This window comes from Taudactylus pleione, unplaced genomic scaffold (genome assembly GCF_031769625.1).
Source record: "Taudactylus pleione unplaced genomic scaffold, aTauple2 ptg001161l, whole genome shotgun sequence".
NCBI classification, from domain to species: domain Eukaryota; kingdom Metazoa; phylum Chordata; class Amphibia; order Anura; family Myobatrachidae; genus Taudactylus; species Taudactylus pleione.
In genome coordinates, this window is record NW_028285562.1 from 746,786 (window position 1) to 872,404 (window position 125,619).

The 125,619-nt window shown below is 46.7% G+C and overlaps 2 protein-coding genes across 3 annotated transcripts; one reads left to right on the forward strand and one right to left on the reverse strand.

Annotated features, from left to right (window-relative positions):
- Positions 1-10,264: 10,264 nt before the first annotated feature.
- LOC148453413 (tetraspanin-1-like) lies at positions 10,265-73,052 on the forward strand. Of its 2 annotated transcripts, none has more exons than XM_088462190.1 (8): positions 10,265-10,334; positions 34,456-34,521; positions 36,400-36,606; positions 44,923-44,997; positions 46,707-46,826; positions 53,469-53,597; positions 58,780-58,863; positions 67,650-73,052. In XM_088462190.1, the coding sequence occupies exons 2-8, from the start codon at positions 34,465-34,467 to the stop codon at positions 67,701-67,703; spliced, it is 726 nt and encodes a 241-aa protein (XP_088318316.1). In that variant the 5' UTR covers positions 10,265-10,334; positions 34,456-34,464; the 3' UTR covers positions 67,704-73,052. The 2 variants fall into 2 exon arrangements, with proteins under 2 accessions (XP_088318316.1, XP_088318317.1); XM_088462191.1 differs by lacking the exon at positions 10,265-10,334 and adding an exon at positions 23,476-23,589.
- A 12,960-nt stretch (positions 73,053-86,012) lies between these two features.
- On the reverse strand, positions 86,013-96,201 carry KLF1 (KLF transcription factor 1). Its single transcript, XM_088462195.1, has 3 exons — positions 96,133-96,201; positions 90,161-90,875; positions 86,013-86,285 (listed from the first exon to the last, which is right to left on the reverse strand). Exons 1-3 carry the CDS (start codon positions 96,184-96,186, stop codon positions 86,110-86,112), a joined length of 945 nt encoding a protein of 314 aa, XP_088318321.1. The 5' UTR covers positions 96,187-96,201; the 3' UTR covers positions 86,013-86,109.
- Positions 96,202-125,619: the final 29,418 nt, after the last annotated feature.

Genomic DNA, 125,619 nt, shown 5'->3' on the forward strand with positions numbered 1-125,619 from the left:
CTAGGCATAACCTCTCTGGGCCACGGGTGTTGTGTCTCTATTCCCGCAGGGCTTGGGTACCTGGTCAAAGGACCGCGACCTGCTCACGGGGTGCAGCTAAGCCCAAATCCCAATTGGAGGGGTCACTGGCGAACACCATCCTGTGGGTTAGATTCCGCACCTTTGCCCAGGTCTCGCCAACACTCAAGACCTGTGGATGAGGAGAACATATATCCAGGCCCCTCGTCTCCGCTTCCTCCCACAACCTAGGCCCACCACGTCTCCTACTCCAGTCTCAGACGTGACATATATATTACAGTGGAGAATGAACGGAGAAGATTTTATTATCGAGCTAGTTTTTTTTTTCAAATAAAGTTACATCTAAAATGTATCTTTGTTCCTGTTTGCTATTGTGGCACTACCTATTCCAGTATGCCCTCGCAGTCATTATCTTTAAGGTCACGTTGGTTCTTGTGATTTGACAAGTACTGGCATGCCCTACCAGTGAGTTGGTGCCAGTTCTTGCTGCAACATGCAGTCACACAATAGCTGGCAGCAGTATCTCAGTAGTTTAGGCAACAGTAGCTAGTGAATAAGTTGCAAGCCGGTCTGGTGAGAAGGCAATTACATTGAATTCTGTGAAACTTCAGGTGTGATAAGTGAAACTTTGGGAAAAAGTGCACTATTTTCACACAAGAAAAAAACTATGCACATTTTGAGGCTGCCAGATTAATTCTTTTGATGCAGCATTAATTCCACTAAACTGGCAAATCAGGGCCAATGGCAACTCATCTTGAGCCTAGGGCACTGGCCATACCTGCCAGCTTCAAAAAGAGTAGAACAGCCTCCAGGATCTCATCCGCTTCATCAGTGAAATGGGCAAATCATGAGCTTGATTAAGCTTTTTGCATTTTGTTGTTGATCGTGTCATAATAGGCCCGCCCCCTACTGCTCAATAACACAAATCACAGCATTAAGCAGCAGGGGGCGATGCCATGATAAACCAATCCCCAGCGTCATGTCATTTGCACCTCCCACCTGGAACTCCCTCCCAGGATCTCACTGACAAGTACAGGTTCACCAGAAAAAAAGGGACACTGGCTGTATAGTATAAATTAAGATACGTCAGGCGTTCCTGGTCACAGTTCTCTAAAGTAAACAAAATATAATGTTAGACCGCTAGACTCTAGATGCTGAATTCTGTAATAAAAACAGGAAATGTTGGTTCCACATACTGCATATGCATACTTGCCATGGAGCTGGCCAGGAGACTTGCCCACTCTTCCTAGGTGACAGGAGGAGCGACACCCAATTTTCGGGAGGTTCCCGGCCATTTCTGGGGTGTATGCAAGTATGTCTTGGTGGCCCTGAGACAGAAAGAAAATAAATAATTTTTGATAGATTTTTCAAGACTTATGTGACTGTTACGGGTGGGAACATTCTGAGGCTCAATCATGTGATTCCTGCACAATATTCTCCTGGTCATGCTGCTTTGCTACAAAAAACACAAATGACCTTCTGCTGATGGGACTGGATCTGGATGGTCATACAGAAAATGTAAAGCTTTAAAAAAATAAATCTACTGATGAAAGGATTTGGCTGTGGGTCAAAACAAAATGACAAAACTCAGGGGCAACCGTAGAATTGTGCATCTTATATTCTACTACTCCTATATATTTATTTATACAAGTAAAGGGAGCTGGTATATGCCACCATGGTCCGACCCTGATCCTCATTACCTAACCCTAAGTCCCCCCCGGGAGCCCTAAACCTACCCCCCCCGTGGCTGTCCGCAGCAGCGCCGGGCATCCCGACTGCATACACTTTATATGTCTTTACGACGTAATGCATTGGTTGGCCTCCCACACTCCTCGCCTGGTGATTCTCGTTTGTTAGCCACGATGTCACATACCTGTGATCCTACTGATTGTGGACTCGAAGTGATAGTTTTACTTGATGCTCCGGTTATTTAGATAATGCCCTATTGCGAGCAGATTTTATGTTTTTTTTAATATATATATATATATATATATATATATATATTTTTTTTTTTTTTAAAGGGTAATATGCTAGTTGTCTACATTTCCTTCTAGTGGCTGGCTTGGATTCCTTGGGGCAGTGAAACTGTCCATTGTCTGTATAATGTTCAACATAATCAGATAAGATATTGAAAAGAATATGGAATAAGTACATTTATTTATTCAGCTATTTATCCATATGCCTTAATGATATGCAGGGCCGGTTGCAGGAGGAGCCACACCCTGTGCAGAACGGGACTCAGACGCCCATTAACCCTGTCCACTGCTTTGCTGCACACGTCCGAAAACAAAAATGGGGTGTGGCCTAATTACCATAGACCACTCCCCTAAATGACGCTATTTGAGGGCGTTACTCACCGGGACATAGCACCAGAGTACTTTCTGCCCATAGAGTTTTACACACATATAATCCAGCACTTCTCAGTATAGACAACATGAGAGAGTCACCAAGCGGTGGGAGACTGGACTGGGCAGTTGCTGTGTTGTTAAGCTGGGTACACACTAGTACGACTGATGATTGGTAAGTGCATACCTACTTACCAATCGTCGGCCGAATGTGTCGTGACTGACGTTACAACTGGGCCCTTTATATGTGCCTGCCCAGTTGAGCTGTCAGTCACCGGTGGCCTCTGCAGCAAGTTTACGGGTGGTCGGCTGCTCTGCTGCACAGCCGACGTAGTATATCTGTGAACAACATCGTTCACAGACATATCGCCTGTACACACTGGCCGACGCACACACGATATATCGGCCATTCAATTGCATGGCTTATTTATCGGCTAGTGTGTACCCAGCATTACTTCTCAGAGCCACCTCATGCCAGCTTACTTACCTTCACCATCAAAGGTCCAGTCCAATCGGAACTTCCTGGCTTTGTCCGCCATCCACCACTGCACACTGACTCCAGTCCTACCCAGGGTCACATGGATTACTCAGAAGAGGCGAGCCGCGGGGCGGACTGGACTCATTGCAGAAGCGAGGGTCAGCTCGGCTGTGACACAATGAAAGTAATGTAGCTGGTGCCATGCCCAGTGGAATACTCGCTGCCCATGCAGGATGAGTAAGTCTCCAGACCCCAGACAGAGCTTCTCAACTCCAGAGGAATCCCAGACAGGTGATAACCCTAACTGGAATCCCTTATAGCAGTGGTTCCCAAACTGTGCACCGCGACTCCTTGGGATGCCTCGGGACACTTGCAGGGGTGCCTCAGGTTGGTGGTTCAGCACCAAATCATATTCTTTATGGTCAATATAATGTAAATATGTACACAAACAGAAGCACAAACCTGTCTACCACTATATAACCAGACCTAAGTATGACAGGTCAGCACAATTTACTTCAATGTACTACGTCACTACATTTTCTTCTGAATTTCTCAATAACAAACTTAAACTTAGGGGAGCCGTGATTCAAAAAAGTTTGGGAACCACTGCCTTATAGTAACACGTTAAGCTGACCAACTCACCCCAAAGTCTTCCCCTTCTGGCCAGTACTAAGGGGGAGATTTATCAAATCATGGAGAGAGATAAAGGGCCAGTCTGAGTAATCGGAAGCTTCGTAACTGCGATTTCAGATGCAGCTGACTTGCGAAAATATGCTAATGACTCAGCCACTGTCTTGTGTACAGAGACTCCCACTGATGCTGTCGCAGATCTGCCGCTTACACACAAAAGACGCAATATCGGTCGCACCATCAAACTTCTGAGCAACCTTATGGGGTCTCAGAACGTCCGTCTCATCTTTATATGATTTTGTATTCATTACCTCCACCAAACGGTCACTACCTGTCACTCACTGAAACCTCACTGCAACCATCCTCGCTAACTGTAACCCCTCACCACTTTATATGATTCTATGTCAATCAGTAAATATACTCTGAGATTCATTATTATATTAAAATATAGAATAATGATAATTGAACAAGAAACTGTTATAAGAAAGAATAAATTATTAGTTAAGACTCAGCTTTTAAATAAGAAGTTCTTTAAAAAAAATCCTTTATATCTGCAAATTGCCTGAGGGGAATCCACCATCATCACTTATGATGCTCAGAATCGATGGTCAATCACATCGCAGAAGAACTAAGGACCTCATTCAGAGTCGGTCGCGAGCGCCGATGCGCTCGTAACCGACTCGATGATTTGGCCTGCACACGCGCAGAGGCCGCACTGCGCGCGCGCAAGCCCCGGAGCGACAGAGAGACTCTGTCGCTCCGGAGCTCGTTACCAAAGGGGCGGCTGTCGATGTTGATCGACAGCTGCCCCCGTTTGGTAGGCGGGCCGGGGGGATGGTTTCCAAAATGAAGGCGTTCCTTTACGAACGCCTACCGTTTTGTGGGCGTCCGCACTGACCTCATCAGTGATGTCAGTGGGGAGCTTCCTGCTCCATCAGAGCAGAAAGCTCCCTGGGGCTTACGAGTGCCCAGACCCAACCTTAGGGTCTGGTCGTAAGCCCCGATGGTCGCGATGGTGATCACCATCGCGACCATCAACCTGGTTGGTCGTTAAGCTATGGGTGGTTACCCACAGCTTAACGATCAACAAGGAGGCGGCCGTTCAGAATGCAAGTGGCCGCCCTGATTCAGGGCGACCGCTTGCAACTAACAACCACCTCTGAATGAAGTCCTAAGTGCAGATAATCATGTCTTGCTGCCTTAGTTGAATTCCAATAAAACACAGGGAAGAGCCCCTTCATATATACTACAGTGTATGCTAACAAAGCTGTATTTCTGCTATTGAAACAACTCCCTATAACCCCCCCTCCCATAACGCTTAGGACCTGATTCAGAGCTGCTCGCAAGCGCTGTGCTCTCGCAAGCAGCCCGATGGTATGCGAACGCGTATGCTTTGTTCTGTGCGTGCGTGAACTACACACTGTGAACGCAACCCTCTCGCTCGCCCAGCATAGGCAGCCCAGGGTAATGAGTGACAGGAGAGGCCTTTTGTGGGTGGTAACAGGGGCAGGACACTAATAACGGGGGGTTGGAGATGCGAACGCAGGCGTGCCTGCAGTGGCGGATCCAGAGGGGGGCGAGTGGAGCGATCGCCCCCCCTAGCGTCTTTGCCTCTCTGCTCTGGGACTCAAAAGTCAGTAACACTGAGCAGCGTCTTCATCCTGGTTGGTGATGCTGCTCCTCCTGCTCCGCTGCTCTCCCTCCTGCTCCCGGGACTTGTGCTGCTGCTGGCTGATGGGCCCGCCTCCCGCTCTGCTTCTCCCCGTCCTGCTCCTCCTGTGTCCAGGGACTGAGGACCTTATTCAGAGTCGGTCGCAAGCGCTGAGCGCTCGCAACCGACTCAATGTTGGTCCACTGGGCATGCGCACGACGGAGACGGCTCCGTCGTGCGCATGCGCGAGCCCCTGCTAACGACGGGTGATCCGTCATTAGCGGGGTCGAAGCAGACGGAGCGAGCTGTCGATGTTGATTGACAGCTCGCTCCGTTTGCTGGGCGGGCAGGGGGCGTGCCTGCCCAAAAGGAGGCGTTCCCGCCGGAACGCTAGCCGTTTGGGGGCGGCCCCACTGACATCACCAGTGATGTCAGTGGGGAGCTTCCTGCTCGATCAGAGCAGGATGCTCCCTGGGGCTTAAGGTTGACGAGCCCCGATGGTCGCGATGGTCTTGACCATCGCGACCATCTCCCTTAGCGGTCGTTAGAGCTGTGGGTGTTAACCCACAGCCTAACGACCGACATGGAGGCGGCCGTTCAGGATGCAAGCGGCCACCGTTTCTGAGCGACCGCTTGCATCCTACGACCGCCTCTGAGTGAGGCCCTGAGTGCTGCTGCTGCTGGCTGATGGTCCCGCCACCGCTCTACTGCTCCTCTTTCCGGGGCCTGCTGCTCCCCCTCCTGCTCCGGCGGACTAGTGCTGCTGCTGGCTGATGGGCCCGCCTCCCGCTCTGCACCTTCCCCTCCTGCTTCTGTGTCCGGGGTCTAGTGCTGCTGCTGCTGGCTGATGGGCCCGCCTCCCACTCTGCTGCTCCTGTGTCCGGGGCCTGAGAGCTGCTGCTGGCTGAGACCCGCGAATCGCGGGATTATGCCGCGGGGGCGGAGCCTAATGAATTAAACTGCTCAGCCCCACCCCCATCAACAACCTGCTGCAGCATGTCAGGATAGGATCCACACATCTGTAGATGTGCTGGCCACACATCTACAGATTATCTGTCCAACTAGCCAACTAGTTGATTGGTTGGAATGAAAATCTGGTAAGGAGTGGGAGTAAATGACAATCAGCAATTTGCTCTCAAACGCCAGAAAATGGACAAAAACTGTTGTTTGAACAAATAGTTTAGATCAAACATTTAACAAACTTGTCTAACAACCATTTTCATCTGGTTTCTGGCATTTAGGAGCAAATTGCTGATCATCATTGACTCCCATACGTTACCAGATTTTCATTCCAACCAATCAACAAGTTGGCTGGTTGGATGTAAGTTGGTCTAGTGTGTGGGCAGCTTTAGTGTGTCTTATGATTACATTTATATAAGTGTGGGTATGTATGTATGTCCCTATGTATGTGTGGGTGTGTATGTATGTATGTATGTCCCAATTATATGTTGGTGTGTATGTATGTATGTCCCTATGTAAGTGGCTGTGTATGTATGTATGTCCCTATGTATGTGTGGGTGTGTATGTATGTCCCTATGTATGTGTGGGTGTGTATGTATGTATGTATGCATGTCCCTATGTAAGTGTGGGTGTGTATGTATGTATGTCCCTATGTATGTGTGGGTGTGTATGTATGTATGTCCCTATGTATGTGTGGGTGCGTATGTATGTATGTCCCTATGTAAGTGTGGGTATGTATGTATGTCCCTATGTAAGTGTGGGTATGTATGTATGTCCCTATGTATGTGTGGGTATGTATGTATGTCCCTATTTATGTGTGGGTGTGTATATATGTACCTATGTATGTGTGGGTGTGTATGTATGTCCCTATGTAAGTGTGGGTGTGTAGGTATGTCCCTATTTATGTGTGGGTGTGTATATATGTACCTATGTATGTGTGGGTGTGTATGTATGTCCCTATGTAAGTGTGGGTGTGTAGGTATGTCCCTATGTAAGTGTGGGTGTGTACGTATGTCCCAATGTAAGTGTTGGTGTGTACGTATGTCCCTATGTAAGTGTGGGTGTGTAGGTATGTCCCTATGTAAGTGTGGGTGTGTACGTATGTCCCTATGTAAGTGTGGGTGTGTAGGTATGTCCCTATGTAAGTGTGGGTGTGTACGTATGTCCCTATGTAAGTGTGGGTGTGTACGTATGTCCCTATTTAAGTGTGGGTGTGTACGTATGTCCCTATGTAAGTGTGGGTGTGTAGGTATGTCCCTATTTAAGTGTGGGTGTGTACGTATGTCCCTATGTAAGTGTGGGTGTGTAGGTATGTCCATATGTAAGTGTCGGTGTGTACGTATGTCCCTATGTAAGTGTGGGTGTGTAGGTATGTCCCTATGTAAGTGTGGGTGTGTACGTATGTCCCTATGTAAGTGTGGGTGTGTACGTATATGCCCCTATGTAAGTGTGGGTGTGTAGGTATGTTCCTATGTAAGTGTGGGTGTGTACGTATGTCCCTATGTAAGTGTGGGTGTGTACGTATGTCCCTATGTAAGTGTGGTTGTGTAGGTATGTCCCTATGTAAGTGTGGTTGTGTAGGTATGTCCCTATGTAAGTGTGGGTGTGTACGTATGTCCCTATGTAAGTGTGGGTGTGTAGGTATGTCCCTATGTAAGTGTGGGTGTGTACGTATGTCCCTATGTAAGTGTGGGTGTGTAGGTATGTCCCTATGTAAGTGTGGTTGTGTAGGTATGTCCCTATGTAAGTGTGGGTGTGTAGGTATGTCCATATGTAAGTGTCGGTGTGTACGTATGTCCCTATGTAAGTGTGGGTGTGTAGGTATGTCCCTATGTAAGTGTGGGTGTGTACATATGTCCCTATGTAAGTGTGGGTGTGTAGGTATGTCCCTATGTAAGTGTGGGTGTGTACGTATATGCCCCTATGTAAGTGTGGGTGTGTAGGTATGACCCTATGTAAGTGTGGGTGTGTACGTATGTCCCTATGTAAGTGTGGGTGTGTAGGTATGTCCCTATGTAAGTGTGGGTGTGTACGTATGTCCCTATGTAAGTGTGGTTGTGTAGGTATGTCCCTATGTAAGTGGTTGTGTAGGTATGTCCCTATGTAAGTGTGGGTGTGTACGTATGTCCCTATGTAAGTGTGGGTGTGTAGGTATGTCCCTATGTAAGTGTGGTTGTGTAGGTATGTCCCTATGTAAGTGTGGGTGTGTACGTATGTCCCTATGTAAGTGTGGGTGTGTACGTATGTCCCTATGTAAGTGTGGGTGTGTAGGTATGTCCCTATGTAAGTGTGGTTGTGTAGGTATGTCCCTATGTAAGTGTGGGTGTGTACGTATGTCCCTATGTAAGTGTGGGTGTGTAGGTATGTCCCTATGTAAGTGGCTGTGTATGTATGTATGTCCCTATGTATGTGTGGGTGTGTATGTATGTATGTCCCTATGTATGTGTGGGTGTGTATGTATGTATGTCCCTATGTATGTGTGGGTGTGTATGCATGTATGTATGTCCCTATGTAAGTGTCGGTGTGTATGTATGTCCCTATGTAAGTGTGGGTGTGTAGGTATGTCCCTATGTAATATGCGTGTGCTATAATATATATATATATAATTATATATATATATATATAAAATAGTCACAGGTGTGGCACTCCAAACAGTAAATCCATCACTGGTCAGCGCTTCTGTGGGTCAATGTTTCAATGTTTTAATCACATTTTCATCAGGACATAAAAACACAAAACCGGAGCTTACCTTTACCAGTGAAGGGGCGTACTGAAGCGGGGCGGGACTGCATACCTGGGTGTCACAACATGCTACTGACGTAGATGACCAGGTGATGACGTCAGTAGCATGTTCCGACGGCCAGGTGTGCAGTCCCGCCCCGCTTCAGTACGCCCCTTCACTGGGTGATAAAGCTAAGCTCCGGATTTGTGTTTTTATGTCCTGATGAAAATGTGATTAAAACATTGAAACGTTGACCCACAGAAGCGCTGACCAGTGATGGATTTATTGTTTGGAGTGCCACACCTGTGACTATTATTACTTTGGATTTTGTGAAGGCACACAACACAGCATCGTATGTATTAAGGAGTGCCGGACCCTGGTGTTAATATATATATATATATATTATGTGTGTGTATTTAACTATTTATGTGTGTGTGTGTCTCCAGGAATACTGGGCGGCACCTTGCATTCACCACTGTACTGTACTGCACCTTCTGGCACTAACTGAGGGGGGAGCATGGAGGGCACTCACACATTTCTATGTGAATTCCAAGCAAAAGCTGTCATGTATTGTAGTATTGGAGTTAAATGAGAATTCACACCAAGCGTTTGTATACATAGGTGCTCCCAAATAAGAAATATAGAAATTGGAATAATCCATGTGACCATCAAACTAAAAAAAAAACAGTTTTATAAGGGAAGGAGTTGGGACTAGAAAGGGGTGGTGCCAGGATAGAAAAGAGGAGGTGTCAGGGTTATTATTAAACCGCCCCCCCTAAAAGAAAATTCTAGATCCGCCACTGCGTGCCTGAGTGTTTCAACGCCGTTTTAGAGGCGTGCATAATGAACAGGCAGCGTCATAGTACACGTCACTTTGCTTTTTTTTACACTGATTTCCTCGCAATGCTTGCGGTAGGGTAAAGCAGGGGCGGATTGGGCCGCCGGCCATTTCCCGCTGGGCCGGCCACATTGTTACCTTTAGGCAGGGCCAGCGCAACCCGCTGAGCAAGTCCTGCACTGCAGGGAGGCGCCAGGCTGGAGAGGCGCTCTCCCTGCAGCAGCTGCTGAGACACTTCTTACTTGCTTCTGCCGGCTGCCGCTGCACCTGTCACACTGAGACAGGCAGCGGCAGCCTACTGTAGGGAAAAGTGTGGCTGAGCTCCTCATACAGTCCTTTACATGGAGGGGGGGGCGCTAGAGGCAGCGGGCTGATTACCTACTGTAAAGACGATCAGCCTGGCCCTGCCTGAGCTGAAACCGCCGGGGTGGGCAGCTGAGCTTCTGCTCCTCCTCTCTTCAGTGAGTGACTCAGGTGACAGTCTCTCTCCCTGCCTGACAGATCTCACGCTGAGAACAAGCAGGGACAGTCTGCAAAACATTTGCAAATTTACAAGTGTATTCAAATACTGTTGATTACACTTGAATAGTGGCTAGTAGTTTGTACACTGTCCCTGCTTCTTCCCAGCGTGACCCCTGAGACCTCTCCATCAGAGAGGATGTAGAGAAGGGAGACAGCACTGCAGCAGCACAGTAACTATTTTCTATTTAATAATAGTAATAGCAATGAATGTACAGTATGGGTGTAATGGGAAGTAAATAATTCAGTGAGGGGGGGGGGGGAGCATTACCTGTCATTGTGTGTGTGTCCATTAGACCTGTGCCCGCAGGGGCTGTGTTCTTCTTATCCTTTATCTCTCATATGGTTATGAAATTCCAGTCAAAGCGTCGCCCTATTTAGTTGTGCAATGTTTGACCAAGTTAACTAAACTAAATCTCTTTAATTGCTTCTGGAGAAGACATATTGTCAGTTTTTTTTTAATATAAACTTCATGGCTTATTCGCATTGCCTGGTCTGTGCGGAGTACTGTTTTCATTCACTTTCCCCATTACTATATCTTGCTTACCTAACCTAGCATTTCCTTTGGTTTGGGTATGGGATGCCAGCGTTCAGGAGTCTTTCAGTCAAAATCCTGACGCCGGCATCCCGACAGGGTTAGGATACCTACACCTGTCAGTTTGTATCCTAACCCTTCCCCTCTCCCTATCCCTAACACCCCCTCTCCAGTGCCTAAACCTAACCTCCCCTCCGTGTACCCTAACCCTCCCCCTCCCTAGTGCCTAGACCTAATCTCCCCTTCCTCGCACTTTAACCCCCCCAGTGCCTGTCTCTAACCCTCTCCCTAGTGCCTAAACCTAATCTCCCCCTCCTCGCACGCTAACCCCCCCAGTGCCTGTCCCTAACCCTCCCCCTAGTGCCTAAACCTAATGCCAGGTACACACTAAAATATATATACATATCGGGCACATCAGCCAGTGTGTACCCGCTATGTCACTGACGAGGCGTACTCTTGCGCTTCATCAGGGACATTGCCCATCAGACCTAGGGTGATAATATACTTATTCATTTGGGAAGGGTGTATTTGTTTTTTTACTTGGGGGGTAATACTGTCTATGCTGGGGATGGTGTATCAATGTATGTGCGTGGGTATAATTATTGTGTTTCTGTGTGTGTAAGGGGTGTATTCATATTATCTGTTATATGTGGGTCATTGATGGTCTCTTCATTATCTGGCAGTCACTGTGACTCTACATTATCTGGCGGTTACTACTATTTTTTTATATGTGTTACTGATACAAATGTTCCTGGTAGTTTGTGTTACTCTAGGTAGCAGCCATTCCACCAGGCGCAGAGTAGGTGGAGGTCATGTTCTTATAGAAGATCCAAATGGAGACTATCCCCCATTACCGATGGGATGCAGTGCCGACCACCGGCTTCCTGACTGTCAAATCCCAGCAAGGTACAAATGACAGGTGTTGAAATCTCGACGCCTGTCATTAGACCTACGCTGAGAGCCCAACACCCGGCTTACCGATCGAAGGTAAGTCGGGCACGGACAGCCGCGGGAGGGGGAGGGTTCTGTTAAAGGCTGTGAGATATATATGTATATTACTTTTCATATATACATTATGTATATGATAATTATGTATATTTACTTTATATAATATTAACATATACAGTACGGTATTGCAGTTATAATATAATGTATATATATGTATGTTCAAGGTCCGGCACTCCAAATCTCAATATAGACTTGGACGGTGTAAGGTGCGGCACTCAGCGCAATTACAGGAATAGTCAAACGGATATGATCAATGTTTAAGAGTTAGTAACACTATCGTCAGCATTCTGACGATAGTGTTACTAACACTGAAACGTTGATCATATCCGTTTGTCTATGCCTGTAATTGCACACCAAGTGCCGCACCTTATTACAGCTTTTTTTATTTATATATATATATATATATATAGCAATGGCAGTTACTTTTCTGGCAAAGCTCTTGATTCTGAGAGGACAGCATCCTGCCCCGTCGCCAGACTCCGCCCCTTGACAGTCCCCGCCCCTCAATAGACTCCACCCCATTAGGGCTGCTTCCAGAAATTTTCCGGGCTGGTTTTTTGACCCAATCCACCCCTGGGGTAAAGCAACCGCAAGCACTGTGTTAGCATCTGATGGTGCTCGATGTACCAATGTTTTAACACACTTCCTGGAGATGACATGTGCAGGTGGGCGGCTCTGCCTGTGCGATTGGGCATGGTGGGCGTGCCTATGCCTTGGCAAGCGTTCGCTTCCCGTGGCATCAAATTTTGACAAATTTGCATACGCATCCAGCGAGCGTATGCAGATAGTGAGCGGGTCTGAATCAGGCCCTATGTTTTGTTATGATAGGTGGGGATATGTATCAACAGTTTTTTGCGTTACAAAAAGTGATAAAAATGGTTTTCAGTGTTTATCACTAGAGATAAGTTTTGAGGAAATGTATCAATGTTTTTCGCATATTTTTTCGATTTATTTTTTTTCGTCAAAGTATGGTTTTCATTTTTTTATCATATCGTTATTATTGTTGTAATTGAAATCAATGAGAGCCTTATGTACCATCATTTTATCGTTTTTTTTGTGTGAAAATTATCGTGTTTTTTTTTCGACATACTTTGGCTGGCGATAATTGTATTCCAGCACCACTGATGTTGAAATAAGCCATGTTAGTTATTGCTATTTAGATGAAACTTAAGAAATTTAAATAATCAGTATTACTTGTAATCTATTTTATATATATATATATATATATATATATATATATTTTGTTTTTTGTTTTTTTTTTGTTTTTTTCAATTTAAAAAAATATATAAATTAAAACTCTTATAAATAAATAGTTCTCTTTTTTATCATTAAAATTACCATTTGCTATAAATGGGTCCACAAATAAGGTTCAAACAATCTAACAAGTATTACACATACCTGCCTTACAGAAGAATGGAGTTTATTTTATTATGGTGAGCTATGTGAGATATATACACAAACACTATATATATATATATATATATATATATATATATATGTATATATATATATATATATATATATGTATATATATATATATATATATATATATATATATAAAATCCTCGTGAAGCGGCACTCCCAGCTACAAGCACAAAAAGAGCCCTGGTGCCCTACGTCAGAGACCAACTCCAGCCGGTCCCAATATACAATCCACATCGGCGGCACTCAGGTAAGAAAAAACGTCTCAACACAGGGGTATATTACCGACGTTTCGGAGCCATTTATTGCTCCATCATCAAGGTCATCTTGAGGATGGAGCAATAAATGGCTCTGAAACGTTGGCAATATACCCCTGTGTTGAGACGTTTTTTCTTGCCTGAGTGCCGCCGATGTGGATTGTATATATATATATATATATATATATAAAAATAAATATATATATATATATATATATATATGGAAGCGGGGACCTCTGTTAGCTGAGGCTGTGATCTTTTCAGATAAGCCTATATTGCACTTTTTTATGTAATTACGCAACATTTTGTGTGTTTCCTTCTCCTATATACACACTAATGACTGTGGAGTAAGAACTGGACTGTGCAAAAATATTTCCCCCTTGTAGTGCCCCCAGTAGTAATCCCCTCTTGTAATGCCCCCAGTAGTAATCCCCTCTTGTAGTGCCCCCAGTAGTAATCCCCCCTTCTAGTGTCCCCAGTAGTAGCCCCCCCTTGTAGCCCCCCCCCAGTAGAGACACATGTAATAAAAATGTTAAAAAAGACACTTACCTGAATCCCCGCTCCTGCTCCCGCCGCCGCTATCAGCTCTTCTGTCCGTCCTCCCGGGCCGCTTTGCATTATGGGAGAGACGTCTCTCCCATTACTCACTGCGGGAGCCGGAAGATGGCTCCCGCAGTGGGAGCAGCAGCTGCCGATGAGAGTCTGACAGACTCTCATCAACTGCTGAAACAAACACACAGCTGCCGGCACCGGCGGCTGTGTGTTTGGCACTGTGTAGCGCTGACCGAACTCCGTCAGGTCAGCACTACACATGCGGTGCAGCTGTGTCACAGAGACACAGTCTGCACCGCGGTAAGCCTCTCCACTGCTGGCTCAGTAAATTAATAAATCTGCATGGTCACGGCCGCGGCGCCCTTCACTATGTGGCGCCTTACGCTGCCGGGTACAGTGGCAAACGTAGGATTTCCAGAGAAAGGGGTTTCCAAATGCTTAATTTTAGAGCGAGTGTGGCCAGTCCATGAAGAGGGCAGAATTAATACTTAACCAGCTTTAATAAGCATCATACATAGTGTATTGTGTATCATAATTCTAGCATATACAGGACCAGCGATCACAGTAACCCATTATATGTGTCATACAAAGTGTATTGTGTGTAATAATTCCAGCATATACAGAACCAGTGATCACAGTAAGCCATTAGATGTGGCAGTAGGGCCATCCTAGCTGAGCTGAATGTTTTTATTTTAGATGTGGGCACCATTCCAGACTATTGGAGCAAGTCCGGTAGCCTGGAGGAGCAGCAGAAGAACCTAGCACTGCCCTGGACATACTGTTTATGTACATATTGGGCTCTATAGCAGTGCATCTCTAACAGGGCATGTTTTCCAGAACTTCTAGTTGGTGCACAGGTTATTTATTATTGGCTGATACATGTTAAAAGATCCACAGGTGGTGCTAATTATTTCATCTGTGATACTGAGAAGAACATGCAGCACTAGTAACAATCTATTATATTATTATTTCTATTGTGGTCATGGTGTGGGCTGGGGAGGGGGGTTTCCAGGCAGACGGAAACCCCCTGCGTTTGCCTATGTTGTACCACGCGTAATCATAGAACCGGCCCTGCACACACATACATACACAGTATATGACCCATAGAAGAAAAGTAGAAATTTTTGTAGGGAAAATCAGGAGAAACTAAAGGAGAGGGGAAATCTAGTATCAAGGGATTCCCTTATTTTGATGAACCTCTAGAATTGCGCTCGTCACTCACGCAGAACGGCACCTACCGTTCACTGCGCATATCCAAAACTGAAACAGAGCATGCGCAGTTGTTATTTTTTTTATCGGAACATGAAAAATCATTTATGCAGTTGTTTTCCCATTATCTAATTCGAAAACGAAAATGCGAAAATGATCACAATTCAGGGGGTTTATCACTTTTCCATTTTTGCCGAAAAAACATGATAAATATGATGATAAAAAAAAGCTAAAAGATACACTATGTCTGGCGAAAAGAAACATGATCCTTTCACATTTTTTGATACATATGCCCCTATATCAGTTACTCGTAAGGTAGTTATATATATATCAGTAAATTCTAGCAAATATGGGTGACTATGCGGATCCAACAAGTATATGGCTCGAGTTCAATTAGTCCATAACGGTCGTGTCCCCCGATCTTGTGCAGCTTTGTTGTCTACCAGGACCCTCTCTCTTGTACAAGAAACCACTCTGTGGCCATCGTCGCCTCAGGCACATGTCCAGTAATGTCCTCTTCTCCTCTTGCAACCACCGTAAAATAAATCATCCTTTTGGCTAAGAAAAAATAAACAGTGTGCAATAAACCATAATATAAAACCTCTTCCTTATCCTATAGCAAATATCTTTTCTACCTGACTCTGTTTCCTTCTACTGCTAACCGTTTCTTACAAACAATTTTAACCAGAACTGTTTGTGCACCAGAGTTCAACATTTACCACCCGAGAGAGAGAGAGAGAGAGAGAGAGAGAGAGAGAGAATGAATCGTGATGCCGTCACTCCTGTGCAATAAAGCTTAATGGTGTCTGGTGCTCACTAAATAGCCCCAAGACCAACAGGGGAAGAGGAACATCTAATAGACAAGAGGGCGCCACTTTCAGGAAGAATCCTGAAGAAAGAAGCAATACAAGCTCTGAAACATTGATTTCTGCATACAGGTTTCAAGAGTGCCGCCCACTTGCCTATTATAGCCAGCCTGCTCTAAAATTCTATCTATGTATGTTGGAGAACCATAAGTACCAGCATGCGGGGTATTAAGGGCCCGCTAATACCTCTAGTTCACCTGCAAAAGAAATATTAAAATAAACACAAGACACACACTGTGAAAGTAGAGCTTTATTACGCTCCCACTCACACATACATACCTACAATCGTACCGACTAAGGTCCGTATTCAACGGAAAAGTATCGCGCACGTGCCCGCGTATTCAATTTGAAAGTAGGCGAAAGCGGGACCCGACGAACTTAAACAAGCGGAAAGTACTGTCAGATTTGGGGAAATCAGCCTGACATCCCCCAAAAGATGCTCTGACATGGGGGTTCCCTATGGTACCCCGATTTGGCTTGCTGAAGGTATTTGGTGTTTTTAAACAGACTCAATAGCTGCTAAATAGTGTATTTGTATAATTGGCGAAGAATAGTAGTCAGGAGTTTTTTTTGCAGAAAATAATTTATCGCAGCAAATTTGGGGTACTTGAAAATGGGGGTCAGCATATTTGCAATGAAAAAACACCTGGGGCATACTTGGGGACCCCCCCAGAGTCAATTTCGCTAGTTTTTAACTTTGTCCCCCAACATTTTTTTATTTCGCCCTCAAATTCAAAGTGATTTCTTTGGGGTGTTCTTAAGTCTTTTTTAACAAAAATTTTTACATAGTTTACCTTTGGGGGACTGTCTGAAGGCTGCTCGGGGGTTCCCGCAACGTTGCACCCCAAAACCCCAATTCTACACTTTTCTACTTCAGGGTCCATAGGGTATCCACAGGATACCTTGGGGTATAGGTGTGACGTCAGTCGCAGGGCACCAAAGAGTTAAGCTTTCAGCCTCCCAGGATGCACTAGGTCCCCTTCCTATACCCCGCCCCCGAGCCAAGGCACCCCAGTTTAGTTTGGTGCCCGGCCGGAGTCGGGTGCACCTGTTGGAGTGGGGGCTAGAAGAGCCTCTGAAGCTTTTCTTCATGCAGCTGTGGCTGCACATCTGGATGAACAGCATGGACAGTCAGTCCTGACGTCCATGCTGTCTTCCCTACACCCCGCCGGTACCAGAACGCCGGTACTGATCTGGGGATGCTGGTGGGCATCTGGGGTCACAGCTAGCGGTGACCCCAGATGTTCCGGACCATGGCCGGATTCAAGGGGGACAGAGGTAAGCAGCGGGGTCCCGCGGTGGGTCCCCGCTGATCACATGGTCCTAAGTCCCCAGGCAGGGGGCTCCCTGGGGACTGGCTGCAGCGTGGAGCCAGGCGACCAACCTGCGCTTCCACTACCCCCTGGGACAGCGGACCACAGCAGAGCGGTAGCGCTGCGGTGTCCCAGGGGTTAAATGCATGCCAGGGGAGCGCGCCTTCCCTGTCTCACAGCCGGCGCCAGCCCTCTCTGCACTGTGCTGACTGGCCCTGTGTCAGCGCTCCTCCCCCAGGCCAGCCTTCTCTCTGCTCCTCGGCGGCCATCTTTTCAGAAGCATGGTGAACGCTGCTGGAAGCCTGCATTGGAAGCATCGTGGTCTGGGTCCCCCCACATACCTCTCCTCCGCTGTGGTCACGTCTGTGTATGCAGCGCTGTGTCCTACCAGGCCCTGTGTCTGTGTAGTTGAGTGATCAGCGCTGTTAGTGCAGGAATTGATTTTCTTTGCATTGTATGTGACTGTGCTAGCGCTGCTGCCTGTAACTTTTCTTCTCAAGACTGTCAGCTTTATTACTGTCCCTGTTCTTTCTGCTAAGCCCTTGCGGTGCGGTGCTGCAGGGTGGTCTCTCGCCTATTTTATATATAATTGGTGAGAGGGGTCACATACGTGGTGCCATCATGTCTGAAAGTGATTTTCCCCTCCGGCTACAGTGTACCACGTGTAAAGTACCGTTAGCGGAGGGGGAGGGTAGCGCGGAGGGCCTTTGCCGGCAGTGTTTGTCCATGGCGCGGCCTCTTACGGTTACAGCACCGGTGCAGGAGCCGCCCTGGGCTTGTTTCGCTCAGGCGCTAACAGCTTTAGTGGGCCAGTTAGCTCCGCAGCCCGCGTTTACTCCGATGGGTTTGGCCCAGCAGTCTGTGGTGTCGTCACCCATGCAGGGTTTCCCACGACAATTGGTGGTACCCCACAGTCTCCCTATTTCCCCGCTCCCGGTTTCTCAGGAGCCAGCGTGTTCTGTACAGCACTTGTCGGATGTGTTGCAAGGGGAGTCTGTGATGCGGCCTCATAAACGGCCGGTGGCGTCTCTATCCGCTCGTTATTAGGATGACGAAGGGACGTCTGATGATGGTGAGATTCTGGATCCTTACGATCAGGAACCTCTCCATACTAAGGACGCTGATGCTAAGTCCAAAGTATATATTCCTGGACTTATTCGGGCGGTCCGCACAGCCTTGGTGATTGAGGACGAAGTTCCCCCAGCGGCTAAGTCTAAGTATGCCTTTTTCAAAGACGTGAAGGGCGATGCCACAGTCTTTCCTCTTTCGGGTCAGTTGGTGGACCATTTAGAGGAGGCGTGGAAACAGCCTGGCAAAAGATACCAGCCGCAGCGACGCCTGGCGGTGGCTTATCCGTTCGCGGATAATTATTTTGCTAAGTTGGAATCCCCTCCACAGGTGGATTCTCACGTGACCCGTCTTGTCCGTAGTGCCACATTGCCGATGCCATCCATGTCCTCCCTTAAGGATGCTACGGACCGCAAGGTGGAAATCTGCCTGAAGTCCGCTTATTCCCTTGCGGGGGGGGGCAGCACGGCCGGCTATGGCCATTTGCTGGGTTGCCAGAGCGATGGAGCGCTGGGCGGATTCATTAGTGGCTTCTTTTGATTCCGACTGTCCGGCCGAACAGGCGGAGTTGATTGGCAATCTCCGTGATTCGGCCACCTACATCAACGAGGCGGCTCTAGACATTAGTACTCTGGTGTCTAGAATTTCTTCAGCAGCGGTAGCTGCTCGTCGCACCTTGTGGCTGCGATCCTGGAAGGCGGACGCAGATTCCAAGAAGGGTCTGGAAGCGTTGCCGTTTACCGGAGAAGTTCTCTTCGGTCCGGATCTGGATAAGATTGTGGCCACGCTGGCGGCAGCCAAATCGGCTTGTCTCCCGTCGGCCGCTGCTCCTTCTGGTTATGGACCATCGTCCTTTCGGTCATCTAGGGCCCAGGGCAGGCCCAAACCACAGTCGTTTCCTCGTCAGGCTGGCCCTAGGAAATCGGTCAAGCCCCGGAAGCAGGCATGGAGTACCAGACGTCCGGCCCCCAAGCCAGATGACAAGCCTGCGGCCTGACGGTCCGGGCCTCCCTTTGGGGGATCCCAGAGTGGGAGGCCGCCTGCTGCAGTTCGCCCAGTGTTGGTCGGTCACTACGACAGACACTTGGGATCTGGAGGTGGTCTCCCACGGGTACGCCCTCTCCTTCCGGCTCAGACCCCCGGCTCGATTCTTCACCACGGGTCTACCATCAGACCGGAACAAGGCTACGGAGCTGCGGAAGGTATTGCACACTATGCTCCAGGCTGGAGTTATAGTGCCTGTTCCATTCTCCCAGAGGGGCCAGGGTTTCTATTCAAATCTTTTTTTGGTACAGAAACCCAATGGGTCGTATTGTCCGATTCTCAACCTCAAAGCACTCAACAAGTCTTTGCGGGTACCGAAGTTTCGGATGGAGACCCTACGGTCCATCATTCTGGCGCTGGAACCTGGGGACTACATGGTGTCATTGGACATACAGGACGCTTACCTGCATGTCCCTATTCTTTTGTGTCATCAACAGTTCCTCAGGTTTGCAATCTGCAGCGACCACTTCCAGTTTCGGGCGTTACCCTTTGGCCTGGCGACAGCACCACGTGTTTTCACCAAGGTGATGGCGGTCATGGCGGCTTCTCTGCGGCTGCAGGGAGTCCGCATGTTGCCGTACTTGGACGACCTGTTATTGGTGGCGGGATCTCCAGAGCTCCTGTTACGCCACTTGGACCTGACCATTGCCCTGCTGCAACGGCACGGCTGGCTAATCAACTGGCAGAAGTCCACTCTAATCCCGTCTCGGAGGATTCTGCATCTTGGAGCCTTATTGGACTCGGGACAGCAAAAGATCTTCGTGACGGAGGAAAAGATCTCTGCTTTGCAGTCAAGGGTGTGCAGTTGTCTGCACAGCCGCCGGGTGTCTCTACACTCGGCGATGAGGTTACTGGGCTCCATGGTGTCGGTGTTTGACATGGTGGAATATGCCCAGTTTCACTCCAGACCTCTGCAGCACCTGATCCTGTCAAAGTGGAACGGGCTGCCTCAGTCTCTGAAGTCCCAGACGATTGTGTTCACCCCGGAGGTTCGCCTGTCCCTTGCTTGGTGGTTACAGACGACCCACCTCAGCGAGGGACGTCCGTTCTGGGTTCCAAATTGGGTCCTGTTGACAATGGACGCCAGTCTTCGGGGCTGGGGAGCAGTTTCGGGTCCACATCTGTTCCAGGGCAGGTGGACGCCGACAGAAGCGGAGCTTCCAATCAATATCTTGGAACTCCGTGCGGTCTTCAATGCTCTCCAGCAGGCACATCGGTTTCTCCAGGGTCACCCGGTACAGGTCCAGTCGGACAACGCTACCACCGTAGCCTACTTAAACAGGCAAGGAGGAACCCGAAGCCGGGCAGCTCTCGTAGAGGTGTCTCGGATCCTGGTTTGGGCGGAGCGCAATCTTCCGGCCATATCAGCGGTCTTCATCCCGGGAGTGCTCAATTGGGAGGCGGACTTTCTAAGTCGCCAGGACGTTCATCCGGGGGAATGGTCCCTGCACCCGGACGTTTTTCAACTACTGGTGGACAGATGGGGTCTTCCAGAGATCGACCTCATGGCGTCCCGGCACAACAACAAGTTGCCGGTGTACGGGTCTCGCACAAGAGACGAAGGGGCATCTCTGGTGGATGCTCTGTCCGTCCGGTGGACGTTCCAGTTCGCATACCTGTTCCCTCCGGTCTCCCTTCTTCCATGGGTAATCCGGAAATTCAAACAGGAAGGAGGGACGCTCCTGTTGATAGCTCCCGCGTGGCCCAGACGGCACTGGTTCTCAGACCTTCAGGGTCTGTCCGTGGACAGTCCTCTGCGGTTGCCGCTACGACCGGACCTCCTGTCTCAGGGTCCTTGTCGTCACCCGGACCTGACTCGGCTGTCTTTGACGGCGTGGCTGTTGAGACGGCCATGCTGAGGTCCCGGGGGTTTTCCAGCTCTGTGGTGCGTACCATGTTGCGAGCTCGGAAACCGTCTTCCGCGAGGATATACCATCGCGTGTGGCATACGTTCTTCCAGTGGTGTCGACCGAGAGGTTATGCACCACGGGAGTTTCGTGTGTCTCGGATTCTCGCCTTCCTGCAAGCGGGACTAGATCATGGGCTTCGCCTTGCTTCTTTGAAGGTACAGGTTTCGGCCCTGTCTGTCTGGTTTCACCGTAGGATTGCTACAATCCCGGATGTGCGCACCTTTATGCAAGGTGTTGTCCGCATTCAGCCGCCCTTTGTTCCACCTATGGCGCCTTGGGATTTGGCTGTGGTCCTGAGGGCTCTCCAAGGACCGCCGTTTGAACCACTGGGATCAGTGGATCTTAAATGGCTAACAGCTAAGACTGTTTTCCTTCTGGCTATTGCTTTGGCCAGATGTGTTTCTGAGTTAGGGGCTCTTTCTTGTAGACCCCCTTTCTTGGTTTTTCATGGGAACAGGGCAGTACTCCGCACTCGGCCCGAGTTTCTTCCCAAAGTTGTTTCCCAGTTTCATGTTAACGAGGAAATCGTTGTTCCGGCCTTTAACTCATCGGGTCTTTCCGTGGGTGAGGCCTCTTTGGATGTTGTGCGGGCCTCTTTGGATGTTGACCGCACTTCTTCGTTTAGGAAGTCGGACGCTTTGTTTGTCCTCTATGGCTTCCGTAAAAAGGGTTGGCCTGCTTCAAAGCAAACTTTGGCAGCCTGGATCCGTATGGCTATTTCTGAAGCTTATCTTCATGAAGGCCTGCCGGTTCCTCCTTCTCTGAAGGCTCATTCCACTAGGTCTGTGGGTCCTTCGTGGGCAGCTCGACGTGGTGCCTCTGCAGTCCAGATCTGCAAGGCTGCTACGTGGTCCTCTGTCCATACCTTCGTGAGGTATTACAGGTTTGACACCTTCGCCTCTCAGGATGCTTCCTTCGGGCGGCGGATTCTCCTTTCTGCACAGGAGCGTCCCCACCCTTAAAGGATACTGCTTTGGGACATCCCCAAGGTATCCTGTGGATACCCTATGGACCCTGAAGTAGAAAATATGAGATATGGTAAGAACTTACCCTTGTTATCTCTATTTCTATGAAGTCCATAGGGTTCCACAGGACTCCCGCCCTGTCGCACCTGTGCTGCAGATGGGCTTTGCTCTGGTCACCGGTTTTCCGTCTCCCTCTGGTGAGAATGTGATTCTTGTATGTGTCCAGATCTTTGTTCTCTCTCTTCCTTCTCCTCCTCCGGCCTATGGCTTGGTAACTAACTGAGGTGCCTTGGCTCGGGGGCGGGGTATAGGAGGGGGACCTAGTGCATCCTGGGAGGCTGAAAGCTTAACTCTTTGGTGCCCTGCGACTGACGTCACACCTATACCCCAAGGTGGAACCCTATGGACTTCGTAGAAATAGAGATAACAAAGGTAAGTTCTTACCATATCTCATATTTTTTCCACCTGCTATTCATAGGCGAAACTTTTTCGCCTATTACATTGCATTGACTTTCCGCCTAGCCAGCTACAACATAGGGAGTACATACTAAACACACCTCAAAATTCATCATCATCACATTGTATTATAGAATATATATATATTTTTTACCATATGTTAGAACCAGATTTTAATAAATTGAAACGTGATTTACATTATTCTGACTGCATCTCTTTATTTAAAGGGAGAATTCCAGAGGTCAGAGCGCTAAGGTAAAACTACTATCTGATAACTAAGACAGACTTTCTTGCTTATTATATAGATGTGAGTACAATGGTCACACCTCCTCAACATCTTACAATAGGCATTCGATCATTTTCAGTCCCAGGCCCATTGGACCCTCCATCCGGTCCTGCATAAACTACAATCCCCATGGAGTGTGAAACAACTACATAAATTGTAAAAAAGCCAGTAATAAAATAAACTACAATAACATAAATGAGGTTAATAAGGACATAAATTATCTGTAGGGGTCAGACACAAAAGGCAGATACATCGCAGGTAGTCCAGATAAACACAGAGGATAAGAACATAATGTACAATATAATATATTGTAATACACACACACACAGGGAAACTTTTAGTTCCGCCCCCCGTTCTATCCCCGCAGGTAGGAGACTTTATTACACACATACACTGTGTCTCTCCCAGCAGAGAGCTCCCGAGAGTTTAGCTCAGGTGTTGGCAGGTGACAGTCTCCAGGGTAATCAGAGTGTCACAGTCAGCAGAGGTTCAGCAGAAAGGCAACACACAGACAGGAGTGAAGATATCATCAACCAGGTAGGTGACCCACTTTCTCACCCCCAGTCTCCCCATGCCATCCTGACCCATCTTTCACTCCCTGCCCCCATCCTGCTCCCCTCGTTACCCCAGTAAGTGTTTTACATCCAGTGATCACCTGCGATTAACTCTCAAAGGAGCCTCAGGACCGACATGTGGAAAGTGATCTGACAGAGGAGACAGAGGAGGATTATAGTTTGGGGAAGATCGTAGTTGCTGTTAATCCTTGTAAGCGGTCAGTTCCAATCCTTCAGTTATTGTGAAGTGACCGAATGAGACCACTTGGATTTCATAACTATTTCTTCTAGCTTTAAATCATTCTTATTTTTTTCTAGAATATATAATAAGATGGCCAGTGGCATCTTCACCATGCATACCTCCTAGTCGTCATGATTTCAGCAGGGCACACCTGGGTTGAGGGAACTGACCTACTGTCCCATGACCGCCGAGGATTGGGAGGTATTACCCCCGCCTTATGCCCTGGAAGCAGGTGCCCACAGTCCTTGCAGCAAAGTATGTTGGTTTTGAAGGCAACATGGAACTTCAGAAGTGCTATAAATGCCCCCCCCCGGTGGTTTGATGGCATCCACTAAGAGGTGTCATTGTCCCCAGCATGCCGTGCCCATGCCCAACATTGTCACGACACTGGGATTCCTAATGTTGGGAGGCAAACAATGGATGGAAAAGAATATGGCTCTCATTCAGAGGCGGTCGCAAGAATCAACTGCTCGTTCTAAATGAGGGCGGCCGCTTCTTTTTTTTAAGTGCGGCCTCCTGGTCGTTAACTAAGCTGTGGGTTACCACCCACAGCTTAGCGACCGACCAGGGTGATGTCGCGATGGGCTTGCGACGAGACCCTAAGGTTGGGTCTCGGCAACCGCAAGCCCCAGGGAGCTTTCAGCTCTGATCGAGCAGGAAACTCCCCACTGACATCACTGCTGATGTCAGTGCAGCCGCCCACAAAACGGCAAGCGTTCCGTCAGGAACACCTCCGTTTGTGAAGCCACCCCCCCACCCCGCCTACAAAACGGGCCAAGCTATCGATCAACATCGACAGCCGGCCCTTTTGTAGTGAGATCCGGAGCGAGAGAGTTTCTCTCTCGCTCTGGGGCTTGCGCTCGCTCTGAATCTGGGTGTTTTTTTTTTTTATTATTTTGTGCGGCCTCCTGGCCGCTCGCATAGCTGTGGGTGACCATCGGGCTTGCAACGAGACCCTTGTGGTAGGGTCTTGTGGCCGCAAGCCCCAGAGAGTTTCTGGCTCTAACAGAGCCTAAAGCACTCCCACTGACATCACTCGTGATGTCAGTGGGGCCGCCCACAAACGGCAGGCGTTCACTTGGGAACGCCTCCGTTTGTGAAGCCACGCCCCCGCCACGCCTACAAAACGGGGCGAGCTGTTGATCAACATCGACAGCCGCCCCTTTTGTAGTGAGCCACGGAGCGAGAGAATTTCTCTATCGCTCCGGGGCTTGCGCACGCACAGTGCGGCCGCTGCGCGTGCGCAGAGCACACCGTCGACCCGCTCGCGAGTGCCCAAGCGCTTGCGAGCGTATCTGAATCAGGCCCACTGTATATACAAGTCGCAAGGAATGACTGTGATGTAGTGTCATAGACTATGACAGGGGTAGGCAGCCTGTGGCACTCCAGCTGTTGTTGAATTACACTCCCAGAATGGCCAGGAGCCTCCTGAAAATCAGGTGCTTTTATACCCTGGCAAACCTATGGCTCTCATTACAGGCAGAGGGAAAAGGGAACTTTAAATGTGTGATCAGAATTAGAGTTGGAAGAGGGTCGTGTCCTAGCTGAAGTCTACATCACACTGCAGAACTAGAGCTGCCTAGTATCTGTGTTTCAGTATTTCTCTGCATGCAAAAAACTTCTCCACGTTATCTTGCTCCAAGATTTGATAAATCTCCCCCACTTGTGTGTTAAACGGTTATAAGAAAGGGGTATACAAGACTAGCAGACCTGAAACAGCAAGTTCCAGGACGGTAAACAGATATTACTTTATTTCAAAATGTATTTACACAAAAACAGGACGATCGGGTAACGGCAATCATTATAATGTAACACATCCGGTTAGTATATAAATACACATTTCTCCTACACCAGGATCCAGCACAATGAGGAGGTCTGATCTCAGATATCATTTCAGGTGCTCACTTCTGGTTGCCCGGTTTTGCATATTTATGTATTCATTTGACTTTCAAAATTATATCAGGCACAAACATTTTCCTACTTTAAAAAGTAAAACATTGCTCTCGGCAATTCTGTGCAATAATCTGTGACTGTGATGGTTGGCAGCTCCTCTCTGTGCTTGTACATTGTACTTTCAGGCTGAGCAGCCATCTGTAAAACTCTATGATCTGCATCCATTGGTAACTGATTTATTCTGCTCCTCTGCTGGTCACACATTCACAGAGTTTATAAATGCGCGAGCAACATTCTAGTATTAACCTGCCGGTAACGTTAATGTATTGTCTTGTTCATGCCTATCTGCGACTTTTTCTAAATACAGTGCACACTCGAAGACTTTCTGGCTGCCCCTCTGGGAGGGTGCAGTCAAATCGGCACAGTGGGGGGACGTAGCTCGGCATAGGTGGGTGGTGCAGAGGCATGTGACCTCGGAGGGTGCAACCGGGTCATCTTGGTTCACCCCTGTTATATATATCCCCAACGTTAGCGGCATTGAAAAGCGAGGGCGTGGCTACGTTGATGCAATTCCGCAGCCTGGACTGCCCACTTTACTTTGGGAGTGGGCGGCGTTGGGCATATTTTCTAAAGGTCGATTTTTAAGTCAATTTTTATGTTGATTTTCATCAACTGAAAATCAATTGTGTAAATCACTGGCCAAATCTCTCATTTACTAAAATTCGATTTTGAAATCAATTTCAAAATGGAATGCAATGTGGGTCGTTTTTCAAGAGTGTAAAAAATTGTCAATTTGGAATGTGTACTTTATAATTTATTTTATTATTTATTTATTAACAGTTTCTTATATAGCGCAGAATATTCCGTTGCGCTTTACAATTGTAATCATTAATAGAACAAAACTTGGTAATAACAGACAGATATATAGGTAGGAAGGCCCTGCTCGCAAGCTTACAATCTATAGGGAAATAGGCATTGATACACAAGGATAGGTGCTATATATTGCATTTTGGTCCAGCCAGAATGCACAGTTTCTTGGTGGGCTGTATGATCCAGTCACACCGGAATGTCGGCCAAATGTCATGAGGATGTGAGAGAAAGACAATATGTGTGAGATTGTGTGTGGACTGTAAAAGGGGATGTAATTAGATATGGAAGCTATGAAGGTTATGTGGGCAGTTCTGGGATCTGATAAGCTTGCCTGAAGAGATGAATTTTCAGGGATCGCTTGAAGGATTGGAGACTAGAGGAAAGTCGTATTGTGCGTGGTAAGGCATTCCATAGAGTGGGTGCAGCCCGAAGAAAGTCCTGTAACTGTGAGTGGGAGCAAGTAATGCGTGGGGATGAGAGACGCTACAAAATAACCTATAAAATCGACAAACACACCCAAGCAAATTGAAAGGACTGTTTGTGGAGAGAGAGGATGAGTGTTTAGCAGGAGAGTGGGGATCTTAAAAAGTGATTTCTGAGAGTTTTGTCCTGTCCATTTCTGTATTGTTATTGTTATTTTGAAGTTTGTCTTATATTTTTCTTGTCTAATTGTTTTATTTAGGATTTGTCAGTGTTTCTGTGTGTATGCCTGGGGAGTGTGTGTGTTTAAGTTTTGTGTTAGCTTGTAAGTGTAGTTTGTGTATTTATCTTTCTATTTGTAATGGAGGCTGCCAGGAGTAGTGTAAGAGAGGATAGGGAGGTGGAGGAGAGGGATCCAGTTGATGAGGATAGTGCGATGGGGAAGGCAGAGGGCCAGGCCTCCGATTTGGGGGAGGAGCCTCAACTTGGCAAAACTAAATTTGGCTGCAATGTCAGGTTTATCTTTGAGGAGAATTGTGCATTGGCAAACTCCTTGTTGTCTAACTGTGGGGAGTTATTTGGTCGCCGGGCCCAACGCACATCTGCGTGACACAACACAAGCAGGCTCTGTGTCAGGCAGCAGTTGATACAGTGAATTCTATTGGGCATTTAAAACGTGACAAGCTTCAGTGTTTAAAGCATTTCACAGATATCCGATACCGTGTCAAATCAAGATGGCCCTGGAAAGGCGCTCTACACAAAGCGCTGGAGGAGGGTCACCTGTGAAGGTGGATTATAATGAGTAGAAGGAACAGGTCAAGCGAATTATACCGCAGGAACTGGTGTCAGGAGGTAACATGCATGCCACAGTGCACCAGTGTCTCTTTTATAGGCATCATAATTAATGTTCCTACCAATAGAATGGTGTTTAGAAGCTAAAAGCACCTGTTTTTTAATAGTCTATTTATTTGGGGATTTTTCTGTCGATTTTTTGTAGTCGATTTTATGTTGATTTTTCAGTCCGACTGTTAGTAAATGAGACAATCCTGTAGTGGTCTATGTGAATGTATCGATGTTTGATCATTGGTAGTTTTTGGTCTGGATTCCATTCTATATTAAATTTGGCCTTTAGTAAATCCCCGATTTGCAAATCACACAGAAAATCACCTATAAATACACCAAAAAGCCAAAATCGACCTTTAGTAAATATACCCCTTCATCTTGGGGAATTGGTATGAAATACCGCCGGCCGCATGGTACGATTCCCGACAGCGGCAGCCCGACAGGAGCAGAGTGCGACGCAGCGGAAGCCCGACAGTGCTGGAAATCCCGATCGTGAATAGGTAAGTATCCACTAACCTAACCTCCCTAACCCTCCTTAGGGGTGCCTAACCCTAACTTCCCCCCCAAGTGTCTAACCCTAATCCCCCCTCTAGGTGCCTAACCCTAACCACCCCCTTCCCCGCTGCCTGAACCTAAGTCCCCCGGGGGGGTGCCTAACCCTAAGTCCCCCCCGGGGGTGCCTAACCCTAACCCTCCCTCCCCCTAGCCTAACCCTAACCCTCCCGGGGGGTGCCTAACCCTAAGTCCCCCCCGGGAGCCCTAAACCTAACCCTCCCCCCCGTGGCTGTCCGCTCGCGGCACCCGGCATCACTACGATCGTGATGCCGGGCGCCGGTCTCCCGGCGTCGAGGGAAATGCGGGCGTCTACATCTAGACGCCCGGCATTTCATCCTTGCCGGGATAAGACAGTCGGGAAGCCGGCTGCTGGTATTTAGGCAGTCGGCTTCCCGATTGCCTCCCCATCTTGGATGTCGTCTCTTCATCTCAATCTCAATTTATTTAAAAAAAATGGTGCAAATAATGTTCCAATTATCAACCAACAGAAGTTTTCGACCTGACATTTCTCTCTCTGTTGGCAACACGGCAATAAACCCTACGGGGTATATTTACTAAAGTGCGGTTTTCAAAAGAGAGATGTTACCCATAGCAGCCAATCAGATTCTAGCTATTATCTTCTAAAAGGAGCTAGATAAAGGTAGAATCTGATTGGTTGCTATGGGCTACATCCCCACTTCTAAATACCCGTACAGCATCTGATACAGCAGAGGGATCTGAATAGATCCCTCCCTGCTGTGTCCTCTTACATTCCTGATGCTCCCTTCAGGCTCCCCGAGCTCTCCTCCAGTGACAGAAGACACAGGGGTGGCAGAGGACACAGCAGCGACGGTGGGGGACTGGCGCAGCGGCGGCGGAGTGGAGCCACATCAGCGGGGTTGGCCGGGAAGTGCGCCGGAGCAAGCGGGGGAGTGGGAGGGCCAGGGAGGGGGGGCTGGACTCCCCAGGCTTCTCCCTGTTGCCTCACTGTCTCTTCGCAACATGTCTTCAAGCTAAGCATGCGCAGCTTCAAGACAGGCTGCGGAGACAGTGAAGCAGGGAAAATGTCCCCTTTTTCCGAAAAGCTGTCCGCAAAAAGAGCAGCTTTTCGGAAATGATAATTAAGTATATTAGGCGTGATGAATGCCTCCAATACAAGGATTGAACTCGCAGCGAGTTCAATCCTTAATTATCACAGGGGATACTTCTCCCTTCTTGAATACACCCCTCGGTAGTTATAAAAGTCATCTTCAAAGGATTTGTTCACCAATTGGTAATCTTATTTCTCAAATATCGGGAATACTCTGTCTGTATAATGGGCCTGATTCCAATCCAGACGAAAAGTCAATGTTTTACGCAGATTGAGCGATTGTCCACCATTGTGCATACATATTACGTTTTTTACGTGCAGCGATTGAATCACAATTACTGTTACAAAGAAGATTTCCTCGCAAAGTGATTGACAGGTTGTCAGCGTTTAGGGGAGGTGATGGTGAGGTGGCTACAGAAACACAGGCGTGTCAGGTCCATTTAAACACTATTTTCTGGGAGTGCATATATTAGCCACTGTGATCTTGCTCACAGTTGGAGAGCCCTCTGCATGTCAGGAGAGACAGGTTAGACTTACTCTCAGAAGGTCGATGGGCGCCTTATCTGTGTCGATGTTTCAGATGTTTATGTTATTGCACGTCATCGGATGGATATGAGAAGGCAGCAGTGGGCGCTCAGTATGCCCGGGTCATTAGCATATATTTGCAATTGAAATCGCAAATGTAATTGCATCCAAATCGTAATCAGGCCAAGTGTGTTAATGTGGAGATCAATACTGTAAATGACCAATCATATTATTTAGGACACTCTCATATAATAGGGATGCGGTCAACCTCTTGTCCGCTGGGATTCCAGCGCTCAGAATGCCGGCACCGGAATCCTGACACTTGTCAGATTCCCTGCGCCAGCATCCTGACCGCCGAAACCCCGAAGGTAATGAGCCCGGTTAGGGGGAGGTTAGGGTTAGTGGTTAGGCACTAAGGAGCGAGGGTTAGGTTTAGGGTGCGGGGAGGGGGAGGTTAGGTTTAGTCAAAGGGGAAGGAGGGTTAGGGCTAGGGAAGGGAGAGGGGGAGTGTCAGAATACTGACCAACAAGTGTTGGTGTTCTAACCCTGTCGGGGTTCTGACCACCGGGATCCCGACCGCCGGCATCCCGTACTCGGGCCCTCATTCAGACCCGCTTGCAAGCGCTATGTGCTCGCAAGCGGGTCGATGGTGGGGCACTGCGGACACCTCGCATCTGGGGCTCGCTACAAACGGGGCGGCTGTCGATGTTGATCGACAGCTCGCCCAGTTTTGTAGACGGGGAGAGGGGGTGGCTGGACAAACGGAGGCGTTCCTGAAGGAACACCTGTCGTTTGTGGGCGGCCCTACTGGCATCACTCGTGATGTCAGTAGTGAGCTTCCTGCTCTATTAGAGCAGGAAGCTCCCTGGAGCTTGCGGCAGACGAGACCCTACCACAAGGGTCTCGTCGCAAGCCCGATGGTCACGATTGTTGCGACCATCACCTGGCCGCTCGCAAAAGCTGTGGGTGGTCACCCACAGCTTAGCGAGCGGCCAGGAGGCCGGCTACAAAAAAAAAAGGCGGTGGCCCTCATTAAGAGCGAGCGCTCGCTTTTTGCAAGCGGGTCTGAATGAGGTCCTCCTTCCCATGAATTAGGCAGTCATAAATACTCCATACATTTATTTGCTTAGAGCACTTGGTGCAAATTCTGTAGTCATAAGCATTCCATTAGACAGTTATAAATACCCCATATATTTGTTTTGCTTAGAACACCTTGCACACAATACGTAGTCATGAGTACTCCATTCATTTACATCTTATTAATTTCAATACACCCCCAGATTTGCTGATTTCTCTGTAAAGAATACATGCGTTTGCACAGGAATGGGGCCACCTGCTGTGAAAATGGGGCGTGGCCTAATTGTAAAGGGGCGTGGTCTGATGACACGACCCCATTTACATCACTAATGGGGCGTGCCCAGCATCTCCGAGATGCTGGGCAGACCCCGGGCTCCCCCCCCGTACGCTGAATAGATGCTGTGCGCATGCGCACAGCGTCTATTCTAGCTCTGCATACACGCTGCTCTGCATAGCAGAGCAGTGTGTATGCTTCTCCCAACTTCCCCCCCACCGCGGACAGCGGGACAGTCCCAGAAAAACGGGACTGTCCCGCTAAATGCGGGACAGTTGGGAGGTATGCAAGTGTGTTCATCGTGCGACAGATGAGCACATGCTTCCTGCTTGCATTTAGCCCAAAGTCAAGCATGAAGGAGGTTCCATTATGGTCTGGGGATGTTTCACAGGTGGTGCCATTGGCGAATTCGTAAAAATCGAAGGAGTCATGGTTTCCAAATGCTACCACAACATCCTGGTGCGCCATGCCATCCCTTCTGGCACCCGCCTTATTGGTCGTGGTTTCACACTACAGCAAGATACAGCAAGCTTCGAGATCGCACAAAGAGAGGCAGCAGATCGCAGACTTAAGCCAGCGCAGAATGACAACAAACAGAGATGTGCCCTAACCATCGGGTTAGCGCACATCTCTGAATTAGCCCCTCTGACGGAACGCAGCTGCTAATATATGCAGATTCAGCCACAACCTTATCTACCGCAACTCGAATGCCGCGTATCCACTAGACGATATAATGAACGATTGAATGATATCGTTATCATTCATAATATCGTGCAGTGGACATTGAGCCCACACTGAACGATATATCGCTCAGTGCCGTCAGCCTCCCTCAATCCCGGATCTGCACAAGCTGACGATGTCGCCAGGTTGGAAAGCAGGTTCGGGTGATGAGCGACGGCGTCAACGACCAGCGGGAGTACGCATCGCTGGTCGTTGATGGCATATCCACTACACAACATAATGAACTATTGAATGATAACGATATTGTTCATTATATAGTCTAGTGGATACGTGGCATTAGACTTCTGCAACTTCCAGGAGAGTAGGCAGGTATGCCTAATACACAGACATCAGGACCAATACCTCTCAACTGCTCCTAACACACAGATATCAGGGCACAGACCTCGTCTCTCCTAATACACAGACATCAGGGCACAGACCTCGTCACTCCTAATACACAGACATCAGGGCACAGACCCCTCCACTCCTCCTAATACACAGACATCAGTGCACAGACCTCGTCCTCCCTCCTAATACACAGACATTAGGACACAGACCTCTCCCCTCCTCCTAATACACAGATATCAGAGCACAGACCTCTCCCTTCCTCCTAATACACAGACATCAGGGTACAGGCCTCTCCCCTGCTACTAATACACAGATATCAGGGCACAGACCTCTCCGCTCATCCTAATAAAAAGACATCAGGACACAGACCTCTCCCCTCCTAATAATACACATACATCGGGATACACTGACCTCTCCCCTGCTACTAATACATAGATATCAGGGCACAGATCTCTCCCCTCCTCCTAATACAAAGACATCAGGACACACAGATCTCTCCCCTCCTCCTAATACACAGATATCAGAGCACAAACCCTCCACTCCTCCTAATACACAGACATCAGGCCACACTGACCTCTCCCCTCCCTACTAATACACAGACATTAGAACACAGAACTCTCCCCTCCTCCTAATACACAGACATCAGGACAAAGGCCTCCCCCCCCTACTAATACACAGACATTAGGTCACAGACCTTTCCCCTCCTCCTAATACACAGACATCAGGATACAAGGCCTGATTCAGCAAGGATCGCACGCAGGATGTAGTTAATTTACCGTCATCCCTATCTTTAGCCCGACAACGAAATCCCAACAGCTGCCATCCCCAACGACGGTAAGCTGGACAAGTTAAGTGTTAGCCCCGGGGGGATTAGGGTTAGGCACCACAGGGGAAAGGTTAGGATTAGGCACCACTGGGTGGAAGTTAGGGTTAGGTGGAAGTGTATTAAACCCCCTATTGCATTTGCGATCCCAGCACTGCGACGGTGGTCGATGGTTGCGATGGTGGACGGCGCCGGGCCTCTGGCCAGCTGAACAGGCCTCAGCTTACTCAAGCTGGCTCGCTTGCGAGCACAGGACACTGCATTGATTAACACAGATCCTGGGTTGGCCACTCCCGGAAAACGGGGCGGACACACTCTGCTCGTAATACACAGACATCAGGATACAGACATCATCTCTCCTAACACACAGTAGGGATGGCTACTGATGGTCAATGGTTTTGCCATTGATGGCAAAGGTCCAATAATATACCGCCCCAACGTCCCCGATTTCAGTGGAACAGTCACGCTTTTCGGGCACTGTCACGCTATCCTGCCCACGGGCTGCAGATGGGATAGCAGGGGGGTTGGGGAGGTACTCTGTCACATGCATATGCGCACATCATTAGCGCTTTGCCAGAAGAACTAGGAGGCTGCCTAGCAGTTCCCGGAGTCCTGGGTAAGCCCCTTGTATGATGAAAACAGGGGCATTACGTGAAGTCATACCCCACATTGTACAAAGCAGGGTACTTTGCCTCACACATCATGAGACCATGCCCATATTTTGAAATGCATGTAGAAGTCCTGACACCATTCTCCTAAATGTTGGGAGGTATGCCAATAGCAATGTGGAAGAATTTTTTTTTTTAAATGCATGTCGCTTAGCCCCGCCCTTCCCTTGCATGTTACTTAGCCCCGCCCTCCCCTTGCATGATATTTAGCCACGCCCCCTTGTAGGTTGCTTAGCCCCATCCTCCTTTTGCATGTTGCTTAGCTCCGCCCTCCCCTTCCATGTTATTTAGCCCCGCCCTCCCCTTGCATGCTATTTAGCCCCCACCCCCTTGCATGTTGCTTAGCCCCGCCCCCTTGCATGTTGCTTACCCCCGCCCTCCCCTTGCATGCTATTTAGCCCCTACCCCCTTGTATGTTGCTTAGCCCCGCCCCCTCACATGTCACTTAGACACACCTTAGGACACAGACCTCTCCCCTTCTCCGAATACCATTTGATTTAACCATGTGTATTTTTATATTTAGGTTGCAAAAATGAGCTGCTTTTCATTTCTAAAAACGATGATGTTCATCTTCAATGGCATAATATTTGTGAGTATTATTGGATCTGACAAAATGTTGATGGATCTGACAAAATGTTGATGTGATTCCAAGAATGCCAGGTGACAGAAGACTGAGGGGGAGAGTTAAAGGAATGTCAGAAATAGGAGGTTTTATGGCCAAATATCTTGAGTTATAGTTTCAAGAAATGCAGATTCATTTCCTTTTCCTGTAATTAATGTATGCAGTACCACTTTCAACCATTAGGCGGCACACTTCTAGCAGATATATTTATGTATAGGGACTTGTAGGCTATTTTATGGCAAACTCAATATACGCTGTAAACTCTGGGGCTGATTTTGAGATGGATGCAGACATTTTCTTAATGCTGCAGCCGATGTTAAAAAAAAAGAGATTCTCACTTGGTAGAGTCTTGAGACGGTGCATTTCCATCTTGGAGCATCTTTAGAATAAGTACCATCGACACATGCACCATCCCTATGCCAGATTCTGATATGTGCAGATTCTCTGTCTGTGTATGGTCTATTCTGTGAGTATCTGTTTTCAGAGATTCGCCTGTGTCAGCTCAGCTGCCCCCATCTCCCCTCTACCTCCAACTTACACCCACTAAAATGAGCAGACCCTGCATCCCATTCTGTACTGTGTCACTGAGGGATAACAATAGGGACCCATGCGCTGCGCAGACTTACAAAATCCACCATTGCGTGCGGCAATGATACCGCGTTCACCCCTATGTCAGGCCCTACGTGCTCCTACACATGTAGATGTATGCTATGCGCTTATAAATGAACCATATAGGTATATACTGACAATTACAGTATTGTTTTAAGAAACTATGACAATGGGGCCCATTTATCAAAGTGTATTAGAGGCATAATCCCCGAAAACACCCGTTTCCTCCGTATGTATTAAGGAGGGACTGCAGCAGGTACAGTATCTCCGATACCTGCTGTTATCCCTCCATTACCGCTGGCAGCTGCCTCCCCCATAGGTTTCTATGGTGGATGTGATGCTGCCAAATTTACCAATATCTGGAATGCAATGCATTCCAGATATTGGCCCCGCAGCTAACGCCATCTAAAGATGACATTAGCCGCTATAGCCTATGGGCTACACCGCGCACTATTACCCGGCGGAGGGAACTTCCGGAACCCTCCCCGGCTATGGAGGATGTGCATGTGCAGTAGTCCACGGGACTACGCATGCGCACCACCCCCTGCACTGGCCGGCAGCTCTCTGGAGACATCGCAGGGACGGGCTCATTTTGGAGATGATACATCCAGCCGATAGGATCGCTTTTTGCAATGCGATCATGGGCGTTACTGGCATGCCCTGATCACGTTGCAAAATCGATCATTGATAAATGGGCCCCAATGTCATTGTAGAGGTAACACTCTGCACTAGACCAAGATGTCTCATGAAGAACGAGGGGCCTATTTATCAATCCTATTTGCCATGATAATCATGCAGAAACAGCACTTTCCCCATGATTACCACTACGCTAAGTAAAGAGTCTATTTATTAAGAATCTAATGCACAAGATACCTCAGATAGCCTATAGGAAGAGTGTCTGGATTATGATGAATGACCTGCACTGGTCCTGACACATAGGTGACCTAAGGTTGGGCTCACATAGTAACAGCACTCGGATGGTACCCGCCTGCTGCCGGGATGGAACTAGTACTAGTGGAGAAAGTGTAAGTGTCAGGCTTTGCCGGGACAGCTGCTTATCAGAGCATGATAAATAGCCCCGATACCCGTTTCTGTCTTGCAAATAGGAACATTAGGTTTCGGGACATTAATCACTAAGTTGATAAACAGGCCCCTATGAGAGATGAAGCAGAAGGAGTCAGGAGAGATATGTGCATGGAAGGTGACAGATAGATACAGCTTCTCTCCTCTCTACAGCTGGGGGGCACGGCTGTGCTGGGCATCGGTATCTGGGTGAAGGTGGACGGAGGGTCTTTTCTGAACATTCTCGGCTCGGCAGCACCGCAGCTCATGCAGCTGGTGAATGTGGGTTATCTGTGCATAGCGGTGGGCAGCTTCCTCATACTCATGGGCTTTCTAGGCTGCTGCGGGGCAGTAAAAGAGAGCAGGTGCATGTTAATGCTGGTAAGTACTAAAGATATCTACAGTATATTTACAACTGTTCACTATACTGTAGAACCACTCCCTGTGATCCCATATAACCTGTCTATAATATTTCTACTACTTCATATGACCTCTATATAACACTTCCTTTTATTCTATATAACCTATCCCTATAACTCCATGTATTACTCCATATACTGTAACTTCTTTCTTAATTCCCTCCTATTACTCCCTATTATATTCTTATATCTCCTCCAATTACTCCACGTAACCCACTCCTTATAAATCCTATTACTAAATATAACCTTCTCATGGGCCCTTTTTACTACAATCCACGTTTAAAATGCAGAATGTAGTGTGACATATCTGACATGGATGTACTAACATCCGCATGCAGGGACAGAGCTTGCGATAAAGCTCTGCCCCTGTGAATCCCCTTCACATACTTTCCATTGTATTTTCCGTAAAAATACAGTGAGTATGTGTCCACGCATGCGCAGCCAGCTGCCGCTACACCCTCCCTCCTGCGAGCGCCAACACCCCCTTCCCCCAGCTTACACTTACCTTCGGTGAACGGTGATGTCCTCCGGGGCTCGGTCCGATCAGCTGATCTCCCATCCTGCACTGTGACCCCGGTCAGCTGTTCTATGCAGCAGCTGACCAGGTTCACAGTGCAGGAGCAGGGAGACCAGCTGACCGGATCCCCGGACATCACTGATCACTGGCCCTGGACTCGGGGTTTTTTTACTATTGTTTTTTTTGCAGTGATCAGTGTGTGGTCTGTTTAGACCACACAGCTGATCACAGGCACCGACTCCCAGCTCTGCTCTGCCTGTTAGAAAAGAGCAGGAGTCGGGGAACCAGGGCAAACTCTGGATAACGCCATGTCCAGGTGGCGTTTTTATCACAGGGCTTCCCCTGGTATTTTTTCACAATTTATTTTTAGTAACTTTGGCCAGATCACATTTCCCATTACAATTATGGGAAATGCGATCTGCTTACTAAAAGTATGTGATAATTAGGGTTTGGAGTAGAATTTTTACGAATTCTACTCCAATTGACCTTTAGTACGTTTATGTGATACTAAAATAATGTGAATTTTAGTAAAAAATGTTTTAATAAATAGGCCCCTATATTTCCTCCCATTACTCCACATAACTTATCCTCATATCTCCTCCTATTACTCCATATAACCTCTTCCTATAACTCCTCCTATTACTCCATATAACCTCTCCCTATATCTCCTCCTATTACTCCATATAACCTCTCCCTATATCTCCTCCTATTATTCCATATAACCTCTCCCTATATCTCCTCCTATTACTCCATATAACCTCTCCCTGTATCTCCTCCTATGGGCGGAATTCAATTGTTTCCAGCCCCCATAGTGCCCGACGGAGCTATTCAATTGTTGCTCCTGTCGGGCGCGATCAGCTATCAGCGCTCCATTTCAGCTCGCAGTCCCAGGGGGGTGAGAGCTGAAATGTGCGCCAAATTACCTGTTTGTCGCCCAAACATCACTTTTCGCGGTCGCACCCAGCACTTTGGTCGGGGGTAGCTGCTTTACGCGGCTAAACCCGACCACTTTGGGCACGATTAGCACGAAAAATGGCAGCAATTGAATAGCGGCCCGCGATCTCCTGTCACTTTAGACGGGAGATCCGGACCGCGTAAACAATTGAATTCCGCCCTATTACTCCATATATCCTCTCTCTATACCTCATATTACCCCATATAACTTCCTCCTATTACTCCATATAACCTCTCCTTATAACTCCTCCTATTACTCCATATAACCTCTCCCTATATATCTCATCCTATTACTTCATGTAACCTCTCCTTATATCTCCTCCTATTACTCCATATATCCTCTCACTATATCTCCTTCTATTACTCCATATGACCTCTTCCTATATTTCCTATTACTCCATATAACCTCTCCCTATATCTACTCCTATTACTCCATATAACCTCTCCCTATATCTCCTTCTATTACTCCATATAACCTCTCCCTATATCTCCTCCTATTACTCCATATAACCTTTCCCTATATCTCCTCCTATTACTCCATATGTCCTCTCTCTATACCTCCTCCTTTTACTCCATATCACCTCTCCCTATATCTCCTCCCATTACTCCATATAACCTCTCCCTATATCTCCTCCTATTACTCCATATAACCTCTCCCTATATTTCCTCCTATTACTCCATATAACCTCTCCCTATACCTCCTCCTATTACTCCATATCACCTCTCCCTATATCTCCCCCTATTACTCCATATCACCTCTCCCTATATCTCCTCCTATTACTCCGTATAACCCCTCCCTAATATCTCCTCCCATTACTCCATATAACCTCTCACTATGGGGCCTATTCATCATCATTCAATTTTCACAAAAGCAGGTGAAAACACACATTTTCACCTGCAATTTTAAAAATTACGTTATCGGGCCATTCGTCAAGACGGTAAAGCAGGAGATATCACAGATCTCTCCTACTTACCTCCCTTTTGCGGAATGGCCCGCTGTCCCCATACACTAGTATCACAGATATCTCCTACTGACCTTCCTCTTGCGGAATGGCCCGCTGTCCCAATACACTAGTATCACAGATATCTCCTGCTTACCTTCCTCTTGCGAAATAGCCCGCTTTCCCCATACACTAGTATCACAGATATCTCCTACTTACCTTCCTCTTGCGGAATGGCCCGCTGTCCCCATACACTAGTATCACAGATATCTCCTACTTACCTTCCTCTTGCGGAATGGCCCGCTGTCCTCATACACTAGTATCACAGATATCTCCTACTTACCTTCCTCTTGTGGAATGGCCCTCTGTCCCCATACACTAGTATCACAGATATCTCCTGCTTACCTTCCTCTTGCGAAATAGCCCGCTTTCCCCATACACTAGTATCACAGATATCTCCTGCTTACCTTCCTCTTGCGGAATGGCCCGCTGTTCCCATACACTAGTATCACAGATATCTCCTACTTACCTTCCTCTTGCGGAATGGCCCGCTGTCCCCATACACTAGTATCACAGATATCTCCTACTTACCTTCCTCTTGTGGAATGGCCCGCTGTCCCCATACACTAGTATCACAGATATCTCCTGCTTACCTTCCTCTTGCGGAATGGCCCGCTGTCCCCATACACTAGTATCACAGATATCTCCTACTTACCTTTCTCTTGCGGAATGGCCCGCTGTCCCCATACACTAGTATCACAGATATCTCCTACTGACCTTCCTCTTGCGGAATGGCCCACTGTCCCCATACACTAGTATCACAGATATCTCCTGCTTACCTTCCTCTTGCGAAATAGCCCGCTTTCCCCATACACTAGTATCAAAGATATCTCCTGCTTACCTTCCTCTTGCGGAATGGCCCGCTGTCTCCATACACTAGTATCACAGATATCTCCTGCTTACCTTCCTCTTGCGGAATGGCCCGCTGTCCCCATACACTAGTATCACAGATATCTCCTGCTTACCTTCCTCTTGCGGAATGGCCCGCTGTCCCCATACACTAGTATCACAGATATCTCCTGCTTACCTTCCTCTTGCGAAATAGCCCGCTTTCCCCATACACTAGTTTCACAGATATCTCCTACTTACCTCCCTTTTGCGGAATGGCCCGCTGTCCCCATACACTAGTATCACAGATATCTCCTGCTTACCTTCCTCTGGCGGAATGGCCCTCTGTCCCCATACACTAGTATCACAGATATCTCCTACTGACCTTCCTCTTGCGGAATGGCCCACTGTCCCCATACACTAGTATCACAGATATCTCCTGCTTACCTTCCTCTTGCGAAATAGCCCGCTTTCCCCATACACTAGTATCAAAGATATCTCCTGCTTACCTTCCTCTTGCGGAATGGCCCGCTGTCCCCATACACTAGTATCACAGATATCTCCTGCTTACCTTCCTCTTGCGGAATGGCCCGCTGTCCCCATACACTAGTATCACAGATATCTCCTGCTTACCTTCCTCTTGCGGAATGGCCCGCTGTCCCCATACACTAGTATCACAGATATCTCCTACTTACCTTCCTCTTGCGGAATGGCCCTCTGTCCCCATACACTAGTATCACAGATATCTCCTGCTTACCTTCCTCTTGCGAAATAGCCCGCTTTCCCCATACACTAGTTTCACAGATATCTCCTACTTACCTCCCTTTTGCGGAATGGCCCGCTGTCCCCATACACTAGTATCACAGATATCTCCTACTGACCTTCCTCTTGCGGAATGGCCCGCTGTCCCCATACACTAGTATCACAGATATCTCCTGCTTACCTTCCTCTGGCGGAATGGCCCTCTGTCCCCATACACTAGTATCACAGATATCTCCTACTTACCTTCCTCTTGCGGAATGGCCCGCTGTCCCCATACACTAGTATCACAGATATCTCCTACTTACCTTCCTCTTGCGGAATGGCCCGCTATCCCCATACACTAGTATCACAGATATCTCCTGCTTACCTTCCTCTTGCGGAATGGCCCGCTGTCCCCATACACTAGTATCACAGATATCTCCTACTTACCTTCCTCTTGCGGAATGGCCCGCTGTCCCCATACACTAGTATCACAGATATCTCCTACTGACCTTCCTCTTGCGGAATGGCCCGCTGTCCCCATACACTAGTATCACAGATACCTCCTACTGACCTTCCTCTTGCGGAATGGCCCACTGTCCCCATACACTAGTATCACAGATATCTCCTGCTTACCTTCCTCTTGCGAAATAGCCCGCTTTCCCCATACACTAGTATCAAAGATATCTCCTGCTTACCTTCCTCTTGCGGAATGGCCCGCTGTCCCCATACACTAGTATCACAGATATCTCCTGCTTACCTTCCTCTTGCGGAATGGCCCGTTATCCCCATACACTAGTATCACAGATATCTCCTGCTTACCTTCCTCTTGCGGAATGGCCCGCTGTCCCAATACACTAGTATCACAGATATCTCCTACTTACCTTCCTCTTGCCTCTGTCCCCATACACTAGTATCACAGATATCTCCTGCTTACCTTCCTCTTGTGAAATAGCCCGCTTTCCCCATACACTAGTATCACAGATATCTCCTGCTTACCTTCCTCTGGCGGAATGGCCCTCTGTCCCCATACACTAGTATCACAGATATCTCCTACTTACCTTCCTCTTGCGGAATGGCCCGCTGTCCCCATACACTAGTATCACAGATATCTCCTACTTACCTTCCTCTTGCGGAATGGCCCGCTATCCCCATACACTAGTATCACAGATATCTCCTGCTTACCTTCCTCTTGCGGAATGGCCCGCTGTCCCCATACACTAGTATCACAGATATCTCCTACTTACCTTCCTCTTGCGGAATGGCCCGCTGTCCCCATACACTAGTATCACAGATATCTCCTACTGACCTTCCTCTTGCGGAATGGCCCGCTGTCCCCATACACTAGTATCACAGATATCTCCTACTGACCTTCCTCTTGCGGAATGGCCCACTGTACCCATACACTAGTATCACAGATATCTCCTGCTTACCTTCCTCTTGCGAAATAGCCCGCTTTCCCCATACACTAGTATCAAAGATATCTCCTGCTTACCTTCCTCTTGCGGAATGGCCCGCTGTCCCCATACACTAGTATCACAGATATCTCCTGCTTACCTTCCTCTTGCGGAATGGCCCGCTGTCCCCATACACTAGTATCACAGATATCTCCTGCTTACCTTCCTCTTGCGGAATGGCCCGCTGTCCCCATACACTAGTATCACAGATATCTCCTACTTACCTTCCTCTTGCGGAATGGCCCTCTGTCCCCATACACTAGTATCACAGATATCTCCTGCTTACCTTCCTCTTGCGAAATAGCCCGCTTTCCCCATACACTAGTTTCACAGATATCTCCTACTTACCTCCCTCTTGCGGAATGGCCCTCTGTCCCCATACACTAGTATCACAGATATCTCCTACTGACCTTCCTCTTGCGGAATGGCCCGCTGTCCCCATACACTAGTATCACAGATATCTCCTGCTTACCTTCCTCTGGCGGAATGGCCCTCTGTCCCCATACACTAGTATCACAGATATCTCCTGCTTACCTTCCTCTTGCGAAATAGCCCGCTTTCCCCATACACTAGTATCACAGATATCTCCTACTTACCTTCCTCTTGCGGAATGGCCCTCTGTCCCCATACACTAGTATCACAGATATCTCCTACTGACCTTCCTCTTGCGGAATGGCCCGCTGTCCCCATACACTAGTATCACAGATATCTCCTGCTTACCTTCCTCTGGCGGAATGGCCCTCTGTCCCCATACACTAGTATCACAGATATCTCCTACTTACCTTCCTCTTGCGGAATGGCCCGCTGTCCCCATACACTAGTATCACAGATATCTCCTACTTACCTTCCTCTTGCGGAATGGCCCGCTATCCCCATACACTAGTATCACAGATATCTCCTGCTTACCTTCCTCTTGCGGAATGGCCCGCTGTCCCCATACACTAGTATCACAGATATCTCCTACTTACCTTCCTCTTGCGGAATGGCCCGCTGTCCCCATACACTAGTATCACAGATATCTCCTACTGACCTTCCTCTTGCGGAATGGCCCGCTGTCCCCATACACTAGTATCACAGATATCTCCTACTGACCTTCCTCTTGCGGAATGGCCCACTGTCCCCATACACTAGTATCACAGATATCTCCTGCTTACCTTCCTCTTGCGAAATAGCCCGCTTTCCCCATACACTAGTATCAAAGATATCTCCTGCTTACCTTCCTCTTGCGGAATGGCCCGCTGTCCCCATACACTAGTATCACAGATATCTCCTGCTTACCTTCCTCTTGCGGAATGGCCCGCTGTCCCCATACACTAGTATCACAGATATCTCCTGCTTACCTTCCTCTTGCGGAATGGCCCGCTGTCCCCATACACTAGTATCACAGATATCTCCTACTTACCTTCCTCTTGCGGAATGGCCCGCTGTCCCCATACACTAGTATCACAGATATCTCCTGCTTACCTTCCTCTTGTGAAATAGCCCGCTTTCCCCATACACTAGTATCACAGATATCTCCTGCTTACCTTCCTCTTGCGGAATGGCCCGCTGTCCCCATACAGTAGTATCACAGATATCTCCTGCTTACCTTCCTCTTGCGGAATGGCCCGCTGTCCCCATACACTAGTATCACAGATATCTCCTACTTACCTTCCTCTGGCGGAATGGCCCGCTGTCCCCATACACTAGTATCACAGATATCTCCTGCTTACCTTCCTCTTGCTGAGTGGCCCGCTGTCCCCATACACTAGTATCACAGATATCTCCTACTTGCCTTCCTCTTGCGGAATGGCCCGCTGTCCCCATACACTAGTATTACAGATATCTCCTGCTTGCCTTTCTCTGGCGGAATGGCCCACTGTCCCCATACACTAGTATCACAGATATCTCCTACTTAACTTCCTCTTGCGGAATGGCCCGCTGTCCCCATACACTAGTATCACAGATATCTCCTGCTTACCTTCCTCTTGCGGAATGGCTCGCTGTCCCCATACACTAGTATCACAGATATCTCCTGCTTGCCTTCCTCTTGTGGAACGGCCCGCTGTCCCCATACACTAGTATCACAGATATCTCCTACTTACCTTCCTCTGGTGGAATGGCCCGCTGTCCCCATACACTAGTATCACAGATATCTCCTACTTACCTTCCTCTGGCGGAATGGCCTGCTGTCCCCGTACACTAGTATCACAGATATCTCCTAATTACCTTTCTTTTGCGGAATGGCCCGCTGTCCCCATACACTAGTATCACAGATATCTCCTACTTACCTTCCTCTTACGGAATGGCCCGCTATCCCCATACATTAGTAGGGGGGCAGAACTCATCAAGCTCCGAAAATAAAATATTTTCGGAGCTTGACTGCGGGAACATTCGCCATCTTCAGCGAATCAGATGGCGAATGCTCCGGCATCGCAACCCACTCCTTCCTCCCTATGGGAAGGAGGTCCAGGTTGCGATGAGGGATCCTTTCAGATCCCTCCGCCCCTGTGGAAAGATTCACTGTTCCGAAAAGGAGCAGCGAAGCGGCTCGCAGGGACAGCAGATATCTCATTAGCTATCACCGCTACGGAGCAATGATGAATTGCTCCGGTAGCCGCGGCGAGTCAGAATGTTAATCATTGTGGTCCGTTCAGACCCCGATAATTAACATCATGAATAGGCCCCTCTATCTCCTATTACTCCATATAACCTCTAACTGTAACTTCCCCTGTTGCTCCATAGAACCTCTCTCATCTCACAGTAATATTTAATATGACAACATTTGTCTTTTACTTTAGTTTTTCGTCATCATACTCATTATATTCATTGTGGAAATAGCAGGAGCTGTTGTAGTACTGGCGTTCTCTTCTTTGGTAAGAATCCTGTTCTGCAGAACTGACATCTAGCGGACAAAGAGGCTCATACAATACATTAGATGAGGAGAAGCTGAGTGGCAATCTTGTTCCTCTTAATAAAGTACTTTATAATAAAGAGGAAACAAAATTACTATACACAAATAGGTAGAACAATTGAAAGAAGTAAGACCTGTCCTCAAAGTTTGCACCCTAATATACACGGAGGGGAGGACTGTCAAGTTTTTGGCCGGAGAACAAACACAATTAGGTGTCCTGACCCTTCTACCAGCACAACACATTGGAAATAGGAGTGTAATGTCTACTGCAGGCGTGGTTTTATAGAACCAATGCAGTCCCTGACAAATTGTTATTTCTAAGAGCTATAATCAAACACAACACCTGCCAGTCCTATGCAGAAAGCATTCTAGTAAGTGATTTACAATACATAGAGCATTCTAGTAACTGATTTAGAATACAGAGAGCATTCTGGTACATCTATACCATACATAGAACATTTTGTCCACCTATGTAAAATATTGAGAGTATTCTAATGACCTCTATACAATATATTATTATTATTATTATTATTATTATTATTATTATTATTATTATTATTATTATTATGTAAGGTGTGGTGTTCCGCTGCACCTTACAAAGTACATAAACAAATAAGCAACCAGCGACTTGCAATACAATACAAAGCAAGACATGAACATGGATAATAAACATTGCTATATTAGCAACCTTTACACCCACATAAGCAGCCCTAGTGGGGAGTAAGAGATAAATTAAAATACAGTGGGGAGAAGCACAAGAGGGTTGAGGGCCCTGCTCGAAAGTTTTTATATTATTCATATATATATATATATATATATATATATATTATATCATTTTAGTGACCTTGATACAACACAGAGATTATTCTAGTGAAGGTAAAATGCAAAGGGCTTTCTAGTGATCTATGTACAAAATAGAGAACTTTTTAGTTACCTACTGTATGTACAATACAGAGAGCATTCTAGTGACCATGATACAGTACAGTAAGTTAAGTTGCAGGGGCCAATGCAGGATTTGTATAGCACACATTTATATTAGCTATAATACATGCACCCACACACATTCACTTACTTTGAGAAGGAAGATGCAGCAGCAGGTCGCTGGTGGGGGTGGGGACGGGTACTCCACATTTTTAGGCCATGCCGCCTCATAATATAATGCCATGATTCGTGGGTATAAGGGGAAGGGGCGGGGCAAAATGATATGATTCCCATAGACTCATGATTCATGGCAGTACACTGTGTGGGGGCGGGGCTTTGATTGCGGGCAAGTGAAGAGACGGCGCACAGCTGTCTATGTCTCAGTAAAAAAACAATTGGTTAAACAGGGTGGGGGGGGGTTGGGTAATCAGAAACCCCCTTTTGTGCGCCACTGGCATGTATGGCAGTATACAGAGTAACATATGACTTTCACTTGCAATTGTGTTTATAATAAAACATAATGGCCAAGGTGCATCCACAGCCATGAACTGTGTAGCCACAAGTAGGCAGGTTCCACAAATGTATTGACGCAGGGGACAGACACCTGCACCTGTATACAGATGACACAGATACACTACATGTAGGCGAAGGAACACTAGGATAACGTATTATGCAGTAATTACACTGTAATATATAGAGAACGCTGATACAATGTAGAATAAATAATTTTACATTTTGTTCCTTTCGCAGTCTAATATCTTTTTAGAGTACATTGGTAACGTAGCTGTGAAATTCCTAAAAGAGGATTACGGGAGAAGCGACAAGAAAACAAATGAGCTGACTGCAGTATGGAACACTACGATGAAAGAGGTAATAAGAACAGACCGCTTGGGGCTAATCGTGCACAAACCACGGTGATACATCACTGCATTGCCCCTTAGTTGCGTATGTTTGAATCCAGAGCGTGCCCAGGTGGAAAAAATGCAAGTAACACTCCGATAACAGGCGTACGTTCAACTCCACATCAGCCCCAAAGTGTCCCCTAAATTATATGACTGTTTTTAATTGACCCACAAATACCGGTCAGTTTTTATTATCATGTAAATGTTACTAAAGTCCCTCTGATTTATGTCTGTATATTAGGCTAATAAGGCAGGCAGAGATTTGTAGTTAAATGTTACAGGTGGGAGCACAACTGAATGTGTGTGAGGCACCCAGGGGTGCTAGATGCACTGCCAGGGAGAGAAACCTTGGTGCAGACATCATGGTATAGGTCATAAGGTTTTTCTTTGACCACTTCAGACTTCTAGAAAACCTGGTGGCTACCATGAAGTCAAGAACAGCTGCAGGATGAGGTCTCTGAGCAGTATGGCCAGCAGTGGGGAGGTCTCTGAGACGTAGCTGTGGGCAGGTCTCTGAGCAGTATTGCTGGCAGTGGGGAGGTCTCTTAGCAGTATCTAGGGGGAGGTCGCTGAGCAGTGTGGCTGGCAATGGGGAGGTCGCTGAGCAGTGTGGCTGGCAGTGTGGAGGTCTCTGAGCAGTAGCTATGTGGAGGTCGCTGAGCAGTGTGGCTGGCAATGTGGAGGTCGCTGAGCAGTAACTATGGGGAGGTCGCTGGGCAGTGTGGCTGGCAATGTGGAAGTCGCTGAGCCGTAACTATGGGGAGGTCACTGAGCAATGTGGCTGGCAATGGGGAGGCCGCTGAGCAGTATTGCTGGCAGTGGGGAGGTCTCTGAGCAGTAGCTATGTGGAGGTCGCTGAGCAGTGTGGCTGGCAATGTGGAGGTCGCTGAGCAGTAACTATGGGGAGGTCGCTGGGCAGTGTGGCTGGCAATGTGGAAGTCGCTGAGCAGTAACTATGGGGAGGTCACTGAGCAATGTGGCTGGCAATGGGGAGGCCGCTGAGCAGTATTGCTGGCAGTGGGGAGGTCTCTGAGCAGTAGCTATGTGGAGGTCGCTGAGCAGTGTGGCTGGCAATGTGGAGGTCGCTGAGCAGTAACTATGGGGAGGTCGCTGGGCAGTGTGGCTGGCAATGTGGAAGTCGCTGAGCCGTAACTATGGGGAGGTCACTGAGCAATGTGGCTGGCAATGGGGAGGCCGCTGAGCAGTATTGCTGGCAGTGGGGAGGTCTCTGAGCAGTAGCTATGTGGAGGTCGCTGAGCAGTGTGGCTGGCAATGTGGAGGTCGCTGAGCAGTAACTATGGGGAGGTCGCTGGGCAGTGTGGCTGGCAATGTGGAAGTCGCTGAGCAGTAACTATGGGGAGGTCACTGAGCAATGTGGCTGGCAATGGGGAGGCCGCTGAGCAGTATTGCTGGCAGTGGGGAGGTCTCTGAGCAGTAGCTATGTGGAGGTCGCTGAGCAGTGTGGCTGGCAATGTGGAGGTCGCTGAGCAGTAACTATGGGGAGGTCGCTGGGCAGTGTGGCTGGAAATGTGGAAGTCGCTGAGCAGTAACTATGGGGAGGTCACTGAGCAATGTGGCTGGCAATGGGGAGGCCGCTGAGCAGTATTGCTGGCAGTGGGGAGGTCTCTGAGCAGTAGCTATGTGGAGGTCGCTGAGCAGTGTGGCTGGCAATGTGGAGGTCGCTGAGCAGTAACTATGGGGAGGTCGCTGGGCAGTGTGGCTGGCAATGTGGAAGTCGCTGAGCAGTAACTATGGGGAGGTCACTGAGCAATGTGGCTGGCAATGGGGAGGCCGCTGAGCAGTATTGCTGGCAGTGGGGAGGTCTCTGAGCAGTAGCTATGTGGAGGTCGCTGAGCAGTGTGGCTGGCAATGTGGAGGTCGCTGAGCAGTAACTATGGGGAGGTCGCTGGGCAGTGTGGCTGGCAATGTGGAAGTCGCTGAGCAGTAACTATGGGGAGGTCACTGAGCAATGTGGCTGGCAATGGGGAGGCCGCTGAGCAGTATTGCTGGCAGTGGGGAGGTCTCTGAGCAGTAGCTATGTGGAGGTCGCTGAGCAGTGTGGCTGGCAATGTGGAGGTCGCTGAGCAGTAACTATGGGGAGGTCGCTGGGCAGTGTGGCTGGCAATGTGGAAGTCGCTGAGCCGTAACTATGGGGAGGTCACTGAGCAATGTGGCTGGCAATGGGGAGGTCGCTGAGCAGTATTGCTGACAGTGGAGAGGTCGCTGAGCAGTAGCTATGTGGAGGTCGCTCAACAATATGACTGGCAGTGGGTAGGTCTCCCTGTAAAACCCCTATATTTGAGGTATTACAGCTGCTGTACAACATTCTGCTTTTCTACACATGCACAAGCAGAGAGGGGCCCCGTGATAGGCCAGCTGGAAGGCTGGGGAAAGTTGGTAGAAGAGGAGCGGCAGTTAGTATGAGGTAGCAGCCAGAGAAGGTGGACCTGCACCACTGTGATGGAGAGCAGGTTACCTCACAAGATCCAGTGACCTGTGGAGACAGATCGGCAATGGCATCAGCTGCTAGCTGAGGTGCTGAACTATACTATGGATATGGGCACTGAGAGATAATAACTCTGTGTGAGGTGAAACAAGAGGAGGTTTCTGAAGCCACCTGTAGCGTGGATCAGGTCTGTTCCTAAAATGCAGCACGTTACACCGACTGACTCCCTCGGCATTTCGACCATCGGCTTCCTGACTGCATCCCCACTGAGCAATGTGGCTTGCTATGGGGAGGTCACTGAGCAGTATGACTGGCATTGGGGAGGCTTCTGAGCAGTATGACTGGCTATGGAGAGGTCTCTGAGCAGTATGACTGGCTATGGGGAGGTCACTGAGCAGTATGACTGGCTATGGAGAGGTCTCTGAGCAGTATGAGTGGCTATGGGGAGGTCTCTGAGCAGTATGACTGGCTATGGGGAGGTCTCTGAGCAGTATGACTGGCTATGGGGAGGTCTCTGAGCAGTGTGACTGGCTATGGTGAGGTCTCTGAGCAGTGTGACTGGCTATGGGGAGGTCTCTGAGCAGTGTGACTGGCTATGGGGAGGTCTCTGAGCAGTGTGGCTTGCTATGGGGAGGTCTCTGAGCAGTATGACTGGCTATGGGGAGGTCTCTGAGCAGTGTGACTGGCTATGGGGAGGTCTCTGAGCAGTGTGACTGGCTATGGGGAGGTCTCTGAGCAGTGTGGCTTGCTATGGGGAGGTCTCTGAGCAGTATGACTGGCTATGGAGAGGTCTCTGAGCAGTGTGACTGGCTATGGGGAGGTCACTGAGCAGTATAACTGGCATTGGGGAGGCTTCTGAGCAGTATGACTGGCTATGGAGAGGTCTCTGAGCAGTATGAGTGGCTATGGGGAGGTCTCTGAGCAGTATGAGTGGCTATGGGGAGGTCTCTGAGCAGTATGAGTGGCTATGGGGAGGTCTCTGAGCAGTATGACTGGCTATGGGGAGGTCTCTGAGCAGTATGACTGACTATGGGGAGGTCTCTGAGCAGTATGACTGGCTATGGGGAGGTCTCTGAGCAGTATGACTGGCTATGGGGAGGTCTCTGAGCAGTATGACTGGCATTGGGGAGGCTTCTGAGCAGTATGACTGGCTATGCGGAGGTCACTGAGCAGTATGACTGGCTATGGGGAGGTCTCTGAGCAGTATGACTGGCTATGGGGAGGTCTCTGAGCAGTGTGACTGGCTATGGGGAGGTCTCTGAGCAGTGTGACTGGCTATGGGGAGGTCTCTGAGCAGTGTGACTGGCTATGGGGAGGCCTCTGAGCAGTATGACTGGCATTGGGGAGGCTTCTGAGCAGTATGACTGGCTATGGGGAGGTCTCTGAGCAGTATGACTGGCTATGGGGAGGCCTCTGAGCAGTATGACTGGCTATGCGGAGGTCTCTGAGCAGTATGACTGGCTATGGGGAGGTCTCTGAGCAGTGTGACTGGCTATGGTGAGGTCTCTGAGCAGTGTGACTGGCTATGGGGAGGTCTCTGAGCAGTGTGACTGGCTATGGGGAGGTCTCTGAGCAGTGTGACTGGCTATGGAGAGGTCTCTGAGCTGTATGACTGGCTATGGGGAGGTCACTGAGCAGTATGACTGGCTATGGGGAGGTCACTGAGCAGTATGACTGGCTATGGGGAGGTCACTGAGCAGTATGACTGGCATTGGGGAGGCTTCTGAGCAGTATGACTGGCTATGGGGAGGTCACTGAGCAGTATGACTGGCTATGGGGAGGTCTCTGAGCAGTGTGACTGGCTATGGGGAGGTCTCTGAGCAGTGTGACTGGCTATGGTGAGGTCTCTGAGCAGTGTGACTGGCTATGGGGAGGTCTCTGAGCAGTGTGACTGGCTATGGGGAGGTCTCTGAGCAGTGTGGCTTGCTATGGGGAGGTCTCTGAGCAGTATGACTGGCTATGGGGAGGTCTCTGAGCAGTATGACTGGCTATGGGGAGGTCTCTGAGCAGTATGACTGGCTATGGGGAGGTCTCTGAGCAGTGTGACTGGCTATGGTGAGGTCTCTGAGCAGTGTGACTGGCTATGGGGAGGTCTCTGAGCAGTGTGACTGGCTATGGGGAGGTCTCTGAGCAGTGTGACTGGCTATGGAGAGGTCACTGAGCAGTGTGACTGGCTATGGGGAGGTCTCTGAGCAGTGTGACTGGCTATGGGGAGGTCTCTGAGCAGTACGACTGGCTATGGGGAGGTCTCTGAGCAGTATGACTGGCTATGGGGAGGTCTCTGAGCAGTATGACTGGCTATGGGGAGGCTTCTGAGCAGTATGACTGGCTATGGGGAGGTCTCTGAGCAGTATGAGTGGCTATGGGGAGGTCACTGAGCAGTATGAGTGGCTATGGGGAAGTCTCTGAGCAGTGTGACTGGCTATGGGGAGGTCTCTGAGCAGTGTGACTGGCTATGGGGAGGTCTCTGAGCAGTGTGACTGGCTATGGGGAGGTCACTGAGCAATATAACTAGCTATGGAGAGGTCACTGAGCAGTATAACTGGCTATGGGGAGGTCTCTGTGCAGTGTGACTGGCTATGGGAAAGTCTTTGAGCAGTATAACTGGCTATGGGGAGGTCTCTGAGCAGTATGACTGGCTATGGGGAGGTCTCTGAGCAGTATGACTGGCTATGGGGAGGTCACTGAGCAGTATGAGTGGCTATGGGGAGGTCTCTGAGCAGTGTGACTGGCTACGGGGAGGTCTCTGAGCAGTGTGACTGGCTACGGGGAGGTCTCTGAGCAGTGTGACTGGCTATGGAGAGGTCACTGAGCAGTGTGACTGGCTATGGGGAGGTCTCTGAGCAGTACGACTGGCTATGGGGAGGTCTCTGAGCAGTACGACTGGCTATGGGGAAGTCTTTGAGCAGTACGACTGGCTATGGGGAGGTCTCTGAACAGTACGACTGGCTATGGGGAGGTCTCTGAGCAGTATGACTGGCTATGGGGAGGTCTCTGAGCAGTATGACTGGCTATGGGGAGGTCTCTGAGCAGTATGACTGGCTATGGGGAAGTCTTTGAGCGGTATGACTGGCTATGGGGAGTTCACTGAGCAGTATGACTGCTATGGAGAGGTCTCTGAGCAGTGTGACTGGCTATGGGGAGGTCTCTGAGCAGTACGACTGGCTATGGGGAGGTCTCTGAGCAGTACGACTGGCTATGGGGAAGTCTTTGAGCAGTACGACTGGCTATGGGGAGGTCTCTGAGCAGTACGACTGGCTATGGGGAGGTCTCTGAGCAGTATGACTGGCTATGGGGAGGTCTCTGAGCAGTATGACTGGCTATGGGGAAGTCTTTGAGCAGTATGACTGGCTATGGGGAGTTCACTGAGCAGTATGACTGCTATGGAGAGGTCTCTGAGCAGTATGATGACTGGCTATGGGGAGGTCTCTGTGCAGTATGACTGGCTATGGGGAAGTCTCTGTGCAGTGTGACTGGCTATGGGGAGGTCTTTGAGCAGTATGACTGGCTATGGGGAGGTCTTTGAGCAGTATGACTGGCTATGGGGACGAAGAAAGAAGGGGAAAAAAAGGTTAAAATTAGATAAAATGTGTTAAAATGTAAAAAACAATTAAAACAACTATGCAATGAATAATGCTTTATTATAAGAAAGTAGCCATTTTAAATTATTTGAATCTGACATGGCAAATTCAGCCAAAATTACCGCCATGTTAGTTATCACCGATTATGACAGTGTGAGCCTAGGCCTGGGACCTGGTATATGAAAACCACAAGAGAGTCAGGCTGGGTACACACGTAAAGATTTTCTATCCAACCATCCAACTAGTTGATTGGTTGGAATGAAAATCTGGTAAGGTATAAAAGCAAATGACAATCAGCAATTTGCTCGCAAATGCCGGAAAATGGACCAAAACTGTTGTTTGAACAAATTGTTTAGATCAAACATTTAACAAACTTGTCTGACGTCCATTTTCCTCTGTTTTCTGGCATTTAGGAGCAAATTGCTGATCATCATTTACTCCCATACATTATCAGATTTTCATTCCAACCAATCAACTAGTTAAATGGTTGGACAGAAAATCTTTACGTGTGTATGCAGCCTTATATATCAGGATGGAAAATAAATGAGAATTAATGTGTTTCTGTGTTTTTCTCTTTACTCAGCTTAAATGCTGCGGATTTAATGGGTTTGGAGATTTCAACCACTCCATCTACTATCAGACTAACCAGGAGTATCCGCCGGTGTGCTGCTCGGACAATAGACCCTGCAATGCCAGTAATATCACTACTAAGGTGAACCAACATATGACAATTTCATTGATGATTTTTCTCATTCTTGTGCTAAATTCTAGATTTATCTAATAGTTCTAGAAATACCACCTTATAGATCTTCTGTGACATTTTATAGCTGACAAAAATTCCAGACTAATATCTAAATATGGGCCTGATTCAGAGATGGAGGCTAAAGATCGCCTGAGCATAAGGACGCCCACTGCTGACTTCTGCGTAAATATCCGTACATCAACGCACATCGAGCGGCCATCTTGCCCTTGCCTAGATTTGGCAGCTCCCCTGACACGCAGAGCTGCATAGGAGATCACAAGGGCTAATTTATGCACGTCCATGAAACGGCGTTCAGACACGTCTTCGTTTTTATAACCACTCCCCGTTACCACCCCCAAATGCTGACAGCCTGTCACTCACTATGCGATGGATTTCTCTGTGCATCTGTAATAGCAGTGCGATCGCTGCGCACGTGCAGTGCGGCTTATACACATGCGCAATGACAAACAATCGCTCGTTCTGTGTATGTAATCGCATTGCGTTCATCCCTGAATCAGGCCTTATACTGTATATTTAACTCAATCTATCTATCTACACTGAACCTGCACATCCCTAGCAAAAAGTCATGGAATAGCAGTATGTAAAGGTAATGGTAGGTGGCGCCATTGTACTGTGACATCTTTGAAATGCCCAGACCTGCATCAGTTGTAATCTGACATAACTAGGGGTATGCAACCAGTGCCACCACATAGAGCACAGGTCTCTGTGGCTGGCCCTTGCTTCTGGCTAGCAGGGTGCCTGGAACGGCAACCTGCAGCGCGGATCGCTACTGCAGTGCCTCTGGGGCGTCCTCCAGATGGAAACGCTGCAGCCTGTCCAGTCGTCATAATGTAGGTATTTATCATGTCGGCATGGTCCTAATGTCGACATCAACCATGTTGACATTCTTTATGTAAACAATGATGAAATGTCGACATATCGTCCCTGGTGGCCCAGCAGTAAATTGCCTTGCTCCCTCTAGTGGCCTTTTGACTACATACCTACAGATGTGTCCTCTTATCTGTGCGTATCTATAATGGGTGCAGGGTGTGCAGTGCACACGGGGGTCCAGGGGGGCCCACACCGCACACCCTGCACCCATTTAGACTTTATACTTACCCCCCCCCCCCGTTGTCTACAGACTGCTGCTCAGGTCGGCGCTACAGAGCAGCAGAAATCACTGGGAAATGGCGGTGGCCATTTTTCCAGTGTCTCGCGCATGCGCAGTAGTGCTGTCCTCAGGAAAATGGTGCATGCACCATTTTCCCGGAGACCAGCGCCTGCGCAGTGGATTCTGGCACTAAGCCAGAATCTACTGCACTCGCTGGCCGCCACGGCACCACACAAGAGAGGAGGGGGACCGCACTGAGTCTGCACACTGGCCCCCTCCTCTCTTAAAACGCCACTGCGTGGCGCGATTTGCCGAGTACACAGCAAATATGTAGCAGGACACATCTGTATAAAGGGGACATCTAATCTCGTTACTAGTGTATAACGCACCTCTGTATTCTGATGGCTAGTGTTTCATATGGTTACTACTCCATAATACACTCATCCAGTCAATGGAGACCCGGCGGGGCCTTTCCGGTTTCAGCGAAGCCTTCAAGGCACTGCCGGGTCCCCGTGTCATGCACATGCGCAGACAGATCGTCGCGCAAGCGCATTACACCGAGCCCCGTCGATGGCAGCATTAGGCCAGCAACCCAGCGGAGGACCTCACCGAGGACGAAGACTTCGCTGGACCTCATCGGAGGGGTAAGTATTGGTAAATACCAGTGAATTTTTTGTTAGTATCACTGAGATACTAAACGAAAAATTCCGCTGGTATTTGCCTTCCTTGTTAAATGGGGGCCAAAATCCTTAGTAATAAAACACAATGGCCTCCAACAGCAAAAAAAAAAAACATACACATAGCCCCCCACACGCAGGTAAAAATAAAACACATTAGCCCAGATAAGAAAAAAACAAACAGATAGGCCCCCACAGGAGGAAAAATAAACACATAGGCTTCACATAAAAAAAAAAAAAAACACATAGGCCGTAATAGAATAAAACAAACACATTGGTCCAGATGAGAAAACATAAACACATAGGCCCCCACAGAAAAAGAGAAAGCACATAAGCATTGTATTAAAACAAAACAAAAACAAATACATTGGCACAGATAGAAAAAAAATAGCAAACATATTGGCCCCCTCAGGAATTAAAAAATAAAACACATAGGCTTCATGTGAACAAACACACATACAGGCAGGGTTACATAGAGAGACATATACACATACATACATACATACAGACAGACAGGTTTACATATAGAGACATATACACATACATACAGACAGTTACATATATAGACATAGATACAGACAGTGTTACATTACAGACATGATTACATATAGAAACATATACACACATGCAGGTAGGGTTACATATAGAGACATATATATACATACATACAAGGTTACATATATAGACATAGACATACACACATACAGTGTTACATTACAGACAGGGTTACAAATATAGACATACATACAGACAGTGTTACATTACAGACAGGGTTACATATAGAGATGCACAGTATAACACATACAGACAGGGTTACATATAGAGACATATACACACATACAGGCAGGGTTACATATAGATACATTTACACATGCATACAGACAGGATTACATATATAGACATAGATTATACATACAGACAGGATTACATTACAGACAGGGTTACATATAGAGACATAGATTATACATACAGACAAGATTACATATGTAGACATAGATTATACATACAGACAGGATTACATATATAGACATAGATTATACATACAGACAGGATTACATATATAGACATAGATTGTACATACAGACAGGATTACATTACAGACAGGGTTACATATAGAGACATAGATTATACATACAGACAAGATTACATATATAGACATAGATTATACATACAGACAGGATTACATATATAGACATAGATTATATATACAGGCAGGGTTACATATAGAGACATAGATTATACATACAGACAGGATTACATATATAGACATAGATTATACATACAGACAGGGTTACATATAGAGACATAGATTATACACACAGACAGGATGACATAGATTATACATACAGACAGGGTTACATATAGAGACATAGATTATACACACAGACAGGATGACATAGATTATACATACAGACAGGATTACATATATAGACATAGATTATACATACAGACAGGATTACATTACAGACAGGGTTACATATAGAGACATTTACATATAGACAGGGTTACATATAGAGACATAGACATACATAAAGACAGGATTACATTACAGACAGGGTTACATATATAGACATTTACATACAGACAGGGTTACATTATAGATGGGGGCAGATGTACTAAGCCAGGCCTGGCCAACCTGTGGCTCTGCAGCTGTTGTGAAACTACAATTCCCAGCATGCCCTGCCATAGTTTTGCTATTAGGGAATGATAAAACAGTGGCGGTGCTTGCTGGTTTGTGTAGTTTTACAACAGCTGGAGAGCCACAGGTTGGCCAGGCCTGTACTACGCCTTGGAGAGACTGATACAGTACCAACCAATCAGCTCCTAACTGTCATTTTTCAAACACAGCCTGTAATGTGCTTATAGAGACATGTACACACATACAGACAGGGTTACATAGAGAGACACACAGAAGGGCTACATATAGAGATATACATACATACTGTACATACACACACACAGACAGAGTGGGGGATACAAACAATGTGCTCCCCTGTAGTCTCACTTCGTCTCACCATGATGTGAAGCTCTCAAAAGTTCCCTCATCCTCCATGCAGCCTGGACTGAACAGTTGCCTTTGTAGAAACATAGATTTGATGGCAGATAAGAACCACTTGGCCCATCTAGTCTGCCCCATTTTTAAATACATTATTACCTCAACCCTTATTCTTCTGAAGGATATCCTTATGTCTATCCCATTCATGTTTAAATTGCTCTACTGTCTTAGCCTCTACCACCTCTGATGGGAGGCTATTCCACTTGTCCACTACACATTCTGTGATGTCATCTTTCCTCTATTTTCCCCTGAAACTACCTCCCTCCAGTTTTAGAACATGTCCTCTTGTTCTAATACTTCTCTTTCTTTGAAGAATGTCTCCTTCCTTTACCTTGTTAAAACCCTTTATATATTTGAACGTTTCTATCATGTCCCCCCTATCCCTTCTCTGCTCCAATCTATACATATTAAGATCTTTTAGTAGCCCCGCCCCCCTGCTCGGGTCAGTGGAGCATGTGTGCTGGGCTCCTCCTATCAGGGATCAACACATGCTTCTCTGTCCCCTGGGTGTCTCACCATAGAGAAGCAGCAGGAAGGAGCTGCAGTGAGTAGTATGTTCTGTCATTGCTCCTTCCCTGATGTAGCCCTGATGGAGATAGATGGGCACAGGGTCGCCTAGGACCACCGGCACAAGGCAAACTCCTCAGTGCGGCGCTCTATGAGGACGCATACCCGGCATAATCATTGTGCTGGCCCTGAGTAGAATAAAGCTAGGTGTTGTTATTGAGCCACTGAATCTGTGTTAGGACAGTGGGATCCGCCCAAACAATTTTAAAAAGGGGTGTGACCACACCTCTCTGCTGCCCAGAGGATACATCCCAGGTGGGGCTGTGACTGCGAGCCTAGAGATGGCCATCAGTGGGCTGTCCATCGATGGTTCCATCTGTAATTACCTTCAATGGCACAAAAGTACCTCTGGTGAGCCATTGATGGTTTGCACCCCTCGACGCCCACTACTGCGGGCCAATCAGAATTGGGGGTGGAGTTAGTGGGAAACCGGGGATGGGGCTAAGCTCTGTGTCATCTTACTTTCTGTACCTGTATGCTGACAATATTAAAGCATCAAATACTGCACCACTGACCACTCTAATGAGTATAATTCCCCAGTATGTCACAATGCATACTAGTAGAAAGTCCCTGACCCCTGTAATACTTACCTGTTCTTTGTCTCCTCTGCTGTGTGACCCCTCTCTGTCCCGGCATTGAAAGCTGTTGGCAGGGAGAGGAGTTTCTCAGAATTACCAATTATTATTATATGTATATAGTGCTATACACACAGATTTCTTCCCTCTGATTTCTGATTTCTAGGGCTGCCTTAAGGCCTTTGAACATTTCCTTTCTGAAAATGCAAAAATAGTTGGAGGCGTTGCCCTTGGAATCTGCGGCCTGGAGGTGAGATATTAATCCCAGTTATTCATGGTAATGATTTATACGTTAAAACAGATTGCAAGGGAGTAATGCTCAGAATAGATTGCCGGGGCATTGCTATAGATAGGTTAGAATTGCTCATTATAGATTGCAGGAGTATTGCTTAGTATTGCCATACTTGCCTACTTTTGAAAAAGCATTTCAGGGAGATAGTGAAAGCAGCACCGAAGAACGTGTGGTAAAGTGGGCGTGTACTGCTACATCTGAGACACTTGTCATAATATTGATTTACATACAATTTAAACAGAGATCCAAAGAAGTTAGTAAAATCTTTTTGTTGATGAAAACACACTAATACTTTTCAGAAAATTAATGTTGCCATAGGGATCATTGTGCCTTATAACCAATTCAGAGAAATTATACTAATGATCCCATTTGAATGTATATATCTGTGGTTTTTTTTTAATATATATATATATATATATATATATATATATATATATATATATATATATACATTATATATATACATTATATATACAGTCAGGTCCATAAATATTGGGACATTGACAGAATTTTCAGATTTTGGCCTCTATTCACCACCACAATGGTTTTGAAATGAAACAAACAAGATGTGCTTTAACTGCAGACTTTCAGATTTAATTTGAGGGTAATTACATCCAAATCGGGTGAACGTTGTAGGAATTACAACGGTTTCAATATGTGCCTCCCACTTTTTAAGGGGCCAAAAGTAATGGGACTATCAACTCAAAAGCTATTTCATGGACAGGTGTTGGCTATTCCCTCGTTATTTCATTATCAATTAAGCAGGTAAAAGGTCTGGAGTTGATTCTAGGTGTGACATTTGCATTTGGAATCAGTTGATGTCGACTCTCAATATGAGATCCAAAGAGCTGTCACTATCAGTGAAGCAAGCCATCATTAGGCTGAAAAATCAAAACAAACCCATCAGAGAGATAGCAAAAACATTAGTGTGGCCAAATCAACTGTTTGGAACATTCTTAAAAAGAAAGAATGAACCGGAGAGCTCAGCAACACCAAAAGACCCGGAAGAACACGGAAAACAACTGTAGTGGATGACAGAAGAATTATTTCCCTGGTGAAGAAAAACCCCTTCACAACAGTTGGCCAAATCAAGAACACTCTCCAGGAGGTAGATGTATATGTGTCAAAGACAACAATCAAGAGAAAACTTCACAAGAGTGAATATAGAGGGTTCACTACAAGATGCAAACCATTGGTGAGCCACAAAAACAGGAAGACCAGATTAGAGTTTGCCAAACAAAATCTAAAAAAGCCATTACAGTTCTGGAACAACATCCTATGGACAGATAAGACAAAGATCAACTTGTACCAGAGTGATGGGAAGAGAAGAGTACGGAGAAGGAAAGGAACTGTTCATGATCCAAAACATACCACCTCATCAGTGAAGCATGGTGGTGGTAATGTCATGGCGTGGGCATGTATGGCTGCCAATGGAACTGGTTCCCTTGTATTTATTGATGATGTGACTGCTGACAAAAGCAGCAGAATGAATTCTGAAGTGTTTCGGCCAATATTATATGCTCATATTCTGGAAATGCTTCAGAACTCATTGGACGGCACTTCACAATGCAGATGGACAATGACCCGAAGCATACTGCAAAAGCAACCAAAGAGTTTTTTAAGGCTAAAAAGTGGAATGTTATGCAATGGCCAAGTCAATCCCCTGACCTGAATCCGATTGAGCATGCATTTCACTTGCTGAAGACAAAACTGAAAGGAAAATGCCCCAAGAACAAGTAGGAACTGAAGACATTTGCAGTAGAGGCCTGCCAGAGCATCACCAGGGATGAAACCCAGCGTTTGGTGATGTCTATGCGTTCCAGACTTCAGGATGTAATTGCCTGCAAAGGATTTGCAACAAAGTATTAAAAAGTGAAAGTTAGATTTAGGATTGTGTAGTTTGTCCCATTACTTTTGGCCCCTTAAAAAGTGGGAGGCACATATAGAAACCGTTGTAATTCCTACACCGTTCACCTGATTTGGATGTAATTACCCTCAAATTAAATCTGAAAGTCTGCAGTTAAATCACATCTTGTTTGTTTAATTTCAAAGCCATTGTGGTGGTGAATAGAGGCCAAAATATGAAAATTCTGTCAGTGTCCCAATATTTATGGACCTGACTGTATATATATAAAACAGCTACCAAATGGGGGTAAGGTGCAATCAGGGAGATTGGCAGGCTCTTCAAGGAGTCAGGGAGATTGCTACTATTTCAGGGAGTCTCCCCGACAATGAGGGAGAGTTGGCAAGTATGGATTACAGGAGTATTGCTCGGTATAAATTGCAGTAGTTTTGTTTGGTGTATGTTGCAGGAGTATTGCTCGGTATAATTTGCAGAAGTATTGCTCGGTATAGATTGCAGGAGTATTGCTTGTTACATATTGCAGGAGTGTTACTCGGTATAGATTACAGCAGTATTGCTGGGTATAGATTACAGCAGTATTGCTCGGGATATATTGCAGGAGTATTGCTCGCCATAGATTACAGCAGTATTGCTTAGTATAAATTGCAGGAGTATTACTCAGTAAAGATTACAGCAGTATTGCTTGGTATATATTGCAGGAGTATTACTCGGTATAGATTACAGCAGTTTTGCTCAGTATATATTGCAGGAGTATTACTCAGTATAGATTACAGCAGTATTGCTCGGGATATATTGCAGGATGATAGTTCTGTATAGATTACAGCAGTTTTGCTTGGTATATATTGCAGGAGTATTACTCAGTATAGATTACAGCAGTATTGCTCGGTATAGATTACAGCAGTTTTGCATGCTATATATTGCAGGAGTATTACTCGGTATAGATTACAGCAGTATTGCTCGGTATATATTGCAGGAGTATTACTCGGTATAGATTACAGCAGTATTGCTCGGTATATATTGCAGGAGTATTGCTCGGTATAGATTACAGCAATTTTGCTTGGTATGTATTGCAGGAGTATTACTCGGTATAGATTACAGCAGTATTGCTCAGTATATATTGCAGGAGTATTACCCGGTATAGATTACAGCAGTTTTGCATGGTATATATTGCAGGAGTATTACTCGGTATAGATTACAGCAGTATTGCTCGGTATATATTGCAGGAGTATTACTCGGTATAGATTGCAGCAGTATTGCTCGGTATATATTGCAGGAGTATTGCTCGGTATAGATTACAGCAGTTTTGCTTGGTATATATTGCAGGAGTATTACTCGGTATAGATTACAGCAGTATTGCTCAATATATATTGCAGGAGTATTACTCGGTATAGATTACAGCAGTTTTGCATGGTATATATTGCAGGAGTATTACTCGGTATAGATTACAGCAGTATTGCTCGGTATATATTGCAGGAGTATTACTCGGTATAGATTGCCGCAGTATTGCTCGGTATATATTGCAGGAGTATTGCTCGGTATAGATTACAGCAGTTTTGCTTGGTATATATTGCAGGAGTATTACTCGGTATAGATTACAGCAGTATTACTCAGTATATATTGCAGGAGTATTACTCGGTATAGATTACAGCAGTATTGCTCAGTATATATTGCAGGAGTATTGCTCGGTATAGATTACAGCAGTTTTGCTTGGTATATATTGCAGGAGTATTACTCGGTATAGATTACAGCAGTATTGCTCAGTATATATTGCAGGAGTATTACTCGGTATAGATTACAGCAGTATTGCTCAGCATATATTGCAGGAGTATTACTCAGTATAGATTACAGCAGTATTGCTCAGTATATATTGCAGGAGTATTACTCGGTATAGATTACAGCAGTATTGCTCAGTATATATTGCAGGAGTATTACTCGGTATAGATTACAGCAGTATTGCTCAGTATATATTGCAGGAGTATTGCTCGGTATAGATTACAGCAGTTTTGCTTGGTATATATTGCAGGAGTATTACTCGGTATAGATTACAGCAGTATTGCTCAGTATATATTGCAGGAGTATTACTCGGTATAGATTGCAGCAGTATTGCTCGGTATATATTGCAGGAGTATTGCTCGGTATAGATTACAGCAGTTTTGCTTGGTATATATTGCAGGAGTATTACTCGGTATAGATTACAGCAGTATTGCTCAGTATATATTGCAGGAGTATTACTCGGTATAGATTACAGCAGTTTTGCATGGTATATATTGCAGGAGTATTACTCGGTATAGATTACAGCAGTATTGCTCGGTATATATTGCAGCAGTATTACTCGGTATAGATTGCCGCAGTATTGCTCGGTATATATTGCAGAAGTATTGCTCGGTATAGATTACAGCAGTTTTGCTTGGTATATATTGCAGGAGTATTACTCGGTATAGATTACAGCAGTTTTGCTTGGTATATATTGCAGGAGTATTACTCGGTATAGATTACAGCAGTATTGCTCGGTATATATTGCAGGAGTATTACTCGGTATAGATTACAGCAGTTTTGCTTGGTATATATTGCAGCAGTATTGCTTGGTATATATTGCAGGAGTATTACTCGGTATAGATTACAGCAGTTTTGCTTGGTATATATTGCAGGAGTATTACTCGGTATAGATTACAGCAGTATTGCTCGGTATATATTGCAGGAGTATTACTCGGTATAGATTGCCGCAGTATTGCTCGGTATATATTGCAGGAGTATTACTCGGTATAGATTACAGCAGTATTGCATGGTATATATTGCAGGAGTATTACTCGGTATAGATTACAGCAGTTTTGCATGGTATATATTGCAGGAGTATTACTCGGTATAGATTACAGCAGTATTGCTCGGTATATATTGCAGGAGTATTACTCGGTATAGATTGCCGCAGTATTGCTCGGTATATATTGCAGAAGTATTGCTCGGTATAGATTACAGCAGTTTTGCTTGGTATATATTGCAGGAGTATTACTCGGTATAGATTGCTGCAGTATTGCTCGGTATATATTGCAGGAGTATTACTCGGTATAGATTGCCGCAGTATTGCTCGGTATGTATTGCAGAAGTATTACTCGGTATAGATTACAGCAGTATTGCTCAGTATATATTGCAGGAGTATTACTCGGTATAGATTACAGCAGTATTGCTCAGTATATATTGCAGGAGTATTGCTCGGTATAGATTACACCAGTTTTGCTTGGTATATATTGCAGGAGTATTACTCGGTATAGATTGCCGCAGTATTGCTCAGTATATATTGCAGGAGTATTGCTCGGTATAGATTACAGCAGTTTTGCTTGGTATATATTGCAGGAGTATTACTCGGTATAGATTACAGCAGTATTGCTCAGTATATATTGCAGGAGTATTACTCGGTATAGATTACAGCAGTATTGCTCAGTATATATTGCAGAAGTATTGCTCGGTATAGATTACAGCAGTTTTGCTTGGTATATATTGCAGGAGTATTACTCGGTATAGATTACAGCAGTTTTGCTTGGTATATATTGCAGGAGTATTACTCGGTATAGATTACAGCAGTATTGCTCGGTATATATTGCTGGAGTATTACTCGGTATAGATTACAGCAGTTTTGCTTGGTATATATTACAGCAGTTTTGCTTGGTATATATTGCAGGAGTATTACTCGGTATAGATTACAGCAGTATTGCTCGGTATATATTGCAGGAGTATTACTCGGTATAGATTGCCGCAGTATTGCTCGGTATATATTGCAGAAGTATTGCTCGGTATAGATTACAGCAGTTTTGCTTGGTATATATTGCAGAAGTATTGCTCGGTATAGATTACAGAAGTTTTGCTTGGTATAGATTGCAGGAGTATTACTCGGTATAGATTACAGCAGTTTTGCTCGGTATATATTGCAGGAGTATTACTCGGTATAGATTACAGCAGTATTGCTCGGTATATATTGCAGAAGTATTGCTCGGTATAGATTACAGAAGTTTTGCTTGGTATATATTGCAGGAGTATTACTCGGTATAGATTACAGCAGTATTGCATGGTATATATTGCAGGAGTATTACTCGGTATAGATTACAGCAGTTTTGCATGGTATATATTGCAGGAGTATTACTCGGTATAGATTACAGCAGTATTGCTCGGTATATATTGCAGGAGTATTACTCGGTATAGATTGCCGCAGTATTGCTCGGTATATATTGCAGAAGTATTGCTCGGTATAGATTACAGCAGTTTTGCTTGGTATATATTGCAGGAGTATTACTCGGTATAGATTGCCGCAGTATTGCTCGGTATATATTGCAGGAGTATTACTCGGTATAGATTGCTGCAGTATTGCTCGGTATATATTGCAGAAGTATTGCTCGGTATAGATTACAGCAGTTTTGCTTGGTATATATTGCAGGAGTATTACTCGGTATAGATTGCCGCAGTATTGCTCGGTATATATTGCAGGAGTATTACTCGGTATAGATTACAGCAGTATTGCTCAGTATATATTGCAGGAGTATTACTCGGTATAGATTACAGCAGTATTGCTCAGTATATATTGCAGGAGTATTGCTCGGTATAGATTACACCAGTTTTGTTTGGTATATATTGCAGGAGTATTACTCGGTATAGATTGCCGCAGTATTGCTCGGTATATATTGCAGAAGTATTACTCGGTATAGATTACAGCAGTATTGCTCAGTATATATTGCAGGAGTATTACTCGGTATAGATTACAGCAGTATTGCTCAGTATATATTGCAGGAGTATTACTCGGTATAGATTACAGCAGTATTGCTCAGTATATATTGCAGGAGTATTACTCGGTATAGATTACAGCAGTATTGCTCAGTATATATTGCAGGAGTATTACTCGGTATAGATTACAGCAGTTTTGCTTGGTATATATTGCAGGAGTATTGCTCGGTATAGATTACAGCAGTTTTGCTTGGTATATATTGCAGGAGTATTGCTCGGTATAGATTACACCAGTTTTGTTTGGTATATATTGCAGGAGTATTGCTCGGTATAGATTACACCAGTTTTGTTTGGTATATATTGCAGGAGTATTACTCGGTATAGATTACAGCAGTGTTGCTCAGTATATATTGCAGGAGTATTGCTCGGTATAGATTACAGCAGTATTGCTCAGTATATATTGCAGGAGTATTGCTCGGTATAGATTACAGCAGTTTTGCTTGGTATATATTGCAGGAGTATTACTCTGTATAGATTACAGCAGTATTGCTCAGTATATATTGCAGGAGTATTGCTCGGTATAGATTACAGCAGTATTGCTCAGTATATATTGCAGGAGTATTGCTCGGTATAGATTACAGCAGTATTGCTCAGTATATATTGCAGGAGTATTGCTCGGTATAGATTACACCAGTTTTGTTTGGTATATATTGCAGGAGTATTACTCGGTATAGATTGCCGCAGTATTGCTCGGTATATATTGCAGAAGTATTACTCGGTATAGATTACAGCAGTATTGCTCAGTATATATTGCAGGAGTATTACTCGGTATAGATTACAGCAGTATTGCTCAGTATATATTGCAGGAGTATTACTCGGTATAGATTACAGCAGTATTGCTCAGTATATATTGCAGGAGTATTACTCGGTATAGATTACAGCAGTATTGCTCAGTATATATTGCAGGAGTATTACTCGGTATAGATTACAGCAGTTTTGCTTGGTATATATTGCAGGAGTATTGCTCGGTATAGATTACAGCAGTTTTGCTTGGTATATATTGCAGGAGTATTGCTCGGTATAGATTACACCAGTTTTGTTTGGTATATATTGCAGGAGTATTGCTCGGTATAGATTACACCAGTTTTGTTTGGTATATATTGCAGGAGTATTACTCGGTATAGATTACAGCAGTGTTGCTCAGTATATATTGCAGGAGTATTGCTCGGTATAGATTACAGCAGTATTGCTCAGTATATATTGCAGGAGTATTGCTCGGTATAGATTACAGCAGTTTTGCTTGGTATATATTGCAGGAGTATTACTCTGTATAGATTACAGCAGTATTGCTCAGTATATATTGCAGGAGTATTGCTCGGTATAGATTACAGCAGTATTGCTCAGTATATATTGCAGGAGTATTGCTCGGTATAGATTACAGCAGTATTGCTCAGTATATATTGCAGGAGTATTGCTCGGTATAGATTACAGCAGTTTTGCTTGGTATATATTGCAGGAGTATTTCTAGGCAAGGTATTTTTTTATTGATTTATAGCAGCTCATTTTATTAAATACACTCACTGTCAATAGCGTTATAATAAACAGGAATGTCCCCTTTAGTTCTTGCTATGTAAATTCTAGTAGGAGCAACTACAATTGAGTAGAATTTTGGTTACGGGGCTGGGCTGGGAACGTTAACAATGTAGCAACACCCCGATACGGGATTGCAGGGCAACATACACAGATAGGAACTTGCTACAGCCACAATTGCATCGGTAATGATGACACTGCAGAAGATCATGGTACTGATAGCTGGAAGAGCATTTCCGCCTTCAGATGTAATACATTTGCAAAAGTCCTAAACTCATTGCTTCTTTTTAAGCACTTTTCAGATATGTATTGATATCACCAGGCAGAGTTGTATTATTATATCTGTTTCCCTAGATAACTTGGAAGATAAAGCAATGTATTTGGTAAAAGTTGCAGGGTGGTATATACTAGCCAATGATTAAAGTTTCCACTTTCGCATAATGTTAAAACGCATTAGAGTATTGCTGATTGCCAAACCATTTTATTTGCTAGTAACAGACAACAGATACAGATATGTGTTTAGTACTTTAGTTGCTTGTTTTAGGCATGTTCATAACCTGCTCTTTCTATGTCTAACTTCCAGCTGGCCGCCATGATCGTCGCTCTGGTGTTATTCTGCCAAATTGGAAATAAATAAATGTATCCGCTGTTCCCCTCTCCTGAACATGTAGGATTTGATAATGGTAGTGAGTATGACTACAGGAGTTGTTCAGGTTAAAGTAACTGTGTTATTTCTTATGGGTGACGCTGAGATGAACAAACTGAATCATCCTCTACTTGTCCTGTCCCTGTTCCGGATTGGTCACTGATGCGTACCGGTACTACTCACCACCATCATCCATGCCGCTTGTTCGCTGTTCTGGGGTTTTATGTACAATATTTACTTAAATTTCCTCATTGACTTTAATAAATCAGATGATTTTTTTAGCACTTTATAACTCGGAGATGCAATGTGTAACAAACTGCACAATCTTCCTTACCTGCAGTCACTGCATACTTCTTACTGTAGAATGCCAGTGACTATAGTGTAAATACAGTATATATACAATACTAACATGTGTACATTCTAAAATACTACAACTATTGTAAATGATTCCTCTTTGTGTAACTGAGCCACCCTATTATTGATGGGTTATGTAGATGATCTGCCTCCCTACTATCTGTGTCACCCTGTTGTGGGAGGGACAGACTCCATGTAACATACAGTAGCTCCCTCTTGTCTGTGTCACCCTGTGGTGGGAGGGACACACTCCATAACACATAGCTACCTCCATTCTGTGTCACCCTGTGGTGGGAGGGACAGACCCCATGCAGTGGCATCACAAGGGGGGTGCGGGCTGCACCTGAGTGTCACCCACCAAGTGCAAGTGCAGTCCGGGTCCCAGAGACGCGGGGGCAGTCCACATCTCCAGGACACCTGGAGTGACTAAAACGGGGCTGCAAGCCATGTCCCCTACCCACAAGGCCACACCCCTGCCAGTGAGGCCACACCCCTTTTTGCAGAGCCGCACGGTCTTCAACTCTCCCCGTACCGGGTGTCACCAAGCTAAGGGACGCCACTGACCCCATGACACATAGCTCCCTACTGTCTGTGGCACAATGCGGTGGGAGGGACAGACTCCAGTTACATTCCATTCTGTTACCCCATTGTCTTATCGCTTTATGGGACATATTAACTAATTATCGGGTTTAAGACCCGATGATTAGAATTTCTCATTGCCACTATTCGCACCAATAAGAAATTCACATTTGCCCAAATCATTTGCAATCATTTCACTTCCATATCATGAGCTGAGGTCGTTTTACATATGCGCGATCAGCAGACCACGCACGTGCGGCGGCGATTGCCAGGAAGGAACCCTCTCCCGGTAATTGTTGCAAAATAGTAGCCCATAGGATAACACCACCTGGAAAAATCTATGGGGGCTGTGGTTGCTATTGGCAATGGAGGAACTGCAGCAGACATCGGCGATCTCTCCTTCATACATTCTGGGGATTATTAATATTTGTGGGTAATAATTGATAAATAGGCCTTTAAATCTGTATTATATTCCAATATCTACCAACATTCCTTATGTCAAAAATGTTATACAATTTGGGCCACACCAAGATTTGCACAACCCTCCCCTGATCTTACCAAACCATGTCATTTTTTGTAAGGTCAAACTCAAATAGTAAGTCAGCTTGTCCTGGTAGAGTTGGCGCTACCAGCAGAGCCATGCGGTCTTAGGGCCGGATTCAGAGCAGCTCGTGAGCGGACGCTCGTTCGTTCCGACCGATGTTCGCACAACTGCGCATGCGTACGGATTTTAATACGCATGCGTGAACCAGTCAGTGCGGCCGAAAATCGTTTGTTCGCTAAATAGCGAATGCCTGCTATTTTGAGTGACAGGAGGAGGCGTATGTGGGTGGTAATAGGGGAAGGTGCTTGAAACCAACCACAAGAATAGCGAGCAGTTCATACGCTATTCGATGTACTCGATTAATCTATTAAATAGCGGACATGACGTATGGTGTGAGCGGCCAGGGGGCGTATTTTTCAAAATTACGACCGCATGTTTTGTTTGCTCGTTCAGACATAGAGGCGGCAACAGACCGCAAAGTGCGAACGGTTCATTTGAATAGCCACTTCTTTTTAATGAACGACGGCTCTGAATCAGACCCTTAGTGTTAAGTCCCCGCAGAGCATTCTCCATGTTGCCTCTGCTGTGCCAGTGACACACACTGTAAACACTTCCCAGTACATATCACCATTGCCAGACACTGACTACAGATTGGTTGCTGTATTCCCTGGGTAACTTACAAGATTATAGCCAACATGTCTCTTGCATCCAAGTAATGCCTTTGGGATGCCGGGCATGCTGTGACTCTACACCTGTGTATTTCTAACCATACAGTAGTTTGACATGATACAAAACCCTAAAGCAATATAGAAAAAAATATAATTTATATTTTTTTTAACGATACATTCAACTTATTGAATATCTGCAAGAATTAGGAGCCCGATAAGACTAAACTCACAAAAGATGAAAACACCAGTTTTAAAATGCCTACATGGTTTCTTGCCGACTGCAAACTATGGATGGCCATCGGTGGGTTAACCATTGATGGTCACTATTGATGGTACCATTGGTGGTTAACCTCGATGGTATTTAACCATCAATGAGGAACTATCCATGGTTTCGCTGTGCCGATGGTCATAGCTGCTCTTTTAGTCACCGGGCAACGGGCCAATTGGGGCAGGGCTCTGTCTCCCGGCACCTGGCTGAAAAAGTGAAACATTGCAGGGCTCAGTACCGTCTATGGTGGAGAACCAATGGGTCTCCGGCATCGATGGCAAAACCATCGGCCATGGGGTGTTAACCTTTGATGGTTTATATTATAACCATTGATGGTCGTTGACTATCCCCTTACTGCAAATAGAAGAGAGCTATACATCCATCAAGGCAGGAAAACACATATACAGCAGATTCCAACTTCTTTACAAAGACGCAGGATCAGCTCTAGAGAAGATTGTCACATACTGTAGCCAGATTCCTGCACACAGCTGAAAACCTCCTAAACACAACAAACAAAATGTCTCTTTAATTCCCTCACACCTCTGCTACACTGCGAGGAGAGCTGGATTCACCCGAAAGAGCACTACATCCCCACCAGAATGTGCAGCTTCCCTGGGATCTGCTCCGCTGACTCCTAATCATTGTCCTCCCATGTTATTGGAACTAGCTGTACACATCCCGTCACCCCACCCCAACACATCCTGTAGCTCTTTATCCATATGTAATTTAGATTTGATCTTAATAAATAATGCAGCAAACAACAGAAAAAACTAAAATAATGAATAGCAAAGCACTACACTGCACACTGTTACATACACATTATGGGCCTGATTGAGAATTGGACGCTATTAGTGCCCCAGCTGCGATGTTTTCAGCTGGGGATGTACAAGAATATGATAATGGAACATCCTCCGTGACTTATACTGAGACGCCCACCTGAGCCATTGCAGCTGTCTGCAACTACATACAAATACACAGCATCAGACGCTGGTCAGGCAAACATCAACTCCTTCAGTAAGTTTATAGTCACTCAGATTGGCCGCCATAACTGATACGCCGGAGCCCTGTTTCCTGCTTACGGGATCGCAGATGCAGGATGTGACACACCCCCAAAAGGTCGAGACACGTCTGCGTTTTTAGCTGGCACTCCCCGTTGCCTCCCCTAAACGCTCCCTGCTTGTCAATCACACTGCGAATAAAGAATCGCAGCATGCGACTGCGGTAATGTACATCGACACATGCGCAGTGCGATTCAGGCTAATGTGCAGTGGCAAAAAAAAATCACTTAATTTGCAAAATCATTGATATTGCGTTCAACTCTGAATCAGGCCTAATATCCCATCAGCAACACATGCGTGCCATATTATCAATACATATAGGGGCCGGAATCGGACGCAGGAGAAAATGCAGACATTCTTTATCTGGCGGAGTTTAGTATACTTCGCATGCGCCAAAGAACAAAAACGCAGACTGCGCATGTGTCGGGCATACGCACACAGACGGAGGTCACTAGTGTGTACGGATTGATCCATCGGTTGACCGATTACCCTTTCTGTCAGGTGACCATGTGAAAGCATAGAACTGTTCCGTGTCTTAGGAGTGTCGTCTGCGTGTAAGCCTTAGCCGACCTCCTGTTGACCTGTAGCGTGCGGACGGAGAAAGGGCGTCTGTGTCTGATGGGACTTTTGCGTCCAGCATGGGGTGATTACAAATCCAGTTACTAATGGTGATGCCTGAGCTGCAGACATTAATACAGTGGACGGGATAGGCTTACACATTCAGGCGCACGGATTTTCGGCATACACTGGCAGATTCTCTCATAAGAGAGTAAGTGGCCTGACGCGGCCCTACGGGAAAGTGGTGCAGATGCGTCCGACTCAGGTCCATCATATGTGTGTATATTTGTATAGTATATTTATACAGTATATTGTGATTTGGGAAGATCAGGACATGTTTTACTTTGTCCCTATTTTTCATTCAGGCATGTTGCTAGATATGTATATGGGAATCTGTATGTCTGATACCTCCTCACATTAGCTTCGGGAGATAGAGTAATAGGGAGAAGGCCGTGATGGGGTGATGATGACCTATATCAGTCAGACCTGTCTGAATAAAAAGCAGAGATCGCACATAGGACCTCATTCAGAGTCTCTCGTTAGGGCACGCTCGCTCGCTGGGAGCGATAATCGCACATCTGCTCATGCGTATAATTCGCAGTGCGCGTGCGCAAGTCATTCGTTTGCGATCTCATTTGCTAGCTCGCAAGACACTTTCATGTCGCTGCTTTGAGTGACAGATTGCGCCGTTTGCGGGTGGTAACAGGGGAAGGTGCTTGTAAACGGGGGAGTGGTTGTGCGAACGCAGGCGTGTCTGGCCGCCAAAACGGCGTTAAAGGACGTGCATAATTAGCAAAGTAGCGTCATCGCACACGTGACTTGGGGTTTTTTTTTAGCCTGAACTGCTCGCAGTGCTTGGGGTAGGTTAGGTCAACCCCAAGCGCTGCGAGCAGCTCTGATGGCCCTCGATGTTCACGATTAATCCCGGAGATGACATGTGTTGCGAGTGACAGGTGGGAGGTTTTAAAGTCCAGCGTACGCTAACTGCCGTCGCTCACTAAGACTTACAGCGCAAAGAGCGATCGCTTTATTTGCATACCCGGCCCCTTTTTGCAAGCGACCGATCGCATCTTGCGAGAGACTCTGAATGAGGGCCATAGACCCAGTGCGTTAACCTTCGAGCTGCTGGCTGCTTATATCTAGTAGGTCAGGGAGTAGGCTACGCTCCTTTTCCGATGTCTGTATGATTTATCTCGGCACTGTCTATGAGTATTGTACATCTGTGAATTCTTTGGTTTCATTACCTTTGTATCTATGATGAGATATTGGCAAATTGCCGCAATTGTACATTCAACTTTCTGTGAATAAAGAGAAATGACTGAATGACACTGTCTGAATATTTTACTCCATTCACGTCTATCAAACGCATTGGGGCTGATTCCGTGTTGCAGGCCGGATCTCGCTATTTATCACACTGTGCACACTCAGTGGCTGAGCATACACAATTTTAAGCAGCTATGGTCAACTGAAAGATGATACATAAGTAATCTTTGTGCTGTCTACTTTGAATCTGTTGAAAGCATGATATTGATGACACTGTCATAATATTATTTAAAGGACTGTAACCGTGTCGGCGTTATAACTTAACAATGTCACAAAGCATCATATAAAATGTTATAATGCCGACACACTTACAGTGCTTTAATAACATTACATTGGCGGGTGATCAGAAGAAGTTGAACAGCAGAGTGGGGGGGCTGTATCTGACAGAGTGGATGGCAGGACGGGGTGGATCGGGGGGACTGAGACTAAAGTGATGGTGCTAGCCGTACTCCACAGGACACTTCCACATCAGTAGCCCTGCTGGTTACACCCACTGCAGCAGCACACAATAGGCCCTTCATACATTTCAGCTCCAGGCCCATGTGGATCTTAATCTGGCACTGCCCAGAACAATGGCACACTGACACATGGGATCCCAGAACAATGGCACACTGACACATGGGATCCCAGAACAATGGCACACTGACACATGGGATCCCTGAACAATGGCACACTGACACATGGGATCCCAGAACAATGGCACACTGACACATGGGATCCCAGAACAATGGCACACTGACACATGGGATCCCAGAACAATGGCACACTGACACATGGGATCCCAGAACAATGGCACACTGACACATGGGATCCCAGAACAATGGCACACTGACACATGGGATCCCAGAACAATGGCACACTGACACATGGGATCCCAGAACAATGGCACACTGACACATGGGGTCACAGAACAATTATTATTACTATTATTATTATTATTATTATTAACCTTTTCTTATAATGCACCACTAATACATGGGGTCACAGAACAATGACACATTGACACATGGGGTCACAGAACAATGACACATTGACACATGGGGTCACAGAACAATGACACATTGACACATGGGGTCACAGAACAATGACACATTGACACATGGGGTCACAGAACAATTATTTTTAATGTTATTATTAACCTTTACTTATAATGCACCACTGATACATGGGGTCACAAAACAATGGCACACTGATACATGGGGTCACAAAACAATGGCACACTGATACATGGGGTCACAAAACAATGGCACACTGACACATGGGGTCACAGAACAATGGCACACTAACAGATGGGGTCACAGAACAATGGCACACTGATACTTGGGGTCACAGAACAATTATTATTATTGTTATTATTAACCTTTACTTATTATAAGGCACCACTGATACATGGGGGTCACAGAACAATGGCACAGTGACACATGGGGTCACGGAGCAATGGCACACTGATACATGGGGTCACAGAACAATGACACACTGACACATGGGGTCACAGAATGGCACACTGACACATGGGGTCACAGAACAATGGCACACTGATACATGAGGTCACAGAACAATGGGACACTGACACATGGGGTCACATAACAATGGCACACTGACACATGGGGTCACATAACAATGGCACACTGACACATGGGGTCACAGAACAATGGCACACTGACACATGAGGTCACAGAACAATGGCACACTAACACATGGGGTCACAGAACAATGACACACTGACACATGGGGTCACAGAACAGTGGCACACTGACACATGGGGTCACAGAACAAGGGCACACCGACACATGGGGTCACAGAAGAACAATGGCTCACCGACACATGGGGTCACAGAAGAACAATGGCATGCCGAAACGTGGGGTCACAGAACAATGGCATGCCGACACGTGGGGTCACAGAACAGTGGCACACTGACACATGGGGTCACAGAACAAGGGCACACCGACACATGGGGTCACAGAAGAACAATGACTCACCGACACATGGGGTCACAGAAGAACAATGGCATGCCGAAACGTGGGGTCACAGAACAATGGCACGCCAACACGTGGGGTCACAGAACAATGGCACGCCGACACGTGGGGTCACAGAACAATGGCACACTGACACATGGGGTCACAGAACAATGGCACACTGACACATGGGGTCACAGAACAATGGCACACTGACACATGGTGTCACAGAACATTGGCACACTGACACATCGGGCCACTGAACAAGGGCACACCGACACATGGGGTCACAGAAGAACAATGGCTCACCGACACATGGGGTCACAGAAGAACAATGGCATGCCGAAACGTGGGGTCACAGAACAATGGCATGCCGACACGTGGAGTCACAGAACAGTGGCACACTGACACATGGGGTCACAGAACAAGGGCACACCGACACATGGGGTCACAGAACAATGGCACACTGACACATGGGGTCACAGAACAATGGCACACTGATACATGGGGTCACATAACAATGGCACACTGACACATGGGGTCACAGAACAATGGCACACTGACACATGAGGTCACAGAACAATGGCACACTGACACATGGGGTCACAGAACAATGGCACACTGACACATGGGGTCACAGAACAATGGCACACTGACACATGGGGTCACAGAATAATGGCACACTGACACATGGGGTCACAGAACAATGGCACATTGACACATGGGGTCACAGAACAATGGCACACTGACACATGGGGTCACAGAACAATGGCACACTGATACATGGGGTCACAGAACAATGGCACACTAACACATGGGGTCACAGAACAATGGCACACTGACACATGGGGTCACAGAACAATGGCACACTGACACATGGGGTCACAGAATAATGGCACACTGACACATGGGGGTCACAGAACAATGGCACATTGACACATGGGGTCACAGAACAATGGCACACTGACACATGGGGTCACAACAATGGCACACTGACACATGGGGTCACAGAACAAGGGCACACCGACACATGGGGTCACAGAAGAACAATGGCTCATCGATACATGGGGTCACAGAAGAACAATGGCACACCGACACATGGGGTCACAGAACAATGGCATGCCGACACGTGGGGTCACAGAACAATGGCACACTGACATGTGGGGTCACAGAACAATGGCACACTGACACATGGGGTCACAGAACAATGGCACACTGATACATGGAGTCACAGAACAATGGCACACTGACACATGGGGTCACAGAATAATGGCACATGGGGTCACAGAACAATGGCACACTGACACATGGGGTCACAGAACAATGGCACACCGACAAATGGGGTCACAGAACAATGGCACACTGACACATGGTGTCACAGAACATTGGCACACTGACACATCGGGCCACTGAACAAGGGCACACCGACACATGGGGTCACAGAAGAACAATGGCTCACCGACACATGGGGTCACAGAAGAACAATGGCATGCCGAAACGTGGGGTCACAGAACAATGGCATGCCGACACGTGGAGTCACAGAACAGTGGCACACTGACACATGGGGTCACAGAACAAGGGCACACCGACACATGGGGTCACAGAACAATGGCACACTGACACATGGGGTCACAGAACAATGGCACACTGACACATGGGGTCACAGAACAATGGCACACTGACACATGGGGTCACAGAACAATGGCACACTGACACATGAGGTCACAGAACAATGGCACACTGACACATGGGGTCACAGAACAATGGCACACTGACACATGGGGTCACAGAACAATGGCACACTGACACATGGGGTCACAGAATAATGGCACACTGACACATGGGGTCACAGAACAATGGCACATTGACACATGGGGTCACAGAACAATGGCACACTGACACATGGGGTCACAGAACAATGGCACACTGATACATGGGGTCACAGAACAATGGCACACTAACACATGGGGTCACAGAACAATGGCACACTGACACATGGGGTCACAGAACAATGGCACACTGACACATGGGGTCACAGAACAATGGCACACTGACACATGGGGTCACAGAACAATGGCACACTGACACATGGTGTCACAGAACATTGGCACACTGACACATCGGGCCACTGAACAAGGGCACACCGACACATGGGGTCACAGAAGAACAATGGCTCACCGACACATGGGGTCACAGAAGAACAATGGCATGCCGAAACGTGGGGTCACAGAACAATGGCATGCCGACACGTGGAGTCACAGAACAGTGGCACACTGACACATAGGGTCACAGAACAAGGGCACACTGACACATGGGGTCACATAACAATGGCACACTGACACATGGGGTCACAGAACAATGGCACACTGACACATGAGGTCACAGAACAATGGCACACTGACACATGGGGTCACAGAACAATGGCACACTGACACATGGGGTCACAACAATGGCACACTGACACATGGGGTCACAGAACAAGGGCACACCGACACATGGGGTCACAGAAGAACAATGGCTCATCGATACATGGGGTCACAGAAGAACAATGGCACACCGACACATGGGGTCACAGAACAATGGCATGCCGACACGTGGGGTCACAGAACAATGGCACACTGACATGTGGGGTCACAGAACAATGGCACACTGACACATGGGGTCACAGAACAATGGCACACTGATACATGGAGTCACAGAACAATGGCACACTGACACATGGGGTCACAGAATAATGGCACATGGGGTCACAGAACAATGGCACACTGACACATGGGGTCACAGAACAATGGCACACCGACAAATGGGGTCACAGAACAATGGCACACTGACACATGGTGTCACAGAACATTGGCACACTGACACATCGGGCCACTGAACAAGGGCACACCGACACATGGGGTCACAGAAGAACAATGGCTCACCGACACATGGGGTCACAGAAGAACAATGGCATGCCGAAACGTGGGGTCACAGAACAATGGCATGCCGACACGTGGAGTCACAGAACAGTGGCACACTGACACATGGGGTCACAGAACAAGGGCACACCGACACATGGGGTCACAGAACAATGGCACACTGACACATGGGGTCACAGAACAATGGCACACTGACACATGGGGTCACATAACAATGGCACACTGACACATGGGGTCACAGAACAATGGCACACTGACACATGAGGTCACAGAACAATGGCACACTGACACATGGGGTCACAGAACAATGGCACACTGACACATGGGGTCACAGAACAATGGCACACTGACACATGGGGTCACAGAATAATGGCACACTGACACATGGGGTCACAGAACAATGGCACATTGACACATGGGGTCACAGAACAATGGCACACTGACACATGGGGTCACAGAACAATGGCACACTGATACATGGGGTCACAGAACAATGGCACACTAACACATGGGGTCACAGAACAATGGCACACTGACACATGGGGTCACAGAACAATGGCACACTGACACATGGGGTCACAGAACAATGGCACACTGACACATGGGGTCACAGAACAATGGCACACTGACACATGGTGTCACAGAACATTGGCACACTGACACATCGGGCCACTGAACAAGGGCACACCGACACATGGGGTCACAGAAGAACAATGGCTCACCGACACATGGGGTCACAGAAGAACAATGGCATGCCGAAACGTGGGGTCACAGAACAATGGCATGCCGACACGTGGAGTCACAGAACAGTGGCACACTGACACATGGGGTCACAGAACAAGGGCACACCGACACATGGGGTCACAGAACAATGGCACACCGACACATGGGGTCACAGAACAATGGCACACTGACACATGGGGTCACATAACAATGGCACACTGACACATGGGGTCACAGAACAATGGCACACTGACACATGAGGTCACAGAACAATGGCACACTGACACATGGGGTCACAGAACAATGGCACACTGACACATGGGGTCACAGAACAATGGCACACTGACACATGGGGTCACAGAATAATGGCACACTGACACATGGGGTCACAGAACAATGGCACATTGACACATGGGGTCACAGAACAATGGCACACTGACACATGGGGTCACAGAACAATGGCACACTGACACATGGGGTCACAGAACAATGGCACACTGATACATGGGGTCACAGAACAATGGCACACTAACACATGGGGTCACAGAACAATGGCACACTGACACATGGGGTCACAGAACAATGGCACACTGACACATGGGGTCACAGAACAATGGCACACTGACACATGGGGTCACAACAATGGCACACTGACACATGGGGTCACAGAACAAGGGCACACCGACACATGGGGTCACAGAAGAACAATGGCTCATCAATACATGGGGTCACAGAAGAACAATGGCACACTGACACATGGGGTCACAGAACAATGGCATGCCGACACGTGGGGTCACAGAACAATGGCATGCCGACACGTGGGGTCACAGAACAATGGCACACTGACATGTGGGGTCACAGAACAATGGCACACTGACACATGGGGTCACAGAACAATGGCACACTGATACATGGAGTCACAGAACAATGGCACACTGACACATGGGGTCACAGAATAATGGCACATGGGGTCACAGAACAATGGCACACTGACACATGGGGTCACAGAACAATGGCACACCGACAAATGGGGTCACAGAACAATGGCACACTGACACATGGGGTCACAGAACAATGGCACACTGATACATGGGGTCCCAGAGATCTATATCGTGTGTAATTTGGGTCATCATGGATGCAAACTGACTCTAGTGTTTATGGATACTGGCATTGTCAGAGGTGGCAGCCCTCTGACCTCAGGACAGTTATTATGGACATGAAAGGTTTACTTTCAGTCATACATTTCTGACTTGGAGACTTTCTCATTCAACGCTTCCAGGAAAAATACCTATTGCTAATAATAACTTATGAAGTAATGAATGAGGCATCATATGTAAAATAGCAGGGAAAGTGGAGCTAATCATTGACTATTTTTAAAGGAAGTCATTCAGGGGGAAAACATTAATGTGAAAATAATATTTTCCATAGAATTCTAACTAAAATAAAACAAAGTTGCATGCTGAACGCTGCCATATAAAGGTGTGCACACTGACACATGGGGGTATATGACATTTACTGTAAAACATCGGACAGTCTTGAACACTACTCGCTGATGCCTGCAGTTCGCATTACATATACCCCTGGGGTCCCTGAATGATGACACACTGCCATATAAAAGTGTGCACACTGACACATGGGGTCCCAGCACAATGACACTATGGGCCTGACTCAGAGTTGCACTGTAATGCAAACGCGTATGTGAATTTTGCCGCTTAGCAATTGCTAATATAGGCTAATGCATCAGTCGATGGAATTTGTATTGAGATGCCCACCAAAGCCCTCATAGCTGCTGCAACTGCGTACACAAACACAGCATTGGACGCAGATCCTCAAAACATCAACTGAGTCTATGGTGACTCAGGATGGACGTGATAATTGAGACGCTGGAGCTTTGATCTCTACGTGGGCGATTGCATATGCTGGCTAGTACACGCCCAGGAATCGGCCCCGACACGCCTACGTTTTGGCTGGAACACTCAGTAACCATCCACAAAACGGTCTCTTCCTGTCAATCAATTGCGAGAAAATCCTCACAGCGGGTGTGATCGCAATTAATTTGCAGCACGTGCGCAATGTGGCTCTGACGCATGCGCAAACCACCGATAATCGCTCAATGGCGCGAACATCGGCATAACGTTCAACTCTGAATCAGGCCTTATATTTCATTCCATCGTTCCAGAGCAATCTGCGATATCTTCTCCTCATGAAATTGTCTGGTCAGTGGTCTTCCTACAAGGACTAGGATTAAATAATCAGCTGCTTGAGTTGGTTTATTCTTGTTCTGTATCCGTACTACGGACTTTTGCCCCTATTTACTACAATCCGCGTTTAAAATGAGGTTGTAGTTTGATATTTATATTTAGGAAATATCACATGGATGTACTAACGTCGGTATGCAGGGATAGAGCTTGCGATAAAGCTCTGTCCCTGCGAATCCCATCCGCACACTTCTCCCCCTTAACAGCTCCCTCAACCAGCTTGCCCTAGAATAAATGAGTGGAGGCCTTATTTGATTTCTTTACTTCTTATTTATTAAGGCTACAGTAAGTTTCCATGGGCAATTCAAATCTGTCCAGCGGTCACCTGTTTTCATTAGCAGGCAGGTGCCGGCCCACTGAGGTCAATTTACGCTATGAGAAAAAGTGCAGGCGTCTTACACATGATTATAATACAAAGAAGATATTTATAACTTATAAACATCTTCTTTGTTTATTGTAATTATTTTTATAGTTAACACTCACCAGCTTTGTGAAGCTCCCTGGGAGTGCAGGGAGACGAGAGATGAGGCAGCAACAACTCAGCCTCGCTTCTGTACAGTCAGACACTGCTTGCAGAGCTGGGAGCGTGACCACACCACAGGCAGTAAGCTGCACAGAAAAAGAGCTAATAGAGGCATGCCTCAGAGTATGGGGGTGCGTGCCTTGAGCACTGATGGACACCTTGGAAGTGTCATATGACCTGGAAGTGCACTGCAGTGTTTAGAGATTGGAGCTCAGTGATGCAGGTAGGAAAATCAATGGACACAGTGAGCAGGGGGCGAGACTGGCTCCCAGCACTCAGACTCATCTCCATGTGTGCCTCCCCAGCTATTGACCTCACTGTACATCACTGCAATGTTTGACCATGTTTCTGCCAGCCCCGCCATCTTACAACTGATGTTAGGACAGTATGACTGATATGAGGTGCAGTCCATTGGCCGTGAAGGGAAGCAGTGCTCTGCTCTGAAGCAGACCTGCTCTGGTATGGTGGGAAATTAGAATGAAATAGAGAACATTACACACGTGAGAGCAGGGGCATCTTTATAATGGGTGCAAGGTGTGTGGTGCACACAGGCCCCTGGGTCCAGGGAGGCCCATACCGCACACCCTGCACCCATAGGTAATTATACTCACCTTTCCGCCGATTCCGGTGTCCTGCACTGCAGCGCCGTACCAGCAGCCAAAACTCACAGGGAAAATGGCAGTGGCCATTTTCCCGGTGACTCACGCATGTGCAGAAAAGATGTCCCCGGGACAGGGAGGAGGGGGTCCAAAGGAGGCTGCACACTGGCCACCTCCTCTCTTAAAACGCTTCTGTGTAACAGGTTCTTGTTACCTTACTTATTCAACCACAGTCATAAATTTTTCCAGTATACTGATATTCAATGTCCATCCCTAATTTAATATGGTCAGCTTAGTATGCTCCAGCACAGTCAGTGACCAGCTGAAAATCTAAGCCCTGGTGCTCTGCCATGACAACGTGAGGGGAGGTGGCCGCGGTGAGTATATTGCGAACAAAAGACGCTATTTGTTAAGGATTAACTGTTCCATTAATACAGAACGTTTTTGTGTCATTTCCAAGGACAATTAAATAAACATCTTCTCCCAGGTGATGTGTGTGTGCTGTGTTAGGGATAGGCCTGCAGAGTAAATGGTAAGGTGAGCCCAGCCCTGTCCTATGGGAAGGGGAATTAGCAGTGTCTAGTTGGCATTTAGCTACCCGTGTTATGACTGGTACAGTGGAAGGAAACCATCATCACCATCCTGGGAGAGGGTTGTATTGCTCAGCCAATGCCTCGTGCCTCATGATGATATAGCTGATTCCTAGCTATAGGCTGTATTTCCATGAGCATGTCTGTGTAGGTGGATCGTACACTCTTAGAAACACTGATGCAAGCAAACTATATTGTTCACTTGAGGAAGCCTGACACACTGACCTTGCAGCATTTGCAGGGACATTCCCAGCTCCCTTTCCTTATCTTTCCCCCTTCCAGTTTGCTACTGATAAGGAAATTTGCAAGGCAAAATAAGAGTTTAATCTGGACACTAAGATAGGTGGGCGTTGCTGCGTCTGCTCATGTGCCTGTTGGCGGACTCGCAGGTTCGATACGGGCTCCGAAACGAGCCCGTCCCTACGATGTCTCCCGTAGACTGCACATACTCATCCGCCATAGACGGGGAGGGTTCCGGTGGATTCCTCCGCCGGCTAATAGTGCCAACAGTAAAGCATCCTGAGACCAATCATGTGTGGAGTTGCTTCTCAGCCAATGGAGTGGGCTCACTCACAATTTTGCCTAAAAACACAGCCATGAATGAAGAAGGGTACCAAACCATCCTCCAAGAGCAACTTCTCCCAACCATCCAAGAACAGTTTGGTGACGACCAATGCCTTTTCCAGCATGATGGAGCACCTTGCCATAAGGCAAAAGTCATAACTAAATGGCTCGGGGAACAAAACATCTAAATTTTGAGTTCATGGCCAGGAAACTCCCCAGACCTTAATCCCATTGAGAACTTGTGGTCCATCCTCAAGAGGCAGGTGGACAAACAAAAACCCACAAATTCTGACAAACTCATTGATTAGGCAAGAATGGGCGGCCATCAGTCAGTATGTGGCCCAGAAGTTGATTGACAGCATTTCAGGGCGAATTGCAGAGGTCTTGAAAAAGAAGGTTCAACAATGCAAATATTGACTCTTTGCATAAACTTAATTTAATTGTCAATAAAAGTCTTTGACACAAAAAATGCTTGTAATGTTACTTCAGTATGCCATAGTAATATCTGTCACTTATGTAATGCTGTAATGTTACGTCAGTATATCATAGTAACATCTGACAAAAAGGTCTAAAACCACTGAAGCAGCAAATTGTGTGAAAACCCATACTTGTGTCATTCTCAATACCTTTGGCCATGGCTGTATATATTTTTGTGTTGTTGTTGGTAAGGCGATCTTTATTTAAGAAAAATAATTTTCACATTTACACAGCATTGAAAAAGTAAATATAATGTTTTCTTGTTAGGAAAATTATCATGTCAGATGTGTAAGATTCTTCCTTTTCTAAATGAATAAAAACCACAAATAGCGACATGTTGTTTTGGACCTTAAAGGAGACGCACAAGGTTGGTAATTTAAGCATTGCTCAGTTGGTATTAAAGATCCTAATGTGAGCCAAGAGAACACCCTCTACACTCCACCATCATCATAGATTTGTGTTGTATATGCCCAATTCTGGTCCTACCATCTGTATGTCGCAGCAGAAGCCGAGAGTAGTCGGAGCAAACAGCGCTTTCCCAATCGTCACCTGCCCGGTGTTGGTGAGCCTGTGCCCACTGTAGCCTCAGTTTCCTTTTCTTAGCTGACAAGAGAGGAACCCGGTGCGGCCGGCTGCTGCTGTAGCCCATCCATTTCAAGGTTCGACGTGCTGTGCATTTAGAGATGCTCTCCAGCGTAATGAATTACTCTTGCCCTCCTGTCTAATATTTCTCAATAACCAGGAGTTTTTCACCCACAGAGCTGACGGTCACTGGATGCTTTTGTTTGGCACAGCATCCTCTGTAAACTCTGGAGACTCCCAGGAGATGAGCAGATTCTGAGATACTCAACTCCCGCAGCGCCCGCCCTGATTTAGAGCGAGCGCTCGCTTTTTGCGATCGCCTCTGAATCAGGCCCTTAAATGAAGAAAATTACGCACATGTACGCCTGTTGGAAAGTGTATGTTTTGAACATGTTATAGGCCAACTCATCAGCAAATCTGTACGGTTCTGCATGTTTGCGCACATATGCTATTTTTGCATGTATTTTTATTTATTTTTATGCTATTTTTGCATGTATATTTATTTTTATTTTTGCATGTATATGTATTTTTGCATGTATTTTGAAACCAGGCCTGGGAACTGGTTTCAGAGTCTCCCCTATCCATGATCCATTTCTGTAGCCCATCAGTTTATAAACAAAATAAATATAAAACCAGGGTGGATAATCTGGGCCCCTTAGTGCCCATTGGCCCCTAGGCAGGAGCCTAGGTTACATAATGGATTATCTGGTTATTGTTAGTCCTGCTATCAAGTGATCAAATGCGAATGTTCTCACATAAAGAAGAATTTAGGATCTGAATTGTACAGGAAAACAGAGACATCTTTATTTTATCAAGAAACTTTTCAAACAAGTTAAAGTGATTGTTTCCGTCAAATGATGCAAATTTACTTCTTTTTTTTTCTTTCAGTGCAACTTTATATATAATAACCCAGTGGTCAGACACCAAGGACCTGATTCTGAGTCGGATGTAGCAGCGTCTATTGGCGGAAGCCCGTCTGCGTCTTTATGCAAATGCGGCTACCTACTGTACTACTTCCCTTGTGTACATCTGTTCTGCTGAATGTGCAAGGACTGAGACGCACACTTTTAGCCTCTGTGCACCCTTTAATACCAATTGCTGTGACCTTATACTATCAGTAGCCCCATCGAAACTTGCATCAGCCCTATTGCAGGTAGCAGTTTCACTGTCTGACTATGGCCCCGTGAACGCAGTCGACTGCATTGACACGCCCGGGAACACTCCCATAATATGCCCACTGAACCAATAGTGTATCTAGGGCAGGGCACATGCCCTGGGCACCGGGGCAGGACCAGCAGAGGGGGGCATCGCCGGCCAGGGCAGCCCATCCAGCGGCAGTGGCCGGTGGCCTATCTGCAACCCCATCTGGTGTTTTGGTTACTCATCTCTTGATCCCTAGTGAGTTTATATTTCTTTATAATATTTCTATCATGCTTTTAAAATATTTTTCGTTGGGGGGTGGGGGGTGGTGTTTTTCATTTTGCCCTGGGTGCCATAAACCCTAGCTAAGCCTGTGCCTGACCTGACCATACTTGCATGCACTACTAGCCACCGCCCAGCACGCTTCTGCTACATTTCTGACGTCTATCTCGATTGCTATTTTTAAGTGAACGTCTGCGCTGTGTACTTCTTGCGTGCGGCTCTGAATCAGGGCCCGAGTCTTCAATCCATGTGTACCTCATGTTATGTAACCAGAAGCTGCATTTTGTAGATAAAGTATCAGAAACAGTGAAAAAAAAAGCACAATATTCCCTTGAGACGGACAATTTGCACAGCAATTAAATATAGCCTTTTTGTACATCTCTCTTTATCCTTTGCCTCCTCCACATCACTCATTGATGCTGCACATTTCTTCAGCCATGTCTTTTCATATGTAAAGCCAGGTGGTCAGAGCGGGCAAAGCTTCGTTGGCAGAGTTGGCACTGGAAGGGGCGCACGCCCGTGTGCTTACGTATATGCCGGATGAGCTCGTCTGAGCGGGCAAACTTCCAACTACAACCTTCCCATTCACAGACATAGGGTTTCTCTCCTGAAACACAATGTCATAAATTATCTTGAATCTCTCATGTACCATGCATCAGGGGTAATAAGACAATCAGGAGCTGGGTTACTGTAATAAGATGTTACAGGGGTAATAAGACACTCAGGAGCTGGGTTACTGTAATAAGATGTTACTGGGGTAATAGGACACTCAGGAGCTAGGTTACTGTATGCAGATGTTATAGGGGTAATAACACACCCAGGAGCTGGGTTACTGTAATAAGATGTTACAAGGGTAATAGGACACTCAGGAGCTGGGTTACTGTAATAAGATGTTACAGGGGTAATAAGACACTCAGGAGCTGGGTTACTGTAATAAGATGTTACTGGGGTAATAAGACACTCAGGAGCTAGGTTACTGTATGCAGATGTTATTGGGGTAATAACACACCCAGGAGCTGGGTTACTGTAATAAGATGTTACAGGGGTAATAAGACACTCAGGAGCTGGGTTACTATAATAAGATGTTACAGGGGTAATAAGACACTCAGGAGCTGGGTTACTGTAATAAGAGGTTACAGGTATTATAAGGCACTCAGGAGCTGGGATACTGTAATAAGATTTTACAGGGGTAATAAGACACTCAGGAGCTGGGTTACTGTAATAAGATGTTATAGGGGTAATAACACACCCAGGAGCTGGGTTACTGTAATAAGATGTTACAGGGGTAATAACTTATAAGACACTTAGGAGCTGGGTTACTGTAATAAGCTGTTACAGGGGTAATAACTTATAAGACACTTAGGAGCTGGGTTACTGTAATAAGATGTTACAGGGCTAATAAGTAGAGATGAGCGGTTCGGATTCTGTGGAATCCGAACCGCTCCGAACATAGGGGATCCGAGTCCACCCGAACCCTGTTCGGGTATTCCCCGCCTGACTCAGATCCCCGTTCGGGGCCGAACGACGGCCGCCTGATGTCGGATTCTCACTAGAAAATCCGACATCAGGGCTCCTCGAGTGTAGGGCAGACCGCTGTGATAGCGGTCTGCCCTATACAGAACAAACACACAGCTGCCAGCGGCAGCTGTGTGTTTGTTACAGCAGCCAATGAGAGTCACACAGACTCTCATTGGATGCTGCACGGAGGGAGCCGGCTGGAGCTCACTCATGAGCTCCGTCTTCCGGCTCCCTCCTCGTCGCGTGGCAGCAGAGCGGACGGCGGCTGGAGCGGGGATACAGGTAAGTTTTTTTGTTTATGTGTGTATGGGGGCCTGCTAATGGATGGGCCTACTACTGGGGGTAGCATACTACAGGGGGCCTACTACTGGGGGGGCATACTACAGGGGGCCTGCTACTGGGGGGCCTACTACTGGGGGGGCATGCTACAGGGGGGGCACACTACAGGGGGGCCTGCTACTGGGGGGCCTACTACTGGGGGAGCATACTACAGGGGGCCTGCTACTGGTGGGCATACTACAGGGGGCCTGCTACTTGGGGGCCTACTACTGGAGGGGCATACTACAGGGGGCCTGCTACTGGGGGGCCTACTACTGGGGGAGCATACTACAGGGGGCCTGCTACTGGGGGGCATACTACAGGGGGGGGCCTGCTAATGGGGGGGCATACTACTGGGGGGGCATACTACTACTGCCAGGCCTCTGCAAATGTCTTCAGTTCCTGCTTGTTCTTGGGGCATTTTCCCTTCAGTTTTGTCTTCATCAAGTGAAATGCATGCTCAATCGGATTCAGGTCAGGGGATTGACTTGGCCATTGCATAACATTCCACTTTTTAGCCTTAAAAAAACTGTTAGGTTGCTTTTGCAGTATGTTTTGGGTCATTGTCCATCTGCACGGTGAAGCGCCGTCCAATGAGTTCTGAAGCATTTGACTGAATATGAGCATATAATGGGGGGGCATACTACTAGGGGGGCCTGCTACTGGGGGGCATACTACTGGAGGGGCATACTACTGGGGGCCCGCTTAAGGGGGAATACTACTGGGGGGGCATACTACTGGGGGCCAGCTAATGGGGGGCATACTACTGGGGGGGCATACTACTGGGGGCCTGCTTATGGGGGCATACTACTGGGGGGGGCCTGCTAATGGGGGGCATACTACTGGGGGGGCATACTACTGGGGAGGGCATACTACTGGAGGCCTGCTAATGGGGGGCATACTACTGGGGGGCATACTACTACTGGGGGCACTGCATAGGGGGCCCTACTACTAAGGGGACTGCATAGGGGGCACCACTACTGGGGGCATTGTGTAAGGGACACCACTGCTGGGGGCATTGTGTAAGGGACACTATTGCTGTGGGCATTGTATAAGTGGCACTACTACTGTGGGCATTGTATAAGGGGCATTACTACTGTGGGGTTTGTGTATAAGGGTCACTACTGTGGGCATTGTGTAAAAGGGTCACTACTGTGGGCATTGTGTAAAAGGGGCACTACTGTGGGCATTGTGTAAAAGGGGTCACTACTGTGGGCATTGTGTAAAAGGGGCACTACTGTGTGTGGTAACATAAATAAGAGACACTACTTTATGGTGTAATGTGAATCAGGGGCACTATGTGCGGTGTAATGTGAATAAGATTGTGCACTGTGACTCCTAGGGCCGTAGCCCACTTTGTAAACAAGTACTGTGATTCTGCTGGCCGTACCCCACCGGGTGGGTGCACTACTTTTCATTTCTGCCACTGCTGTGTGGCAATGTGTCATAGATGTGCTTTATACTGTGGTGTCTGTGTCGTTGTGCCGCTGCTTTGTCGCTTAGTAACCAGTCAGCTCACTGCAACCTTTGGCCAATAATGTTGAAAACAATGAGGTGTTCTAAATTGACTGGAAATTAATGTTATTGAGGTTAATAATACTCTAGGAAGAAAAAAAAGACCACTCTATGTGATTTTAGCTTTTTTTTGTAAATTTGTGTAAAAAAATCCAAATCCAAATCCAAAGCCGGACGATGAATTAGAACCAAATCCAAATCCGGCAAAAATGTTCCGGCACACATCCCTATTAATAAGACACTCAGGAGCTGGGTTACTGTAATAAGATGTTACAGGGGTAATAAGACACTCAGGAGCTGGGTTACTGTAATAAGATGTTACAGGGGTAATAAGACACTCAGGAGCTGGGTTACTGTAATAAGATGTTACAGAGGTAATAAGACACTCAGGAGCTGGGTTACTGTAATAAGATGTTACTGGCGTAATAAGACACTCAGGAGCTGGGTTACTGTAATAAGATGTTACAGGGGTAATAAGACACTCAGGAGCTGGGTTACTGTAATAAGATGTTACTGGGGTAATAAGGCACTCAGGAGCTGGGTTACTGTAATAAGATGTTACAGGGGTAATAAGACACTCAGGAGCTGGGTTACTGTAATAAGATGTTACAGGGGTAATAAGACACTCAGGAACTGGGTTACTGTAGTAAGATGTTACAGGAGTAATAAGGCACTCAGGAGCTGGGTTACTGTAATAAGATGTTACAGAGGTAATAAGACACTCAGGAGCTGGGTTACTGTAATAAGATGTTACTGGCGTAATAAGACACTCAGGAGCTGGGTTACTGTAATAAGATGTTACAGGGGTAATAAGACACTCAGGAGCTGGGTTACTGTAATAAGATGTTACTGTGGTAATAAGACACTCAGGAGCTGGGTTACTGTAATAAGTTGTTACAGGGGTAATAAGACACTCAGGAGCTGGGTTACTGTAATAAGTTGTTACAGGGGTAAAAGACACATATTACAATAAAAATATATTTTAGAGATAATATAATAATCAGGAGCTGGGTGGTTGGAAAAAATAAAATTACTGAATAATTGAACTTACACACATAAGAAAACATTGGGAAATGAATGAAATCTATAGTTAATGGGATGAAACATGTATACTCCCATCCCTGCTCTTACCAGTGTGTGTGCGGAGATGTGCTTTTAAGTGTGAGCTCTTGGTGTAAGCTTTTACACATCCATAGTATGTACAGCTATGGTATGTAACGCTTTTTTTCGATGTTCGGTTGCTCTTCCTGCCCCTCTTCCCCTTGGCCGGTAATGACAGTGATTGTGAGGCAGATGGGGTGGATAAGTGGTAGGAGAAGGTCCTTGGTAAAATTGGCACAGGGTACATTGAGAAGTGGCCACTGGGAATCACAGGAGGCTTTAGATCTGGCTCAGACAGCAGCGTGTACACATACCCCATAGACTCTTCAACATAAGTGGGACTGTCTGGGAAGCGGCCCGATTGGTCATGATTTGATGATTCCTCAGTTGCCATCACTATACTTTCTTCTGGCCTGGTGTAAGTCTCGGCTGGGGTTACATGGACAAATGACAAAGGATCTGCCTGATTGTCTTCAGAAGGAAGAAATGATGGACTGAACATGTCAGAATGGCACATATCTGTGGTCGTCTGTAGCTGGCATTGGGTGACGGGTGCCTGTGGGGACTCGTCGACACTTACACAAGACTCAGGAAAGTTAGTTTTCAGAAAATCCAGGTCCCAGTAGGAGTCTTCCCCTTTGCTGTGAGAAACAGTGCAGTCCAGGGGAGCAGAGCACAAAGAAAATCTGTTTGGGGGCTCAGTAATGGTCCCTGTGCCAGTCAGCAGGACAGTAGGATTCCAGACCTGCCAGGTTGGGAAAAACATGATTGTCATACAAAATCAACCCCACCGTGTCTGCTGTTATTCCACATACAGCCGGGTCCAGACATACTGCTAAATACCATTCCTACAGATCCCTATGCTCCCTACAACGGCACTTCAAGCTTCATCTTTGACCATATCCCATACTACTCTATTTTTCCTGTACTGCCCACTGGCCCTATTTCCCTAAATGTCTACCTTGGCGAGTCTACAGGGAATAGGGGTATTCGACATGCAGCCCTCTAGCTGCTATGGAACTATACATCCCAGCATGCCCTTGCCACAGTTTTAGCATGCCCTTATAGGAAAACTTTGTCAGGGCATAGGTTGTTGATACCCCTGGAACAAATGGTCCGGGAATATTACATAACTGAATTGAATTACTGAAATTAATTATAGAAAAGCCTTTTGCAAAAGCTACTGCAAACACACATGGTGCATATATACAGAATGTAAACACATAGGGCACATATATACAGAATGCAAACACACAGGTGCATATATACAGAATGTAAACACACAGGGCACATATATACAGAATGCAAACACACAGGGCACATATATACAGAATGTAAACACACAGGGTGCATATATACAGAATGCAAACACACAGGGTGCATATATACAGAATGCAAACACACAGGGTGCATATATACAGAATGCAAACACACAGGGTGCATATATATAGAATGCAAACACACAGGGTGTATATATACAGAATGCAAACACACAGGGTGCATATATACAGAATGCAAACACACAGGGTGCATATATACAGAATGCAAACACACAGGGTGCATATATATAGAATGCAAACACACAGGGTGCATATATACAGAATGCAAACACACAGGGTCCATATATACAGAATGCAAACACACAGGGTGCATATATACAGAATGCAAACACACAGGGTGCATATATACAGAATGGAAACACACAGGGTGCATATATACAGAATGGAAACACACAGGGTGCATATATACAGAATGCAAACACACAGGGTGCATATATACAGAATGCAAACACACAGGGTGCATATATACAGAATGCAAACACACAGGGTGCATATATACAGAATGGAAACACACAGGGTGCATATATACAGAATGCAAACACACAGGGTGCATATATACAGAATACAAACACACAGGGTGCATATATACAGAATGCAAACACACAGGGTGCATATATACAGAATACAAACACACAGGGTGCATATATACAGAATGCAAACACACAGGGCGCATATATACAGAATGCAAACACACAGGGTGCATATATACAGAATGCAAACACACAGGGTGCATATATATAGAATGCAAACACACAGGGCACATATACTGTATACAGAATGCAAACACACAGGGTGCATATATACAGAATGCAAACACACAGGGTGCATATATACAGAATGCAAACACACAGGGTGCATATATACAGAATACAAACACACAGGGTGCATATATACAGAATGTAAACACACAGGGTGCATATATACAGAATACAAACACACAGGGTGCATATATACAGAATGTAAACACACAGGGTGCATATATACAGAATACAAACACACAGGGTGCATATATATAGAATACAAACACACAGGGCGCATATACTGTATACAGAATGCAAACACACAGGGTGCATATACAGTGGGGCAAAAAAGTATTTGGACAGCCACCGATTGTGCAAGTTGTTGCACTTTAAAAGATGAGAGAGGTCTGTAATTTCCATCATAGTTACGCTTTAACTGTGAGAGACAGAATCAGAACAAAAAATTCCGGAAATCACATTGTATGATTTTGAAACTATTTATTTGTATATTCTTGCGGAAAATAAATATTTGTACACCTACCAACCAGCAAGAATTCTGGCTTTCACAGACCTGTTACTTCTTCTTTAGGAAGCTCATCTATCCTCCACTCATTACCTGTATTAATGGCAGGGCCGTAGCTAGGGTAGTGCGGCCGGTGCCATCGCACAGGGCACCACAGGTCAGGGGGCGCTGTTTGGGCCTGTCAAATTTCTGTTTATTATCATTCTTGCTTGTAGCTTCCACTTATTTCATCCCCAGCATCTCAATACCTCTCCTATCTCTTCCCTGGCCCTTCCCCATGAAGCCATGGCCCTTTTTGGGGTGCATTATGTCCCTTTGAAAAATGAGGGGGCGCCAATGCTCTTTCTGGCACAGGGCACCAAAAAGTCTAGTTACGGCTCTGATTAATGGCACCTGTTTGAACTGGTTAACTGTATAAAAGTCACCTGTCCACACCCTCAAACAGTCAGACTGCAACCTCTCCACCATGGCCAAGACCAGAGAGCTGTCTAAGGACACCAGGGACAAAATTGTAGACCTGCACAAGGCTGGGATGAGCTACTCGACAATAGGCAAGCAGCTTGGTGAGAAGAGATCAACTGTTGGCGCAATTATTAAAAAATTGAAGAAATACAAGATCACTGACAATCTCCCTCAACCAGGGGCTCCATGCAAGATCTCACCTCGTGGGGTATCAATGATCTTGAGAACGGTGAGGGATCAGCTCAGAACTACACGGGGGGGACCTGGTCAATGACCTCAAGAGAGCTGGGATCACAGTCACAAAGGTTACCATTAGTAACACACTACGTCGTCATGGATTCAAATCCTGCAGCGCCTGAAAGGTCCCCCTGTTTAAGCCAGCACATGTCCAGGCCCGTCTAAAGTTTGACCGTGACCATCTGGATGATCCAGAGGAGGATTGGGAGAATGTCATGTGGTCAGACGAGACCAAAATAGAACTTTATGGTATAAACTCCTCACGCCGTGTTTGGAGGGAAAAGAATGATGAGTGGCATCCCAAAAACACCATACCCACTGTGAAGCATGGGGGTGGAAACATCATGCTTTGGGGATGCCTTTCTGCAAAGGGGACAGGACGATTGATCCATATTACGGAGAGGATGAATGGGACCAGGGCTGCCATCAGAAATTGTGGGGCCCGGGACTGATAAAATACGCAGGGCCCCCAAGACCCCATTATACAGTGCACATCTGAAAAATGGAGGCATATTAAAAATAGCTGAAGCCAGTGGAGCTGACCATCTTACAGTAATCACCTCACAACTCCCCCCTATAGTAATACCCTCACAGAACCCCGTTCTTCAGTAATTTCTGCAGCAAGTCCCCCCCTTAAATAATCCCTTCCTCCTTCAATAATCACCAGGCTCAACCTCCCTTCCCCTTTCCCAGCAAAACTTACCTTCTTAACTTTGGTGACGATCTCTGTTCTCCCGTTCTGTCCTGAGCCAGCAGCTTTCTCTTCAGTGGCTGGCGCGCAGCAGCCTGCACTGATGTGACATTATGTCACGATTTGCCATGGGCACCTGACAGTAATACTAAGAGGGGCTCAGGAAAGAGGAACTGCCTGGGTAGCATCCTCTCTGCCTCCCTCCCACAGCTATCCATGAACGCGGCGGCGGCAGCGAGAAGAGAGCTGGGTGGCCGCACCGCAGTGCATTGGTAGGCGGCGGTAATTATTGTTATTGTGGCAGGGTGAAGAAGCTAGCAGGTGGTAGCACCAGGCGGGCCCCCCGCTTGTCCGGGCCCGGGACTAATGACCCGGCAGTCCCCCCCTGATGGGGGCCCTGAATGGGGCCATGTATCATGACATTTTGGGGAAAACCTCCTTCCCTCAGTAAGAGCATTGAAGATGCAACATGGCTGGGTCTTCCAGCATGACAATGACCCCAAACACACCGCCCGGACAACTAAGGAGTGGCTCCAAAAGAAGCATTTCAAGGTCCTGGATTGGCCTAGCCAGTCTCCAGACCTCAACCCAATAGAAAATCTGTGGAGGGAGTTGAAAGTCTGTGTTGCCCGGCGACAGCCCCAAAACATGACACATCTAGAGAAGATCTGCATTGAAGAGTGGGTCAAAATACCTGCTGCAGTGTGTGCAAACCTGGTCAAGAACTACAGGAAACGTTTCACCTCTGTAATTGCCAATCGAGGTTACTTTACAAAGTATTGAGTTAAACTTTTTGATTGTCCAAATATTTTTTTTCAGGAAGAATATACAAATAAATTGTTTAAAAATCATAGAATATGTCCGGAATTTTTTGTTCTGATTCTGTCTCTCACAGTTGAAGTATACCTATGATGGAAATTACAGACCTCTCTCATCTTTTAAAGTGCAACAACTTGAACAATCGGTGGCTGTCCAAGTACTTTTTTGCCCCACTTGTATACAGAATGCAAACACACAGGGTGCATATATACAGAATGAAAACACACAGGGTGCATATATATATATATATATATATACAGTATACAGAATGCAAACACACAGGGTGCATATATACAGAATGCAAATACACAGGGTGCATATATACAGAATGCAAACACACAGTGTGCATATATACAAAATGCAAACACACAAGGTGCATATATACAGAATGCAAACACACAGGGTGCATATATACAGAATGCAAACACACAAGGTGCATATATACAGAATGCAAACACAACACACAGGGTGCATATATACAGAATGCAAACACACAGGGTGCATATATACAGAATGGAAAAACAAAGGGTGCATATATACAGAATGGAAACACACACATGGTGCATATATACAGAATGGAAACACACAGGGTGCATATACACAGAAAGCAAACACACAGGGTTCATATATACATATACAGAATGTAAACACACAGGGTGCATATATACAGAATGCAAACACACAGGGTGCATATATACAGAATGCAAACACACAGGGTGCATATATACAGAATGTAAACACACAGGGTACATATATACAGAATGGAAACACACAGGGTGCATATATACAGAATGCAAACACACAGGGTGCATATATACAGAATGCAAACACACAGGGTGCATATATATATATATATATATATATATATATATATACATACTGTATACAGAATGCAAACACACAGGGTACAACATATATACAGAATGCAAACATCTGGGGGTAAATTTAGTGGTGTAAGTGGGGTAAGTGCGAGATTTTAGAAGTGAGTTTTAGAAGAGATGTTGCCCATAGCAACCAATCAGATTCTAGCTATTATCTTCTAGAAGGTGCTAGTTAAATGGTAAATAGACTGATTGGTTGCTATGGGCAACATCTCTTCTAAAACTCACTTCTAAAAATTCTCACTTTAGTAAATTTACCCCCTGGAGAAAGAAAAAGTTAGAAAATAAGATGACAGCGCAGCCACTTACCTGAATATTATCATACAGCATGTGACTTTGATAATCACAGGAAGCTAGTGCCATATTTAGTGTTTTATATATAAAATATGTGTGTGGAATATTTGTAATAATTATATAGATATGATTATGTATGTGTTATTATGTAATTATTAGATTATATAATGTCTTGCATTTGCCCCCATGTGCTGCATATTATAAGCTCCTGTAGTCTTTATCCCAGTCAGTTATAACAGCACAGAAGGGGACAACATACAGAAAATATTTTTTTTGTTCTTATTTTCAAGAAGTTTGGTGCCTCTAAAGGCAGCTTCTGATAGGCTGGTAGGTGTGACATGTCTCCGCCCTCCCCTTTCCTTTCATCTCCCCTCCTTCTCTAAGTGGCTGTGACACCAATTTATTACTGATGATATTGCATTTAGTGTATGGCTGGGGTGATAAGAAGTGCTTACGTCTACATGGTATGAATGACAAGTAAGACAAAGCTGGTCAGTTACTGTCCCTCTAATCAGGGACAGAACTCGGGCAGCTGCCATGGTGTAAACTCTATAGGCGGTCGCAAAGAATTAATATTTTAGGTTGATTTGCTTTGGTGGTGTCATATTTCCTTCTTGCCCCTAGCACTAAAACGTCTAGTTATGACTCTGCCTGTAATGATGTTATAGGGGGAATGTACCCATCTCAGAATGATTGGCAAAGAAGTTTTCATATGTTAAAAGGGCCGCAGAGTTGAAGGCAGTTGTTTGCAATTCCGTTTCCGCTCTGCACAAGCTTTGGAGCCATGTTCATGCAACTGCGGGCATTGCACAGTCGTGCGCAATCCGCACGCATCACCACTTTCGACTGAGGGGCTGTAAACGGGTTGAAATGGAGCGTCCACAAGTAGCGAAAGTTCAGAGAGGGCTTTTCTATGGAATTGCAGGCTGTGTAGAGTTTGCGTAATACTCACAGATAGGGCTGGGTTAAGGGCACACTGCTGATGACGGATATGGAACAAGCGCAGGGATAGGGGCAGTCTGGCCAATAATGCAATGCGGCAGCAATTACTGCCTATTTGCACTCAGCTTTGCTTCAGCCCTAAAGTACAGAAATGTAAAAAAAAAACAGTTTTGCAGCGCGCGCTGAAGAGGGGGGCGTTGTGAGCACCTCAGCCCAGCCCAAAGTCTGGTGGGAAGGGGCGATCAGTGTGATCGCTCCCCCACAGGTGTTGAAAGATGCTTTTGAACTGGCACCAGCGGCCATGGTACACTTTGCCATTCCGTCTTACGTACAGTGACCCACTGTGACACTGAAGAAGGTCGATACAGCCTAGAACACACTTGTTGCTCCAATTCATATCAGAGATTCTCAATGGGATTAAGATCTGGACGCTGAGCTGGCCAGTTCGGTTACCAAATCGTCTGTATACTAGTCCAGCATCCGCCCTGGAAACATTACGGGTGGCATTGTTTTTCCTGATAAAAACATTTGTTGTTTTCATAGAACTGCAAGAGCATGGACCTCCCGAAGTGTTCTTGTGGAACTGCCACATTAGTGGCCATTTGGAACTCGTGTACAATTGTATGCATGGTAAGCATTTAGCTTGCGTGGTGGTGTCCAATCACTTTTGCCTACACAGTGCAGTATCACACTTGGAGGCCCATTTATCAAAGTGCATTTAAGGTAAATTCCCCGAAAACACTGCGCATGCGCAGTAGCCCGGAATGCGCTCCGGCCACATCGCAGGGACGGGCTCTTTTCGGAGCCCGTCTCCCTGCATGTGCCGGTTCATACATTCGGCCGGTATGATCGCATTTTGCAATGCGATCATGGGCGGTACTGCATGCCCTGATCGCATTGCAAAATGCGATCCTTAATAAATGGGCCCCTTGGATACTTCCTACATTTGTACCTCTGCAAATTGGGTCTTTGTTCTTGCCCCACAGCAATCATGTAATGCTAAGGGATGTAGCCGTATCCTATTATGGCATGCTGGAGTTGGTAGGACTTGGCATGACGTGGCCCTAATTTCCGGACCCCGTAGCAGCCACTTCAGCTATTCTTACAATTGTTCTGCCACCGTTTTATCAGCCGTTTCAATAATTGTCAGTATATATGGAGGATTCTCTCACTATAGGGCTCAACATTCCTATGCCTACAATCATTCAAAATGAAAAGCATTGAGATCCCGTACACTGGTGACATTCAAGTCTAGGAAATATAACGTTCCAAACAACCTCCAGATAGCCCCAATAATTGTGTCTTGTGTCACACGTCTGCTTTGTTCTCCTGCACACACATCACACACTCAGCACATTGCTCCCAGTCTGCCTGTGGACAGATTTAAGGGGGAGAGAGATAAGGCGTGTTGCTATCTTTCCCATTATACAGTAAACACATGCACTACATGTACGCTGATAACACTGAATGACGTTAGACAGGGAGACTATTACAAGAATTGTTTTTTTTTAAAATGCAACCATATTGAAGTAAAATTGTAATTGTGGATCATACATAACAGTGTAACAAGGCTACAGTATTATTTATATAACAGGGACATTCATTGTGTTATCCTCTGGTACCATGAATTGGGCTGTACGTATAATTGTTCAAATTAGCACATTATTCCCGATTTTCTGATGAAGGAAGCATGAGATAGGTAATGGGAATCTAAATCATACATCAACAAGCCCATTCCCCAATCCCCGATTCTCCGTTGATTCTGAATAATTTTGAACAGGAATCGGCGAATCGATGATTGACAATTTTTTTACACAATCATCGACTGTTGGAGTATGGGATGTTTATGCTAACAATATTTTAACTGCAATTAATTATCCGCCATTGATGATGGTTAGCCAACATTAATATTGATTCATATTTCTGGTCCTGTGAGGGCCACTGATTTTGTTATTGTGCATGTGCGAATCCAGAAAAGTGAGAGTGCGCAACCATTGTGTGCGAGTTTACCATTGAATGGTTTTGATGCAAAGGTTAAGTACCATCTCATCACAACATTCGTTGGCGGAAGCCCATCCCACCATTCAATGACGGGCTTCTGATGTCCATCGCTACTTCTCTGGTGACCTCTGTCCTGCCTGAAACGCATCTGCCTAGTGCCGACGCAATGCAAAAAAAGGTCCGCGCGGGTGCGCTGCGTGAGATCTCGTGAAATCCCTCTCCAACAGGACGGCGTATGTGTGTGTGGCTGCGGGGCTGATAAGTAACACATGCGCCGTATTCAGATGGTACTACGTGTTAGTGGGAAGGAAAAGAATAAATGCCAAGCGCTTGAAGGAGGTGTGACCAAATTTAAAGAGGAAAGTATAGATCCAACAGCAGCAGCCACATAAAAAAAAAGGGGGAGGGGGATATTGCTAATCCTACAGTGACTACAGGAAAAGAAACTGTGGTTGCTCTTAGTGAATGAATAAACCAAGACTTATGTAAAATATTTATTAGGCATAACACAAATAATGAAAACAAAAAGCTTAAAGACGAAACGATCACTCGTTCCGTCCTTCATTAATATGCACTGCACTTTATGTGATATCGTGTGATTGGCTGTGAAGTACGGCCAATCACACGACATAGCTGACGACACATGTGAGTGCGCAATAGAGCATACACACTAGACGATGTGGACGATTTGTTGTTCCAATTCGTCTAATATCGTCCAATTTATCGTCTAGTCCGCAGGCCTGGCCAACCTGTGGCTCTCCAGGAGCATCTATTCTCGCTCTGCATACCCGCTGCTCTGCTATGAAGAGCAATGATGTATGCTACCCCCAACTTCCCCCCCACTGCGCTTCACTGCAGCCCGCAGGTGGGACATCGGGGCAGTCCCAGAAAAACGGGACTGACTCGCTGAATGCGGGAGATTTGGGAGGTATGTGCTGGTACTTGTAGTTTCACAACAGCTGGAGAGCCACAGGTTAGCCAGGCCTGGTCTAGTGTGTACCCAGCATTAGTCTCCAGTGCATACTTACCAACTCTCCCTCATTGTCAGGGAGACTCCCAGAAATACTGTATCACCAATCTCCCTGATTGCACCTTACCCCCATTATGTAGCCGTTATATAAAAAAAAAAAAATAGATATATACATTCATATGGGGTCATTAGGGGTAAATTTACTAAGATGGGAGTTCTATTTAAGTAGTGATGTTGCCCATAGCAACCAATCAGATTCTACTTCTCATTTATCTAGCACCTTCTAGAAGATAATACCTGGAATCTGATTGGTTGCTATGGGCAACATCACTTCTTAATAGAACTCCCATCTTAGTAAATTTACCCCTTAGCATCATTTCCCTCAATTGGATATAAGGCACAATGATCCCTATGGTTACATGTATTTTCTAAAAAGTATCAGATGGTTTTCATCAACGAATAGATCTTACTAACTGCTTTGGGGCTGGTTTACATTTGGATATAAGGCCCTGATTCAGAGCCACTCGCTAGCAGCAGTACGCTCGTTCCGAGCGATGTTCGCACATCTGCGCATGCGTACGGTTTTTAGTACGCATGCGCGAACCAGTCAGTGCGGCCGAAAATCGTTTGTACGCAACATAGCGAGTGCCTGCTATTTTGAGTGACAGAATAAGGCGTATGTGGGTGGTAACAGGGGAAGGTGCTTGAAAACGGGGAGTGGAGATCAGAACGCAGGGCGGGCGCAGGTTTTTTTAGTTGTGGCCTCTTGGCCGCTCGCATAGCTGTGGGTTACCACCCACAGCTATTGCGAGCGGCCATGACGATGGTCGCGATGGTCAAGACCATCGCGACCATCGGGCTTGCAACGAGACCCTTGTAGTAGGGTCTCGTGGCCGCAAGCCCGAGAGCTTCTGGCTCTAAGCGAGCCGGAAGCTCTCTCACTGACATCACTGGTGATGTCAGTGGGGCCGCCCACAAATGGCAGGTGTTCGCATGGGAACGCCTCCGTTTGTGAAGCCACCCCGCCACCACGCCTACAAAATGGGCCGAGCTGTCGATCAACATTTTGACAGCCGCCCCTTTTGTAGTGAGTCCTGGAGCGAGCGCTTTTTGCGCTCGCTCCGGGGCTCGTGCACGAGTAGTGCATATGCCGTAAGTGCGCATTGGGCCACCATCGACACGCTTGCGAGCGCAATGCGCTTGCGAGCGGGTCTGAATCAGGCCCAGTAGTTCAGCAGTGCAGAAGGGTGAACTGAGTAACGCGTTTCATTTACACTGTGAACTTTATCCAGTCATATCTTAAAAATGACTGGGGTACTTTATTTATAGGGGTTGGATACATGATCCCAGTGCACAGAATGCCGGCATTCGGAATCCCAGCGCCAGAATCCCTATGGTTGAAATAGCGACGCCTGCAAGTAAGTAATTCAACCCTTGCTCAGTGCTGAAAGTGGTCCTAGAGAAGTGGTGAAACTCACCCCCACTCCTCGGAGAATCGGTATGAAATACCACCGGCCGCATGGCTCAATTCGGTTCGATTCCCGGCAGCGCCTGGCCGACCAAAGCACAGTTCCCGGCAGCGGAAGCCCGACAGCGCTGGAAATCCCGATCGTCGATAGGTAAGTATTGACTAACCTAACCCCCTAACCCTCCTTAGGGGTGCCTAACCCTAATCCCCCCTCTAAGTGCCTAACCCTAATCCCCCCTCTAAGTGCCTAACACCCCCCTTCACCGCTGCCTAAACCTTAGTCCCCCAGGGGGGGTGCTTAACCCTAAGTCCCTCCCGGGGGTGCCTAACCCTAACCCTCCCTCCCCCTAGCCTAACCCTAACCCTCCCGGGGGGGTGCCTAACCCTAAGTCCCCCCTGGGTGCCCTAAACCTAACTCTCCCCCCCTGCGGCTATCCGCTCGCGGCGCCCGGCATCGGGGAAATGTCAGGCGTCTACATCTAGACGCCCGGCATTTCACCCTCGCCGGTATATAACAGTTGGGAAGCCGGCTGCCAGTATTAAGGCTGCCGGCTTCCCTATTGTATACCCTCCTCGGAGCTTCTTTAATAAAGGGACAGCGTGTGCAGTAGAAAGGGACATGGACACACAATAGTATTCCCAATTCAAATTACGCCACACAATAGCACTATCTTATTCACATTACACCACATAACAGTGTGCCTTATTCATGTTAGGAAGCAGTGGCCCTCATTCAGAGCCGCACGCTCTGAATGAGGGCCGGGCTCCATTTTCATGGAGCGTCCTCCTGGACGCTCGTATAGCTGTGGGTCACCACCCACAGGCTATACGAGCGTGCATTGTGATGGCCGCGATGGTCGAGACCATCGCGACCATCGAAATTGCGAGCCGGAGCCTGCGGTTGAGGTTTTCAACCGCAAGCTCCGGAGTGATTTTGGCTCTATCAGAGCCAAAATCACTCCCACTGACATCACTAGTGATGTCAGTGGGCCGGTTTCTGACGGGAGGCGTTCCCGTGGGAACGCCCCCGTCAGGGAGGCACGCCCCCGGCACGCCCACCAAAGGGGGCGTGCTGTCAATCAACATTGACAGCACGCCCCCTTTGATCGGACACAACGAGCGAAGGACTTTCCTTCGCTCGTCGCGTCTGGCGCATGCGCACGACGGAGCTCCCTCCGTCGTGCGCATGCTCAGTCCATAACATCGACCCACTTGCGAGCGGACAGCCGCTCGCGAGTGGGTCTGAATCAGGCCCAGTGTCCGCAGTGGTAGTGCCACTTATGCAGTGCCCCCAGGAGTGGTACCACTTATGTAGTGCCCCCAATAGTAATGCCCCGAATAGAAAAGTCCCAAGCAGTAATATCCCCAGTGGTAAAGTCCCCTGTAGTAATGCCCCCTTTAGAAGTAATTCCCCCTTTAGTAGTAATGTCCCCTGTTGTAATGCCCCTGTAGAAGTAATGTCCCCTGTAGTAATGCCCCCTGTAATAGTGCCCCTGCAGTAATGCCCCCTGTAATAGTGCCCCTGCAGTAATGCCCGCTGTAATAGTGCTGCGCACACACACAAAACAAAAAAACACAATACTTACCTGTGTCCGCTGTCGTCCGCTTGGCAGCTCATCTAAACTATGGAAGAGACGTCATTGCGTCTCTCCCATAGTCCACACTGCGGGAGCCGGAAGCCGGAGCTCAAGAGTTGAACTTCAGCCTCCGGATTGGCCCTTGCCATACTTACCTACACTCCCAGAAGTCGCGGGAGGCTCCCGATTTTTCGGGTAACCCCCCGCTCACCCAGGCAAATGTAGGCAGATCTCCCGCATCCTGTCCACTTCCTTGTGAAGCAGGCAGGATTTAATGGGGTCCGCAAGGAGCGGACGGGGCTAAATGGCGTGATTTTGCAAATCGCGGACTTTCTCGGGAAAGAGGCGGCGCCTAATTGCGTCAATGGGCCGGCCCTGCTCCTCGAACCGGCCTGCTCCTGGAATGGATCTATAGGAAGTCGGTAAGTATGGACCTTGCAGCTACAACCACCTGAAGATGGCAGTAACCCGGTGTAACTTATGGGCAACACATCACGAAAACTACCGGGAGAGGGTTCCATAGGGACCCTCCCACGGCAATGGCCACCGTGCATGCGTGGTCTGTAGAGTGAAGAGACCTCTGACGCAGTCACTTCACTCCCAGCCTATGGCAGGGACAGGCTACTTTTGGTCTGTCCCTGCAGGTGCTTTTTGTTACATCCGGGAGTTATGCTCGCATCCTGCAATATCGCGCCCAGATCATATTGCCAATGTGATCATTAGTAAATGGGCCCCATGGAGAGAATAGGGAATACTGTAACCTGTGGTGAAGTGACAACAAATGTGCAGAGTGCTAAGGAAATAAATTAATGTGTGAAGACGTCCATCATAGATTGAGGAGTATAAGAAACAATCATCTTATGCTGAATCTCGGTGACGGCCCATTAGGTGGGCTGGGCACAACTTGTAAGACAGCAAGCAAAACCTATTCAGGTGGAATGTTTGTCTTCAATGTTGATGCAGATATGAGCAACACGGTGGTACAGTGGTTAATGTTGCTGCATCACAGCACTGGGGTTATGGGTTAGAACTGTGATTGGACCCTATATGTGTGGATTTTGTATGTTCTCCCTGTGTTTGTGTGAATTTCACTGGGTGCTCCATTTTCTACCAACAGCCTAGGAACATACTTTTAGGCTCACTGGCTTCTGACAAAATGGATCCTCTTACCTCCCTCCATCCCTGTTATTACCCGGTCTGGCGCTATATAAGCATTAACAAATAAATAAAACAATACCAGTGGTTGTGTGTGTCCCTGTGGGTCTGATTCAGAGGTGGAGGCAAATCCCGTCGCGGCTTCGATCCCATACACAGTAGTTGTGAGAAAATATGCAAATGCCGCAGCTGCTGATAAAGACGCACACATCGGTCACACCATCGGACCTCTGAGATACCCTATGGTCACTAAGAATGTCCATCGCAAGTAAGACGCTCGAGCCTTAACCACAGAATGTGAATTCGCCATCACTGCCTGCGGCACCCCCCCGAAACGGTTGCGACATGTCTGCATTGTAGTCGCCACTCCAATGTTACCTCCCCCAAACGGTCACTGCCTGTCAATCACTCTGCATCCTAATCCACACCACGATCGCCATTGCAAGATCAGTGCACAACATGAGCAGTGCGATCCTGACGTATGTGCAGACTGAAAACATGGGCCACTTACGACCGAAAATGAACACTGCATCCAATATGGCGGTTCTATGTAAATAAATGATGCACAAAGTCTACAAGAGTAACGCGAGTTAAAGGGCAGGGCCGTAACAGGGCTTAAATGCGCCCTGTGCAGGCCCCACCCCCTTAGCGCCCAATGTCATGGCGTGTCTTCTAGCATATATCAAATATTCCGAATATTTCAGTGTCTTAAAGTGATTTTCACCTTCAGCGGGAAGAAGGGAGGTTATACAACCAACACACCTGTATCTCCTCTGGTCCATAAGTGGGGTCTATACTTACTGACATGTTACGCCCCCAATAGCAGAACTGTATGAATGTTTTGGTGTAAATATTTCTGCACTATATTAGTATATTCCTATATAAACTAATACAAACAATACAAAAGTGTGGTTATGTGTAAAAGGCACGTGCAAGTGTGGCTTTCAGTAATGTTTAGTGAGTAAGGTTAAAAAGTCAGAGGGCGAGGGGTGAGGAGTTTCGGGGAAGTTCAAGCAGAGGCCTGTATTCTCCACGTTCCTCTATTCCTAATGAGCAGCAGCCAGTAGAGGGTACAATACGTTACAGGTCTCTGGCCACGAGCTGGTAGCCAATCGGAGCCTTGCAAGGGGCAACACTGACAGAACATTGAGAAACGCGCTGCAGGGTGCAAGTTCCTTTTTCTAGATTTCCTTGCTAAGAATGCACGCAACCTTTTTTCATGTCCATAAATAGAACATGTGCATTCAGTATTTTATAACATCAGGTCAACAATGACACAAGCATTATATAATGAAAGGTAACGTAATTTAAAATAATTAAATCATATTTTGGGCATGAGCAAGTTACTATGTGGATGCACCACGGTGCCCAATGGCGTGCCTATCCCATCTGAAATGCAGGGCCGGATTAAGGGGTGAGGGGCAGAGGTGGTCGCTCCGAGGCCCCCACATACAGAGGAGCCCACACACAGGGTCAGTGTGACCTTTCCGAGAACAGGTGCAGTGGAAAACAGGATTTTTAGTGGGGGGTTTCCAAATGCTTGCTTTTAGAGTGAGTGTGGCCAGGTCATGAAGAGAGCACTTAAAACATCTTTAATCATACAAAGGGGTCTATTTACTAAGCAGTGTTAGGAGAAGTGAAAAGTGATAAGGTACCAGCCAATCAGTTCCCAACTGTCATTTTTCAAACACAGCCTGTGAGATGGCAGTTAGGAGCTGATTGGCTAGCACCTTATCACTTCTCCTAACACCGCTTAGTAAATAGACCCCAAAGTGAATTATGTGTCATAATTCCAGCATATACAGGACCAGTGATCACAGTAAAGCTGGGTGTCACGGCTACCGATACTTGAGACTCCAGGAGGGAGGCAGGCCTACTATGCACAATAAACTGGGGTGGTCTTAGGAATGACCTTTCCATGAAACTCAGTAGCACAGGATAAAAGTAAAATAGAATTTATTTACATAAGAATTATAAACAGTAAGGTCTCATATAAAGTCTCAAACAGCACAGAGGTTCACATATGCATGTATAGGAGAAAATCCCCATATATACATAAGTATTCTTAGTATATAAGAACTAACGTGGTAGGGAACCCCGAGTCCAGAATGAGGCTAACACCTCAGGATGACATTAAGGACCTTTGCCAGGGTAGAACCCTGTAGTAATGGAAATCCGGAGCAGAGCGGACCCTGCAGAATAGTATAGTTCCGGGACAGGGCCGTGTCCTGCGGTGCAGTGAGAGCCTTGTGGAGTAGTGAAGTCGGAGCAGGGTTAAGCCTTGTAAGATGGTGAGATTCCAGACAGGGTTGAGCCCTGCAGCGTGGCTAGAGTTCGGAGCAGGGTTGAGCCCCGTGATGCAGAGAGGATTGTAGCGGGGTTGAGCCCCGTGATGCGGAGAAGATTATAGCGGGGTTGAGCCCCGGGATGCGGAGAACATTGCAGCAGGGTTGAGCCCCGTGATGCAGAGAAGATTGTAGCGGGGTTGAGCCCCGTGATGCAGAGAAGATTGCAGCAGGGTTGAGCCCTGTGGTGTGGCTAGAGTACGGAGCGGGGTTGAGCCCCGTGATGCCGAGATGACACTGTAACAGTGCAGTTGACAACTGTAACAAGGAAGAGTTCAATATCCACAGGAACAAAAAGACAACAGGTAAAGTGCAGCAAAATGATGAAAGCACAATGATGGAGCAAAAGGAATACTTAGACAATAGGAATGCTGGGCTCTGTAGTGCAGCGGATAACTGGCATCAGAAGTTCCTCTGGTATATAACAAAGATCACAGCAATCCACAGACACAGTGGGGATCTGGCAGGAGTCCAAGAAAAGACCTGAAAGCAACGTTGCACAGACACTGAGACACAGTTAGTAACAGGCTTTATACTAGAGGTCTGTGATCCATAGGAAGTTTCAGAACATGTGACCCAAATGGAATCAGGTTTGAAATAATGAGCAATCTAGGAATCCCACAACCTGACGACACCTGGGAAACAGATGATCACTTTAACACTCTATCCCCTGAATGAGAAGCATGCCAGCAAGCAGGATAGCTCCTCCAATGACCACAATGGAACTTTGGCAAAAGTAGTCTATCTTTATGTACTGAAATAGTCGCAATCTTGACACTGGGCATCCACTATACAATTTTCTGTCAGATATCTGTCCAATCCGGCTGGTTTTAATGAAAAACCTGGTAATGTATGGGAGCAAATGACAATCATCCATTTGCTCACAAACACTGGAAAATGGACAAAAATGGTCGTTCAGACAAATTGGTTAAAACACACAAATTTAACCAATTTGAACAATTTTTTTTGTCCTTTTTTCAGTTTTTAAAACTATATGATCGACTGTTATTTGCTCCCATACATTACCAGGTTTTCATTCCAACCAGCCAGATTGGACAGATATCTGACAGAAAATTGTATAGTGCACAGGTTCTCAAACTCAGTCCTCAGGACCCAAAACAGTGCATATTTTCCAGGTCTCCTCACAGAATCACAAGTTAAATAATTACTCCACCTATGGATCTTTTAAAATGTGTCGGTGACTAATGAATACACCTGTGCGCCTGTTGGGTGACCTGGAAAATGTGACCTGTGTGGGGTCCTGAGGACCGAGTTTGAGAACCTCTAGTATAGTGGATGCCCAGCTTAGGCCATTATATGTGGCAGTAGGGCCATTCTGCCTGAACATATGTGTACATGTTGGTCTCATCATCAGTGGAGTAACTATACATTTTGCTCCCCCCTGCCATAAAAGTTTCTGTCGCCACCCCATCTTAAAAAAACAAACAAGAAGAAATTTTTCTGCGTGAGCCTGTTTCTATATTCTCAATGGTTACTACGGGCAGCTGGCTGCCAGTGCAACTTCAAGTCAACACCCTGCACCCCCTTATTCCAGCCCCTGGCACCCCCAAGCCACTGCGGGGTCTGCAGGGCCATTATTATGCCACTAGTGTATTATTATATGGTATTAATAATTAACCCTATTGATATTCTACAGCAGTACACCCCGAATGTTGCATGTTTTCCAGATCTCCTAGTTGGTGCACAGGTGTATTCAGTACTGGCTGACACATGTTAAAGGAACCACAGGTGGTGCTAATTATTTCATTTGAGGTACTAAGAAGAACATGCAGCACTATTAAAATTCTATTGTATTACTATTTCTATTGTGGTCATGGTGTGGGCAACCAGAACCCCCCTGCATTTGCCTAGGCGGTGTCCAGCAGTGGGATCTGTGGGCCTGATTCAGAGCCGGACGCTATTTGTGCTCGCTCGGTCAGAAAAAGGGGCCGGCTATTTAAATAGAGCGCTCGCTCTTTGCGGTCTGTTGACGCCTCTATGTCTGAGCGAGCGAACGAAACATGCGCTCGCTATTTTGTAAAGACGCCCCCTGGCCGCTCGCATCATACGTCATCTCCGCTATTTATTTGATTAATCGAGTACATCGAAAGGCATCTGAACTGCTCGCAGTGCTTGTGGTAGGTTTATCCTACCGCAATCATGCGAGCAGTTCAGGCTAAAAGACAACCAAGTGACGTGGTCGATGACGCTGCTTTGTTAATTATGCACACCCTTAAAATGCCCGTTTTGACCGTTTGGCACGCCTGCGTTCGGATCTCCACTCCCCGTTCACAAGCACCTTCCCCTGTTACCACCCACAAATGCCTCATCCTGTCACTCAAATTAGCAGGCACTCGCTGTTTGGCGAGCGCTCGATTTCCGATCGCACTGACTGGTTGGCGCATGCGCATTACAACCCATACGCATGCGCAGTTGTGCAAACATCGCTCGGAGCGAACGAGCGGCCGCTTACGAGCGGCTCTGAATCAGGCCCTGTGTTCTGAATGCACAGCATAGTCAGTGCTGCTGCATTAGGGGCCTGTAACAGCGTGGCTGCAGCACACACTCACACTGTGCTTTTATAGAATCCATAAGTTCCAACTGGCGGCCAGGAGGCAGGACTCGGAGCAGCCTGAGCCCTGAGGCAGTCTAAGTAAAGGCACACATCCACTAAACGACAGCCAAAAAAACTACACGATTATGACATTGTAATCATGCAGTCGTTTGTCTGTCTGTGATGTGCCGTCACTGAACGAGCAGTCTTTCAGTGAAGGCACATCAATCATCTTGAAACATGTTGAACCTGACGATATCGTCAGGTTGTACAGCAAGTTTACATGATGATAGATGTCTAAATGACCAGCGGCAGCGGGCATCGCTGGTCGTTTAAGACATTTTTGTGCAGGATTTGCAAACGATTCAATCGCTCAATCAAATCGCTTAGTGGATGTGTGCCTTAAAGCTGGCCACACATCTAAAGATTATCCATCCAGCCAACTAGTTGATTGGTTGGAATGAAAATCTGGTAACGTATGGGAGTAACTGATGATCAGCAATTTGCTCCTAAATGCCAGAAAACAGATGAAAATGGTCGTCAGACAAGTTTGTTAAATGTTTCATCTAAACAATTTGTTCAAACAACAGTTTTTGTCCATTTTCCGGCATTTGGGAGCAAATTGCTGATTGTCATTTGCTCTCATACCTTACCAGATTTTCATTCCAACCAATCAACTAGTTGGCTGGTTGGACAGATAATCTTTATGTGTGTACGCAGCTTTAGTCCAGGAATCTCCCCAGCGGCTGCCCCAACCCTGCGAAAGCCGGAACGCAGCTCTGGCTCCCCTGCTGATACCACTTCCCTCCCGTCCTCCTCTCATCACTGCTGGAGGAGCAGGTTGTGTAAAGCCGGATAATGTGTGTGACTAGGGGGGGCGATTGCCCCGATCGTCCCCCCCCCCGGATCCGCCACTGGTCTAAGTCCGTCTTGGTCAGGAGCAGCCATATCCCCTAGGTGGCATGGCCACATCATGCTCAGAGGGCCATGCCCAACACATTTGATCACGCTCCCCCATAATTAGCAACCAGGGCACACAATTTCCCAGGACAGCCCTGAGTATGGGTGCATTGCTCAGAGAAGCACCCTAGAGGTTCTAAAGCCCTAAGTGTGAGCATGAACGTAGTACGGTGAGCCAGCATATGGAGGCATGTGATGTGAGAGCACCGGTGTGGCCGCAGGCTAGATCACAGTGATAGACAGAGGTACTTCTGCTTCCACTTGAACTGTGCTAAAAATGTTAAAGAAAAAAGATCTACCTAATTTAATTTCATCAAGTGAGATGGCCCAGAGCCCATTCATTGATTTAATTCCAACACTGGTAACTGAACGCTGCATTATTAGACCTGCATGTGCGGGGGTCACCTGTTTGTAGTTCACCCACAGGAGCCCATTCCCTTTCCTTTACTACATTAACACATTTCATATGCAAATGGACTGAATTAAAGATATGACACTGGCAAAATAAAATCCCACTATTTTATTTTTGGGGCAACAAGTGAGCACCGCAAGACACCTGCCCAGGACTGATGGGGACGCCCTTCCGCCCCTGTGTAAACTCACCCGCTGATGGTTTTGAGCAGGACCCGCACAAGGATGGTATCGTGCCCTTCAGCCACCAGCTGTGACTCATCTTAAAGTATTTATTAGGAAACAGATAACATTCAAACCTTAACCTGGCCTGGGGAACAGGTGGGAGTCAGAAATGTTTTCAGAGTGGTGACCTTTCTGGAGGGGGCACTATGCCCAGCTTGTCCCTTTTTGCCTCACATTGGGGCATATTTGTCAGAAAACAGTAGTGAGATATCCCACGAAAATGGGTCGGTATTTCGACGCCCGGGATCCCGTCCGCCACCATATTTAACGTATCCCCCCCCTAAAACAACCATTTTCCGGTAACTACCCGCATATATGGGATGTATCTAGGGAGGTCCGAAGATATCCGATATCTGCTGCAGTCAGGAGGGCAGAGGGGGGTGGGGTACTAATTACCCGGCCTGGGCCAGCTGCTAAAGAAAACTATGATTACATTTATTGATGGGGCGTGGAAATGCCCCCCATGCCCCACATTACCCGGGTCTATGGTCCCCCATTCTCGACCACAAAGCAGGATCCCCCATAGGTCTCAGAGTTGCCCATAAAATGTGTAATATATAAATATATATATACTGTATGTATGCATGTGTGTATATATATATATATATATATATATATATATATGTATTGAATATGGTAAAGTTTAGGAATATATATGTGGAGCTTGCAAGCTAATAAAGTACCTCTGGATACAACATTACCTGTATTAGCTTATTAGCTTCAGGTATGCAAATACTACTATTTAAATAACTAAATAACTTTCTCTGTCAATTTCAAAAGATGTAAGCCTATTGCAACAAATTACATTATGTAGAATTTGTTGGCAGTAAAAGCCCTTAGAACAACCTGAGCTGTATTGCTGGTGTTCTCGTTGTGGTTATTCAGTCTTTGACTTCTGCTGGCAGCTTTGTCGTCAGGTTACCAGCTAATAATAAGTTATAATAACAGCACTGTAATACTGCCAGCAGCAGTGACTGAGTGCAGGTCTGTAAAGTCTCCTCTCCTGGAATTGCCCAAGAGAAGACAGGCTTTCACGTGACGGACAGTGTAAGGATTGGCGTTGTGCAATGGTGTCAAGCTTTAATGCACACAAACAGATTTACAGGGAAAGAAGCATACCAATGATTATTTACAAGGCATTGTGCTGCTGCAGGAGGATTAGCTGTATTTACTAATGCGGAATATCCACATAAACTGCAAACAATAATATAAGTTTACATAACATAATCACAGCTAGTGCAAGCTAATGTGGTCTCTTTTATTTGCAGAGCATGTACGATCTATCAATCAATAAATCAATCATATATATTATAAACTGCAGGAATGTTTGTTCCAAAATATTGCAATAAACGGTTAAATCGGTTGACTCCGACCATTAGTGTAGTTAACGAAGGTCTTCATAAAGATGAGAGATTACTGCTCCCTTTGCCAGGGTGGCCATCAGCGGGTACACCTGTCAGGGGCCCAGGCTAATAGGGGGACCCTGTGACACAGATGACCCTGACCATAAGCTGCATCTGATACTGTGGCACAGCAGTACTTTGGAGGAGGCTGCATAGTATGTGATTGCTCTGGGCGCTAGGGGTCTAAGCTACATTTGTACTGAGCCCCACAATTTCTGATGGCAGCCCCCGCCCTATTCAAGTATATAAGTACCCTGGTGCCGCCCACAAGTGTCATTTACTCCTAGAGGAGTACTTTTATCTTATCTGCATTCACTGGGCTACAAGCCTATATAGCTCCACAGGGTATCAGCAATACAGTCTCATTCTTTTACTTGCATTCGCTGGGCTACAAGCCTATATAGCCCCTAAGGGTATCAGCAGTACAGTCTTAGGGCCTGATTCAGACCTGCTCGCGAGCGCATAGCGCTCGCAAGCGAGTCGATGGTCGGCCAGTGCGCACGCGTGGTGTGCGCAATGCGCGTGCCCCGGAGAAAGTGAGAACTTCACTCGCTCCGAGGCTTGCTGCAAAACGGGGCGGCTGTCGATGTTGATCGACAGCTCGCCCCGTTTTGTAGACGGGGAGGGTGGATGACTGGACAAACGGAGGCGTTCCCAAAGGAACGCCTGCCGTTTGTGGGCGGCCCTACTGACATTATTCGTGATGTCAGTAGTGAACTTCCTGCTCTATTAGAGAAGGAAGTTCACTGGGGCTTGCGGGAACCGAGAACCTACCACAAGGGTCTCTTCGCAAGCCCGATGGTCGCGATAATCGCGACCATCGCCATGCCGCTCGCAAAAGCTATGGGTGGTCACCCACAGCTATGCGAGCGGCATGGAGGCGAATTTGTTTTAAAAAAATCCGCCCTGATTCAGAGCAAGCGCTTGCAAATAACGAGCGCCTCTGAATCAAGCCCTCATTCTGCACCACACATCTGTGAATTCTGATCTTTCACATGAAGTCCTGGAGGAGACGGAACGAGTCATCTAACACGGCGTCATAGTCGCGGGTTCTGTGTCCCGGGAGTGCGGTTGCTGCAGATATTCCTCTTACTGTAACCTGTTATTAAAGGTTCCCTTTAGTTTCAGAACATGTAAACATTGTATTCACAATTTCTGGTTAGGACAACAATCCCACAGCATTAAGAGCTACACATCACACAGGTTATGTGCTGAAAAGTTACCAAGTTCAGTTTATTATGTGGATTGTTAATGTAAATAAATAAATAATATACCTTACTAGAAAAATCCTTACATACAATTGTGATTGAGTGACAGAGGGGGAGAGGTATCAAACCATCTGCATGCAGGTCAGATGGGCGATATCATAAGCGGAGGCCATGCTCCAAATGCAGCATGGCTCCCCGCTGTTGTTAAATCGATGCCGGCATCGGCAAGGGTGTAAGCACTTGCCGATGCCGGGTCCCGTCGCTAACGACACGGCACTGGGGACACATCGTTTAGTGTGTACCCAGCTTTAGACACAAACATGCTGTGAGAATAGGGCGCCATAATGGCTCTGCCACCTGCGGTTATGTCGGAAGCACCAGAATCCGGAGTTTGAGGCACAGTGACAAGCGCGCTGATACCTGTCATCAGAGGTGCTAGGGGCCTGATTCAGCACTGATCGCAAGTCGCAATCGGACGCAACCGCATGTAGCGAAAATATTCAAATGAATGCGATTGCAGCACTATACCAAGTCGCCCACCAGCTTATAAAGCCGCCCACTTCCCTTTACATACATCCGCAAGTCAGCGAAAACATCGGCAACATCGAGTAACATCGGACCCATGCCTCACAACCTGAGAAGCTTCCTGTCTGGCTGCGGTTGCCGTTGCTGGGGCTTAATTATATACTCCCCTGTAATGCCGTTCAAACGCACAGGCACGCCTGTGTTCCTTTGACCACCCCCCCTTTCCACCCCCAAACGGTATTTCCTGTCAATCATTTCTGCGTTCGCATACCCGGTCGCAGTGGCCAGCTTGCTCACGCCCACTGCGATGCCTACGCATGCGCAGAATGCAAATATCGACCGGTTGCATGCGACCGCAGCCTTGCGATCCAACTTGAATCAGGCCCTAGAACCAGTGACGGCTCCAGAGGTGGGGCTGCAGTGCAGTCCAAAATTCAAACAGGTGAGCAACACCAACTGCCAGTGAGTAGCGGATGGCGATGTTTGGCAGCGTTTGGGGTGGCAGTTGGTGTGGTTCCCTTATTTGAAGCAAACACTGCAGCTCTCCTGACATGCAGAGAGCTCTCATACTCCAAAGGCGAACGCAATGGCTAACTTGTACGCCCATGAAACGGTCAGACACACCTGCGTTTCTCTAACACTTACACCAGGGGTCAGAGAACTTTTTTACCTTTTACCCCAAAATATATTTAGATACGCCGACGTTACAACCTTGATTTGAAAGGAAGGAAATCATATAGTAGTGCCCCCATATAATGCCCCTGTAGTAGTGCCCCCATTTAGTGCCCCTGTAGTAGGTCCCCCATATAATTCCCCTGTAGTAGTGCCCCTGTAGTAGTGCCCCTATATAATGCCCCTGCAGTGCCGCTTGTACAAAAAAAAGCCGGGCGCCCGCTGGCAATAACATCTCAGCGGACGTCCGGCTTAGAGCCTCCCTGCGGCACAGCCGGGCATGCATATGAATCATTCTATATTATAGAATAATTCATATGCATGTCCGGCTGTCCATCCATTACCCCCAGGAATTTCATTTTTACCCCATGTGGGGTAATTTACCCCTGTTCCCTGACCACTGACTTAGACAGACACCTCCTGCTGCATTCGCAATTTAGCAAGGACGGAATTACAAAGCTGCTTGTGTGCGGCTCTGCAATTCTGTCCTCTGCTGAGTCAGAGTTTATGTTTGTCACACACTATAGGGACCTATTCATCATCATTTCATTTTTACAAAAGCATGTGAAAATGCACATTTTCACCTGCAACTGTAAAAATTAAGTTATCAGGCTATTTATCATGAAGGTAAAGCAGGAGATATCACAGATATCTCCTACTTACCTTCCTTTTGCAGAATTCATCAAGCTCTGAAAATATTATATTTGTGACGCTTGATTGCGGTAGCATTCGCCGTCTTCAGAGCCCTATGGGAAGGAGTCCCGGGTCGGATCCCTCCAGCCCTATCCGGCTACTTCTGCCGGATGTCGGAGCTCTTGTGCAGTGAATAAAAGATTCAGTGCTCCGAAAACGACAGTGAAGCCGCTCGCTGGGACAGCTGATTTTCGAATCAGCTGTCTCAATGCCGTAGCAATGAAGAATTGCTCCAGTGTCCGCAGCGAATCAGTGTGTTAATTATCGGGGTCCATTCGGTCCTCGATAATTAACATCTTGAATTTGCCTGTAAGTCACCACCTAACAAAGAATATTTGTTTATAGTGCAGCGTTGTATAATTTACAATCTGTTACTCGCTTTAACCAGGATGGTAGAAAACTCCCTGCTATAGATCTGGCCTCTTTCATTAAATTATATTTGTAATTATTTTCTGCTAAAATATTGGTCAGTTTAATTTAGTTTAAATTAATCATGTGATTAAGGGGACATCTACTAGTACACATCATTTATGTGTGTGTAATGCTTATTGTTGGAAAGATTGGAATCTCTGGCCCTGATTCAGAGCCGGACGCTCTGACAGAGCGCTCGCTCTGAATCAGGGCCGTCCTTCCTAATTTTAGAGCGGCCTCCTGGCCGCTCGCATAGCTGTGGGTGACCACCCACAGCTATAGCGAGCGGCCAGGAAGATGGTCGCGATGGTCAAGACCATCGCGACCATCGGGCTTGCGACGAGACCCTTGTGGTAGGGTCTCGTCTGCCGCAAGCCCTGGAGTGCTTTCGGCTCTATCAGACCCGAGAGCACTCCCACTGACATCACTTGTGGAACGCCTCCATCTGGCCAGCCACGCCCCCGGCACGCCCACCAAAGGGGGCGTGCTGTCACTCACCATCGACAGCACGCCCCCTTTGTAGCGAGACCCATAGCATTTGCGCCATTTCAACATGACTTGTGATGACATTTAGGGGTAAATTTACTAAGATGAGAGTTTTTAGAAGTGGAGTTGTTGCCCATAGCAACCAATCAGATTTTAGCTATTACCTTTTAGAAGGTGCTAGTTAAATGTTAAGCCTGTTTACCATTCCATGGTTTAGCAAACGATTATATATTAGTGCGCAAGGTGGACATGCAAGTTTGTGTATGCGCAAAGGACACAGAGATTCTCCTTCCTTGTGTAAGCAGCAGTAGTGACTTCAGAAAACCATCGGAAAGCGGCCATCTGAAAGGATAATGCACTGGTAGCAATCATCTCAGTCCTGGCATCTAATGGAGAAAGCATCTCTATATCAGATCGAAAATGTCCGATGTTCCCAATCATTGGTTTTCTGATGCCCATCCCTACTACGAACCACAAACATTTTCTAGGTGAGGTCATTGGACAACCACCCTATTGGGTCTCCATTAAGGTTGGACTGGCCATCTGGCAATTCTGATTAATGCCAGAAGGGGTGATGGCCTTATGGTCCGGGCCTGTCATCTGGAGGCCTGGCCGAGCAACTCCGCCTCCTGGTGCTCTGCTCGCCTGGCATGCTTAAATTGTTCGTGACGCGTGCCCATGTTTTAGTGATGCGCTTTTCCCGTGTAAATGCTGTGTGTGAGATTTAGCCCCAGTCCATCCCTGGTCTCCATGGAGTCCTACCACATCAGGGGTAGGGAACCTTTTTTATGCCGAGGGCCATTGTGATATATATAACATTAATCGCCGGCCAGTTGCAGGCCATGCCCCCTCCGTGTGATGTTACACGGGGCGGGGCCACAATCGCCAGTGATTACAGCAATGCCTGGAGCATCCTGAGGATGCTCCGGGGAGCTGTAAGGGCAGCGGTGTGACCATCTGAAGCGTCCTAAGGACGCTCCAGGGGGCACTGCTGCATAGATTCTGGCCACAGGGCGCCATTATAGACACCCTGCTATCCAGATGAGACTAGCAGAAAAAAGCTCAGAGGGTGAGGACCAAATGATTACGGGGGCCTTATACAGCCCCTGGGCCTTATACAGCCTCTAGTGCCCGGAGTCTACTGCGCATGCGCAGAACACCGGAAAAATGTCCGCGGCGGCCATTTTTCCAGTGTGAGCAGCAATGACACCCAACGCGGGACCTCGGACAGGTAAGTTTAAAAAAAATATGGGTGCAGTGTGTGCGGTGCGGGGCCCCCCTGGACCCGGGGGCCCGTGTGCCCCGCACACACTGCACCCATTATAGATATGCCACTGCTCCCAACTGTCCCACTTCTGGCGGGACAGTCCTGCTATTCAGGTAACAAATACAAAAGCTTACCTTAAATACTCCATCACCTCCACCATGTGCAAAATCAAACTCTATGGCATGCACCGATGGTGCGCCCACCGGTAACTTAATCCGTGGTCGACCAGCATTGATGACGTCATCACATTCCTCCGGGCGGTGCACATCACGTGAACACACTCCCGTCACCAAGCAACAGTACAGTTTCATTAAAGATATAGGGACAATGGGTCTCATTCAGACCCGCTCTCAAGCGGGTCCATGTTTGGCTGTGCGGCCGCACTGCGCGTGCGCAAGCCCCGGAGCGAGAGAGAAATTCTCTCGCTCCGGGGCTCACTACAAAAGGGGCGGCTGTCAATGTTGATTGACAGCTTGCCCCGTTTTGTAGGCGTGGCGGGGGGGGTGGTTTCACAAACGGAGGCGTTCCCAAGCGAACACTTGCCGTTTGTGGGCGGTCCCACTGACATCACCATCTCTGGGGCTTGCGGCAGACGAGACCCTACCACAAGGGTCTCGTCGCAAGCCCCGATGGTCTTGACCATCGCGACCATCATCCGGGCCGCTCGTTAAGGCTGTGGGTTGTAACCCACAGTCTAGCGAGCGGCCAGGAGGCCGGATCATTTTTTAGATGCGGCTGCCTTCATTCAGAGCGACCGGCTCTGAATGAGGTCCAATATCAGATATCAAAACATGTCACAGTACAAAACGGAATGACAAATATATAAATGGGTATACAGCAACAAATCAGGATCGTCATAGATATACAGGGTTATTTAAGTAATACAGAGTTATTTAAGGATAGCATCTCTTCTATTATATTATACATTCAACTAATCAATCTGAATCAAAGGAAGCAAACAATAGCAGCAAATGGATCTACAAGGTGCCGAAATCAAATTGCAAACTCAGCAGAAGAAAGTGCATGTGCATTAGCATTATCACTTAAAAATTGTCAAGTCCTTGTAGACTTCAAATAATAATGTCTACATAGAAGGAAGAATCTCTGGAACAGGATCAGCAAGTTTGCCATAATAAATAAATCAATGTCAGTATGTCATTATTTAATATGGCCATTATAGTGCTAGTTTGCATAACATATCAATGTTTCCATACCCATATAATGATAGATAAAACTATCATTAAGCCAAAATATCGGCATGTTAAAGTGTCAGTTTAAACAAAATCCTAGGCCCTCATTCAGAGCCGTACGCTCTGAGCAGAGCGCACGCTCTGAATGAGGGCCGCCCTCCATAATTCTGGAGCGTCCTCCTGGACGCTCGTATAGCTGTGGGTCACCACCCACAGCCTATACGAGCGTGCAGTTTGATGGCCGCGATGGTCGTGACCATCGCGACCATCGAAACTGCGAGCCGGAGCCTGCGGTTGAAGTTTTCAACCGCAAGGCCCGGAGTGATTTTGGCTCTATCAGAGCCAAAATCACTCCCACTGACATCACTAGTGATGTCAGTGGGCCGGCTTCTGACGGTAGGCGTTCCCTTGGGAACGCCCCCGTCAGGGAGGCATGCCCCCGGCACGCCCACCAAAGGGGGCGTGCTGTCAATCAACATCGACAGCACGCCCCCTTTGATCAGACACAACGAGCGAAGGACTTTCCTTCGCTCGTCGCGTCTGGCGCATGCGCACGACGGAGCTCCCGCCGTCGTGCGCATGCGCAGTGCACAACATCGACCCACTTGCGAGCGGACAGCCGCTTGCGAGTGGGTCTGAATCAGGCCCCTAGCTAATAAAAAACAGTCACAAAGTCATCCAAAACCATAAAACAGATACACGAATATAGACTACTGGATATAGCTGTCATATGGAGGAAACATATCAATATCAGAAATATCATAAAGCCGCTGTCACAATCTTGATAATAGTAACACTACCACTGTAAACATATTTTACTAAGGGCCAGATGTACTAAGAGTGATAAACCACCAGTCAATCAGCTCCCAACTGTCAAACACCGCCTGTAACATGACGGTTGGGAGCTGACTGGCTGGTGGTTTATCACGCTCCAGTTTATCACTTTTCAGAGCTTAGTACATCTCCCCCTTATAAATGAGGTACTCCATAGGACACCGATAGTGGCTCCCAAAGCTTCCAATAGCTAACACTCATGATATTAAATAAATTACATGGGTTGGGTAAAATTAATATAATAATAATCTACTTTTTCTGAAGAGGAAGCCAGAGGGACCACTGGTCAGACTCACTCAGAGCACCCAAATGGCCATGGTGTTTGTTAACCCCTAGCATCAAAACCTAATTAATACAATTAACTAAAGCCAATAAGTGAAATATTATCGAGACTTTTAGGCTGAATGTCATCACGTTTGAAAATCCAACGTGCTTCATGCTTTAGTAAAAGTTTTTCACGCTCACCACCTTGCAACAGGGGAGGGATATGATCATTCTATATTTCAATAAGGCTACAGGATGTTTTTTTTCCTGAAAATGCCGGGGCCACGGGTTGTTCGCTAGTACCGTTTCTTAAAGCAGCTCTAATAGCAGGCCGATGACCCGCCATTCCCTCCTTAAACTTTCTTTTTGTTTTCCCCACGTATAATAATCTGCAGGGACAAAGAATTTGATAAATCACGAAAGTACTATTACATGTGAGATGATGGCGGGTCATAAATGTTTTGCAAGTATAGGGATGGTTAAAAGGAGTTACCAGATATTAAAAATCTGCATGTAATACATGGGCACCTGAAACAACCCATTTGTTGGGAAGATAAAAAATGTATAGGTGCCGTCATTTCCTTAGGACTATAGTTAACCAATAAGTCACAGAGGTTTTTTCCCCCTAGGGCATTCATTTTGTATTACTCAGACCTAAATCAGGGCCACAGTTTCTTTGATACCTCATTAACTTTAAGCCGATTGTATATTATATCGTGTTACCCATGGTAATCTATTCAATAGATGAGATGAATAGATTACCATGGTTAACACGATATGGTACATAAATATGTATAAAGAAATTTTTTCAAAATATGGATAATATTTATATATATATACATGGTCACTTTAATAAAAAAAAATAGGTAAATTGGCATAAAAATGTAATCTCATAAAATATACACAAATTCGTATGTGAGTAAAATGCTTCTCCCAAGTGATTATACACAGTATATACAGCCTGTTCCTATGCATACTTCCGGGTTTGTATAAAATATGGGTAGCAGCAATTCACCAATTTCATTATAAACCATAGGACTGTCCAACTGGTATGGATTAACCAGACCTTTTTCACCAGTATAGGGATGGTCCTTTTAGCATGTAAATTCCATACGCATAAACTTGGAGCCCTCAGATATTCGTGGTGTGTGGGTAAAGTTCGGTCCTGTATGGAAATAAGGACAAAGTCCAAGATGGTGGTGGTGCTTGTAATGTATCCGGCAAGTTGGTCCAGGCCTCCTTATGTAAGTGGTAGATGGCAGGATCACTTTAATGGGTAGAGACAATATACACCTGCATTTGTAAAAATTGAGTATTGGGGCCATTCATCACGAATGTAATGCAGGAGATATCACAGATATCTCCTGCTTACCTTCCTCTGGCGGAATGGCCCGCTGTCCCCATATACTAGTATCACAGATATCTCCTGCTTACCTTCCTCTGGCGGAATGGCCCGCTGTCCCCATATACTAGTATCACAGATATCTCCTACTTACCTTCCTCTGGCGGAATGGCCCGCTGTTCCCATACACTAGTATCACAGATATCTCCTACTTACCTTCCTCTGGCGGAATGGCCCGCTGTCCCCATACACTAGCATCACAGATATCTCCTGCTTACCTTCCTCTTGCGGAATGGCCCGCTGTCCCCATACACTAGTATCACAGATATCTCCTGCTTACCTCCCTGTGGCGGAATGGCCCGCTGTCCCCATACACTAGTATCACATATATCTCCTACTTAACTTCCTCTGGTGGAATGGCCCGCTGTCCTCATACACTAGTATCACAGATATCTCCTACTTACCTTCCTCTGGCGGAATGGCCCGCTGTCCCCATACACTAGCATCACAGATATCTCCTGCTTACCTTCCTCTGGCAGAATGGCCCGCTGTCCCCATATACTAGTATCACAGATATCTCCTGCTTACCTTCCTCTGGTGGAATGGCCCGCTGTCCCCATATACTAGTATCACAGATATCTCCTACTTACGTTCCTCTGGCGGAATGGCCCGCTGTTCCCATACACTAGTATCACATATATCTCCTACTTACCTTCCTCTGGCAGAATGGCCCGCTGTCCCCATACACTAGTATCACAGATATCTCCTACTTACCTTTCTCTCCCGGAATTGCCCGCTGTCCCCATACACGAGTATGGGGACAGAATTCATTAAGCTCTGAAAATATTATATTCGCCATCTTCAGATGGGAAGGAGTCCTGGGTCGTGAAGAGGGACTGACGTCGGGTTTCTTGTGTACATGCAAACGGACCCCGATAATTAACATCATGAATAGGCCCCCTAGTGTGTTTGAACAAATTTAGAATACGAACAGCAGCAATAGGGGAAAAGTTTTGGGTGGAGAAAAAGAGGAAATGAGAATTGGACAAACTCTTTATTAAATGCTCAGCATACTATACAGCTATTAATAATGAAGCATCACCATCTAGTGGCTGGAGTTGGAATAGCGTCCCACAATAACTATTAAAGAAAATTGTAATTAGTCATTTTTTATTTCTATTTCCATGCAGAAAATAAGAACACAATGTCCTGTATAGGGTGTAGAAAGATCACAAAAAAAAATAGTACTTACATAATCCAGCAAAACACTTGGATTTATTTGGTTTCCTAAATTCCTATGTCTCTGATTTACCAGATGGGTTACAGGCCCTGTATTCACATATATACTGTACTTACTGCAGCATTACACATTGTTTGGGTTCAGATGACACCATATACCTTTACTATCAGTATCCCTAAGGAGGACTAATGAGCCAATGAACTAAGCCTTAAGGGGGGCATCCACTACACGTATTTAGCAGGCGATTGAACAATAACGACGTCGTTATCATTCAATCGTTTAAAAATCGTTTATAAATCGTGCAGTGTTTGGTCATTAACGCTCCCACTGGTCGTTTGATCGTCTCGTCAGTCGACTGAACATGCAGGTCAATTTCACTTGATCTATTAAAGACAGTTTGCAAATCGTTTGCAAATCATTCAGACTGAAAGAAAATTTCAAGGGAAAAAAATCAAGTGAAAATCGTTTAGAGATTGGACAGGGGAGTAGATCGTCTAGTGGATGTGCCCCCTTAGAGGGGGAGATGTATCAAAGCTTGGAGAGAGATAAACTGGAAAGTACCAACCAATAAGTCATCTTACAGGCTGTGTTTGAAAAATGAAAGTTAGGAGCTGATTGTTGGCACTTTAGCTTTCTCCACTTCATCTCTTTCCAGGGCTTATAACATCAATCTCCATGTGTCCACCTCATCTCCCGATCAATGGAAAATCTATAATGGGTGCAGGGTGTGTGGTGCAGATGGGCCCCTGAGTCCAGGGGGGCCCACACCACACACCCTGCACCCATATATAGTTATACTTACCTCTCTGCAGTCTCCAGAGTGCTGTTCTGCAGCGGTACAGGTGTAAGCCTGTCCCTGATAGTCACCTAATGCTGGTCTGCACGGGTAATTAGCTACATACTAGGTTTAGTTGGACAACCTAGGGTGCCATTGTTCTCTCTACCTTTTGTGGTGTGCACAGACCATTACATCTTCATGGTAGATGGACGCTGCGCTGGCCGGGTGAGGTCAAGGCACATTTAGGGGGCTGGCCCGATGAAACTAGGGTTGCCACCTTTGATCTGGCAAAATCTGGGAGGTGTGTGGCCAAATCTGGGATGTGTGTCTATGCCCCCTACCTCCTAAAAAACAGGGTTGCATAAAAATTGGATTTGTTTATAAAAAAAAAAAAAAAAATCGGATTTATTTGATTTAAATCAGATTTATGGGATTTTAAATAGGATTTTTTTATAATTTTTTTTTTAAAAAAGTAAACTCTTTAATTTTAGATGTTTAAACCTTGTTTTAGTAATAAATGAACAATTTTAAAAGTGAAAACAGTAACAAAATGAACACAGTAATAGAATATATACACACTAAACAATTGCATCAAGAAGTACAATTAGGCTCTGAATTTCACTCAATCAGTTTGTTTCAAACATGTACATGTCTTTGTCCACGTCCTCACGTTTGTCCTCAACAGAAAAGGCTCTGTAGCATGCAACCAACTTAGCTGCTTTTTCATTTCCCAATCTGTTGCTCGTTTTGGATTGTACAAAACCGTACATTGAAAAAATCCTTTCAATTCCTGCACTTGATGTAACTGTGGTGAACATCTGCTTCAGAAGATTTTCTACAGAAGTGTCTAACTGAAGTTGAGCTGTGTAAGGACACCCACCAGGCTAGAGGAGATACTTGGTATAAAGTGTCCACTTCAAACCCGTTTGGTGCAAATGGTTTCATGGATGTACGAAAGTTGATGATGACCGGCATAATTTGACGATTATTGGCATGAGCAAACTCTATAGCAGTTTCAATTTCAGCAGGACTAAGCTTTTTTCCCCTGTACCTAGGATCAAGTAGATTAGCCAGCAAGTGGGCATCTGTGAGTGCAATTTTAGCTATTGCCTTTGCCACCTTTACTACATAGTGTCCAATCTCTTCAAGATCATCTAACAGCTTCTTCCACACTTGTACGACATCACTGATTGTGCAGTTGTGTCTTTGTGCGCGATCCAGAGTTATAGCTGCAAAGGGGGATATTTGTCCCCCTCAACAGCGTTGCAAAGGGAGACATGTGACCCTTAGATACTGACCCAGACCCCCGCCAGGCTGCTCCAGAAAGCCCGGGCCCGGGTAAAGAGTCTATATTTTTTTGCGTGTGCACTAAATAAAAATACACCTTACCTATATGGTGGTTTCTCTACGACGTGGAACCTCAGAAGAAAATGATCAGCCCTGGGCAGACATTGTCTTCAGTCAGTATTCATTATTCAAGTAAGAGATCGGGGGGATTTTTACCTAAGCCTTGGAGAGTGACAAATTGGACAATGATAAAGTACCAACCAATCAGCTCCCAACTGTAAATTTTCAAACACAACCTGTAATCTGACAGTTACAGCTGGTTGGTACTTTATCACTTTCCAAGGCTTAGTGCATCTCCCCCGTCTGGAAGATGTCTGCATGTGTAAGAATGTAAGCAATGTCATCATAATACAACAGAGGTTCTACCAGACTCGTGCCCATACTTGCCTACTTTTGAAAAAGCATTTCAGGGAGATTGTGAAAGCAGCACCTATGAGCGCGTGTTACAGTGGGCGTGTACTGATAAATCTGAGAGGCGTGTCCTAAACCTGACTTATATCCAAATATAAACCAGCCCAAAAGCAGTTAGTAAGATCTGGGCCTGATTCAGAGCCGGACGCTCTGAACGAGCGCCCGCTCTGAATCAGGGCGTTTTTGTTTTTCTTGTGCGGCCTCTTGGACGCTCGCATAGCTGTGGGTTATCACCCACAGCTATAGCGAGCGTCCATGATGATGGTCGCGATGGTCAAGACCATCGCGACCATCGGGCTTGCGACGAGACCCTTGCGGTAGGGTCTCGTCTGCCGCAAGCCCTGGAGTGCTTTTGGCTCTATCAGTAGGGCCGGACCCAGACGGTAGGCGTTCCCATGGAAACGCCTCCGTCTGGGCAGCCACGCCCCCGGCACGCCCACCAAAGGGGGCGTGCTGTCACTCACCATCAACAGCACGCCCCCTATGGTGCGAGACCCGGAGCGACGGCTTGGCCGTTACTATCCGGGTCTCACGCATGCGCACGACGGAGCAGCCTCTGGAGTGTAGCCAGAGTGACTTGCTGTTCCGTATCGCGCTCATGCATTGTGCGTACCAAACTGAGTCGCATTTCCAACACACAGCATTGGGTAGGTGTAAGTTGCTGATAATGGCGGAGGGAATAGTAGGGCGTTGCTACCTATCTCATAGATGCATACTCCTCAGAACGTGCATTAGCATTTATACGCATTGAGACTCACAATCAGGGCCACGGTGTCTGCACTGTTTTTTAAAATGCTACCAAATAATATGTTTCAGGGACGAG

Bases quoted from the DNA above. Each gene is read 5' to 3' on its own strand.
- LOC148453413 (XM_088462190.1), top strand. From the start codon at position 34,465: ATGAGCTGCTTTTCATTTCTAAAAACGATGATGTTCATCTTCAATGGC. The intron at 44,998-46,706 runs GTAAGAATCCTG...TTCCTTTCGCAG, and splicing joins TACTGGCGTTCTCTTCTTTG to TCTAATATCTTTTTAGAGTA. The intron at 53,598-58,779 runs GTGAACCAACAT...TCTGATTTCTAG, and splicing joins CCAGTAATATCACTACTAAG to GGCTGCCTTAAGGCCTTTGA.
- KLF1 (XM_088462195.1), bottom strand. From the start codon at position 96,186: ATGGCACTAGCTTCCTGTGATTATCAAAGTCACATGCTGTATGATAAT. The intron at 90,876-96,132 runs GTAAGTGGCTGC...CCAACCTGGCAG, and splicing joins TGCTGTATGATAATATTCAG to GTCTGGAATCCTACTGTCCT. The intron at 86,286-90,160 runs GTAAGAGCAGGG...ATTGTGTTTCAG, and splicing joins ACATCTCCGCACACACACTG to GAGAGAAACCCTATGTCTGT.